The sequence below is a fragment of the Microcebus murinus genome, chromosome 18 (genome assembly GCF_040939455.1).
Source record: "Microcebus murinus isolate Inina chromosome 18, M.murinus_Inina_mat1.0, whole genome shotgun sequence".
Classification (NCBI taxonomy): domain Eukaryota; kingdom Metazoa; phylum Chordata; class Mammalia; order Primates; family Cheirogaleidae; genus Microcebus; species Microcebus murinus.
In genome coordinates, this window is record NC_134121.1 from 53,338,392 (window position 1) to 53,482,570 (window position 144,179).

The window sequence follows — 144,179 nt, forward strand, 5'->3', positions numbered from 1 at the left end:
TACCATTGTGTAGGTCAGAAGTCTGAACTGGGTTTCACTGGGTTAGAATCAAGGTGTTGGCAGGGTGCATTCTTTTCTGGAGGCTCTAGGAATAATCTGTCTTCTTGCTTTTTTGGTTTCTAGAGGCCCTTTCAAGTTGGCTCATGGCTCTTTTCCATATTCAAAGCTAGCAAGGGCCAATCAAGTCTTTCTCACATTAAATCACTCTGGTACCGGCTTGTCTGCCTTCCTCCTCCACATTTAAGAACACTGTGATTACAGTGAGCACACCTGGATCACACAGGCTAATCAACTGATTAGCAACCTTAATTTCATCTGCTTTGACACATCATGTAACATGTTCACTAATTCTGGGAATTAGGACATGGGCATTATTGTGAGTACAATATTCTGCCTATCACAGGGGTAATACCCACTTCATTAAGAATTGTTACTTCCTGCAGTATCTCAATCCTAACTAGAGATAAATTTGGAAATAATGTCTAAATGTTGACTGGCTTAATGAGGGTCTCTTGTTTTATTTTACACTGTATGGAATATCATAAGACACTTTCCATGTAGGTCACTCTTCAAAAGAGAAAACAAATCAATGGACAAAGGAATACAGACAGCCTAATGTTTGCTATCTATTCCTTCATTCTTCCCAGGTGAGAACTCACCACCAAAATGAGATCATTAGCATCCTGCTCCATTTTATCCTCATTCGATGCCATGTTTGGTGGTCTGCTCATTTCTGGGAACAAATCCCAATTTTTTTGTGTGTTGACACTGATAAATAGGTCTTTCTAACACTGCTCCTGCAAGAATTTTATGAAGCTTCAAGGTTGAGATGAAACAAACCTTTCGTTTTGCTGGGTTTATGTGTTTCATACTTCAATGGGATTTCCTGGTTTGAGGAAAATTTTCTTTTTTACCTCCATTTTTCCAAATAGTGATTTTTAAACAACATAAATAAGAACCATGAGCATCTCACTATTTTGTGTTGCTGTAAGGAATTTTTTAAAAAGATGAAAGTTTTAAAATAAAATCTAAATTATTTAAGTTTAGTGTAGATTTCTTAGCCAATTACCAGTTTCTCTCATCCTAAGGGAGGCCACTTGAAAGCTTTAAGACTATGTTGGATTCTTTTAATTTTGTGACTTAAAAAAAATAAAAACAACTTAGCAAAGAGTGATTTACTACTTTAAAGAGGATGAAAAGTGGTTGTGAAATTATAATAACTCAAGATTTTTTAGACATCAATCAGTTTGGGTTTTACTCATCTCTGACCCATAAATATTTTCGTGTGCTAAGTATACGAGGATCTGAAATGTACAGATTAAAATAAATATTCACTATTAAATAAAAAAGGAAAGGGTTTGGCAAAATGTGATGACTTTGAATAGACAAGACTGGGCAGGACCACCAGCTTTGAAGCATTTGTTTTGAAGTCTGACAGATACATGTTTGAATTCTAACTTCACCAGGGCAGATATTATAATTTATCTATCAAAAATCTGGGCTTTTTCCTTCTTTTGTAGAAATAAATCACCCAAGTTTTAGCTAGGTTCATGAATGTCTGGAATAAAGACAACTTTTCCAAGATTTCCCTGAAGTTAGTGTGTGCCAACAACGAAGTTCTAACCAGTGGTGTACAAGTGAAAGTAGTGGTGTAACTTCCTGGAAGGAGGAGCCATATTCTTTTCCCTTAATTTTCTCCTTCCATTGGGAGCTGGAGCAATCATCTTGGACCAAGGTGTAGTGAATGATAGTATAGCAAGATTGGAGGATTTTAAGTCCATGATGATTGTTTAGGCCACTGTTCTATTTTCTATCACTCATGGTCAAACCTAATCTAACTAATTCAGTTAACTACTCTGAAACTAACGATATCTTAAAAGGTTGCTGTGAGGATTAAATGATATCATATATGCAAGTCATCTATCTTCCTGGTTTGTCAGGAAGAAGGTAAGTAGAAGTAGAAGGTAAAACAAATGATCATTTCCTTCTCTTTTCCATGATAACTGAAGTTCTGAAGATCTTCACCCATAAAAATATCACAATGAGTTTGATCTTTAAAGTTAATAGCAAAGACACATTTTGACTCTGAGGTAGCGATGTCTCTATAAGGACAATAAAAGAACTTTCATCTGTTTCTTAACTTATCCTTTTATATCAATTTATTAAACATATTTTTAGGACTGATTACACCTCAGGCATTGTTCTAGGGATTATAATTTTAAGTAAAATTTAGGTTTTGCTTGTGGTAAGCTCAAATTCCTTCTGAAAAGAGAGGAAGAGAAGCAGCAATAAAGATGGAGTGTAACAAGTACTTTACCGTTAGAAATAGTCACCAAAAATACTATGGACTAGAGAAGAAGGTGGCTTAGTCTGTTTAAGGAAGCAAATAAGATTTCATGAAGGAGAAATTTGAATTGGTATTTGGTAGGTGGGTAGTAAGGGAAGAAAAGGGTTTTTAAGTAGAAAGAACAGCATGTTGGAGCATGAAACACATATTTAGTAGATGATAGTGTAGTTTTGCAAGGCTGGAGTGATAAGCATGAAGTGAGAAGTGTTCTAAGATAGGGCTAAACAGTAGGTTGGCATCAGATTGGGACAAAAGATAGATCTAGTGGCATTGTAGAGGATGTATTAATGTTATCACGTCATATCCATGAGTGACATGGCCTTAATAGACTATTTAGGGTACATTTTAAGGTATTATTTTCACAGAAATGTGGGAGGTGAAAATATCCAATAAAACCTCAGAGATAAAATCAGCATTATTTGATGACTCTTTGGATGTTGTGATAAAGGAGAAAAGTAAGACTAGAGATCTCTTGGGCTTCTAGAGTAATTCTAAAGTAGTTAAGTAATACAGTGCCAAAACACAGACTAGAAAAGAAGCAGGCACGAAGGAAGATAGTTTTTAGCTCATCTAGGATAAGGTGAATCTCATTTGTCTATGGGAAATTGGGGTGAAGAGATTCAACTGGCAGCTGGCAAAAGTGAATCTGGAGTTCAGGGCTCATAAATTCTGAGTTGTGTGGGAGAGTAGTCACCAAATGGGAAGAGAGACTAGAAAAGAACTATGATCTTCCAGGAAAAGCACTTTCTAAACAAGACAAAAAAGCTGAAGCCTTAGGAATATATTGTTCAAGAGAGAAATCAGCAAGGCACACCAAAAATTGGTTCAGAAATTAAAGAAGATAAGAAATGTGTGTACATTTAATTATGCAATAAATGCTTCAGTATTCAGAATAGTATAGAAAAGCATAACATATACCTCTGCCCTTGCCACTGAACTTTAACAACTGTTCTAAAAATTTTACAGTTATGATTCTGAACATTTAGATCTATTATCTATGTTGAGTTGGTTTTGCAGATGATGTGAAGGGAAGGCTTTTTTTAATGGATAATTAGTTGTTCCAGCACACTTTATGGGGAAGGCCATCTTTTCCTCCAATGAATTACCCGACTCCTTTGAGAAAATCAATTGACTGTATAATATAGACATATATTAATATTTTGGACTCTTCTATTTTGTTGATCTATTTATCTGTCCTTATGCCAGATAATACACTATCTGAATTATTGTGGCTTTATAGTTAACACTTGAAGTTATATAATTTAAATCTTTAAACTTCTTTTTAAAGATATTTTATGGGGGTCTACTTCAGGTTCTTCTGATGACCATATTGGAATTTAGACTGGGATGGCATTGAAATCTATGAATCAATTGGGTGAAAAATTTACATTTTGCCAATATTGAATCTTTCTGTACATGACATGGAGTAACTATCTATTCAGAATTGACAAGTAAAGCCACCTGAGCCTGGAGATTCTTTATGGGGGTATTTTTAGTTAGGAAATAAATTTTTTAATAGCTATATGTTAGTTAGAGATTTATTACATTTTTCAAAGAGTGAACTTTTGGCTCTGTCAATTTTCTCCTTTTTTATTTTATATTTCATTGAATTCTATTCTTATATTTATTATTTTCTTTCTTCTACTCATCTGTGTTTTGCTTGCTCATGTTTTTCTAGCTCCTTAAATTAGAAACTAGGTTAATTATTAACAAAAAACAGTTTAAATGGTTAGACATTGATTTTAAGTATTAAATGCTTAAACATTGATTTTAAGCATTTAAAAACATGCATTTCCCAGTAAGCACTGCTTTAGCTTCATCTCTCAACTTTTGATATATTATACTTTCTTTACTATTTGGTTGAAGATATTTTCGAATTAATTTTACCATTTTTTAAATTTGATCCAAGGGTTATTTAGAAGGGTGTCGATTAAATATCAAATATTTTAACTTTTCTAGATATTTAGATATTTCATTTTTATTGCTATTGCTTTTCAATTCTAATTTCACTGCTGTTACAGAACATGCAATATATGATTCCAAACCTTTAAAAGTTATTAAAACCTGTTTCGTGATCTTGCATATGGTAGATTTATATGCATTTGGTCCATATGGCCTAGTATGTAGTTTATCATGGTAAATATTCCATGTGCCCTTGAAAAGACTATATTTTGCAGTTGTTGTACACAAAGAGAAAACATAGAAGACAGTAATGGTATATTATGAACAGCTTTATTCCAACTAATTTGACGACTTAGATGAAATAGATTCCTTGAAAGACATATACCACCGAATTAGAAAAGCCTGTATAGCTATAAACAGTTCTTTATATATTCTGGACATGGTGCTCTTTTCAAATAAATAAATTATTAATGTTTTTTCCTGGGCTATGGCTTGCCTTTTCATTTTTCTTGCTGGTGCCATTTGAAAAGAAGATGTTTTAATTTTGATTAAGTCTAATTTATCAATTATTTTTTCTTTCATAGTGTTTTATGTCCTGTCTTGTCTACCTTAAGGCAGGGCAGGTATTCTTCTATGTCTTCTAAAGTCGTTTAAGATTTTGCTATGTCTATATGTCCTCTTGAATTAAGTTTTGCATTCAGTGTCATGAGTCCTAGCCTCCTTGTAACCTCATATAATAGAGAAAGCCCTCCGGGGAAGGTGCTGTGTAAATAAATGGTAGTCTCACCCAGTGTGGTTTCCTTCTCTCAAAGATCCAACTTTCTGCTCTTTTTATCACTTTGCAATATCTTCAAAGTTGTTTTCGTATTTCGTTCAGCTTATAAATGTTATTGACAGGAATATTAGTCCATTTCCACCACTGGGCTTAGAACTCCCTGAGTCTCTTTTTAAAACCACATGTCAGACTGTATTTAAAATAGGAGAATTAATCTCTTTCGGCAATTCTGGAAATTTTTCTGCTACTCTCTCTTTAAATATTTCTTTTATTCTCTATTCTCTCTAATTTCTCCTTTTATAATTCCTATTAGGCATTTTTTGTACTTCCTTATTCTATCCTTATCTCTTATATTTCTTGATGTTTTATATTCTAAATCTCCTTTTGTCTTTATGCTGCATTCTGGATAATTTCCTCAGATCTAGATCTTCCTAATTACTACTTCTCATGTCAATGGCAGTTTAACTTGTCCAATGTTTTTTTTTTATTATTTCTTTGATTACATACTTTAATTCAGGGTTGCCCCTTCCCTCCCCAAATCTATTATTTTTCCTTATGTTTTTATTCTTTATTTTATTTTCTTTTTTTATTTTTTCTTTTTTTTTTTTTAATGCCTAGTAAGATTGGCATATTCTTTATTTTATATCCTTAATTATTCGACAGATATCTGTGTTCATATCTTTTTACATTATTCTGATATTTCAAATCTTGTATACTAATCCTCCTGTTTGTTAACTGTACCTCATGGAGTAGTTTCTTTGGGCAGTTTACCGGTTTTGATGCTGAAGAGATCTTCAGCAGAGATTGTTTTTTTTTCTTCTCTCAATGAGACTTGCATTTACTCTGCAATTTGTTTCTAGACTTTAAGGGCTTATGACCCGTTTTTACATTGATTTCTCATGATGGGGGTACGAGCACCAGGTGAGTAATATAAACTTGGCTCCATATCAACCTGAGGTGCTGGCCTGAGATGTTTGATTTCTAATAAGAGACTTAATTGTTTCCTCCTATTAAGAGAAGCACAGGCAGAGATGTGCATTCTCAATGCCATATTCATACACCATGGAATGGGCTTTATCTAGCATACCCTTTATAGAGGGTTAAAGCTAGACCAATCCCAGCTGATGTAGGGTCTCAGTTCTCTCATTCTCATGCTAGCTCCATGCAACCTCTCTTGTCCCTATGTATGAATTAAAATACCAGTCCTTGGTCTCTATGTTCTAGCTCTGGTCTTAGTTCTTGAGGTTCGTAGGGCATCCATTTATAAGCTTATCTTTCTGGCTTGAGTTGCTTCTGGATATTTTGCTCTTTCTTCATTTGAGTTTAGCTATATGATTAATCTAATATTCCTGTTGTAGTAAAAAGGCAGTCCCTAATTCCCATTTAAACTTAGAGTTCGAATTAGATTTTAGATTGTATTAGATTTTTTTCCTTGAAGGCATGTAGAGGTGTGTTTTATTTATGTATTTTACCTTGTGTTGCACTTAGCACAGTACTATAAAACTCCATTAGTGTTTAATAAAAATAGGCAGAATGAATTTAAAAAATGAATAAAAGGAGGCAGCTTTAAATGGTAAAAGTTAAGAGAGAAAAGACATTAGAATTTTAAATAGATGAGTTCTCTCTCCCCACCTCAAGTGGCGATAAGTTAGGTGAGGGGCAGGACATGGTGGAAGATATTATCTTCTTTGCTCATGTATAAATGGTTGCAATGTACGGCTTCATTTCAAAAAGAAAAAGTACCATGCTGGTTGCTGTCCTCCGAAATTCTGCCAGCATCCTGGTGGTTGCTGGTTTGTAATTTTATGGGTTTCCAGAGAATCAAACACTGTATTATTATGTTTGGCTCCTAACTCGGGTCAGCAGTTCAAAAGGAGAGAGACGGGGATTGAAATGGGTAGGAGGGGAAAGAGAGAGCACGCATGACCTGGTGTATTTAAAACAATAGATTTGACTTACTGAGTGTGGAACGGGCTTTACTGAATCTCAATGTTGTTTTTAACAACAATAGACAATTAGTCTATGTTCCAACTTGTGTTTTGTATGAATTAAAGATATGGCCATTTTGTGTCACTTTTCATTTAGACAGAATATAGTAATAAGTTGTTTGCTCCATAGATACCTTTTAAATCTTTTACAAAGATTTTGACATGGAAGATTTTTGTATCAATGACGGCAAAAACAAACAGGTCTTTGAACCTGTCCCTCATCCTGAATCCCTCTCTTTCCACAATATGCTTATTTACTTAAATATAATTTATAGGAATAGTGATATAAAATACTACAAGTATAATTACTGGCATTTAAAATAAGTCAGTAATTACAGAGTGTTCAAAATCTATAAACTATTTTAAGATCTTAAATGATGAGTATATTTTCCCAGAAAATTAACTTCACATTATTAGTATAAGAAGCACTGTACCTTGCCCATGTCATTACTGAAATCTACATCCCTGACATTTTCTTTAGTCTTAGAACAGAATGAGTATACATGTAACTCTTATAACAAGTGTAACATGAGCAATCTTCTTACAAGATCAAGAAGAAATCACATTTGATATCTTTGTCATACTTTCTTTGCCTTGTATACAGAAAAGAGCTAGGAGGAAGATGGTAAAATAGTGGGATTACCATTATATTTAACATAATACAAATGAATTAATCCTGCATCTACTGCCTCTTTTTTCTGCTCCATTTTTATAATAATTTTTTATTGGTATTCACTTGCTAGTTAGATGGCTACCTATTAGGCCCCCCCAAAAATAAAAAGGGATTGGGCAGTGACATTAGGAAAATATCAAACATAATACAACTGTTTATTACTATTATTTAAGGTAAAAGTGTATACAAATAATATATTTCATTTATTGATCAATTTAATATATTAATATTCTATTATTATTTAATCAAACAAGTATTCATGGAACACTAATTTTATGTTATAGGCACTAGGAATGCAACAATGAAGAAGAGAAACAAGATCTTTACTTCCAAAGAGCATATATTCTAGCACAGAGGTATAATAAGCAAGGAAACAAATAATATAAGCTCTATGATAAAATGGAGAAAAGAAACAGAGTGGTTAGCTTGTATCGCAAGTGCTACTTAAGACAGATTGATCAGAGGCAGACTTTCTCAGAAGACAGTATTTATGCAGACACCTGAATGGCAAAAAGAAACCTCTTGTTTGAAGATTGAGAAAAGGAATTAATGTTAAGTAAATATTAATAGGACCTGCCACCCCCTCAAAAATTTTTTTTGGTTCCAAGACAACAGTATAAATGGTGGCCTGTATACACCTATCTAAATATTTAAAAGTTATAAATCAAGATAAGAAAATCATTAATATAATATTTTTTATCTTCCCACCTTGACAAATAAACCTTCATAACAGCCTAGAAGGCCTTCTTTGAATTTAGAAATCTTGGACTCCTTGAAATTCTTTGTTGGCACATGGTGGCATGGGGAGAGCCAGCCCCATTTTTAGGCCTGTTTCTCACTCTCTTCCCATCCCTGGGTACGTCCCACAATATGAGGAGCTCCCTATCCTCATGTGGACACCCCAGTCCACACATTTAAGCTGTGTCTACATCCCACTCTCAGCCACCCCTTGGTTCCCTCTTGGGCCCAGAGGGTACCTGTGGTGTGATCCCCAAACATCTGGAGAATAGACTTGGGGAGAGGCCTGTACTGGCCCTGGAAGCTGGCTCAGGAACATTTGAGAAGAGAATCCCAGGGCACTGGGTCCAGGTAGTGTGGTCTCTTGGGGAGGGGCGTGGACACCAGGAGCACATGACTCTGTGACCGTAAGGCCTCCTAATCCTATGGAGTGGAGTTAAGCTGAAGAAAAGGACAGAATGAGACTTTGTACATTGTTAGGTTCAGGGAAGAAGTCTCTCTTGCCTGGGTCTAACATGGTAGTGAATTAAAGAGTTATTGGAGGGGGTAATACTTTGTACAACTTACCTGGGCTTGGCCATCTGAAGGGCCACCAGATCAAAGTCCGTGTCCATATTTTCAACCAGACTGACCTTCATGAAAGTCGTCCCTCTCTCCTTCTTTTTTTGGTGGGGGAGAAGGAGAGAGGATCCAACGGCTGTTAATGTAAAGCTCTAGAGCTATGACCAAGGTTGGAATATTTCAGAGAACTCAAAAAAGGCCAGTATGCCTGGAAGGAGAAAACCAGGACATGACATAGAAAGAAAAGCAGGAGGTGAAACACACAGGGACTTTTAGGTCATCTTGAAGAGTTAATTTTTCCCAAGTGTAATGGAAGGTTATTAATTTGAGCATAATCTGCTATTCTTCATATATATATATATCTCATATAGGCATTTTTGTCTGTTAAAAATGATGTTAAATGCCTGAGGTGATGGATACCCCAATTACTGATTTGGTTAATTCACTCTGTATGCCTGTATCAAAATATCACATGTACCCTACAAAGATATACCACTATCATGGACCTACAATAATTAGAAATAAAAATTACAAAAAAATGATATTTCAAAATGCCAGTCTGGGTTGTGGATTCCAAGGAATAGTTTCCAGTCAAGTTCCTGGTGGCATTTCTTTATATCTCCACTTCCATAACACTAATATCCCCTACTATAGGAATACCTGCATGGGGAAAGTATCACCAGATCCATTTTATGGGTTAGAAAACAGAGGCTCAGGGGGCTCTACAAGGTTGCAGAATAGAAAATGGTTAGGAGCATGGAGACACCTGATTGGGGTCTTGAGTATCCCATATGTTGGCCACCTCACTTTGGATGAATTGACTTCTCCACCCTTAGTTAATAAATCATCTAGTAAATGGTGATAATAATAGTGTTGACCACCTAGGGTTGTTGGGGCCATTTAAATGGGATAATGCAAATAGTGCATTTAGCAGAATGACTGGCATGTAAAATATGGTCAATAAACATCTGTTTATTGAGATTACTGCTATTACTATTACTACTACTACAACTAACTCCACTATTACTATTACTATTATCCAGGGATACCTTAAGACATTGAGAAAACTTAAACTTAGGTTTTCTGACTCAAAGACTAGTGCTCTGGCAGCCTTACACTATGATTATGAAAAACAAGTCAACCACCATCATTATTTGTGGACAATGACCATCATAACATGACAGGAGGTAAAGTCAGGGCATTGGCGTCTCACAATTTTGTAAAGGCAATGCCGTTTCCCTTTCTGTACAGTCTCACTCATGGTGAAGCTGGCTTGGAATCAGCAGCTGGAGGAAGCTCTTGAGTGTTCACACAAATGAAGTGTGACAGTTTTGAAAATATAAAGCAATGAGCTACAAAAACTAATTACAATTTGGCTTTTGGCTTCAGGGCTTGAGGTTCGACCCTCTCTTTCTCCGTTTCTGTCTCTTTTACACACGCGTGTACACACACACAGAAGACATACATGCACAGTTTTCCCCACATTGGCCCCTTCTTTCTTAGACCCATTTTAATGTCCTATAATTACTGTAGATAATCCATGTATAATCAACATTTAACTATCTGTAGATGTGCCACATTTCAAATTCCAACATGATGGTAAATATCTTATTGCATTAGACTTGGTATTATATTTATGAAAAGTTCAGTGGGTTAGGATATGGTAATAAGGCTGTTTTTCAGAATAAAATATTGTGTTCTCAGACATTCTACCCAGATGTTGTACTGCTTCTGGGAAAACTTCTAGCCATTGTACGTGGGAAGCATTTTGAGCTCAGGCAGACTGGGACCAAATCCTGGCTCTCTAGGGCAAGTTTTGACCTTTCTGAACCTCAGTTTTCTTTTCTGTAAGGAGGACTACCACAAATCACTACTTTTGCTACTGTTAATGTGTATTATTTTTATTATTACTTGAAACTAGAGTGGGAAGAGTTTGAGAAACTTGTAATAGTCCAAAGCTACTGCTTAGGGGGCAAATCTTTGATGAATATTAAAGAGAAGCTTCTCAGCCTGAGTTTATCAGAAATAAAAGGCTGAGGCAAGGGCTGTGTGTGGGTAGTTTGTTTTTAGAAGTCACCTCACATATGAGGAGTGGAGGACCAGGGAAAATGAATCAAGGATGATAGAAAAAACAATTCATGGGAACATTGTTAAGACGATCTCTGCTGGGCTCTATAACTCCATTGCCTATCGTCACAGTGTTTCTCTGAGAAACCGGGTGCAATGCAGCGTACAACTGAACATCTGAAAGTAGGAAGAGGAGGACACTAATTTGCTAGTTTCCATCCCAGTGTACAGGTGTTGAACTACCCCTGGGGTAGTAACTCCTTAGAGCTCCCAGGATGCACAGGTATGAGTGCCAGAAGGTTCCTGTGATCATCCCACTGTGTGGCTGTGAGAGGCTTTGGTGTAGAAAGTGGAAGGTCCTCAATGCAGCCCAGGTAAAGGGCTGTCAGGTCACACTGCTGTTCTCTGGCTGCTCACGGTCATAGCAAAAGATGGGTCAAGAGGATGAGAGACCCAGCCAAAGATGAATCTTCTATACAAGCATTTTACCTAACGGTAGGTTAATAGTAACAGTGGATGAACAGCCACCCAATTCCAAAGAATATAAATGGCTTATAAATTTGAATAACCGTTAGTTTCCTTGGGGGATAGAAAATGCAGGCAAACCCATTATTTTCCCTCTTCTGTTCGATGCAGGGTTTTTCAACTTTGATAGTACTTAACATATTGGGCCTGATAGAAAGTTTTTGTTTGGGGGGGTGGGCTGCCTTGTGCACTGCAAGGTGTTTAGCAGTATCTCTGGCCTCTGTCTACTAGATGCCAATAGCAATTTCCCCTCCCCCAGCCCCCAAGTTGTGACAACTGAAAGTGTCCCCAGACATTGCCAAGTGTTTCCTGGGGACAGGCAGCTGTCTCTGATAGAATTGAGATGTCTCTCCTGCCTTTCCTTTCTCTCTACTCCTCAGCCCACAACCACTCACCCTTGTGGCTGTTCTACTGGCCCAGGCACATGAGTGGCTCATAGCTATGACTTATGTCTCCATCCTAGTGACCTGTACCAACTGAGATTTTTCTCTGCAGTTCTGTTGACCAGAAGGGCTATTAAAAGCAACTTGATAGGGGCCAACACAACTGGATATAATTAAGAGCAGTTAAATAAAAGAATCTCCTGAAGAAAAAAAAAAAAAAGGATAAAGGGAGTACTCAAATAGTTTGCTACAATGAGTTATGTTTAAAAATATTTTTTATGTGTTTGTCTCCACTTTAAAATGCCCCTCATTTAAAAGGGAACAGTTTAAATAGTACTTCAGAATGTTTCCTTTGGTAAGCATACGTCAGACCAGAAAAGTAAGAAAGATAATATAAATCTGCCCAGGAACAATTTTTTCCCTTTCAAATGTTACATCGTTTTATAAAATTAATATTTTATTCTAGAACAATCTCAGATTTACAGAAAAATTATAAAGGTAGTACAAAGGCTTCGCATATACCATGCACTCAATTATTCCTATTATTAACATCTTACATTAGTATGGTGGCTTTGCCACAATTAATGAACCAATATTAACAGTTTAATGTTAACTGAAGTCTATGATTTTTTCAGATGTCATTGGTTTTTCCCTAATGTCCTTTTTATGTCAGATCCCATCTAGGACTCCACATTACATTTAGTCATTGTGTCTCCTCAGGCAGCTCTCGACTGTGCCAGTTTGTAGCATTGTTTTAAACTCTGGGCTCCTCAATCAACAGGGACTGGGAAAACCTGAAGGTATCCGAGGTCAGGGCAGTAATGAATATGGGATGAGGAAGCAACAGTCAAGGCTTTGCTATCTGTGTGGACGTAAGGGGACTGCTACATAACTGGAATTTGATTAGAAATCTCTAATGTTGAAACAACAAAGAATATAATTTCATAACTATGCAAAAGATTCCTAGACACACAAAGACTTTCTGTGGTTTTGGGTTCTGGTCCCAGGATCCTTTTCTAGCCTTATTTCTTTCTGTCCTTCTTACGTCCTGGAATCCAGGTGACCATATTAATTCTGTCTCAGTGCTGGACACGTGTTGTTAAATCGGTTTGGAATGCTTTTCCCCTATAATGACATCGTAACCATCACTCAAGGTCACCTCTTCTGATAAGCTTACCGAACTATCAGACAACTTCTCCATCTACTCTGCTCCACAGCCTTAGCTTGTACCTTGTCCAGTTACTTCTGCATTCTAGATGTGGTGCAAATAATAACAGCAACAACCATTCATGATATTTTTACCATGCGCCCTGTGCGAGTGTTTTTCATGCACTGCCTTATTTAAATTAATCTCCATGTCAGCCTCAGAGGGTAGGTAGCAGTTACCCCACTTTACTGAAAGAGATTTTGTGGCACAACGCATTTAAGCAACTTGTTCATTCTCCCGCAGCGGGTAAGTGGGCTATAGGCAACACCTTGAACCTAAATCTGTCTGATTCTTGACAAGTGAAGAATCTTTCACTTGTCAAGAGTCAGAGCCAATCCTTTTTATTTCCGAGTCCCACATATCCCTGCCACCACCTTCCTTGATGAAGCCCACCACTCTTCATTCTAAAATGGGCTGCAAGCTACTTAGAAAGAGGGGTTCCATTTTGTTCACGCCCACATCCACAAACTGCTTAGTTCAATGCTGTATGCATCAAACGCATTTGATAGAGGATTCACGAAATGATTTTCTTAGATTAAAAAATAATAATAATAACCAAAGTTATTCTGGCCCATAAGCTTGAACCTGGCAGCTCTGAAAGTGAGCTGGAAGAATGCTCATGGGAGGAGAAGAGCTAAAAATATCTTCTCATTAAAGTAATGAACAGAAATACCAGCGGACTTTGCGAATAGAAACGCTTCAGGTTCTCCAGCTATACACGGCCCTGGGGCCGAGATCTAATTGTAGGAAACAGTGCCCTGTCCAGGACGCTTCCCTTGCCCACACTGGAAAATGACAAGGTGTGGTGGAATGCGCTCTGCTCTGGGATTCAGGCATCCAGCTTGCAGTCTGCCAGGCACTAACGCTACGACCTCCAGAAAGTTCCTTAATCATTCTGGGCTCCAGGTTCCTCACCTGTAAAATGCCGGTGAAGGATCTTGGGCAAACTCTAAAGATCCCGCCAGCTCTAACATTCTGTGATTTTAGGTGCAATTATGTGAGCCCTGGAAGCAATGCTCATCCACGCAGACTTTCTGGAAGAAAAGGGAAGGAAAAAGGAAAAGAAAAACACTTCCATAAAAGTATTTATAGTACAGCCAGTGACTATGAATCATGGCATAATTAATTCTCCTTTATAAAGTTGCCTTGTTTCCTAGCAGTGCAGTAATTCCCAAGCCCTTCTCGACAGCAGCCCCATTGACAGATATGGCATTCTCCTTGTCTCTTTGCACTGAATAAGTTCAAACCACCCAGACTAATCTCTGAGTCTCTGCCAGCTCTAAAGTCTGTAGCTGCATGATTCTAATCATCTGTGACTGACTGACAGACTTGGTTAATAAAGGACGTAAGATATATGTGATCTATCTTGACTTTAACAAAGCTCTGGATTAATTTCCTCACATTAGTTTTGTCCATCGAGTTTTAATATTAAATGCTTCATAATTTAATTAGGATTTGCCTAGAAAATCATAGCCATAGGCTGGTTTGAAATCTCTGTGTGCTGGCCCTATAGTTATGGTAGATAAAAATCCTCTTTGGCCAATCCATTTGAAACTCTTGTTTCTTAAATCTGATTCTTTTTGGGTGCAGATTCTTACAATTTATCATTTTGATAACACTTCCCAGGAGAATATTTTCTCATAAAGCTTTCTCTAATCTCAGAACTCATTCTAGGGTTCTTAAAATGGCATTTAAGGAGCTACCTGCAAGTTTTTGTGCCAGAGAGCTTGATGTCATCTTGATTATATTTTGTAAGTTTTCTTTTTATTTATGACATGTCTACTTCTAAAATGGAATTGAGGAACCACACATTTTCAGTTCCTTCCTCCTGAATTAGGGAACCAGAGAAGTAGAATGAAGCTAACAGTAGCTGATTTTGTTTTGAGATTCTACAGAATGGCCAGAGTGAGAAAAATGGTGTGCTTGTGAAACACAAGTGCATGAGTTTTCACTCTTCCCGTGTATTCCCAGCTCATGTCACATTTGAATTTTGGTAGAAACAATGTGGACAAAGAATAATGCAATCACAGTTTAGATTTACTCTTTGACTTTAAGCAAGGTGGTTTAACTATCTGATATTGGGGGCTTTTTTTGACATGTAAAATAAAGAACTTGGGCTAGATAACGTCTGAGGCTTTTTAAAAAAATAGTGTCTAAAGTAAATCTGCATCAATTTATTTTATAACTATCTAAGCTGGTTCATGTCCTAAAATAATAGCTATTTAGGGATCATTTTAAAGTTACTTTGAAGCAATCTTTACTTTGAACAATATGCCTTTGTTGTATCCTTTCGGGTAATACTATATAAAGTGGTGAATTTATCCAATAGAAACCTCATCATCCTTTTATCACCTGAGATAGTGATAGAACTCTGCAAGATGTAATAAAAGCCTAAACATTTCAGAGTCACTCGGAAAATAATCAGCCTGCCATAATTGTCCCTTAGAAGGAGAGCAATGAGCCAGACTAGAAGTGTAATTCTTGGCAGAAATAACCAGTTTTCTGAAAGCAGGCTCCTTAGCATCCACTTGACCCCAAATTGAGCAGATTTCCAGGTTGGTCTTCCTGATTCATTGCCTTCAACAGATAGTAGTTAGTCCTTAAGATGCCCTTCTTAAAATTGTGTCTTTCAATTGGATTTCCAATTTATAAGCAGAAAACATTGTGTTACAGTTACAGAAAACAATAGAGACATTTTTTTCTTGTTTTAATGATATTTTGTGTGAGAAAGAATTATCTGTTTTACTTCATATCTTATAAAGTACATCATATGATAAATTTATACACAAACTTTGAGACTCCATGTAAGATTGTTTAAAACTTGGACTCTCTCAAGTTATCTGCAACATTAATTATTTTGCACCGTCTGGAGGGTATATCCTCATCTGTGGCCAATCTGATTTTATCATCGAGCTCAGAGTAATCTGTATATGCCATTTGAGAACATTGGAGAAAGGGGTGAGGAGTGCACAAATGCTGCACGAAGATTATAAAGGCAATGTTGTATGTTTAAACAGCTCTTTTATTCCATGCAACAGCACAGTCCTGTACCCTCTGCAGTGATGTGTGATGGAAGAAGACTGGTGGGTCTTAGTAGAGACCAGGCAACTTCATTTTCTGAGTTAAGTATATGATTCTTTCCCAGGTGGCTGGGCATCAGTGAATAGTCATACTGATTCCTCACAATGCAACTTCTCTCTCAGAATTTCCTTAGCCCAGTGAGACAAATCTTCCAAGGAAAAGCTATGTGTTCAACGTGGCAATTTTTTATTTCTCTTACTACAACAAACAGTTGCTTGTAAAGCTTACTGAATGTTCCCAGCTCCTACATTTGAAAGAGAGCAAATATGGTAATATACCCAGTGAAGAGTGGCATATTTAAATAAGGCAACCATCCTTCAGAATTCTATAGGTTTCTGTCTTTAGGGATGATACCTATTGGTCTGGAAGATTTACTAGAATGGTACTTAAGATACACATAGGTAACAATCTACTGTTTCTTGTGGAGAGAAACAACTGGATTTGATTAAACTAGGATCTGAGTTCTTTGAAGACTTGACCTTGTTCAAGGGTATAGTGAAGGTCTGCTAGTTGGGTAGGGCTCTCTATGGGAAATTTACTTGAGAAACAGAGAGATATCCTGGAAACAAAAGGATGAGGACTTAACTCCTCTCTGAAATTCACCAATTCCCAGTTAGTGAAACTAGCCAGGTTGGGTCAACATGGATGGCCTTGATTGATGTGCAATGTTAATGAAAGGCGAAGGGGCTCTCAGCTCAAAATCTTTAATAAAAGCAGAAGATAGAAGTGTAGGAGTTAGTCCTTAAACCAAGAACTAGGTGTTGAAGGTGGACTTGGGGCATTGGAGCTGGCTCATATTGGCTCAAAGGGGCTATGGTGCACATCTCTTTCCATCTTCACATTTGATGACTATATGTGGGTAGTTTGGAAATGGCCATGGTGGGAGAATTTACACCACAGAAATTGGCAAATGTTACAGACTCATTTTTCTCCCCAGAGGGGCAGTTAAACATTTATCAAGGTATCACCAACTTTGGGTCCAAACACTGGATATGGCCTCAAATCAGCCTACCTGGTGATAGGTTTTTGCCTGAGGAAATGGTGGGGTAGATAAAAAAAAAAAAATTGGAAGGGCTGTTTCACTAGCCAGAGGGCATTCATGACTTAGTATTTCTTTAGTGTTGACCAACTGAAGAATTCTGATTCTTGGTCTAAGAGAGCCAGACTTTCTGAATTCTGTATAAACTATGTAAAATCCCATCCCTCATTTTCCCAAACCAATTCTCTCTTACTACAACAAATGATTACTTTTAAAGCTTACTGAATGTTCCCAGCTCCTACCATTTGCAATCAGACTCTAGCTTGTTTGGAGTGGTATGAGAGGTTTCTTAAATCTGGTGTGGGAAATGGAAAGCATTCAATTCTTGGTGGTCAAAAAAACTGGGAAACGATTCTTTTCATATCACTGAGGAAAACATTGGCCTTGTTCTTTGGCCTTTCATTTCATAAATAAGCTTGTTAAGGATCAAAACAGCATCAGAGCCATAGTTTCCCTTAACATCATGATTTATTTTTTTCTTACTGTTTTAAAATTGAAAGAGTTGGTTCTTCAAGGGAAGTTTCCTCAGATAGAAATGTCCTTTTCTCTCTTACTGAACTTCACCCTCTAGTCCTGTTTAGAAGATATCATTTTATTGGTTTTAGCTTTTCACATATTTCTCAACCAGAAATATCCCACCAGATAGAAGTCTACCATTACCTCTTCACTGTTGAGCTCCTTTTCTCAAGCCTACTGATATCTGGTAACCTCTTGGCCTTTATTTCTTTTGAATTCTATTCTACAGTACATTGTGTATGTTACAACCAGGTAAAGAAGATGTTTTGGTATGATAAGAGATGAAAGCTTCATATTGTGCATGGTCATGGTCTTCAATTTGCTGTGTATTGTCCATATCTGTGCATAGCACTTTATACTGCTGAATGCACTTTCATCTGCAATATCTGATTTGGCTTGTATGCAATCTTATAAAGTTAGCGGCATTACGTGCTCTTGTTATAGATTCATCATTCATCCCACAAATATAAGTGTGAGATGCTGTGCTAGGTATTGATGGTACCACATTGAAGAAGGCACATTCTCTGACTTCAGGGAGATTTATAGGCCAGTGAGGGATAAAGGAAGCAAATAGGAAATGATATTATAAGGGAATATCTGCTATGACAGGGCTCCATGGGAATGCATAAGAGAGACAATTAATAATGTTTTGGGGCTGTAAGTGGATATAAACCTTGGCCTTTACCATATCAGTACATGGTAGCCTATCTTCCAACTCCTAACACCTGCAAGTCTTTACTTAAGGGGGCATTCTCTGGTCACCCAAGCTAATCATCCCTTGTCCAATGACTAATAGGTATTAGTGTATGATTATCCCAGCTTCCTTGATCCTTAGATGAGATAACTCTAGATGCATGCTTCATATTGTTTTCTTTACTTTTCCAATTAGATCAAGCTCTAATTACTTGCAGTGATAACTGTCTTAATAACATTTTATTAGCTTCTTTGCCCCATCTCACTTCCATACTCCCTGTATTTTCTGGGATAACATTCCTGATAAATTGCTCGAACACAAATTCCTATTTCAGAATCAACTGCTGGAAGAACCCAAACCAGATAAAATTACTGATACAATATTATTTAAATATAAAGAAATATATATCCATTTAGAACATACTTCTTTATTCTTTAGTCTATTAATTAATTTAATAAGATTTGAGTGACTCTTATATACTAGATGAAATTTACTAAATATCTGGGATGAAGAAAATAGATATAATTTCTGACCTCATGAAGGTCATAGTCTAGTGGCAATATGGAAATAAAAATGAGCATATGAGAAGAATCTTTTATATCTTCCATAAGGTAAACACAGGAAAGCCTGTGTTAGGAGAAGTTATTTTGGAAAAAAAAAAAAAATCTCTCATTTTATAAATGTGGACACTAAGGCTGAGAGAAAGGAGGAGGGTTGCCCAAGGCCCCACGGCTACTATGGGGCCTAGCAAGACAGGAGTACAGATTTCTATTTTCTAATCAAGTATTCTTCCCACCATACCACCTTGCCTCTTACTCATTGGAGCAACAAGAATAAGGTGAGCTATTTAAAATTTTTGATTATGTTGAGAAATGTATGTGATAAGGTAATAACCACTGACTTTTTGTTTCAAGTGGAGTTTAAGTTAATTAGAGGAATAAATGGGTAAGGAAATAATGTTTTCCACTTCTTAACCCACCCTCATTGACCAATCAAATTCTGCACTCTTAACATCAGTCTCTTAAAAAAAAGTTCTGTTTATGTAGCATCAGTGGATTGGGAAGGAACAACTGGTACCAAATGCTCATTTATCCTAGTTTCCCACTGTTGGTCCCACAGCAATATTGTCATATAGTTCAGGCCTTTCCCCTTGAGCTGTACATGATATGTGATGGAAAGAATGCTCAGTAATTAACCTTGAATCATGGCTTGGCAGCTGCTGGGTCTCCCATGGTTAGTAGCCATTCACAGGAGAGTGAATTGGGTCCCAAGTTATCATCTGAATAGGCAGAATGCTTGCTAAGGTGGTTCAAATCCAAGTCCAGGACTCTGTAGTGCTATTCCCTTTCTCTTCTCCTTAATAAAAAGGCCACACATACTGCTCAAGCTTCCCTTGTTCTTTTTGCAGCAGTTTCAGATTATTCCCAATAATTCATTGACTGATAAAACAAATTAATAGAACTAAGTTGTGATTCTTATTAGTTCGCTTGACACCTTCTGGCAATTGTCCTCTGGTATAAAATTGTGGCTTTTTCTTTATCGTTATGCTACCTGCAATTCATAACAGGGGCCACGTGCTCTCATTTTGTTTCCTCCCAAATTAGAAAACTTTAATAAGTGTTTGATACATCTCCATCCCAACAAATATTTATCTTCCTTGACTTTCTAGCATCCTTTACATTTATCTTCTTCCCTAGGTCCCTAGCAATTATGAAATCCATTAACTGTAATTACAAAGCTCCATTACAAGTTGATATGTGCAGTAATTAATATTCACCATCTATAACCTTCCAAATGAGTATTTGTTGATTTCAATACTTCAGCTGCTACATCTAAAAATGAAGGTAAATAATTTGACAAGGGCCTCAAAACCCTTGAATATTTTCTTTCAACTGAGCAATGTGTGACTTCTTAAAACATCTCAGGCTTTTCTTTCATAGAACTTAGATGCATGCCCATATTGATTTTTGTGTGTGCGTTAGACTAGAAAGGGAAAATATTCCGGTTATAAAATTCTTCGCTACTTTTTAGAAAAGTATTTACAAATAAAAAAATGTCATTGATATATTTTTTAAAAAAAAATGTTATTATATTGCCAGGGCAATCCCCAGTTAAAAAGTGAGGCACTCAAGTTAAAATGGTCAAGAGAAAATCATCGTCTTCATCACCATCTAAGGAATCTAATATTCTACTAGTTCTATTCAGAGTTCTTGGTTGGAATAGAAGCCAACAAACCTGCTTTGGTTAATGCAAGCAGAAAGGTGACATAGCTCATCGGATCTATAATAGCTTTCAGATTCAAGCTGGAGAATCAGGCTCAAATAGAAATCAAGGGAAAGAAAGGTACAGCCAAGTGGTCCCTGATGGACTTCAGGGTATCACTGTTCACTAACTGACCTTTGTTATTGCGGTCACTGATGCCTTCACCCCTGGACACCGGCTGCTGCTCTGCCGGTATCCCCTGCCCCTGAACATTCACTACTATGCCACTGGAATCTCCATATTGTAGTGAAATATTTCTAAATCTATACCTGCACTTCCTTTTGTTCCCCCTTAAGGGTCAAACTCAGGCCACAGCAACTGACTGGCTGAGCTAGTTAATATGCCCACAGTCTAGATTCCAACAGGAAATGGCAGGATATTTTTGATGCTTCTTTTGCTATACAGCAAATGTAGAACTCCACCTCTGCCCATGATTTGAATGACCATAGGTCCTGGTTTGATAGAATAGCCAGGATTTTAGCCTATTTTTTCAGATGTTCTAATTAGTGCTCCCTTTATTCTAAAATGCATCCGGGTTTGGCTGATAAATGGTATGCTTGTCATGTTTATCATAGGATTTTTTCCCCCATATTAAAAGAGTGTTTAGACGCTGAAAATTCAGACTTTATACTCTTTGTTTCTCACCAAGAAACAAGTGTGACTGATGCTCCTCTACCTTTTTTCTCCCAAAGAAATGGGGATGAAAACCTGCTTTTGCAAATTACTGCCATTTGAGGTTCTTTTAAGTTTAATCACTTTGATCAGAGCAAAAAGTCAATGCTAACTAAGCACAAAGATTGATTCTCTTCAGAGTCCAGCAATGCATCCTATTTATAGACACTTTCCTTATTGAGGGACCACGAAGGTAGAGAACAAGTAAGTCTTCCCATACAAAACCTTATAAAACGAATGCATCACAGGTGTCTGCTGCTAAATAGCATCCTTTGTGTGCCCAAAGCAAGATGTGGTCAGATGAGAAAGCTTTCTAGAGATAGTAGCTAAGACAGTTTATGGTTTATGTTAGCCAAGTGGGATCAAAGAGTAAAAAGAATGTCTTCCTCAACCCATAATCGGGATGGTGACCAAAATCAACCACTAACCCACCACAGCCTCAAAGTGACATCTTCTCTTCTCCCTATTTTTCTAGCCCGTTTTGTCTGGGACATTAATTTACTTTTATCACCCACTTCCTGGTAGTATTACTATGTTTTCTCCCCATCTAAATGATACGTATTATGATAGCCCATGTCACTTATGTTGGGTACCCTTTGAAATAAGAAACCATACCTTGGTCATCTTTGTATCTACATTTGTACCTGATACAGTGACTTGTATGCAGAGGTTCTCAAAACATTTCATAATAACACTGTAATTAAAATTTAATAACACACAGCATAATGTACATAATAAAAGTTCAAAATATGTGTTAAATGATGGAATTCTGAGTATAAAAGAACATTTGGAAATTACATAAGTTTTTGTAGATACTGGGTGAAGAGTGCTCAGGATTTTATGAGTTCCACAAAGAAATAGAGTAGGAATCTTGGGAAGTTTTTATTTTTTCATGTACTGTCAATATAACACAATAAAGGAGGAGCAGTCTTCTTCCAAAAGAAAGTTACTATCCCCCTGGAAGTTACTGTTCTGAGTTTATTTTAATGAAATTATACCTTATGAATTTTGATTGGCAAGGACTAAAAATTGTGGTCATTGTGACTTATCTTGGTATTTTAGTTCCCTGAGATGAGTTTGTTCTTCATCATGGAGAAGTAATAAACTGAAAATAGATGCTTCCACAGAGATTATAATAGATGAACTCTTTCAAAAGGGAAATTGCTTTTGCTCAAAGAAATGTTCTCACCATTTTACTTTTTTTATTGTTCTTTCGCACCTTATTTCACATAGGAAGACATTTGATTTAATTACCGTAATCAAATGTGCAGCTCATGGGAAGTGACTCAAAGGAAAAAGGTGTAGACTTCTATGAACTGATAACATAGAAGCTGGTGACCACACAGGAAGGCCTTCAACATAGAAACACAATGTTAGTTTTGTGCCAGGATTCCTTGGCCAATTATAAGGCACTGCATTCCATTATACATATTTACCTTACTTCATGAAATTGCTTTCAAGTAAGATTTGCAATATACATTACATGTATGGAATTCACTTATATGTCATTACCATGTATGATTTAATCTTGTTGAAATGCACACCTTTCCTAGTTTTGAGTCTAAAATGAAGAAGTGAATATTGTTCATTCACTCAACAAATATTTATTGAGTGTCTACTATGTGCAAGGCATTGCTCTAGGATATGCAGATACAGAAATAAATAAGACAGTATTCTTTTTCAGTCCTGGCATATTAAGGTAATGGGAAGAGCATGGGGGTGGAGATAGATAATAAACAATGAACTAGTAAATGTATAATGTAAAAATATTATAATGTAAATATATAATATCAGGTTATTATATTAATACGTGCATTGGAAAACATGAAACAAAGAGAAGTGTAAGACATTGCCTGTAAAGGCAGGAATTACTATTTTAAATAAGTGGTCAAAGAAGTTGTTCTGAGGAGATGGTATATAATCTAAGGTCAGATGTAGATTTTGTAAGAGATAGGTCATGTGGATAAGTGATAGTAGAATTTTCCAGATAGTGAACTCTTTGGATTTGCTGTCCTAAGGAATATCTTCTTTCAAGGGAAGATAAGATGCTTACATAGGGAGGGTTAATGTTAGAAAATGAGGTAATAAAGCTAGCAGGGACCAGATCATGTGCTTGGCCTTGATAGGACCTCTGATTTTATGCCAAATGTTTATATTTTGTTCATGTATGTCATATATCTTTATGTGTTCTAAAGCACCACCTTCCATCTCATAGCACTACCTCTTCTATCTCCTTTCCTTTTGTCTTTTCTTGATCCCTTTCCACTATACCATACTTGAGGTTGTATTTCATACCTGGTTTTTATATAGAGAAGGAAAGGAGTCTGATTCTCAGCTCGACTATTGTTGGTGTATAGGAATGCTACTGATTTGTGTACATTGCGTAACCTGAGACTTTGCTGAATTGATTTATCAATTCCAGGAGTCTCCTGGAAGAATCTTTCGAGTTTTCTAGATATAAGATCATATCATCAGCAAAGGACAGTAATTTGACTTCTCCTTTTCCCATTTGGACACCCTTGATTTTCTTCTCTTGCCTGATTACTGTGGCTAGGACTTCCAGTACTATGTTGAACAGAAGTGGTGACAATGGGCAACCTTGTCAGGTTCCAGTTCTAAGCAGGAATGCTTTCAATTTTTCCCTGTTCAGTATGATGTTGGCTGTGGGTTTGTCCTATATGGCTTTTATAATATTGAGGTATGTTCCATCTATGCCTATTTTGTTAAGAGTTCTTACCATAAAAAGGTGCTGAATTTTGTCAAATGCTTTCTCTGTGTCTATTGAGAAGATCATATGGTGTTTGTTTTTGCTTCTATTTACCCACCTTTAATAATAATGTGACAGTCACTGCACAAAGAATATATTCCCACACAATCTTTACAACTGCCTTCTGCGGATAGGCTCAGGTTGAGTAACTAGTCACACAGTTAATGAGTGGACAAAGTGGGGTTCCAGGTTAAGGCTGCTCGAGCAGAAAGTCTGTGCTCATCGGCCTCTCCCACACTGCCAGCATCTTCATGGCTCAAGGGGTGAAGTGAATTCTTCATCATCTTACCTGAAACTGACTGGGTAGACTTCACCTTATGTCCCATCCTGTGTGAAAGGTTGATCTCAAGATTCATATCATAAAGCCAGCTGGACTGTTTTCAAGTTGTTTCCAGTCTTTGCCATGGGATCCTCACTTTCCTTGTTGGCTGTCAGGGGGAAAAAAAAATCTAAAGTAATTATCTGGAACTGGTCCCTCCAGGCTGTGGAGAAGATGACATCTGTCCAAGAAATTTAGCTTGTTTTATGGCCTCCCACTTCATGTGGTTCTTACTTACAGGTGAAAGTGGTGTGGCCAAGAAGGGAATTGAGAAATCTGCCTCTAATAAGACAAAAATAAATAAGCCAAACTGTGGAATTTCAAGGCCTTTATGCCATATCTGAGGTTCACAGTTAAGCTATTTATCCCTGTTTCCTATATGTCCATAGCCACTTTCCATTTCCATACTCCCAGAAGTAACTAATATACTGATATAAACAAAAGAATTGGAGTAAGGCATGTCGAGTCACGGAATATGGAAATATTATCTTACTCTGTCTTTCTCTCTTAGATTTTTGGTTTTAAAATATTCACAGGTATGAAATTTTAATGAAGATAAATATAAGTGAGAGATATTTCTCCATTTGTACCTCTTAGGTGTGTAATTATTTGTTTTATGTAAATGTAAATTATCAAAATGACTAATTGATACTGATTTATTATTCTAAAGCCTCTTCTTAAGAACTCTTCTAGCTGTGAACTGAAAGATACATCTCAAAAGTGTGTAGCATTTGAGATCAGATAAAGTGGGGTTTAAGCCTTGGCTTGCTCACTTACTTGTATTTCTTTAGCTAGTTAAGTTCTGTCTCAATTTTCTAATCTCTAAATGGGTATAATAACTCCCATAATTATATTGCAAGGTATATATTATTATGTGAGGTAATGTATATGAAAGTATTGTACATTGGAAAGCTCACAAAGGTAATGTATTATTAATAATAACCATCATTTAATGCTGTTCACACATGACTTGTATATAGAGTTACTCCACAAAGCCTGTGATTATCCAAATGGGTGATTAGAAGAGCAACTGAAGTTCTGCACAAAAACAACGCATGAACCCAAAGATGAAAAAAAAAAATTCCTTCCACCACAAAGAGAAAAGTTTCTCCCTATTCTATTTTGTGAAGAGGAAACAGGAATCTAAATAAATCTTAAGTACTTTTTTTTTCAAACTATGAATGTTAAATCAGAAAAGTAAACTAGAAACAAAGAAGAAAAGCTACAGTAATCAGCAACAAACACACTAAGAGTTTTTGGCTCAATTCAAACCAATAACCTATATTGTAGGTAATGATGGTGATTATTGCATATGTTCTCTTTTTATTAATAGAAGAAACAAAAAAAAGAGAGAGAGAGAAAATGGCCATCATCTGGCTTCGTTTTAATATTTGCAACCATACATAAAAAGAGAACTGGAAAAGAAAATAATTGCTTCTTGTTTGATTCATGTAAACAGTCATTTTTTTATTTTCATAAAGACAAAACAAGACAAAAAACATTCCCTTATAAAATTTTGCATTATTACTAAATTACATAGATAATCTCTTCTACTCTGTTTTACTGTTGGTGAATGTTTTACCTATTGTCTCCAATTATTTTGTATGGCCATGTGCCAAAGATAAATAAAAATAATATTTGGTTTATGTACACTTTTTATTAGCCATATTCTAAAAAGATATCTTTTTCCAAAACAAGTTGAGTAGTCATGCTTTCTATTTTTAATTTGTACTTAACACTCCATTTCAGTTCTCACCATTCATGTGCTCTGTGTTTACTTACCTCACTTCAGACAGGTCTGTTTTCCTTTCTCCTTTATGGAAACCTTCACCATCTGTTCCTAATGCCAAAATAGCCTACCATGGAGTTTAGGTTTACAGGGTTTGCGGGTAGGGGGTGGCAAGGAGAGTAAAGAAAAAGAAAAAAAAAAAAGAACTATGCCAATTGAAATTTGAGTAAATTAATGGAAAACTTTCAGGTTAGTACGACATTTTTTATTGCACAGTACAAAATGAAGCATGAATTTCCTAAAATTTATTTATTGTTATATCTACTATTAATATTATTCACTCCTTTTCTGTTTGCAGGGTGGTTGGTCTTTACAAGTTTTACATTGTCATCGCATGTATAAGCAAGATCAGTTTAGAATAAGAAACATTATGACCCTTTCGCATTAAAAACAAACTAATTCCATTGAAACTTTTCACCAATGATATAGGAACTGTCAGTAAGTATATGCTCAATATCATGAGTCATTAGGGAAATACAAGTTTAAACCACAGAGAGATGCCATCTTAGATCCACAACAATAATGATAACAACAACAACAAAAAAGACAATAATAATTTTTGAGAACGTAGAGAAATGGGAACTCTCATATATTGTATTGCTGGTGGAAAGGTAAAATGGTAAGCCATTTTGGAATACACTTTGGCAGTTTCTTAATAAGTTAACAAATGTACCTAGATATTCCATTTCTAGGTGTCTACCCAAGAGAAATGAAAATGTATATATCCACACAAAAACATGGACATGTATGTTCATAGCAGCATTATTTATAATAGCTGGAAACAGCTATTAAAAACCAGCTATTATAAAAGTGGAAACAGCTCAAATATTCATTAACTAGTGAAGGAATAAATAAAATGTGGTGTTTCCATACAATGAAATACTACTCAGCAATAATAAAATAAAGCTCTGATACGGGCTGCAACATGGGTGAACCTCGAATGCCTCATGCTAAGTGAAATAAACCAGGTACAAAAGATCATGTAATAGTAGGATTCCACTTTATATGACATGTCCTGAAAATTCAAAATCTATAGAGACATAAAATGTGTGAGAGCTTACCTGGTGTTGTGGTGGAAAGAGGGATTAATTGTAAAGGAGCATGAGGGGTCTCATTGCGGTGACTGAAATGTTGTAAATTTGGGTTATAGTGGCAGATGCATGACTAGGTACATTTACTAAAAATCAATGAATTGCACACTTAAAATGGCTTTGAGTACTGTAGTGGGTTTTCTGTGCAGGTGTTTTAAGATGGTTTCAGCATGGAAGGGGAGGCTCACTCTCTTCTAGGAAAGAGACTTGCTAAGGGTTAGTCGATTCTGTCTCTGTGCCACCTGCTCCCACTATGAAAGCTTTATGACCAATAAAAACAGGAAATATACCATTCCTGGAGCTCAGATTTTATATTTCCCTGCCCCAAAGGAAAACATGAAGTCCACGTTAACCTTCAATTTTATGCATTTCAGGTGTTCAAAACAGGGTACAGTGTAATGCTGGGAACTTGAAAAGCAGAACATTTGACCTCAGCATCCTGAAATCAGGTGTGGGAAGAAGGAAACAAGACACCTTGTAATTAACGCAAATCCAAGGCCAGATGAATAATAAATACAGCAGAGACACGTCGGAGAAGTGTCACCAGAGTGGCTGAACAGTGCATTTTAATATGTATCCTGTCATACTTAATGGAAACTGCATATGTTAAAATTCAAATAAAAGCCAAAAATTAAAATCATTCCTCCTTTTCACTCGGCATTTATTGCAGCAGCAACTTTAAAATCACTTTCTCCACGATAGCTCAGTATTATATCAGCATTTCTTTCATCACTACATATTAATTGACTGCAGACTCTATAGGACATTCTGCTAGATGTAGGAGTGCAAGATGGTATTAATATCCTTGCTCACTTTGCCAATTTGCAGGATAGTGGAAGATATAAGACAAACCTATACATGGATAAATAACTGCAATAAAAATGGAAGAATACATGCTAACAGCACGTAGTGAGTGGTAGTTTTTAAATGTGTATCAATTAACCGTCCCTAGGCAGGTTGCATGAAAATTGTTTGGAAAATAAACAACAATACATCTTCCCTTGTCCTATGTCATCCCTTGTACCCAGTGTGGTCTCAGACCCAGCAGCACTGGCATTTCCTGGAAACTTGTGAGAAGTGTAAGATCACTACCCCCTCCTGGACCTATTGAGTCACAATCTGCATATTTAGTGATTTTCCTGAGTGATTCATAAGCACATTAAAATTGAGGAAACAGTAGTCAGGGCTATAGAATTAGATGCTTCAGGCATGAGATTCTAGGACTGTGTACTTTTTTAAAATGTATGGTTAATAGGTTAGAGTTTATTTTATTTTTAAAGATGTTTGTTTGCTTTATTTATTTTAGTTGAAAATTAAAAATTGTATCTATTTCTTGTGAACAGGTATTTTTTCAAAGATGTATGCATTGTGGAATGGCCAAATGGAGCTAATTAACATAGGCATTCCTTCACGTATTTATCATTTCATGGGGGGGGGGTGAGAATACTTAAAATCTACTCTTTTAGCAATTTTCTAGAATAGGATGCATTGCTATTAATTATAGTCACCATGTTGTATTATATAATACAGTTCTTGCAGTTATTTCTCCTAAGTGGAATTTTGTATATTTTGGTCAACATCTCCCCACACCTCCCAGGTAATTCCCATTTGGAAATGTGTGCTATTAAAAAGGGCTCCAGAGGGTTCTGTTCTTGAATTGTCCAGAGTAGGCAGTGATCACAGAAGACAAGTGACATAATAACAGCAGAGACCCCCAGAATGGGTGGTTTCTCCCTGGGTCTGGAGGCTCAGTGGAGAGTGGGAGGGGAGAGAAATTCAGCAAAAGCAGAGGTGTTGAAGCAGCACTGTGTGTGGCCTGTATGAGGAATAACAAGTAGAGTTGCTTAGTTGGCACCAAAAGTTTACAAAAAAAAAAAAAAAAGAGCCTTAGAGATTAGAGACAGGAGCCAGTGAATCACCCACATCCTGAATACAGACTATGGAGTTCGACTGATAGGGACAGGCAGCAGGAAATTGTTGAAAGTTTGGGGAAAGAATGGTGTAAATTATAAGTGATATAAATATAAATACAAAGTGATGCTTCAGAAGAATTAATTTCTCAACAGGGCTTGCCATGGAAGAGAGAAAAGCAAAGACTGGTCTTGAATTTGAACCTGGTTTTCTGGGTTTCTTTGCACCCATTCGATCTTTAAGGCACTGCTTGTTCATCAAGATCACTTATACTGGTGAAAGGCACTGCAGTATCTGCCTGCAGTTGTTTTTCCTGGATAAATAATGTAAGATGCCAGATATAAATATTCCTTTTGACTATAGAGCTATTTTCTGGAATGGCTCCAAGACAAAGGAGAGAGAAATACAAAAGCTAAGGAATGAGATAGCTCTTAGATTTTGTTGTGCTCTCTGAAAAGATAAAGCTGAAACCCCCCCCCCATCAGAAAGGCAGGATTACTGAGAGATTATGATATGTGCAAATTACAATAGGCTGCAGGAAAGCGTGGTGGAAGACTTGCATCTACTGCAGAGGAAGACATTGCTCTTTCTGATTAGGAAGGTCATAACCTGAACTGGAGTTTTTTCCTTTTGATGCTTAAAGAAATGCTAAGAATAAGCCAATATATTGCAATAACTATTTTATGGATTATTCTAAGGTCCAAAATTCCTAGAAAGGATGATTGTTTTCTTTGAAAAGCCAGAATTTGATTTTGTGCTTCCAGAGGAGAAGATCATTTAAAAGAAAGAGCAGGTTATTTATTGGTCATTTCCATGATTCTAAAGAGAGGTGACCTCAGTGATTGAATTAGGAGACATAAATATTTTTGAGCTGTCTCTTGGTTTTCATCCTGCAAAGGCTTCGCATATATTATTTGGCTATTACTGAATTTAAGAAGCATCATGATAAACTCAAAGTTTGCCCCTCCATTCACTTGGATATCTCTGCTCTGAAAATTTGGAGCCTGGATCAATCTCTGCTCCTCTACCCAGGTTGGTGAGCACAGCCAGAGAAAATTTTGCAAAATGTGTGGCTTGGTGCCTTCATTGACCCGATGCCAACTGGTCATTCACCATCATAGGGCAATGCTTTTGTTTTTTCTTGTTATCAGTTAGGTCTTCTATTCTCATAGCAGCTATGGCAAACCATTTGTCTCAAGCTCTCTGTAGAGAGAGACCAACTCTCATCCACAGAAAGATGAGCTCTCACATGGCCTCCTCACACTCTCCTATAAATGGTTAGATATACAAGTCCACCTTTTTTTTTTTTTTTTTTTGAGACATGGTCTCACTCTGTTGCCTGGGATAGAGTACAGTGGTGTGATCATAGCTCACAGTATCCTCACACTCCTGGGCTCAAGTGATCCTCCTGCTTCAGCTTCCCAAGTAGCCGGGACTACAGGAATGCACCAACGAGCCTGGATAATTTTTTCTATTTTTAGTAGAGATAGGGTTTCACTCTTTCTTAAGCTGGTCTTGAACTCAAGCAGTCCTCCTGCCTCGGCCTTCCAGAGTGCTAGAAATATAGGTGTGAGCCACCGCACCCAGCCCAAATACATCTTCTTATTCTTAAGAAATGTATTTCTTTTCTGGATCACGGCGATCTTCCAATTATACCCGTGATCCCAGTTTTCATTCCTTCTGCTTTCCTCTAAGACCTTGCCCCAACACTGACCCCCTTCTCTCCGTATCTTCAGCCTTTCCTTCTCTGCTGGCTCCTTCCTTTCAGTTATAAACATGAACAATTTTCTGCCATTCCAAACAAACCCTCCTTTGACCCTGTGTCTCCTTCCAGCTATTAACTATCCCTCTTCTGCCCTCCACAGCTTTGGGGAAAAAAAATAAATAAATAAAACTAAGGATGTTTTGATTGCAAAAGAAATACATGCTCATTACATAAAATTAGGAAATGAAATAGTCATAGATGAGAGATACAGGAAGAGAAGAAAAGAGGAGGCACAACCATAATATTAATAACTAGAGATGACAGTTGTTATCAACTTTTATATATGTCTAGCATATTCATATTTATAAAGATACTTTAGAGACATAAAAATGGATCTATACTGTTCTCACTGTTTTATAACATGAATGTTTTACATTTTTAATGTTGTATGTCGTGAAGATAGTTCAACTGCAATGCATTTCAAACTACAATGCCACTGTTAGTGGCTAAATAGTGTAGCTAGATAATATTTTGAAGTATTAACTAATATATTTCTCCCCTACACGCCTTTCCTGACAGCCCTGCATGTGCTTGTCACAGCCTTTCTCTCCCAGTCACTCTAACAATAGGATTCTATACTTACTAGGCTTAATAGTCTTAACCTGGGCTTCTTACTGCAGAAATGTAGACAGAATTGTAAAACCAGATTTTCAAAACTCAAAATAGGGGGAGTAAAGATAAAAGGCATTTTGAGTTTAGCAGTCTTTCAGGAGTCTGGTTTTGAAGAGTTTATGCCATAACTGTGAGCTGTGTCCATGGCCATCATTGCCAGGATTCTCACAGGCAAAAGGTTGAGAGTCAGGAATGATCGGGCTTGTGTTATGCATTTTTTTCAATGAAACCTAGGGGTGGGAGAGATAGAGAATCCCTAAACTGTATGATTTGAGAAGAGAGAAGAATTGGGCTTGGCATCTCCAAACTCTCTCAGCATCACCACGCTAAGTAAGAGTTGAGCAGAAATAGAAGTTTGGACATCTCAGTAAGTTGAGGGGCAGCCATAGCCAAGAGTAAGGCTAAATGATGAACGTATGGATTGTGGTACTGATGAATGCTAATCGATGATCAGTTACCTTACCCTTTAGCCCTCCCCTCCTCTCCTCCCTCCCTTCATTTTACTAAAGAATTCTGTATCTTAGAAATGGCTGCAGAATGAGGGAGGAGAATTTCCTGAATGGATTACTTTCTTCTTCAAAAAAGTTGAGTTGAGAAGATAAAGTGACTTCTTCCTATTTTTGAGTAGTAATGTCCAGAATTATGCCTGCTTTCTTAATAAGGGTGTACCTTAATTTATCTGACCAATCTCTTACTTTTGAAATTGTTTTGCTTCCAATTGGTCATTATCACAAGCCATGCATAGCCAAGCATCTTTATTCATACTCCCAATTGCGGCCTTTAGTTATTAATAATTCTTTAACCTGGTGCAACCTGTTTTTTCTTCTTTCAATCCCAGCAAAACAACTCTTAGGAAGGTAACTGATGAACTCTGTCTTGCCAAGCCCAGTGTACTCACCATCATCTCTATATTGGTGACATCAGTTCTTTGTTTGCCGCTGAGGCAGATTTCCTTCTTCTGAAATTCTCACCTCTCTTAAGTTTCTCAATATAATTTTTTCCTGTATTTCCTCTACCTCTCTGACTTTTCTTTCTTAGTTTGCTTCTCCATTTTCCAATTCTTTCCAAAACCTGCTTGGGTTATCATTCACATTGGTACCTTTTTCTTCTCCGTATCTGCACTTTTTATGTGGATTCTCAATCAACATCACATGTTTAACTATCTCCTAAATATGGTCACTGCTAAATCTTTAGTTCCTGTCTGAAGTTTTCACCAGATTGCTTCATTAATAGCGTCTTCTGGATATTAATTCATCCATCCATCCATTTATTTATTGAATATTTATTCAGTGCCAACAGAATGCTTGCCACTATTCTAGGCCCTTGTGATACAGCAGTCGCAAACAAAAATATCTGTATTTAGAGACTTTATACTCTATTCTGACACAATAGGCAATAAACAAGCAGTAGGAGAAAAGAGTATTTTTCAGTCAACAACCCTAAAACCAGCTTACTAACTTCCTCTCTATACCTGTAATTTCTCCTTTAACTACAATAGCCATGAATGATATGATTATCCATCAATCAGCTTTTTTTATGCTAGAATGATCACAATCAACTTCAATTCCTCTTCCACTTTGACACGCATTCAAAAGCAGAGTTAATTTCCTAGTGGTTAAGAGTCTGGGCTATACTATCCCATAGACCTCAGTTAGAATTTGGTCACTACTAGCTATGTGACTTCGGTCAAGATAGTCGAACTGGGCTGGCCTGGTGGCTCACGCCTGTAATCCTAGCACTTTGGGAGGCCGAGGCGGGCGGATTGCTCAAGGTCAGGAGTAAACCAGCCTGAGCGAGACCCCGTCTCTACCAAAAATAGAAATAAATTAATTGACCAACTAAAAATATATATACAAAAAATTAGCTGGGCATGGTGGCACATGCCTGTAGTCCCAGCTACTCGGGAGGCTGAGGCAGTAGGATCGCTGAGCCCGGGAAATTGAGGTTGCTGTGAGCCAGGCTGATGCCATGGCACTCACTCTAGTCTGGGCAACAGAGTGAGACTCTGTCTCAAAAAAAAAAAAAGATAGTCGAACTGTCTAAGCCTGTTACGGTGTCCAAAAACATCCTACCTCACAGGATTGTGTGAGTGTAAATGAGATAATATGTGGTTATTATCCCTGCCTCGCCTTTAGTGCTCAATAAATGGTAGCTACTGTTCTTTTATTATGATGATGATCTAATTAACCAGTCTTGCGGATTCTGTTTTCCAAATCTGCACCGTCCAAAATGGCAGCCACTAACACACGGGGCGACCGAGCATTTGACATGTGGAAAGCCAAAATTGAGATGTGCTGTAAGTTTAGAATATACACTGAGTTTTGAAAACTGAGTACCCAAAAAGAATGTAAACTGTCTCATTAATAATTTTTATATCAATTACATGTTAAAATGATATTGTAATATTTTTGACATACTGGATTAAATAAAATATATTATTAAGATTAATTTTCCATGTTTTGTTTTACTTTTTTAAGGTGGCTACCAGGAAATTTAAACTTACCTATGTGGCTGTCATGATAATTCTACAGGACAGTGCTGATCTAAATATTTCTCATAATCGTTCTTCTGCTTAACACATGGATAGAGTTTATCATCTCTCCTCTCTATTGTGGCTGTGGTATCCTCCCAGCCTCTGCCCTTGATTCTCCTCTGAACTTTCAATCCACCCTCTACACTGTTGCCTGATTGATACTTCTAAAACTTTAGCAAAAAACTTTAATTTCGTTCTCCACTACCTGGAGGATAAATCCTGTCTCCTTATCTTGGCTCATAGCTCTCTTGGCAATCATACATTTCATACATCTCTAGGCTTTCTTTGAACCTTCTTCCTCACAGTTCTTACAGAATCTGGCTACACAGAGATAGCTCATGCTTCTACGCTTTTCCCCACAGTTTCTCTGTACCCAAAATGACCTCTCTTACCCTGACTACCCAAAGAATTCCTCCTCCTTTGTCCTCAGGAATTGCCTTCAGTTACCTGTGTGACGTTTATCGCTACCTCTCCTTTTAGCTTTTAGTTATACTGCCAAGCTCTCACCCACTGTTCTCATCCTTCTGCTCTGGTATTTGTTCTTTCTCTCTGGAGTTTGAATTTCCTAACAAATGTGGTTGTAATTCATTACCTCTTTATTTGCTATACACATCAAAGTATTTGTAACATATTAAGTATACATACACACCAAAAAAAAAAAAAACAAAAAAAAAACCACACTTAAAGGAAGGATAGATTGGAGGCTTACTTTTAAAAGATAAACAAGTAAATAAACCATAATAACAATAGCATCATGTAAACATTCAGTATTGTGCATACTGTATTTGAAAAAGGAACCATGTCAGAGACAAACCAATTGCCTAAATGAATATAATGTAACACCTATTCCCAGATTTGATGGCAGCTGCATTTTGTACCACAAGTAGTATTTGAATTCACGGCCAATTTAGATTTTCCATTTCCTAGTTCAGTTATTAGGGAGAGATTATAAATAATATGCAATATACACACCCCTTAAAACAGGCAATTCTTTAATAGAAATTCTAGAACTTGAGCACTTTACTCTTTGGTATGATTCTGTCTTCTCTAAATTAAAAAAAAAAGTAATTAATTATTCTTATTGGAAGTTCTGTTATTACATGATTTCTACTATGAAAACTACATTAGCTATTCTGTTAAGGTACTGGGGTACACACTGAAAATTTGCAACCCTTTTTGTCTCCAAAGAATTATCTCCACAGATTGTCTCCTATTTGACAGAAACCTGGCCTAGAAATTACCCTTTCCCCATGGGTGAGCACTGAAACCACTATCAGGTGCTAATGATTTCTGAACCAGACAAAAACAACTGAGAGAAGTGAACACAGATCCCCTGTCCTGTCATCTCCTTCCTGGTGATTTATTAAATGGAAGGCACTGTTTGTTTTCAAAGGCAGAGCAGCTAGGGACATCTACACTTATCTTTGTAATTTCTTAAGATCCTAAAAACAGACATCGTAGTACAGTGACCTAATTTTCCAGGCAATGGTTACCCAATAGGTCACTCAGCTCATTTCAGATTTGGGTGCACTATGAAAAAGGATGGCCATTGGATCAGAAAGTCAGCTGGGTGAAAAAGCTGCCCTTTAATAGGATAAATGACATCATCATTGGCATAGCCTTGCTGGCCTTTGGATAGTTAAGTTTCATAAATGATCACAGATGAATGTTTGTTCAGCACCGTTATGCAGAAGCAAAAAGATATGATGCACATTGTAGGAATGCCTAGTACTAGGAAAGAATTTACCAAAAAGAAAAAAAATAACATATTTCAGCTTAAATGAGTCTCAAATGATAATGTAGACCCACTCCATTTTAAAACTATGGTGAAATACCATGTATTCTTTTTGTACCATATCTTTATTACTATTGGCATAGTTATTAGTAATTATTGTGTTAATGGATCAGAGTAAATATGTTTATTTTTAAGATTATAAGTTTCATATTTCACCCTGCCATTAAACATTATTTTGTTTAATTAACACAACTTAATTGACTGGATACAACAGGGATCAGAAAAGATCTGCTGCAGAGGTCTAGATAGTAAAATATTTAATCTTCTCAAGCCATGCAACCTCTGCAGCAACAATGGGCCATAAGCAAATGAAAGAAGGGGGCTGTGTTTCAATAAAACTTTATTCACAAAAGCAGGAAAAAATAAATAAACATTCAGTGGGGTGGACTTTGGCCAATAAGCCATAATTTGCTGAGCCCTGGGCTATAGTATAATACAATTTACTCTCTTACAGGTATATCTTAATTTACTCAACCATTTTCTAATTTCTGGGCATTTAGATTATTCTAAAAATATTCCAGTTCTAATATAAAATGTCAACAAAGATCTCCATGATTAAAACTTAGTCTGCATTTAAAAATTGCCCTTAGAATAGATTCCTAGAAGTGGAATTTCTAGGTCAAAAGCTATAAATATTTTTAAGACTTCTTATTCTTTTGCCATTTGAGAATGTAAATTGGTGTGTCATTTCTGGAGAGCAGTTTGGCAATACCTAAGTGATCCCTCCCCAAGACCTTACTAATTCTAAGTACCATTATTTGTAAAAGAAAACAAACAAAAATGCTGTATGTTTTTTATGTTTTTTTAAAAATATGTCCCAGTGTATTAGGTTTGTGTGTTTGTGACTGATTACAAAAGTTCTACATTTTTTCACATTTATTATCTTGTTTCTATTTCAAAGTTTTTATTTATATCTTGGCCCATTCGTTGGTTTGTTTTTTCCTTATCATTTTCTCTTTTCCTCTCTAATTTTATTTCTATTATTTATATTTTATTTTATTTTTATTTTTAAGACAGAATCTCACTCTGTCACCCTAGCAAGCGTGCAGTGGCATCATCATAGCTCATTGCAACCTCAAACTCCTGTGCTCAAGTGATCCTCCTGCCTCAGCCTCCCAAGTAGGTGGTACTATAGGAGCAAGCCACCATGCCCACCCGGCTAATTTTTTCCATTTTTAGTAGAGACAGGGTCTCGCTCTTCCTCAGGCTGGTCTCGAACTCCTGACCTCAAGTGATCCTCCCACCTCGGCCTCCCAGAGTGCTAGGATTAGAGGGATGAGCCACTGTGCCCAGCCATTATGTATAGTTGAGATGTTAAAAGAGCTCAGGTTCTAGAATCAGACTGTCCAGCTTCATATTGTAATTCTGCCAGTTTTTAGCTATACGACCTTTAGCAAGTTACTAAAACTCCCTATGCCTCAATTTCCACATTTCTAGAATAGAATCAATAAGAATATCTATATCATATTGTTGCTTTGAGAAAGCAATGAGAAAAGCATGCAAAACATTTTACAAATTACCTAACACATAACAAATGTTCAGTAAGTATTACCTATGACAATAATAATGAAGGTACAATTCCTTAATTACTTAAATGGTGTAAAGCAGTGTGATCGTTATCAATCAAATAATACGTTATTCAGAACAGTTACAAACATCATCCACTTCAAAATAATTCTCCCATAGAATTTCTTGACAGCTTTCTATTGCTATACTAATGTCGGTATCAGGCAAGGAAAAAAATTTCTGATTTGAGATTAGATCTTCACAAAATGAAGATCTACAAAACCAAAGAAGCCATTAGAACACATAGTTTTCCAAAATCCAAAATAATATGTTGCCTCTATGGTCTTGGCGCAAGATTTATGTTTCTAGTCATGTGTGCAGCTCTTTAGCTAAAGAGTGAAGCAGAATGTGTTATACTCGGGAGCTAAAATGAGAAAAACAAGCTATGGGCAAATCTGATAAATTATCTTTCTTAGACTCCTGGAAATTTATGTGAGATTGCTTCGTTAATTATTAATGCACCAGACAAATGGTAGTTGCTATTTGTTATTGTTGTTGCTTCTGCTGTTCTCATTTTTCTTCTTCTTCTTCTTCTCAGCATTATTATTTTGGTTATAATTGCTATTATTTTTGGTGCAGTCCACCTGACTACTCTATTTAAAGTGGCTGCCTTGCCTTCCACATTTAACACTTTCCCTCCCTTCTTCTTTCATAGGATATCTTACCTACTACTGTACTCTATTTTCCTTGTGCTGCTTTTCTGTCCTCTGAAAAATGTGATCCCCCACAGAGCAAGTTATTTTATCTGTTTCTTGAATGAATCTCCAGAGCCTAAAAGAGCTTGTAACGCATAGAGGTACTCAATAAATAAACGTTGGATGAATAATAGAGCATTGCTGGGGAGTTCAGGGAAAATTACCTCTTTGCCTTTGAAGGTTTTTCTAATTGGAGGGAACTGTTACTTAATTAACATTTTAATGCATTTAATAACTCTGAAAATATTTTATCTGGACCTCCTATGTGCCAGACACTCTATTAAGTTCTATGGGGGGATTTAGAGAAAGTCTAAACCACAGATCTTGTCACTGAGGTTCTTCCAGTCTATGAGGAGAGACAGACCTATAAAAATGTAATTACATTACAATATGGCAGTTTTTAAAATAAAACTACCATGAGAACAAATAGTTGGCATATGATTAACAGCTACGATATGCAGGAAAGCCTTCCAGATGGGTTGATGATGAAACCTGTGTGAAGCACAGAAAGATGAAGAAGAGTGTTTTAGGATTGTAAAATGGCAATGAGCATCATGAGATTTGAATATAAGGGGTATGGAGGTGTGAAAGGACAGTCTGTGATTCTCCATGAATCACAAACTCTGCAAAGTCCATACACATCAATTTGTCAATCTTAGGCTCACCTGGGTTGGCAAAAGGGATGTGATCTCCAGAGGAAGACAGTGATGAAGGGATGGGATGCTTTAAGGCTTTTTTCTTGAATGTCTCCATCTCATGTGTGTTTCTCCTCAAATAATTGCCGATCATGTGGTTTGGCCGAAGGAAAGAAAGTTTGTTGAACAGTATGTGAGCATGATAATGGCTTCAGAATTTCACAGAGAGCTGGTTGTCCCAGGAGACAGACCGGACGGGACACGGGGCAGAGATTCTGATGGAGATAACAGATTAGCCAGATTGGTTGTAACTCTCTAAGTAAATTCCAGTTGAATTTCTTACATGATGGTTTTAATATAAAATAAGCATTAATGTCCTCGTGTCTCTTGAGTGGCAAACAAAAGAGTAATTTTTCCTCCAAAACCAGTGACTGCTTCTTCCCCTGCTCTAGATCATCAATCAAAGAGTGATAACATCTATTTAAGCCTACAATACAGAAGAGAGTAAGAGTAAGATGACAGCATGTACGTGAGAAAGATAAGTGGGGGAGGGAGAGAGAGAGACAGAGAGAGAGAGGAAAGAAGGGTGGTGGAGGAGGAAAGGAGGGAAGGGAGAGAGAGAGAGAGAGAGGGAGGAAGTCATTGGTGGAAGTCAGGGAGGTTTGTTTGTGGGGGAGTTGCATTATCTAAAGTTAGAACAGGAATGAGGTAAAAGGCACAGAGGAAAACTCCATTTCACAGTGAGGATATATGTGTGTGCGTGTGTGTGTGTGCGTGTGTGTGTGTGTGTGTGTGTGTGTTTGGTAGTTGATTATTTCCTTCTTATACCTGATCTTGCGAAAAACACTGTGCTTAGCAGAAAAGACTGTGACATTTGAAAGTCTCTCTAATGATCTATGTGATTAACCACTACTTAACGCTGACTTTTTACACTTTATTTTTTTCTTTTGAGTAGAAAATGATGAGCCATTAGTTTTGTCTTTCTTTTTTTAAAATAAATGGTCTTTATTTTTTAGATCAGCTTTAAAAACTGATCAGTTATTTCTTAAGCCTCAAATGTGTGAAGGCAATTTCACTTTTGGGCTTTATTCCACTTTTTCAGCTGACTCTCTAGAAGCCTGTGTCTTCCCTAGAGGCAGGTTTGTTACCGCTGGATATCACATTTGTGAGAGGGAACTTTGGAACTGGAGTCGTGGACTTTTTCCTCTGACCGCGAGCCATCCAACTTTTGCAGCATTTTTTTCTCCCTTGGCATTCTTGCAACAACAGGAGTGCTTGACTTTGAAAATTCAGACTATCCAATTTATTCATTTTAATCCTACCACAAATCATGGCTGCAATATCAGCCTGGATTCTAGAGAAAAACTATTCTTCATTTAAATAAAAACAAATCTCAGAAGATATCTGATGACTGCAAACAACTGTTGATTTCAACGTCATTTCATTTTTCTGCCTAAGTCTCAAAATAAACTTAAATATGTTAATTTTGAATAGCATCAGTAAAGAATAACTGTCAGTTTTAGCAGGCTGGAAAATTTAGCTATTCTCTTGTAGCAATGCAACCAGGCCTAAGCACAAAGCTGTGTCTCTGTGGGAGTCATTGAGGAATTGAGGGAAGGCTATAAGATGTGGTCAAAGGCAAGCAAGTTTGCCTACAGCAACTGGGGACACTGTAGCATCTCCCTCATAGTATAGTAGAAAGATTAAATAGAATCAGACTGAGGAAGTAACTCCTATCTCATGTTGCCTACCTCGTTTCTGATAAAGAATACAGTCATCTCTCAGAGTTTGTGGAGGATGGGTTCCAGGGCTCCTGCTGACTCCATAATTTGAGGATGCTCAATTCCCTCCTATAAAATGGCATATTATTTGCATATAACCTATATATATCCTCCCATCTGCTTTAAATCATTTCTGGATTACTTATAATATCTAATACAATGGAGATTCTATGTAAACAGTTGTTAGGCTACACTGTTTTTTAAATTTGTATTATTATTTATTATTGTATTGTTACCCTAATTTTTTTCTTTGAATATTTTTGATCTGAGGTTGGGTGAATCTGTGGATGCAGGATCCATGCATATAGAGAGAGGGCAGACTGAAGTCGCAAAACAATACATGCCATATTTTTCCTTAACATTAATTAAAATTAATTAATTTAGTTTTTAAATTAATTTGAAAATTAATTTTTCCTTAACAATTAATGAACAAGGCATTAATTCAAGGTTCTTCCTTCATTCCCTTTGATATTTATTTTAAAAGCACATATGGAATACCTGTTTTCTCTCAGTTACTAGGAAAGGTTAGAGAGACTAAGAAGGGCTGGTGATGGATACCAAGACGATGGAGACAGGGCCTTAAGAAGTTCACAGTGTGATAGGGGAAGAGAGATGTGCAAATAAATAATCAGAATTTATAGTTACAAATGAGATAACAGAGCATTGGACAATGTGCTATGGAAATACGTATTTTGCCTGGGAAGAAGAAGTGCATCTTAATAAAGATGCATGGCCCCTGAGTAAGCCACTGGTACAATATATTTAGCTATTCCAGGCTTTATACTTTCTCAATTAAACAAACTAACTAACCCACATGTAAGAGACACACAATACCTCCTCCAATTTTTGTCCAAATATTTTTATACTACAGATATATTCTAACCCCTATGAATAACCCTTTATTTTAATTGAGACCCTAACAGGGTACAGCAGCTGAGCCTTAGAAATGTAAAACCAGGGAACAGTGGGTGGTGTGGGACTCCAGACCTCTAGTCTTGAAGGGCCTCCTGGCGTCTCAGGTGGACTAAATTAATTGGTAGTGTAAGGGAAGTAAGAAGAACGAAACCCTGCTCTCTGGAAATGGCTCCAACTCACAGTTTAACAAAGAGTCTTTTCATTTGCATCCATAACTTTCTGTTCTTGTTTTAAATGTTTCTTGTGAGGTTTGAGGTGTGGATATTCTCACCCAACTGGCTGCTGTTGTGTGTGTGTATTTTGCAATTCTACTAGACCTCAGCCAGGAGTCTGGGAATTTTAGAAAGGCTCATCAGGCAGGGAGAAGAGAAAGACAAGAAAGAAAGGGAGAAAGAGGACTGTTTTTCTAGCATAAAACAGATTCTGTTCTCTTGGTCCTCCAGGCTCTTTCTCCCTTCCCAGTTTTTTATTTCTCCTGATGGTTTATGGAACCCATCTTCTTGGAATGCCATTGGCCAAAGTGTTGCAAGAGCATAGAAGACAAAATGGAAAAGCATTTGGAGTGAAACCAGATTACACTGGATTGCACCTGTGAGATCGTAGCTGGGACAAAATTCTACCTTTGACTTTCTGATATGTTACACAGATGATCCTGAATAATTAATTGAATAGGCAGAATTTGCAAAGAAATGAATTTCAAAGTGGCTTTTATGGGTGTTAATGGGTTAATATATGAGAAATCTTTGTATTTTTAGAACAAATTTTCATGAATTTCAAAATGTTATAACTAATGGCTAATGATAAATATATTATCACATCTTCCTGAACTCAAATAATTACTTTGACTTGGAATGTAAATGATAAATGTATAATGTGTTCCTTACTTTCAAGGTGATAATAAGTTACTTTGTTTCCCTGTCTTTTGTTTCTCTCTTTCTCTCTTTTTGTTTACTTAGTTTTTAGTGGTAGGATATTGAGGTTGCTAAGCCTTTATGATTTTTAAGACTGTGACTATTATTTTTGTTTCATGCTTAGGAACGATGCCCCATTACTATGAATCCAGGTTTGCTGTGGCAGTTTGCCTACATGCTCTCTCCTATTCATTTTGATAAAAGCAATTCATTTAAAGGATAGTTAGATTTGATTGATTTGGAAATAAACTCATAAATCAGAAACATATTCTTCTGGACCATATATCCTCATCCCCGCCCACATAAAAAACCTGATCATTTTACATGTGAGTACAATAACCTAAAGTAGTAAGGCTTGGAAGATTGAATGCTAACGCAAACATTCTAGTGAAATTTAAAATTCAGAATTGATTGAGTGGAAATAAGCCTCTCAGGCAGTCACTATAAAGGATTTGTCAAACATTAAAATATAGTTAAGGAATGAAGAAAACTGGGCAGCTCCTTCTGCAGATTTTGAAGTGAGGATGATCATACCCTCTTCTAGTTTTATCATTCTTTCTCTTTACTGAGATCTTCTCAAGTTCTTGAATTTCAACTTGCTGGTAATAGCGTCAAATGAAAGTCCCATCAGGGTAATCCCGCAGAACCAGTTCATGACTTTCTCTTTCCACAGTTGTACTGTGGTTTGGGTGTTTAGAGCATCCAGGAACTTCCAGATCAGTATCAGTTTCATGGGCCCAGAGTAACCCCAGGAAATGAATGAAGTGCCCCATCTGACCTTCAGTATGTGCCTGTTTCAAGAGTGCTTGGTATTTTCTCATGACAGTATTGCAAATTACTTCTGTGACAATGTAAGTCCTATTTCAAGAGACGATGAGAAAGAGTTTTAATGAAATGGTGAGAATTCAAGAAAGAAAAGAGACTAACACAACATACTGGCCCACTCATGGTGAAGGTGAGAATTAAAAGAAATTGGGCTTATGCTGATTCCCTTATACTTTCACAATAATTGCAACATCTGAGGCAATTAACATTCAATCAATAGTTGGGCTCTGCCAGTGTGCATTGTCCTCCCTGGTAGAACACCTAGAAGAAATCAGTTTTAATTCCAGGGGAAATTTCTCGCTTAGAGAGACTGACAAGGTCATTTCTAGTCTGCCACCTGTACTTTATGCAAAAGGATGTGAGGGAGGAAGGGCATAGATGAAGAAAGCCTGGGACCTTGACAAACTCTGTGACCTTGAGATTAACGTCTTCAGGCTCATATTTTTATTTGTAAAATGGGAGTGTAATTTTATATTGACTCACAAGGTTATGAGGATTAAACCAGATAACACACTGAAAGCATTTAGCATACTGCCTGACCCTTAGCAAATGCTACGTAGAAGATAGCTGCTATTAATAGTTCAGGATGGTTGTTTCCTTGTGGATTTTTCCTCCCACTGACTCTCTTTTAACTAAATGGCAATAATGTGTTTGCATCTATTTGGGGAGAAAATAAGGATCTATAAAACAAACCTAGATATTATTTCTATTTCATGAGATAAGGTTTTCCTTAAAAAATACTCAGGACAAACAAAAAAAAAGAAAACCCAAATATATTATGAAAGTTCACTATTTAAGAATGGTCATCTAACTAAAGAAAAGACCAAAAGAACCATGGCAGAATATGTTATTTTATTTTATTTTTTGGTTTACTAGGATTAATGGTGATTTCTCATTGCCAGAATTTGTATCATTAGCATAGAACTGTTAGAATATATATATATATATATATATATCTCATTACATATGATATATATAAATGACATAAATATGATGTGATTTGCCATTATTATGTATATCATTGTCTTCCATCCATATATATGTATATATTTAAACCCTCATATCACATGCATGTAGTTTGGGGGGTTCCTTCTGTTTTTGGCACTGTTACCTTGGTGTATGTGGCACTTGTTCAAGCAATTCTCAGGTTTCACTGAGCTTATAATTTGCCATCTTGTTATTTGGAACAACTTTGCCTTGTCCACTGATCAACCCAACAAATAGGAAAGGGTCATGAACAAAAATTACCAATATCCAGGTGCCAGGATAGATGTGTTTCTATGACCGGTTCCTGCTTCATTTTTTATAAGGGCACACATCTTTTCACAGCTCAGAGTACCACCATTATTATTCAGTTCCACCTTGGGAATAAATAAGAGAGCAGGCTCCATATATTGATTATATACTCTACTTAAAACTGCTCGTACTCAAACCCAAAACATTTTTAACTCGCTCCAACAATAGACCATTTTATTTGTTGGAGAGAAAAATTCTATGCCTGAACAAGGTACAGATTTATAGCTCCATTTTCAGAGAGAGGACTGATGAGCATATCACAGGCCAGCAATATTACTGAACATCAGAACTGAATTTTACACAGTCACCTTTAAGGTGAAGTAATTTGGCTTATTTCATATAAATGCAGTACATTAGAAATCTAGAGCTAGAGCTTGCAGGTTAGAGATATCCATAGTGAGGGATAATGCGTGGGAAAGTTAGCAATTGGCCACAATATACACGTCTAATTAAATAAACAAGAAATAAAGTGTTAAGGTAGAAATCATGGGAACTGAAAACAAGTACCTTTTATAGGCCTATGCTATTTTTTCCCCTCCCCCTGCTTTTCACTCAAATAACTTGTCCTTATCTTTAGGAGTTTCAAATGGCTTTCCCACCACTGGGCTCTGCTCATTTCTTGCCCTTTCTGCCCCAAGGATGTATACAGCAGGTCACCTGTCACAAGCTTAGAACTGATCAGACATGAGTAGTTTCAGCTGATCACACTGCTCCCTGCTCTACTCCAATTACCGATACCTGAGCTGGGTCAAATGAGTGCACTTGAGACCATGCTGCCAAATCGAATACACTGCACAATTCAAATTTGTGGCCTCTGGAATCCCTATAGTTAAGTAATCTGTAGCTCTCTCTTAAAAAAAAAAAAGTCACCTTAGGCAATGTTACAGGCCGGCCATGATGCAGAACTCTAATGGCTTGGTTATGTTGGTAATTACAACCATATGGGAAAAGTCTCTCCTGTAGCATATGACAACAGTAACCCAATAAGGGCAGGGCACTGGTAATTTGAGTTCCCATTTTTAAAAGAATCTGATTTTTTAAAACATATTTTCTTTCTTAAATTTTTGCTTGCTTAAAATTGCTTAAAATTTTAGAAAGCTAATGAGCAATGTTGAGAGAGTTGAGGCAGTTACATAACAAGCAAGCGTCAGGCTTTGATAATCTCTAATCTCCAAGAATAAAAAAAGAGAAGTGATTCACTGGCCATCTATGGTTTGTTAAAATGAACTGTGTTACTCTGAAAAAGCAGAATACATTGGTTTCATCAAAGAATGGAAATGTATTTCTTCCAAGAAATATAGGTAAGATCATTTAATGCCGTCAATGAAATGTTTCTTGTTATGAAGCATATACTGATTTCCTTTTAATTCTAGACAGCAAATACTGCTTTTACATAGTGTACTCACTTGGTGGGACAAGCCCTGGAAGGGCTTGAGATTGGTTGACTAACAGATAGTTACTTATTTATATTCAAGAAAAACTTTAAAAATTATTTTTCTAAGTATTGTGAAGAAGTTAAAAAGTTCTTTAAGTGTTTTTATTTTTATTTTTTTAAATGGCAAAAAAATCCTGTTTGGCAAGTTTATTAGTATTGAAAATCTGTTTCTTCTGTTTCATTTGGGTTTTTTTGGTTTCTTCTTTCTTTCTTTTTCTTTTTCTTTCTTTTTTTTTTTTTCTTTTTGTGATTCTAGTGCTGGCTCTTTCCCCTGTTCTGCATCGATCATCCTGTCCAGATCAATCCACAGCCTCTGTCCCTGGATGGCACAGCTTCCTGTTGCTTTCTGTCTGTAGGCTTTGGGATAAAATATCAAGAGACTGAGTCTTTTAGTGGGTCTTTTTAACACTCCACTTTCTTTTATTCTAGACAGGTGCATTCATTTGATTCTAGAGAGGTGGTGGAATCTTCCCTTTGTTTTAATCTTGGCTGTTTCTGGTTTGACATGAAAGAGGTATTCTTAAGTGGCTATAAAACTAATGCATATTAGTAACACAAAACATTTTCAGAGGCACAGGAAGTTTTGAAAATGACCTCTGGTACTGGTCATCTTAGTCAATTCCTCAGGAATCAATTTAATCACAGAAGGGATGTTTACATGAAGATCTGCAATGAATATACACGTGTGTGCAATATTTTATGGGTTGTTTTCTTGGGTAAGCATTAAAAACATGTTGAAAAAGAGGCTAAACACAGCGTGGGTGTTACTGATGTCTCACATATACACTGGATCCTTGTAAAACCTTTTACAAAGAGTAAGATTCCTAGATAGAGAAGATTCTGAACTCTGCATGTTGTTGAAAAACCAGTGGAGATATATGGAAAAGCATTTACTTTGAGTGTTTTATGTAAGTGGACTAGTGCCACAGAATTGGGGAAAAATCCCAGGAAACAAGAACCTCACCACCACCACGACAACAAAATTCAACTTTAAATGAACAACAAGGAAAGAATGTTTCAAAGGTAAGTAATTATTAGATAAATTTACAGGATTCTAACAGAGATAAGTCGATATGCTATAGGGTACTGTGACTGAGATCTGGAACAAATGGTAGAATTAAAAATTGGACCCTGTGATAGAAGATGAAAGTTGAGTTGGAAGGATAACATAATATAATCAGGAAAGCACACTCCATTAGGTAAGATGAGAAGAATCTCTTGAACAACTTCTTTGACTGCCATATTTACAGTCCTCTACTTTGAGGAGATAAACGTTATTATCGGGGACAGGAGAAAAATAGAGAAGTGGAATTACTTTTATGTCTATATAACACCAAACAGGGAAATCTCCCCAAAGTTAAGTAAAAGTTCAATTCTTCATTTGACTGATTAAGTATTAGACATAACCTGAGAACATACGGTCAGTTCTGCTATAACACTTGTTTTGAAAGTGCAAATTAGTTCCAATGCACTTAACACACTAGGGAATAATCCGAACATGTGCCTGCTTGAGCATGGGCATAGCATGAAATTTGAGAAAACTGTGTTTGCTTCTGTGCAGTTCTGCCCACAAAAACCACTAGGCAAATGCAAAAAAAAAACTTCACCCAGCTTAACTGAGCTGTGTGAGAATACACAAAACACACATGCAGGGACCTCAGACATCTACTAGCAACCCAACCTGGTGTTACATCATTCTGTTAGATTTCAGACAACTTCACACTAACTTACAAGCTGAAAACCTTTCTTCCATCCTTTCTTCCAAACAATGCCTACTTCTAGAAGTAAACCTCAGTTTTTTTCAAGACAAAGCACCCTATATATCCATATTTGTTATATTATTAATACATTTCTTAACATTGACTGTGTGTGTAAAACCATGCTATTCTTTTCATTTGGTTCTTATCTTTTTTTTAAAAAAAAATGTATTAGCGATGATGTTTTTGAGGGTTTTTAAATTGTGGATCATGCATAGTATGGGGGTTTTTAGGAACACAAATGGCACGTTATAGTAGAACCGACAGTGTAACTCATAGTGATGAGTGCATGATACCACGAAAGAGAAGGCATGGGCGCTGAGCATGTGTGACACGAAGCACTCCAATGTGCCAGGATTCTGAGCAAGAAGCTCTAAACATGTTACTTTGTCTTCATTTTCGAATTTGTCCTCTGGTCATTTTATTCCTAATGCCCCCATGGCTTCGTTTACCTAGGATGAACCTAACCAGTTGGCAGTGCCTCGTACTCTGTGATGGGTTTTCCAAAGACCAAATGTACCATTTTCTTGCCTTTTCAAAGAGAGCCACACAGGAAGGAAAACAAGAAATTCGACTTTTAAGCTGGGCTATTCATGGCCTTTGCTAAATCCTGGCAGAATTTCACAGTTTTTCATTACGATTCGTCTCACTGATTTCCTAATGGAATGAACCGGCCTTTTCATCAAAGGAAACGAAGTTGGGATACCCAAGTCATTAAGTGTTGTTATCTGATGACTGAAAAATGGATGACTTTTCAATATGCATTTGGGAAGCCCTGTGTTTTCTCTCATTGGGTTCCACTTTGTGAAAACTGGTTGAAGGGGAAGGAGCAGGTTAATCTTGCCTATTCTGTTCTGCTAGAACAATGTACGTCTTTCTGCTCTTCGGGAAGGCGAAGAAAAATGGATGGGCTCAGGAATCCAAAATGCAGTGCTCACTGTCCTATTTTCCACTTTCAAGAAAGCCTAATCATTTTACCTGCTCAAGAACATTCTGTCCCTTTAAACAACAGGAGTGTCATTTCATTACTTTCTTAGCTGTTCATTTAAAGCAGACATAGACACACACAGCACAGACATGCATACACTGTGGCATTTCTTTCTTCTACCAACTCCTACTCCCTAGAGGTATCAATTTGCATAAGAGGAGAACATGAATTCATTTAAACCCCATTCTGAATTCACTATTATGAATGTAACGATCTCTAATGCTACCGAACTTTTAAAAATACTTTGTGGATAATATAATTACATATTTGCTCTAATTTGATCTAAAAGACTCATAAATTATTAAAATACAAACACCATATGTATTTATTTGGGATAATTTTAAACATGCTCTTTGACGGTACCATTTTATCTATTACGGTTTTAGTCTTTAACATAAATCAAACTTTTTCTCTATCCAATTCATTTTTTATTAATATTTAAAGAAGAGGGAAAAGTGGTAGTGGGTTGGATTGGGATAAGATAGTATATATCTTACTTGATATATACTATTTGCTTTGATTTATATGTAAGACATCTTTGATATAATATTCAAGCATCTTTGTTATTAACTGAAGTAGATAATCTATCATTCAGATACTTGGTTTAAAGAGTACTATTCAGATATTTAGTAGCATGTAAATTAAATACTATATAAAAATATTTTAATTAACTTGCCATCCTGATATTTTAGCATTATATTAACACCACATCTGGAAAGGTTTTAATGTTTTAATGTGAATTAAAGATATATGCACCTGATCTCATATTATTCCACTAATCTGTAATATACATAAATTTGAAACAATAGTGTGGTGTGTGTGCCTGTGGGGTGTGTGTGTATGTGTGTGTGTGTAAGGCAGAGAGAGAGAGAGAGAGAATGTATTATGTCTTTTGAACTATAGATCAGGATAAAAGAAATCATGAATTCAAAACAAACTTCCTAAAATAATTGCATGGAGTGGTTTGTCTACACAGTTATGTTGAATTTTGAGTCATTCATTTTTTTCATGCTATGTATAAATCAGAGGAAATAACTGAAATGTGAAATATGTTCCTTCTTAAGCTGGATCATGCTTTATAAGATATTAAAACAACTGGGCATTATAAATATAGTCAACTTGTTGGGGGCTACAAAAATTGAAGATGTATTAGTATTTTATTACCAAACAGCACTATACAAATCTATGGCTAAACGCAAGATTTCAGAGCTTGTGAAATCTCATAGTAACTTCTTTCATTTCACCCTAACTAGATCTGTATTTTATTCAATGCAGTATTAGAAACCTGTAAGGCCATTCGTATAAGGCACCGAAGGAAAAGGAAAGGAAAGGAAAAGAAAAGAAAAGGAAAAGAGAAGAAAAGAGAACAGAAGAGAAGAAAAAACAAAAGAAAGAAAAGAAAAGAAAAGAAAAGAAAAGAAAAGAAAAGAAAAGAAAAGAAAAGACGAAACCTTTAAGGATGTTAATGGGAATAAAAGATATACAAAAATATATCTAAGTCTTCCATTTTGAAGACTGAATTGATGAAAACATGTACATTTGACTAATAGCAAATTACTTTTACGGTTATAAGACTCTATAAGGGTGTGAACTATAATTTTTTGTGTGTCACATAGACTGTGTTTATGTAAATCTAACTCAACCACCTGTGCTAAGTATTCAAATTGCTAGATTGATTTTAAAAAAACTGAATTGATCCATTCTTTTGCCTTTGCATGAATATATAATATTCTGTAGATTTATTCATTAAACACATATTACTGAGCACATATTATGGGCTACACACTGTGCTAAACATTGAGTATCCACTGTAGAAGATAAAAAGATATAATCATTGCCTTTATTTACCTAGTTTTATTTCATTATAATATGGACAAAAGAAATAATTAAATTGTTCATTTAGAAGAGATAATAGTGGGCATCCAACTGTCCAACTCTTTTATTTTGCACACTGGAAAACAAAGACCCCCTCCCCCCAATAAAATGTCTTGACAAGGGCCACGCCTCTGGTTAGTTGTCAGTTCAGAAACAGGATACAATTTCCTAATGTTTTCTCTAGTGATATTGCCCCTATACTTGGCTATTTCTACTTAATCAATGCCAATCAAGAATGTTCTCATTAAGAATCTTCAGAATAATTCTGACAATGAAAACTCAGAACTCTCTTTGTTTCCTTATTTCTCTCATATTGTTTAGCTTTATCACCTGCTAAATACTATAAGAACATTTTGTTCCATTTTCTTCTCCCCAGTTCTGCTTCTACCCACGGACTTCAACACTCATTGTTAATTTATTCCTTCTAACTCAGTCCTCACTTTTTACCCCTCCTACTTAAACTTACTGCCTTTCAATCCAATTTTCCCGCTTATGGGTAAGACTGACCTTTAGGAAAAAGTCTACTTCATTTAGTTACTTATGTGGAATTTAACACATTATAGTAGACATCCTCTGAGATAAATTGTTTCATTTGAAATGCCATCAACTTATATAAATACCTTTCAGGTATCTTTTGTACAAGCCACTAACTTTAAGAAACTATAATATCACCTTTTAAAATCGTTTATTAAAATATTGACTAAATGTACTCATTTTTTCATTTCATAAGACAATAATCTTACGAAAATACTCAACTGGATTGCTCCTTTGAAAAAACAAATTCAAGTTGATGCTTTTTTTTTTCTTTTATCTTCTGCATCTTATCATCTAGATTTTGGAGGGCTTAGAGAGCATAGTCAAATACAAAGAGCTCTCAGTAATTAAACAGGAGGGAAAAAAACCGAAGGAATAAAGGAAGGGTGGGAGGGAGAGAAGGAGTTGAGGAAGGCAGGCAGGCAGGCCAGAAGAGACTTATTGTAGGAATCAAAGTTGTGGCTCTTGTTACCATAAGAGACGTTTTGATTTGTGGTTTGATGGACTCGCTGGCTGTGTGAACTTTATCTTTACAAAAGGAAAAAGCCAGTTCTCATAAGCAAAGGCATCACATTTCAATTATAGTCCCTTTGGAGATTCAAAAGTTCTCAAGTTCCCCTCCTCCAAATACAAACATAGGCTCAGTCAGGTTTCTCCCGTAGCACGGGAGAAGTTAAAGAACACGTGACTCTGGTAGACAAAACAAGAAGATATACAGACTCACGGGAAATGTCTAGATTTTGAAAAGTACCTGATGTGGGGAAAAATTAAAAGAGACAGGAATGGAAAATTCCTTTGCTGGCTTCCTGTTCTCCTTCCTGCTAAGGTGGGATTAGTTACCAGCTGTCAAAAGAAATATCACTTTTAATTCTTATTTTTGGGGGAAGGAAAGCATTAGAAAAATATCTTGGAAGGGAAGGAGGCAACAAGGACCTTCAGTTCTACAATTCATTCCTGAGGTCTGAATGAGTGCAAGAGGATCATAAATTGGGGAGGCAGGGGTTATGCTGTGTATGAGAAGTGAAAAAGAATTGAGAAAGTGATGCAGGTAGATAATTCCCCTTGTTATTTCCCAATGAAATAATCAATGTGATAATGAAGTCACTTAGAGGCTTGAAGTAGTTACCTGACATCCCTTGAATAGGTAAAAGCAGAGTTAAGCAAAACAAAATAGTTTTTAAAATGAGAGCACCTTTTGAAATTATATCAGCCACATTTGATACAATTCCCATTCCCATGGAGAGCGTGCTTCCTTGGGGAGTGTGACAACTTTTCAACTTATACACACTTCTTGCAGAGGAATGGGATTTACCTAACGTTTGGGGATGCCTTTCAAATGTTGGGTCACATCTGGTGCATGCATGATAGTTCAAACAGGTGTCTGAAGGCATGGTTTCAGTTAATCCCAGCACTGTGCAAACTGTATCAGTAAATGCAGGGAAGACTGGAGAGCACTAAGAAGGCAATACACATGCTCCAAAGATCTGCTTGGCTCCCATCTCCTGGATGTTGGAAATTCCGTGGTTAGAAATGCATTCTTTTGTATGAAGGCAAGAGCTCCTTGACAAAGCTTAAAAAGCAAGATTCAAAATTGTAAATAATCGACTCTCAATTTTATCTTAAAGCAATAGGGGAAAAGGCTAAAAATAATTTTTCCAGAGGAAAGTGAGGCTTGTCATTAATTTTTATTGCTGTATCTGTACTCTTATTCATGCTATCTACAATAAATGTATAACTTTAACATCCAAGAGAGGTTTTCAATGGTATTTTTTCCCATTTTTCCCCTATGAAAGATACTTCAATTTTTAACCTATTAGCGTGATTTAATATAATGCTCTTTCACATGAAACAGCCAATTTCATCAATTTTATTTAAATAATTCTTAAAATATTGTGCATCACCTTATGACAATGCTGACCTGGATTCCTCCTCAAGGAAGAAAATTCAAGTTGGCTCTTTTTATTTTATTTTATTTTTCTCTCTGCCTCTTATCCTATGTATTCTAGAAGTCTTGGAACCCAGTCAGACACACAGAGCTCTTCAAGTGGAAAAGAGAGCCTCTGAAGGAAAATTCTGAGAACTGGGATCATGAAGAGAGAGGACAACCTAGGTACAACCTAGTAATTACGATGTTGGGTGGGGTATCTGGGCAGCAAAAGCACCTTGGGCTTCAGGAAAGATGGGAGATGAACAAGGATAGGTGCATTCATTAAGACAGTGAACTTCAGAAAAGAGTCAGAAAACTAATTTTTAAAGTTTTATTCCCAAAAGATGGTATCCTTGCTTAATTAAGAAAAAGCATTCATTCTTCAGTATCTGCTGTGTTCTAACTTTCTTCCGGACACTTTGTTGGACCCACAGATGAGTTAGATCTTTGAGTCAGTCAGTCAGTTCCTAGCTACTAGTATTTAAATTTTGGCAAAGGAAATACAATGTGCAAACAAAAAGTTAAATATATAGATTGAATGAATAGTGCCTTTAAAAATTTTGTTCTTTTTTAAATATTGTTTTAAAATAGAACTATGAATTGTTGCTTCTAGTAGGCAAGAGAGTAAAAGAATCTTGAAGGAAAGATAGGATTTTAAGTTATAGAAATGCATTTGACTTGAACTTAACCTGGAGAGGAAAATCATTGATCAGAAAAGAGGAACATTGCTTTTGGAGAACAGAGACTTACAGGGTTTAGCTAGATTGGGAGTTGACAAACGTTTTTCTGTAAAGAGCCAGATACTAACTATTTTAGGCCTTGAGGCCACAGTCTCTGTCAAGGCCTTGAAGGCCACTGAACTTTGCTACTGTGGCATGAAAACAGTCACTGACAACATGTAAATGAAGTGTGGCTGTGTCCCAACAGACTTTATTTATGGACATGGAAATTTGAATTTCATATAATTTTCACATCAGAAAATATTACTCTTCTTTAGCTTTTACCTGCGCTATTTAAAAATATAAAAATTATCTTTAGTTTGCAGTCCTTACAAAAACTGGAAGCAGGCCACCACCTGCTAGTGCCAAAGCTAGAGTAGTAATACTTCAATTCCATACAATACGCAGCCCCTTTGTACAATATAAACTCCTCTTAGGCCATAACTAAAATCATGGAACAGCCATAAAGTACAGATTATTGAAAAGGATAATTATTTATCACTTAAAGTTTTTACATTCAAGCAGTGAATTCTTTCATCATCTCATAGGTTGACAAATCTTAAAGCAAATATGCCCCTTCAATTTGCCTCGGTTTCTCTCCGAGTTTCAGGGAGGATCAGAGTTCACAAGAGCTGAACTGCAGCAAGTTAATTTTCAGCTAAGGTAGATTGATGAGGCAAAGACATGCAACAGAAAAGCCAATCCAGATATCGTTTCTATTTGGCTTTAGAAAGTGTTTTTCTACTTAGATGTGAGTATGGGTGTGTCTGATGTTCTGGGAATTTACTTCAAACAAAGGAATGAAGCCACGCTGTGATGATCTGACTCAGTTGGAGTTGGGAAGCCATCCAATTTCCCCATCTTGCCTCCTGTCTTGCTCTTCCCCAGGGTCTTTTTTTACACCATGTTTAGATGCCTCATCTTCCCAGACCAATCCACTCACTCACCCAAACAAAACTACCTTTCCTGAAATTGTCCTTGCAGAACAGAGGGAGTCCTGTGGATCCTCATGCTCTTTAAAGTCCTCTGAAAGGGAGCACTAACAAAGGGAGCTCTGCTTTCAAGCCAGATGGTAATTAGGCAGTGTAAGTGATAACTCTCAGTAAACAACCAAGCCAAAAACCACAGTGAATGTTGCTGCCATTGGTATGGAAATGTAGGCATTCACCTAGTCTTCAAATTTCTTTACAGAAAAGGCAAACTGTGTACCCACTGCTTCCCTGACAATTTATGGGTGAATAAAAAGATATATCCCTTGGAGGGTTCAGACTTTTCCACAGGTATCCTCCTGTAGCAGGTTGCAAAACAGGTGCTCCCATTGGAATGTCAAAACCTTAAAGATGGTTAACAGTTTAGAACCCCTACTTCTCTATCTGTGGTAGGTGTCATCACCGTTGTTGTTTTTATTGTTCTTATTTTACAACGAAGAAACTGGGATGCAGAAAGGTTAAGCAGCTTCCCATGTCATGCAGCAACTAGTAAGCAACAGTGTCAACATTGAAATCCAATCTAACTTCCCTCAATTATCCATGCTTTCAAAAATGGAAACAAAAACCAAACAACCCCAAACAACCATCATCAGAACCTAGGAAAGGCCCCTTAAATTTGGAGGGTTAACCAAGCCTGATGTGGAATTCTAGCCCCCCTGGCTACCAGTGCTTGTGGAGCAAAGGAAAATACTAATAGCTTGGCCCCATAATAGCTCCTATTGAGCTCTCCTGGATACAATTCCTCCAGGTTCCGAAGAGCTTACAGTTTTTATTTCTTTAGTTCCTCATGGCTGCCTTTCACATTTTCTGGACCTTTCACTTGACTGTAGCATTTTTAAATTTTCCTCTTCCCTTATCACTCAATTTCCTGCCTTCCAGTGAGCCAGCTTGACCCCATGACCACCTGAACATTTTATTTAACCCACTATGACCTATTGCTGGGCAAAGAAAATACCAGACTGTACATTTGAGACCTGGAACACAGCCTGCATTTTATTTACCTTCTCAGTTTCCAACTCTGATTCCTGGGGCTAGGGAAGGAGGACTCTCCTAGTGGCAATCTCTGTCTTCCACTTTATGAGGGCTCATCAGCTGTGCATGGGCTTTTTGGAACTCTGTGCACAAGATAAATGGGGCCACGTTGAATAAAGAAAGGAATGGATGCTCAGCCATTGCTGGTTGTCCTTCAGTTTTCATTGGCACGCAATCCCAACCCTCACCTGCTAAGACGTAGACAAAGAGTTCTGGTGAAAAGTTCAGGCAAAGTCTGAACACTGGCATGAGAATTTTCATAGGTTTAGCTCGCGACAACCCTGTTTGTAAATATTTGATCCACTTACTGGCATTGTTGAACATATTTCCGGCCCAGGAAATCTTCTACCTTTGTGTCCCTGACCAAGTGAAAACTTAGTCAGGTTATACTTGAATGACCTTCACCCTGTACCTCCTCCACAGCTACAGAAGTGGTAAAGTAATCACTGTCTCAGCTGACTGGCCATGGCTGGGTTTGTAAGATGTCAAGGGCTACCTATGTAGATTCCCAGGGTGGAACTGTAGGAATAAACCAACGTCAATGGTTAACTCAGGTTCTTGGTATCTGAACCTGTTCTTTCCTTTATTATTAACTAAAGAACCATTCTTACCATTGCCCAGCTGAGAGCACCCAGCTCATAGATTCTCTATGGAGAGAGTGAATAAAGGTAAGCATTGCTCTATTTTCCCAATTATACAAAGTCTTTCAGCCTGTGTTTTGCTTCTTACTGGTCTCTTTGTTTGCAGAGCAGCAATGCTCCATGTCCAGCAATTTAAATATCAATGTTGAATTAAATGCAATTAAGATAACTTCATTTCCTATCCAAGTACTTTAAGTAGGAGTCAAACTGTGTCATATTCCTTCATTTCTTTTGAAGCTTTAGTCAAAAGTGGTCTCACATTGGTGTTTACAGAGTCTACTAAACAGTCCTTATCCACTATCATGTATGTAACTATCTAAAAGTGACTTCATCATATTCGTACCATATGGAGTTTTATGCTGTTTTCTTCAAAGCCAGATTATTACATTCTGTATCCATTTGTGAATGTGTAACGGCAAGCTTTGAAAAATATATATTTTATACCCCACCCCCCAAAAAAACTTGAAGAAAGATAGATTAACTTTGTCTTTGAGTTGAATGTAATGATATGAGAGGAAATAAAACATCCATTTTTCTAAACTTATTTTAACATGAATTGGAAGTAAAGCATTTTCTCTTGTTGTGTTCAGCTTAATCCCTCTAAATCCCTTTTTTTCTTGCCTATTAAAATCTTAAAACTTTTGTTCTTGAGTATTTATTCAGACAAGTGTAGACTTGTAAGATTTTGCTCTCTGGATGTTATGAATTCTCTAACATAGAAAACTGAATTGTTTTCCTTGTTGGTAGATTTAGGTGGTAAACATGAACATTTTCATAAACTGGATGAATTTGGATCATGTTCATTACACTCTTAAGCAGTTGTATGGGCTGAAAAGATTTTTAGAAAAATAGGACTGAAGTTTTTCTGAGGAATAGTGCCCTTATAGCTAGGCAAGAGCCGGAACCTTAAGAAGAAAAGAATATATTGACTTTATCTTTGTCCCTTTATTATGGGAAATATAGATCATCTACTCTCTGTGTCAGACTTTAACCAATAAAGTAACATGAAGTACCTAAACCACAGCTATTTTGTAGAACACGTTTAAGGAATTCCTGAATTTAAGCCAAAAAGAAGTTTAAAAGTGAACAGGGTCCAGAGTTCAATACAAATCAGGAGAGAGCGAGGCAGAGAGGACTTGGGTGACTGATAGATGTAATCCTGCTTAAGTTTATTTTTAGAACATGAGAATTGTGATCAATCCAAGACATTAGTCTCATACAAAACAAAGCATGACATTTGAAACTGGAAGAAAAGACTGGCAAAGGAAGGGCACTCAATATGCTATGTTAAGGTGTTTTTCTAAATAAGAATTTTGACTTCAGAGAGAACAAGAGTTTTCAAGGGGATTGAAAAACTCATGTTTCTGCCATTATGTAGGTTAGTGGTGAGTACAAGTTAAGATGTAGTTATAAATTAGTTGAAAATTAGGAATGGCAAAAGTATTATTTGGGACAAAATGATAGATATATAAAGGGTATTAAAAGCAAATATTTGGCACCAAAAAAGTCCATGTGTTTTCTTTGTTAAATTTGTAAAACCCGCCACTTGAACAAACTGTTCTGCTTTTGTCCCATATGAAATTTATACTTATGTATTTTATGTTACTTTCTAGTTCTAGGAAAAATGACCTCAAATCTAACTTTAGAAATAGTGAGTGGAAATTTTCATTATTTCAGGCATCACATGGACTATACCTATTTCTAGGTGGAGAGAGAAAATAAGTAGTTAAGCGCTTACTGTGTTCTGGATGCTTAAATATTATATTCATTGGATCTTCACCTCAACCATGGTAAAGGAGCTATTATATTCATTTTAAAGATGAAGCTTAGATGTTCCACTTTCTGTCTGGGGAATCCTGGAAAAGTTACATAACTTCTCTGAGTCTAAGATTCAAAGTCAGGCTTGTCTGAACTCCATTCACTTCCCACTACAACACAATGCCCTGCGTTTTCTAATACACGGATGCTGAGAGGTGTTAGGCTTGGGACAAAGGACAAAGAAGAGCTCCACAAAGATCTTCCATGTGATCTTTGTGTGTGGGCGTGGCTGAGAATACAGGTGGGCCACCAATATCCTCTCCCTATGAACCGGTCAGTGACTTTTTCTCCACAGACATTGGTTTTAATAAACTGATTGGGGTGCCAGCAACTTAGGCTCAAGAATCCACTCTGATTTATTTTATTATGCTAAGGTCATTACTGGCACTGCTATTTTCTGAGCATATACAATTGTGTCATTGATACATGACAGTCATTGATAAAACCATTTCTTCCAGAATGGAGGAAATGTTACTTGTTTTTCCCACTATTACCATTTGTTTGAATAATGGGGAAAAAACACTTGTTTTTCCCACTATTACCATTTTTTTGAATAATGGGAAAGAAATAAGAAATAATGGGAAAGAAAGAAATAAGTTTGATGTAGGAGGACAATATCTATGTTTTGTTTGTGAAAAAAAAACTCTAGAATTCTGATTTTTTCTTTTTTTTACCACCATCGTTTCAAGTCTTTAACCACTGTAAGACATTGAAATTGAGAGAATGAGTTATCTGCTTACTTCCCTGATTTTGCTGGTACTGTACTTAGCAAGAGATATTTTTCACTATTTATGGATTGATCCTCTCAGCAAATATTTATTAAATGACCAAAATATTTCTACAGTCTGAGGATTGGATGGGAGATTGTTCATTTATGATGAAACCACTTTCTTGAGGAACTTAAGACTAGTAGGGGAGGAAAAACAGATTGTCAACCAGTAATTTAATTTTTCGTGTATTCAACAAATATTTGTTGATTACTTATTCTGTGCCAGGCATTGATTAGATGTTAAGGATATATCAACAAAATGAAAAAGACAAAAGAAATCCTGCCTTCAGGAATCTTATATGTTGGCAGAAGTTGAGAGAGGCTGTGTCAATAAGTAAAATAAACAGCATGTCACACAGTGATAAGTAAAGTGGAGGAAAACAAAATCAGATAGGGAACTGTGGGGTGACAGAGAGTGAAGGTATCATATTAGTTACTTATTGCCATGTAACAAATTACCCCAAATTAGTGGCTTAGCACAATAACAATTTGCTATATTGCAGTTGACAGGGGACAGAAATCCAGGCTTACTTGGGTGCTCTGGTTCAGGGTCTCTTACATGCCTGCAGCTAAAGTGTCCATGGGGACTATGAGTCTCTTCAGCCTCACCTGGGGAAGGGTCCTCACAACACCTGGGTTTGGGCAGGATTTGGTTCCTTCATGGACAGTGGGATGGGAGGCCTCAGTTCCCCACTAGGTGTTGGCTAGAGACCTCCCTCAGGTCCTTGCCACTTGGGCCCCTCCATAGCTGGTTTCATGACAGCAAGCAAGCAAGTAAGCACAGGAGGGGCAGAGTCTTTTTCTAACCTAGTCTTGAAAGTGCTCTCTGCTCACTGGCCATATTCTGTTAATTAGAAGTGAGTCACTTGGTCCAGTTCCTACTCAAGGGGAGGAGATTAAGAACATGAGTACCAGGAGATGGGGATCATTAGGAACCATCTTCAAAGCTGCCTTCCAGAGGTTTACATTTATAAATAGGATTGTCAAAGAAGGCTTCACTAAGGGGGCGATATGTGATCAATGACCTGGAGGTGGTAAGGGAGTGAGCGATGTGGATGCCTTGGAGAAGAGCAGTAGGGTAGACGGGACAGCCCTGAGGCAGAGTGTACCTGACATGTTCAAGAAATAGCAAGGAAGCCAGTAGGGCTGAAGCAAAGTTTTAAGAGTGAGAAAGTGATGGTATCTGAGGTCACCTGGATGTGCCATCATATTTTTTTCCAAGACGGAGAGAATTCTGCAAGCTACACATGTCAGAGAAGGTTTGGGGGACGTTAGGAAAGATCAGGAGAGGTATGGATTTAAATAGATAGAGAGACAGTGAGGAAGAGTATCGTGGATGACAGGCAGGGGATATGCCGGTGAATGAAATACAGATGTGAGAATAAGAAGTAACATAAGCATGAGAGTAAGTGAAGGCAGGGCTCCTCTAGCTTGCCTAGTGGAGTGAGTGACAAGGTGTCTGAATGCCAAGATGGTGCTGAGGCTATTGGTATGTTTGTCATCATGAGACTTGTAAGGAACACACAAATCTCATCAACACCAAGACCAATACCTCTCTGGCTTATCCTAGATGTTGCCAACAGACCAGCAACTACGAAGTAAAAGTAGATTTCTTGGGCAATAAACAGAATTAGAAATCTTTCTCCACATGCTTCTCTCCTGATTAGAATGTGCTATTTTCTCATATTTTAGTGAGTCCATCCTTTAGCTGCGACATCTCCAAATGGTCCCTTTGTTGGAGACCATGGTAATAAGGGCTCATCTCCGTATGAGATATCTACTGAAGTTAAAATAAACTCAAATAGGTGATTTTTGGTTCAAGTGTCTAGGCCCAAGAGCCTGACTTCTGGAGAAAAAAAATGGCTTGTCTACACTCTGAAATGTATTGCATGAAGGATTCCTATGCAAGAACAGTTCCATCTTGCATTCTTACCTGGTCAGCCTCTGCAGATTTGGAAGACAATTCTTTTTATCATCATTCTTTAGGTCATATGTACCCTGGGCTTTGTAGGTATTTCACTCTGCTAAACATAAGGGGTGGATGATTTTATTTTTCATATAGCTTCTTTTAAATGAAAAGATGAGATCTGATTTTTCCTTCATTTTGTTCCAGGGTTTTTCACTCTAAAATCAAGGATTCGGATGTGAAGCATACATGTAATTTTAATAGAGGCTTTTCACTATTAAATGCAACTTTTTCAGTTACTTTGGCTCCACATTTACCTCTTCCTAAAACTAGATCTGAAACTGTCCACAGGTATAAAGGAAAATTAAGAAAAGTCAATGATCTAGGTAAAAACAAAAAAATCCCCAAATTAGATTTAACCAATAATTTCATATAAAGAAGGTGATTTTTAATTTAACATATCCCTGAAATATCACCTCAAGTCCTAATTTTATTTTACTTATATGAGTATGGTTTTAAAGGCTTCAAATGGTTACATGGCTTTAGATTATATTTCATACGATGTGTTCTTTCAACTGAAAAAAATATTCAGTTATCTTTCTTTTTTAAAAGAAAAAAGTATGGGTTAGCAAATATGACAAAAATATACTTCATTTTGGCAAACTTTAATTTTTCATTATATCCTATTTTAAAGCAGAACAATGTGTTCATGCAGTCAATAATCATCTGTTGAGTACCATTGTACTTAGAAGGTCCGAGGGCAAAGATAGCAAAGACCTGGTCCCTGCCTCCAGTCTGGCAGAAAAAGGCAGGTCTGTAAATAATTAAGAGCAATGCAACGATCTAGTATCATGATAGCATAAAATATGATTAGCATACCAACCAAGTGGACTTTTTTCCAGGAAGGGAATGAAGGCCAAGTTTGTGGCATGTTGGTGTTGTTCTGGGTGTGTTTGTGGAAGTAACAACTTCTAGACACTAAAATATTGGTTTTACTATTACCTCTATCACAAGATTTTCTGCTGCCGGAAGCTAACTCTGACAGTTCTCTTATGATTGTATTTTTCCCCCCTACAGTTTGATTATTATTCAGGGATCTCTAGAGAAACACAAGAAATAGGATATAGAAGGAGACAGAGGGTGGGGGTGGGGAGAGAGGGAAAGAGAGAGAAAGACAGGGAGGGAGGGAGAGATTTTAAGGAACTGGTTCAAATGATTATGGGGGCTGACTGAAATCTGTAAGGAAGGCTGAAAATTCTAGTAAGAATTGATGTTGCAGTATTCTGTTCAAATCTGCAGAGTAGACCAGCAGACAGGAAACTCAGGTAGAATTTCTATGTCACAGCCCTGAAGCACAACTCCATACCCTGGAAACTTTGGGGTTTGCTCTTAAGACCTTCAACTGATTGGAGGAGGTTCCTCCACATTATGGTGGATAATCTGCTTTACTCAAAGTCTACAGAATGTAAATGTTCATCACACCCAACATATATCTTCATGGCAATATCCAGACTGCTGTTTGATCAAACAATGGGGCACATAGCTCAGGTGCTGCATAAAATTAACCATCATAGAAACATAGGTCATTTTCACCCCGCTTATATTTCTCCATCCAGTCATTAGACACTAAGTTTCAAGCTTCCATTTCTGTAAAAGAAATTAGGAACCATATTTTAGTAATCACATAAGTTTGAAGTTCCATGAGATGGATCTGCCTAAAAATACCGTCATTCGAATCTGGAGTCATCCACTTGTTTAACATGGCATTATCAGTGTTACAGCTTTTTAATAATGCTACTTGTGCAAAGAGAAAATTATTTTTTTAATTAAAGAACGAGTTATTTTAAAGATACCCACAGTTAAGCCTTCTAGTGGCACTGTCTCCTCATTCATGAAACTCACTATATACATCATATATTTTGGCTATCATATACTTTCTCCTATATGTTCATGTAGTTCATTTGTCACATGTGTAAGTACTACCTTTGACAAGAGAAGGCACAGGATCAACATGGTGTACATTTTAGATGCATTAATTTACTGCAATTTGGATGGGAAATAAAAAAATTAAGTAATGTAACTGATAAACAGTTTAAATAATTATTTTTGTAATGCATGTATGAATCTATGCATAGAAGAATTTAAGACTAAAATTCATTTTAAAGAGAAAATCATAAGGCTGTGGAATATTTTAAACTTGGGCACAACCCTTTGTGTTACATCCTTAGATCCCTAGGATTTGGGGTATGGATGAGGGTAATGTACTCATTTCTCTCCTGCCTCATGAGGTTCTTTTTAATGGAAAATTTTGAGAAGCACTAGTGAAAGGAATTTTGGAGGCAAAATTCGTTGGTTTGGTTACTACTTGATTAGTTAGTTGGCTCTGCCCCAGAAACATATCTACTCACCCACAAACTTGGCCAGTCTTTTCACAACTATGTGCTCTTCTCATCTCGTGTGAAACTGATCCAAACAATGGGTAATTCAGGACATTCTGTCTCTACTTTGGGAAAATAATCCAAAGCAAACTCACAAAACAAGGCACCTGGCTTAACGGCTGGACCACAGAAATTGTTCAGTAGATCTCTGACTGAAGGATCTCTTGTATGCAAAAGAACATCTTGGGGACAGTGGAAAGCTGAACAAGAGCTTAACAGCTCTCACCAATTAGCACCCTTTGTCCTTTTAGTGCTCTTGGCCTTTTTTTTTTTTTTTTTTTTTTTTTTTTTTTTTGAGAAAGAGTCTTGCTCTGTTGCTCAGGCTAGAGTGCCATGGCATCATAATTGCTCACAGCAACCTCAAACTTCTGGGCTCAAGCAATCCTCCTGCTTCAGGCTCCTGAGTGGCTGGGACTGTAGGCATGTGCCTTTTTCTATTTTTAGTTTCCCAGCTAATTTCTTTCTATTTTTAGTAGAGATGGGGTCTTGCTCTTCCTGAGGCTGGTCTGGAACTCCTCACCTCAAGGGATCCTCCCGCCTTGGCATCCAGAGTGCTAGGATTACAGGAATGAGCCATAGTGATCGTCCAGTGCCCTTGTAATATATTATTGAGTTTACTGAGAAGGTAAAATCCCCTTAGGAGTTGCAACTAAAATTTTGGAAGGTGCCTGGATATTAGAGACTACGCGCTGTACACCAGGATTATTACCTCAAGAAGTCTGCTTCTTTTGTAACTTGCCTTTTCTTGAGGCCAGAATTGAGCCAACGTGTAGGTGGTTAGATCTCACACCCAAGGTGAAAGTGGTGTGGCCAATTTGAACAAATTATCTAAGACTTATGAGCTACACATATTCATATTTAGCCTTTATGGGAATAGGAGGCAGTTTCATTTCCTCATGACTAAAATTTTATTTAACCATGTTAGATAACAATATCGAGCTAAAGATAAGATTATTTGCATTTGCACTTGGAATTTAAAAGCTAAAAAACATTCCTTTCTGTCTGAAGCCATGCTGGCATCTTTTGTTTTTTGACTTTTTAATAATGGCCATTCTGATAGGAGTAAGGGAATATCTCATTGTGGTTTTAATTTGCATTTCCTTGATGATTAGTGATGTTGAATATTTCTTCACATGCTTGTTGGCCATTTGTATGTCTTCTTTTGAAAAACTTAGTTTATGCTTTTTGCCCACCGTTCAATAGGGCTATTTGGGGTTTTTTCCTGCTGATTTGAGTTCTTTGTAGATCTGGATATTAGCCTTTTATTGGATGTATAGCTTGCAAATATTTTCTCCCGTTCTGTAGGTTGCCTATTTACTTTTGATTATTTCCTTTGCTGTGCAGAAGCTTTTTAATGCAATCAAGTTTATTTATTCATTCTTCTTATTGCTGAATTTGCCTTTGGGGTCTTAGTCATAAATTCTTTGCCTAGGCCAATGTCTAGGAGAGTGCACTGTTTTGTGGGACTGTAAATTAGTACAACCTCTAGGAAAACAATGTGGAGATGCTTCAAAGAAATAAAAGTAGGCTTGCCATTTGACCCAGCAACCCCACTGCTGTATCTACCCAAAGGAAAAGAAATCATTTTGTCAAAAACACACCTGCACTTGAATGTGGCACAATTCGCAAATTGCAAAGGTGTGGAATCAACCTCAGTACCCATCAATTCATGGGTGGATTAAGAAAATCTGCTGTGTATATACACACAGACTCACATATGCATACCATGGAGTACTATTTAGACATAAAAAAGAATGAAATAATGTCTTTTGCAGCAACTTAGGTAGCACTGGAGACCATTATCCTAAGTGAAGTATCTCAGGAATGGAAAAACAAACACCACATGCACTCCTTAATAATTGGGAGATTATCAATGGGCACAAAGAGATGTAAAGGTCATCAGAAATCAAGAAGGGAGAAGGGGAGTGGGATAAAAACCTACCTATCAGGTACAATGAACACTATTGAGGTGATGAGCCACTAAAAGCCCCAACTTAAGCATTATAAAAGGTAGACATGTAACAAAAACATTTGCACCTCCTTAATATTTCGAAATTAGAAAAAAAAAAGCTATAGAAACAAAACTGAACAAAGCAAATCACAAACAAGCAGACCTAAACAAAACCAAACAAAGCAAAATATACTGTGATTTACACTCACAAGAATCAACTACTATAGAAATCAGAACAACATTTTCATGCATTATATTGCTGTAGGCAGAATATTTTTCATGTGCTTCTGCACAATTGTGTTAGCTCATCCCTGTTTTTGCTGGTGTAAACAGGGGGTACCATTTTTCCACTTGTGCATGGAATTTGCTTTTGATGTGTGGGAGCAGCTTGTGCAATAGAAGCAGAGGGATATGGTGTTAGTTGAACTAGAAGGTGAGAAGAGAAGTCCAAAACTGTGTCCCTGAGACATTAATTGTGCAGAGTTACCATGCCTTGTGTGTGTATGTGAATAAGTGCTTGTATTAATCATGCACAAAGTAATACCATAATAATTGCTATACCATTAGTACCATATTATGAACCTGGCTATTTTAAACATCAAAATAATAGCGTTCAATAGCCATGTTGCCATTCAGTAGACAGAATGTTGTTTCCTTTCACATTTTGGTTGCATGAATCGAACAAATGGCATCTCCTTTCTTCTAAGTAGATGCACTGTGACACATCCTATTGGAGACCAGGCCTATAAAGATTAATCCACCAGTTCCTTGCTATGGGAAAGTCAAAGCCTAGCAAAGGAGGAAACAGAAGAAAAATTGACTGTGCCTGAGAAATCCAGGGACACTTTACCATGGAAGTAATACAGTACTTGTGTTTTAGCTTCAAGGAAGAAGAGTTGTCTGCCTGATTATAAAGAACTTAACAGGTTTGGAAAAATATGAGAAGTTCAGTATTCAGAATGTAGGGTTCTTGGTGTGAGGATAAAAGCAGAGTGGGAAAAAATATAATACAGAAGTGGGTATGACTGAAGTAGTATCTTACATGGGAGGATTATCTTTTAGTATTCACTCCTCTGGCCCCATATCACTTGAGACTGCAGTTCTAAGACAGAACTACTTCTCTTCACTTAGGATTGATGCTGGGAAAGGAGGAGAATTTAATAGGAAATGAGAACAGAGAAGAGATAGACACTAATTAGTGACGTTTCCCTATTTATAGAAGACTCTTTGGTTCAGATGCAGGATGGGTTTTTTTCCCCAAGAAATAGAACCATCTTTAACACAAAGAACATGATAATTGATTATTAGGGCTCTTTTTCTTCTGAAATTGCCAATTCCCTGTGATATATTATCCTAAACTACATTTACAGTAACCTGGTGCCACTCTGTTTATGGAACAGAACATAAACATATGTTCTGTGGTCAGAACATATTTTCACACGTGGATGGTGTGCTTAAGGTAGTATTAGGAACTTATCTACAAAGACTCAGTCCCCTTGGATACTGGGAGATGAGTAAGATAGACTAACACAGGCATTGTGGATCAGTTCAAAGAACTCCAGGCTCACAGTCAGAAAACTTCAGTCTTTTATCAGTGTACATCCATTATTATTTGACAGTAAGTAATGCTCCCTCACCAGTTTCCTCATCTATAAAATGAAGATATTTCCCTTGTTCATTTATAAATTTCCTCAACACATAGTTAATAGGCTTGACTAGTCAGGGTTTGATTAAAGAAGGACAACTAATAGGAGAATACACACATGCAAGCACACACACACACACAGTCATGCACCACATAATCGGATTTCAGTCAACAATGGATTGCACATATGAGAGTGGTCCCATAAGATTAGAATACCATATTTTTACTATACCTTTCTATGTTTAGATATACAAATATTAATCATTGTGTTACAGTTGTTTGCATTATTCAGTATATTAATGGTAACATGCTGTACAAATTTGTAGCCTAGGTATATAGTAAGCCTTACCACATAGGTTTGTGTAAGTGCACTCTATGCTATGTACTTACGAATCATACAGTGTACTTCAGAACAAAAACAAATGATTGCAACATAGTCCCTGCCATCAAACAGCTCACAGAACGGTAGGAGAAAGTCTTAATTTGCCTGGATGTGTACTATAATACAACTGCTTTGCCTCTTTTACCAACATAAAGTGAGATTATTGCATACAAACAAGCTTTGGAAGTGTAAATATTTTAATGTTGTTTTAGAGTCTCATTTTGGCTATCTTATGTTAGATTACCTCTATTTTTAAAAGCAAAACACTGGGAAATCAATTCATTCTACATATTTTGATAGATTTGTCTTATTCATTTGGTATAGTGGTGGTGCTGAATGGATAGCAACCAAGTCCCTACACTAACCCAGATTCTTCTGTTCATGTAATTATGCCTACTTTTCTAATCCACCAACCACTTTTCCGTAGACAATGTTTGTCCAGATTTCATATATCTTATCCTTCTCTTAAGCTGAAAAAAATAACAGACATACATTAAGAAACAGTAGCAAAATTTCTTGATCATTAATAATAATGATAAACAAGAAGACAGGAAATAGACCCTCAAAATGTTATGCTGTTATGCCAAACCTATATTGTGAAAACTACTTTCTTATCAGCACCATCTATAGATTTGTTTTCTATTTCCTTATTAGACTATGTTTGATCCACTTTTTAACTTTAATCTTCTGCCTCAGTTTCTCTTCCCACAGTACTATCTAGTTGCATAGATGTTGTGTATTTCAAAGACTCGATATTTTCTTGGTGTCATGAAGGTAGTGTCATAATGACAGATGATTTCACTGAAGGGTTTGTTTCCACATCCTAAGTGTTCTGTCACCAATGTCAAGAAAAGAAGATACTTCTGAATCTTTCATGAACGCTTTCATGAGACTACATGGAGAAACTTAGGAAACATTCAACTACCAATAACAAAGGAATATATGCTATTTCACAGCAGAAATTATATTTTCAATTTATTTTTATTTTAATTTCACGAACACGGGGTGCTAAACACATGCTATGTACCATTCTAAGTGCTTTAAAAATATGAATCCTTCAATCCTCATGACAAACTTCATTTTTATAGAGAAGGAAACAGGGGCACAGAGAGGTGGTGTTCCAAAGGTCACACTGCTAATAAGTAATTTAGCTGGGTTTGAACCAGGCAGTCTTACTCTATAGTGCAGGCATGTGTTTTTAACCACTAGTGTATGCCCTCTAAAGAACCTCTATTCCCCATAAATTTATATCTGTGTGATTATTAGGGATAATCAATTTCATTAACACATAATTTGGATTATATCCTCACCCGTCAAGAAGCCTCTGTGCATAACTCAAAGTGAAATCCTGAGAGATGTTCAAGTAGTGAGATGACAAAAGAGAATCAAATCCTACCATCACAACCCTGCTCTGTGCTTCTGATTATTGATGTTACTGAAGTTTTCTGTTTTGCACACAAACCACTAATTGTTCTTTCTCTATCAAGGTATTTACAGAATAAAAACAAGCAAATCAGAAAGAGAGAAGAGTATATATTGGGCAGAACCCTAGATATTCCAGCACAGGAGTTTGTCATTTTCATCAAAAGTGATAAACACAAACAACTTTAACAACACGAGTCAATAAGATGTCACTTCACTGAGCAAGTATAATATCAAATCTAAGGAGACAAATGCTTCACAGAAGGGAGAAAATGCAATCATTCTTTATAGTCCTAATGACATGTGGAAGTTTGTTGGATTTAATACCAAATACTATACCGTGACATCATTTATTTGAAGGGGGAAATGTAGATGAAAGTAGAACCCAACAGTGCTTGAGATGTTTCTTATTTTTCAATAAAAAGTCACTTCTTAATTAATCCAAGATAATATGAATTTTATATGAATATTGATTTGTTAGTTAAAAATGCTGCTTTTGATATAAAAATATTTAAAATGAGAATTTTCATGAGAAAATAAAAGCCATCTTAATGTTTACTTTTGTATCATAATAGTTAATGAAGACTAACAGTGATATGAAGTCACCTGCTAAATTATTGTTCATGATGTCTTGCATAGCAAATTCTGTATTTTAGTGGTTCAGAACATATATTACCAATGAAATTAAATTTATGTTTTCAGAGATAGCAACAGACAGAAGCCAGTAATCAGCATAAGAAAATTATCATTTTAGAAGTAAAATATTTTCAGAGTTCTATGAATAATACTATATTGCCTAAGGAAAAAAGCTGTTAACATTAATTTTTTACTGTTCAAGAAACAACTACATGAAAATGATTTTTTTGGGGCCGGGCGCTGTGGCTCACGCCTATAATCCTAGCTCTTGGGAGGCCGAGGCGGGCGGATTGCTCAAGGTCAGGAGTTCAAAACCAGCCTGAGCAAGAGCGAGACCCCGTCTCTACTATAAATAGAAAGAAATTAATTGGCCAACTGATATATATATAAAAAATTAGCCAGGCATGGTGGCGCATGCCTGTAGTCCCAGCTACTCGGGAGGCTGAGGCAGAAGGATCACTCAAGTCCAGGAGTTTGAGGTTGCTGTGAGCTAGGCTGACGCCACAGCACTCACTCTAGCCTGGACAACAAAGCGAGACTCTGTCTCAAAAAAAAAAAAAAAAAAAAAAAGAAAATGATTTTTTTTAGTAATTGGTTTTCAACATTCATCAAAAGAATGCCTCTTGAAGAAAGAAATAGGATGTTTACTTTTTAAGTTAAAAAATACTATTGGAAAAATTTGGCAGTTTTCCTACCCTAAAAACTATTAGTACATTCATCTTAAAGATGAGTAAGCTTCTGAAGAGCCTAATAAACTTCTTTGTTGTGTTTGACATTTCCTTTTACGTAGTCTCAGCTAAAGATCAGATCATCCCCTAGCACATTTTGTTTTTTCTTGTTTTGTTCATCTTTACCCCTTTTCTGATTCGATTCCTAATAAGAATAACAAATACCATTGTGGTAGTACTTTGGAGTTAAACAATTCTTTTAAGTCAATTGCCACTTTTTTTTTTTTTTTTTTTGAGACAGAGTCTCACTTTGTTGCCCAGGCTAGAGTGAGTGCCATGACGTCAGCCTAGCTCACAGCAACCTCAAACTCCTGGGCTCAAGCAATCCTTCTGCCTCAGCCTCCCAAGTAGCTGGGACTACAGGCATGCGCCACCATGCCCGGCTAATTTTTTGTATATATATTTTTAGTTGGCCAACTAATTTCTTTCTATTTATAGTAGAGACGGGTTCTCACTCTTGCTCAGGCTGGTTTTGAACTCCTGACCTCGAGCAATCCGCCCGCTTCGGCCTCCCAGAGTGCTAGGATTATAGGCGTGAGCCACCGCAATTGCCACATTTTATCTTCAAAACAACTCTGTGTGAGTAATGAAAGGAAGTGGTAGTAAAATTCTTATTCTAGTGATGGAAATATTAAAGACCAGGTAAATTAAGTGGATATGCTAGTATATGACACATAGGGAAAACTCAAACTCCAAGGTTTCAGCTCTAGTTCCTCTTTCATTTGCATCCAGCTACTACAGTGATTTCTTCTCCCTCTGCAGCAGAGAAATCTTAAGGGTTAACAGATGCCTTATCAATGTGACAAAAGCATGCATTTTAGAATCAGATAGACCTTGTTTTTAATCTTACCTCTGCCAGTTATGACCTATAGGGTTTAAGCTAGTGGTTCTCAAAGTGGTCCATGGCTAACAGCATCAGCACCACCCAGGAACTTGTAAGAAATGCAAATTCTCAGGCTTCGCCTCTGGATGGGTAAATCAGCAACTCTGGGGATGGTGTCCAGCACATCTGTTTCTGACAAACCCTCCAGGTGATGGTGATGCACATGAAAGTTCGGGAAGCAGTGGTCTAGGCCAAGTCCCTTTGCCACTGTAGAACTTACAGTTGCTCTCTAAGGTGGTGAATGACAGCTGTGATACTGAACTCTTGGAGGACTGGGACAGTGAATGTGAAGCAGCTGGCACACAGCATGCACTTTAGAAGTGGCAACATTCCCAGTGGATTGGAGCTTATTATAAAATTAATTCCAAATCACTCATTAAATTTTGTCTTCTGTGGAAAAGAAGTGAGGTGCTCAACTTTCTTAGACTCAGCGCTATTTCTAAGCCTGAAAGAGACAGCTAATTCTAACTTACAGGTAACTTACGGATACACTTTGGCTATATTCAAACGGGTCAGTGGCTGCCATTGAAAAGAATTCAAATGCAGCCAAGTGACTCTTTTTCTACCTAGGAACTCTAGAAAAAAATATCAGGGAGGGAACCTGACTTATTTCTTTGCCTCCATCATTTTATTTGCTGTTTATTTATGTGATTCTGGTTGTTGTATCACAACAGCTTTGCCCAATGGCCAAGTTTAGTCTTACAGCTTGAATGACGTAAATTTTTATATGAAATATGGCTCAGTAATTTACAAGTCCTTAGTTTAAAAAGTCTATAAATTCAATTTAAAAACTCAATGAAAAAAAATGTTTTCAGTTTTGTTTACACTAAAACACATGGAAATTTTCTGTCTCTTTTTTTTTCTCATTTTGTCAGCAGCTGCTTTGGTTTCATGTTGCTCTATGGAGTATAGCTGTATAAACATGCAAATCAAGCCAATTTCCCCTTCTGATTGCCTTTTCTGTCCTCTTCCTGAGCCTGCAAAAGGCTTCAGTTCAGTCAGAGAAGAGCTGTTACGTACCTACTGTGTGCTGAGTATTGAGCAGCATGCGTAGCACCATTATATCCCCCTTGAGTTGGCTCTTTCGGGGGGAGGAGGACTGTTCTACAAACAGCCACATCAGTTGGCCACCCAAATTTTTGGTTTTAGATTGAATTAAGAGTATTGTATAATTTGCTCATGAGTTTCAATTACCAGGAAACAGAGAAAAGCAGTAAGCCTGCTTTCATATAACTCTCAGCATGCCCAGGTTCTTGAAGTTGGAAGAGAAACATCACCCAAAGGCTATTTTTGGTTGTTTGCTTATATTTTATTTTCAACAGTTCCTAAAAGTGGGGGATTTCTGACTTGGGGGAGATAGCGAGAAAGAACATAATACCTTGTTTTCAATAAAGTGTAAAACTACAGGGTTTCCATAGTGATGGTAGTCTATAACCCAAGGGCACACGAATAAATAAGGTTAACTGACTAGGAAGGAGGGAAAGTATTTAGCTATAAACTAGACTTACAAGTAAGTGTAACATTTTTTCAAAAGGTTACCACATCTCTGTTTATCCAATTCATACGTAGATTAAAAGATTAAAAGCTAGTTACTCCAGTATTTACAGAAAACACACAGCTCTGACTAACTCTGTTTAGAATCTCCACTTATATCACACTCAAGATAAAGGCGGAATGTGATCCTGCTAACACTTCATAGCCCTTTATAACAGTCACAGCCATAACTGCTTCCAGCAACCTGCATCTTCTAGCTCTAAGTTATGCACTGGTCCTTTAAATGAGGCGATCTTGACGGGAAAACCGATAGCATCCACTTCTGCCCAGCCTCAGCTGTCTCACTGCCCCTCAAGAACACTGTTAAATCATTTGCCCAAGCATTTATTTTTCTAGGCTCCACCTCGGATTTAATCACTTACTGATCTTCCTGCCAAAGTCTTTGTGCTGGTGGAACAGGGCAACTCGGGTCCAGGCAGAACCTGCTGTTTCTTGCTTCTGTCCAAAGGGTCAGTGATTTTATAATTGAATGGGGTAATTGTTCTGGGTTTTTTGTTTTTACCTTTAAAGAAAATTCTAAAGGCTTGAAAACTCTAAGATAAGGAGAAAAGTCGACCTAAAAACAATGCCATCTCACAAACCTTTAGCCAGTAGAAAACAGATCATCTTTGTTACGCTTTGGCTGGGTAACATTGCACACATTATTTGGGTAATCGAGGTCAGCGGAGACACTTGGACTTTATATTTTCCCAGGTACTTTTCTTTTCTAGCCTAAATGATGGACCTTAAGTCAGGCACATAGCCCTCCTTACAGAGTGAGTTGCTGATTCATTGGATGCATTTAGTATGTTCATATGATAGATATTTAAAAGTTCAAGGCTATCATTTTGAATTCTCAGGCTCTATAGTTCTCTTTAGTATTTTATGCTGTAGCTATCTGGGTGACCATGAATATATTGAAAACTGCATAATTTCGCTAAACCTGTTAGATCACCTGAAAAGTGAAAGTGTCATCCATTTTTTTTTTTTTTTAGCTCAATTGTCACAAATGTAACCAAAACATTGCTCAGAAATATTCTTCAGGAAATGCACGGCTATTAAAGATTCAAAATCCTTAGGCTGGCAGGTAAGAGCTTTGCCATTTGGGGCCCAACTTGATATTTTGGTCTTCTCTCCTTCTCTTCTTTTCCAGGACTCCAGCTCCCCTACTTTACAAAAATGCCTTTTTTTCTCCCATCTGGAGAATATAAGTCCTCTCCCACTTGACTCTGACCCATCTAAGCATGCCTTTCAAAGTGATAGCCACATTCACCTTTGACATGACACCCTGCCAGTGGAATTAAACTGACAAGGAGTATGTCCTTCTGGGAACTGATTCCTATGTTCCCTCCCTCTCCCCCTCGTGTAAGCATCACCTGTGATCATTTCCCACTCATTCGACTGTTAACTGAAATAAAACTGAAGTAAAAATGCAATTTAAGTGATAAGATAATTTCTTCTCTGTTATATCTTGTCTTCTAAGTAGCTTGCTAACTTCCTGTGCACTAGGATCATGTCTTACAAATGTGCTAACAACTTATTACCCTCCTTGAATATAGCAGGCAGAGTAATAGCATTCATTTTGGGGGTGGCAAAGAATAAAAAAATTAGGCTTAGGAATGCTGTATAATAATATTTTCTTCTTGATAGGATTTGCTGCAAAAAAATTGAAAACAAGCAGTCTTTAATTTAGATCCTCCTTTTCAACACCATACCCTGTTCCCACTACACACATACACATATATACACACACACATACAAACACACACCTCTGTCTGATGCATCTATTTCATCTGTTTTACTGGTTGCAAGATGTGGTTCTCTGCTTTTGCCCCAGGTAAACCTTCAGTTTTCTGCTATTACCCAGGCAGGGCTTTATTAGAGGAGCTGCTTTGCCTGACTTCAGCCCATACCCTCCAATCATCCTGATATTCTAATCCATCGAGACTCACCTCTTGCTCACTGACCATCCCATTTCACATTTACATTTAATTTGAGCATTTAGGGTACATCAGTCTATACAATCAAATGTTAACATGTTGTGTGCTATGATGTCCTGGGTGAAAGTTGTAGTTTAGGATAGATGGGAGGGGTGGTGGTTACTTGCATCTTTTAAGCTGAGCTTCATTTATAGGCCAGGAAAATGAATATTACACAATACCAAAAAGTTTAAAATTTATTGTGCACTGTAAATAACAGAATCCTAAAGTACTATCTAAAAGCACACTGGGATGAACCATAGAAAGCTCGCTCTCTCTCTCTTTTTTTTTTATTTTGTTTTTCTTATTTTATGAGTCTTTGTTCCCATACAGGATTGAAATAACTTGGAGAATATATTTCAAATGTTTGCTTGCTACTTTTGGCCTGTATATCTAGACTTATGAAATAAACCACATAGGAAGATTTATACCCCCCTCCTCCAGAAATATACATCCAGTGACCTGCAGATATAATGTACAGTTAAAGAGCAACATTTTAGTATTTCTATTACCTCATGATAATGGGATATGTTGCAACCTAGGAGTAAGCTTAATATCTAAAATGGCATTTCTGGAAAACGAACACAGAGCATGAGTTATATAATCAGGCAGCTGGTTCTACAATTGGAAATAACTGAAATACTTACTAGACTATTGTGTCTGTGAAGATTCTCTAGAGAAACAGGACCAATAGGATAGATAAATAGATAGCTAGACAACTATGAATAAAACAAAAGGAGATTTATTATGGGAATTGGCTCGTGTGATTATGGAGGCTGATAAGTCCTACAATATGCTACCTTGTAGCTGGAGAACCAGGAAAGTTGGAGCTATAATTCAGTCTGATTCTAAACCCCTAAGAACCAGGAGAGCCAATAGTATAACTTAAGTGGAAAGGTTGGAGAACCTGGTGGAGAACCGGGACCTTTGATGTTTGAGCGCAAGAGTAGATGGATGTCCGTCCCATCTCCAGAACGAAAAGTGAGTTTGCCCTTTCTCCACCTTTCCCTCAGTGGATTGGATGATGCCCCAACACTGGTGAGGGCAATCTCTTTTACTCAGTCAACTAATCTAACTGCTATTCTTTTTCCAGAAACACCCTCACAGATGTACCCAGAAATAATGTGTTACTGCCTATCTGGGCAACTCTTAGCCCAGTAAAGCTGACACATAAAATTAACCATCATAGCCACCAATTTCCATGAGTTCAAAGTAAGTTAGGTAAAAGATTCCTCAGAGAGGAATAAACAGATAGAAGAAAACCTAAAAGATATAAAATAGCCTTTCAAATGTAAGTATGGATGCTATACCCTATTAGTTGACTAAGGCTGCTGTAACAAGGTACCACAAACTGGGTGGTTTAAAACAAAAGGAATTTATTCTCCTATAGTTCAAAAGGCTAGAAGTCTCTTCTCTAGGGGAGAATGTTCCCTTGCCACTTTTGGCTTCTGCTAGCCCCTGGCATTCCTTGGCTTGTGGCCTCATAACTCCAATCTCTGCCTCCATCTTGGTATGGACTTCATCTCTTTGTGTGTCTGTGTCTAGATTTCCTTTTCCCATAAGTACATCAGTCATATTGAATTGGGACCCACTCTCAATGACTTCTGCTTAACTCGGTCACATCCATAAAGACCTTTATACCAAATAGGGTCACAGACAGAGGTATGACAAATTAGGACTTCAGAAATTTTTTGGAGCAGACACAATCCAACCCATAATAGATGGTGATGCCAAAGAAATGAGAGACTCCTTGCTTTCCTTAGAGTAGAGAAACACAGTGAAATTAAGGATGACTTTGCTTTCATTTGCTCACTAATAATTCCATCTGTTATTGTGCTTTTAGTTTATGTTGGCCATTATGGGATGGTAAGATAATACTGTATGGAAGCACTTATTTTTCTACTTATTATTTGAATCTTTCATCCTTTTGAAGAGGCATGGCTGACTATCCTTCTGTAATTTGCCATAACAATTTTAATTTGATTATATTGATAAGCAGGTGATCTTAGCACTGATAGCAAACAAAATGGAAAAACATGTTTTATAAACAGGAAGGAAAAATTTTTAAAAAATAGGCAAATAAAGGGCAAAAAATTTTACCATATATGGGGGAAACGTGAAATATAGGAAACACTCTCATGAATAGTTATTCTATAAACATGGGATTTGAGTATTGACGCAGCAGCTCATGACTCAGATTTTCTTCCATAACTTCTCTTGAGCCCCAGACAGCCCTGTGTTCTGAACCTTCCTCTATATTTTCCAGACTTCCTAGCCTAAAGAGAAATAACAATACTAACATTTGTATTTACTTAAGGCTTTGGAAAAAGTCAAAGTGAAAATAAAAGTAACCTTCAAGAAGTGTCTGCATGGAATAACTGACTCAAACTATTTTGGCCAAGAGTATCTTTTGGTCCTTATTTTCATGGCAGCAAGAGCAATATTTTCAAGCAGTAGAGGGTGGGGCGGGTTGGAAAGGCGGGAATCTCAATTGAATCATTCTATGAGGGAAAACATCTACATGCTGAAAAGAAATTGATAGTCAGTGTTAGAATTGAAAATTTGAGAAGTGATGAAACTTGAACTGCTAACAGTTAGCAAAATTATATATTGTATATACAGATACCATCCAGATTTAAAGGATGAGCTTACCAAATATCTCAATTATCATCTGTCCATTATACTTATTTATTAGTTAATGTGGTGAAAGGTGGGGAAAATGGTAAAATGCACTTATTTGATTTTTTGTGATTAATGCAAATTTGAAGAGGTAGATTTGACAAGGCTGAAATGTATTATACCACAGTCCCCCATTGTTTTAAAACAATTTTGGACTGTTACATAGAGTCACACTTGAAAGTGAATGCAAAGTAGCCAAGCCATGGTTCCAACAACGTGATGCATCTTACTTGCCTGTAGTTAACCAGTCCTGAGAAATGGCAGGAATTGTCTTTCTCCAGATCCTATATTGCAAGGCCATAAAATTTGTCCACAGAAAACCTTCATCACTGAGCATTTATTGCAATAGTTTTCATTAAGATTAGAAAGATTGAATTACAATTAAATCAATCAAGCTTTAATATATTGGCTAATAGATAATTAGATTTCTATGAGAGGGCAGCTGCCCTGGGTGGGGAGTAGGGGGGTGAAGAAAAGATTAGATGTATTTTTTGACTCATCTTATTATGGAAGTTTCTGAATAATTTTTTTTTTAATTTTATTCACAAATAACTCATTAATAAGTATTGGTGTGGAGGCTATCGGTTCAAGAAGCATATTTGTATAAATTTCTTGGCGCACATTTCATTTACCACCATGGTGTGTTATTTATCTTGAGAGGCTGAATATACAAGTGAATAATGGCCAAGCCATATATGACAAAACAACTGTGACCATGATCTCTGCAGCAACCATGACTTTTGTAGCAATTGGCCCCAAATAGTCAGAACTTGGTCGATAACTGCCAGCTTCCCTAATGTTTGCGCTCACTTCCAGCTCAGAACCAACCAGACAAAGAAAATATCCTTCCTCAACTGATCACATAGGATGCCCTGCTTCTACTTAGCCTGCCCCAGTTTCCTTAGGCCAACAGCTTTTGATCAGGGCACACCTAACCCCGACTTTCTGTTCCACTGTAAAGATTTCCCACTGACTGCCTTTGAGCCTCTGCCAAACAAAAGTAGTGGTACCTGACTCCTTGCTGTAGCAAGCTCTGAATAAATAGCCTCTGCTTGTTCTGTTTTGGGTGGTTTTTGTTTATTTCCACAGTTTTTACTATGATCTCTATACAGAATCCTTTAAATAGCAAAATTATCCATGCCCCAAAATCAGTTAGGGCCCCTGGATATCAAATGTGGAGCCACTGATTTTGAAAGCCAGAAAAATTGTTGAGACTGGTTCAAATCTGGGTCAAGATTTCTTTGATCTAACTCAGTTCTGTGATAATTTGGCATTTATATTACACAGCCCTTTTTCCAGTTCATCTCAGCAAAAGTCTCACTGCTTGTGCATGTCTTGTTTGAGTAGTTGCTTCTTTGTAAAACTACTCAGAGGTAATATGACAATTACCTGTGGATAGTTCAAATTGGCTCTATGTCTTTGAAAAGGTCTATGTTGCTTTCATTGACTGAGAAGTGTGTGATATCTGATATTACATAGTTTCAGTTTAAATTCTGCCAATAACTTTTATTCATTGGATGAGTTTAGTAGAGTATATTAGCATATTTAAATCTCAATTTTTTAATTTAAAAATTGCTATAGTGACATGAGCTCCTATCTTATAGGGTTGCTTAAGAATTAAAAGAGATAAATCCTGTAAAATAGTTATCAAAGTCCTAATATGTAATACTCATTCAATAATAAGTAATAGCTATTATTATTATTACATCAAAAGATGTGCTTATATTTCCAAATTAACAATCTTTTGTACCTTTGATATGACAGCATAGCACTCAGAGCCGAGATTTGGAAATTGCTGGTAACTTGATATTTTTTTCAGATGTTATTAGGCACTGGATAAGCAATGCTGAAAGAAAATAGATGCATTGAGTGACACAGAGAATTAAGGAACTGTCTTCATAATTCAGGTGATAGCAACCTTCTACTGTACTAAAAATCAAGCCTCTCAGAACTAACATGATTTAGTATTAGGTAATTTCACCTCAGCATTCTCAATGGCGTCTCCTTATAGAGAAGCTTACAGCTAGTAACTTGGTCAGGGTTTTCAGATACAAATTGTATTTTTTAAGATTATAAACAAATATGCATTGAAAATACGATGTGCCAGAGGCACAGAAAGATACATGAAGTAGCCAACCAAAAGGTAACATGCCCTAACACAGTATATGTTCTCTATTCTCTTTTAAACCCTATTACAATCAAAGAAACCTCTGACATGGTGAAACGCTCATTTTGCAGACATGACGTGGGCAAGTTTGATTTCTGAATAAAACAAAGGAAAAAATTCCTGGACATTTTATGTGCATTTTTGTTAACGCAATCACAGATACAAAGTTAGCCATCCAATCCCAAATGAGACATGACCTCACTGGAGCAGGGTGGGTGTTTCTTGACTGAATTACGGAGTTCCACATAAAGAACACGTCGATTACACTGCCTGTGGGCTCTCATCTCCTCGCCGATGTCAGGGATTTATTCTGGGAAGTCTTTAGTAAATATTTTTGGAACAGATATTTTGTGGGAATTTCACTGTTTTTGTCACAAAGGTTATTTAGTGGTCTAACTGGAAACCAAGAATGGAATGAGTTACCTTATTAAAATTCTTAAATCAAGAAGTGTTTGTTTTATTGGGTGAGTTTCACTAGAAATTAGAGGAGCAGGTCATGATGGGAAGTTGAGGGGGATCTCTCGGGAGCGCCAAGAACACTTTTTCAAATTATGCATATTCTAATAGATTCTGGAGGAAATGTTACTAAGAACAAGCCTTCAATGTAGCCCCATATAGCATATTTTCAACTTTCCTACGGAGACAATTTCAAATATTTTCCATTTCTCTTTAAATCCCTATTTCTATCTCCTTTACCCTAACCCTCTCTATTTAACAGGAAAATAATATCACAAACTTCTTGCCTACCAACCTGTAGACTCAATTGCACCTGTGCCTGTTCATTCCTTGGAATCACCCCTGACTCTTTCCCAGCCCTCTACTCTGCCATTTCATCTCCTTTCACTTCTCCCTTTGCTCCCTAATAGACTTCTAATTTTTGTGGATCCTGACTTCCACGTATCTCTTGGATCCATTCCCTTTGCTTTGCTCCCCTGGATGATACAATATCCTCCTTCCTGACTTCCCTATCTCTTGTCTGGCCAATCTATTCTCACCACCAGAGCCATAATCTTAAATATGAATCTTACACACTTTATTTTTATGCTAATCAAATTGTGTTAGTTTCCTGATCTCTTTAATGCTCCCCTAGAATTATCCAAATTCTTTAATGTTATCTTCCAGATGCTGCTCACCACTCCAGCTCTATCTCCTATTTCCTCACATCTTAGATCCCATGATGAAGCATTTTCATTTTTCCTGCTAGCTCCTATTCAGTGCTAACACAGTTTGTCTCAATCAGTTTCATTCAGCATGAATAGAGTCAGGGTGTAAATTGCACCCTTGGGGAAATGTGACTCAACAAGTAACTACTGTAGAATAGATTCACCGCAGAACAAAAACAAATATATTCATGGCTTTTCAGAAATTAGGAGCCAACCAAGAGTGGAAAATGCTAAAACATAAAAATAAGTTTATTCATTAGTAGAGTTTTAAGTTGAGAATTTATAGAGTTTCCTTAATTCATAATAAGGACTTAAATGCTTACTGAATTATATGAAAATATTCTTAAACTTTAAGACAGATCACTTTTGCACTATCACTTTGAACAAGACAGCAGTTTAAATTCACTTTCTTTTTCCTCCCATTAAACAAAAACTTTAATTATGGCTCAGTGGTTTATAATAACTGCTTAGGGTGTATATAATATAATGAGAATGTACACTGACATATGGACTTTGCCCAATTTTATTTCCAGCACTGACATCAAAGACCATTTTTTTTCTGACCCAAATATTAGAAGCTATAGGCTTTATATGTGACTTTGTATACTTTATATGTGACGTTGTATATTTTACCCACTCATAGTAGCTTTGAAGTTAAATTTTGAGTGTAATCGAACCTTTGAAGTGGAATTTTGAGTGGACTCTGGACTGATTCATGGCTGGTCAAACAACACCTCGATAATTATGAATTAAAAGGCATTACATTTTAAAAGGGACATTCAGAGAACAACTAGGACATTGAGCAAATTCTAAGATGTGACTTGTAATTCAGTGTAGTGCTAAAGTCAGCTCCTACCAGCTCACAAGAGCTGATTGTGCACACCTCTTACCAATTCCATGTTAAGAGACCTCATATCAGTAACTCGAAATCATCCATGATTAGAGTATTTACACCACAGAAATTGGAAGCTGTAGAAGTCAGTCTTTTTGTTTCCTCCAGAAAGGTAGTTGTTAAGATTTTCCAGCACGCCACTGCTAATAAACAAGTTGGCCATATGTCCCAGCAGTCTTGGTTGTCCTGGTAACCCATGACTCAGCATTTCTACCCACAGTTTTCACTATCAAAACTAACAGATGCAATAATCACTATGGATATCGGAACTCATAGGAGGCTTTAGAAATTTTTCACTGGAAGAAGTGAAGACTGAGTTGGGAGGTAAGATGCAACTACAAGTTTCTTATCTTTATTTATCTGAAGAGCTGGCTGCAGGAAATAGTACAAGACTTGTTTTGCAGAGCTTCAGAGGACAGCATGAGGACAGGAAAGTCTTGTAAAACACACAGGGAGACACATTTTTATCTGAGTTTAAGGAAGGCCTCCCTCTTTGGTAATTTTGAGTCATCATAAATAAGAAGAGAGACGTGGAGGGTTGAGTGTGGTTCCGGTGACTGAAACTGCTTGGGAAGAGCGTGAGAACCCCTTTGAGTGGGTTCACAGCCATTCTTGCTGTGTTCTTCCATTCCTGCTGTGATCTTCTGATGGCTCCCATTATAAGCTGAACATTTTCATGACATTACCTGACTCATTCATTTTGGCAGTCCATCTCAGAGGATCTTTGCCTGACGATGTGTGTGTTTGGGAGAAGGTGCAACAAACCAACAGGAAAAATAATTCATTCAAATTCAGAAAGAAGTGACCCAAACAGAAACTTGTATTAAGCCTCACTGTTCTGCTTTAAAATTAAATAAGTATCATTAATTTGAGAGAAACAACATGCTAACCAAGTCGCTACTGATTTATTTACAATTTCAGATTTTGAACTCTATTAATATAGTCTACTTCATATCAGCACAGTTTGGGCAAAGAAAGGAAAATACGTCAGAGAGGTTCAAATAACTTTAGAATCATGAGTAGCAGGGGAGACCTTGGGAAGGAAAGTCTGTTTAGTAGTGAGAACTTCAGACACTTCCTCTGTATCCTACAGTAGCCAGGCAGTTAGAATAACAGGAAGCCTTCAGGTCCGCAAAAATGGCACCTGTGAAGTTTGTTTGGGTCTGTCTGAAGGCATGGTTTCAGCAGGGGCTGAGCCTGTAGCTGTATGGAACAACTTAAAACTTTTTATTGGGCATGCAAAATCAGGTTAAAATGAAAATTTTTCTCCATTATCTAGTGTCTATGTGGTATCATATATAAAAGTCAGATTTTTTTCCTCTATTTCAAATTACTTTACTGAATCAGACAGTTTGATTATCATATGGATTATCAGAATAGTTCATACAGTATTTCTCTAAGATCAATGCCTTTCATTTGCACACCTTTAATCTTACCTAACACTTCTCTGCCCATTCCTATGGCCATGTAAGGTCGTTTAGTACTTTTCATTTTCTGTCTCTTCACCACTAGACAACTTTACTCTTGTCCACCATCCTACAAGCATCTCTCTTTATATTCTCCCAGTCGGATTTCTTTAACACTTAGATGGCATTCACTTTTGCCTACTGCTGTTTTAAGTATTTTATAAATATTAATTCATTTACTTCTGCTGAGAGCTATATGCAATTGATAATTTTATTATCTGTCTTTTGCAGATTAGGGGATTGAGGCATAGGGTGGTTAAATAAAGTAGCTGGAATTAGGATTCTAACTGACAGAGTGGTTCTCTGTATCAACTCTTAACCACTAGGTTGCCACTCACTTTAAACAGAAAAAAATTAAACTAATCTTAACATGATACTCTGAAAAGCCAGTGTTTGCACTCCACTTACATGAAAATGTATTTTTTCTCTACCCATTTTTCCTGAAGTCCAGCTTTCTACTTTTCTTATTTACTTATTTACTTTTTATTTCTACTTATGAATATATATTTTCATACGTCTTGCCACAGAGTTATATGAAATTCAATGTTACAAGCATTGCTTCCTTTTTTACACATTTTACACATGTACCCTCTCCTTAAAGAATCCACCTTTATTGTAGTTTATGAAAAAAACCCCAACATTTATATATTTCTCGAGTCCATATTCTATTATACATTGCACTAACCAAGAGTAAAACTCATCTACTTGGTTCTTTGAGTCTAGGACAGTGATTCTCAACCTGGGGTCATTGTGCTCACCAAGGGATATTTGGCACATTTTTGGATGTCATGGTGGGGTTTGGGGTCCTACTGGCATCTAGTGGGAAGAGTTTAGGGACACTGCTAACATCCTATAAGTCATAGGACATCTTCCTGCAACAGAGAATTATCTGTCGTAAAATATCAAGGTTGAGAAACCAAAGTCTAGGATATTCTGTGCATGTTAAATTATCCTTCTGAATACAATTTAGGTCCCTTCTCAATAGCACTACAAACACTATATAAAAACTATATATATATATATATATATACTATATCCATCATTAATATATCAACCCGTTAGATTAAGTAGACCCCATTGTTCTTATGTTTCATTTTCTCTTTTGGTTTATAAAGGTATAAAGGACTCAGACCTATAACCTAGTCTTAATACTAACATCACTGTTAAAGTAATAAATGGTTATAATTGTAGATCTCTTTAGTGTTATGTTATTCACAAACTCATTCATATTTTGAAGAAATAAATATTAAGCATTAACTGTACACCAACCAATATTCTAGGTGAACAAGTACTTTAGAATTAGGTTATGACTAATTTGTGGATGGTTAGGATTATTTTAGTTAATGTTTACTGAAAAGTTATTATTATTAAATTTATATTTTGTATAGTTTACATTGTTTTACACAATTATGGAAACAACCAATGTTTTATTTAAGAAGAAAGTATGCAAAGTATTTTATATAATGTAGGAAAAATAAGATAGAAAATGATTGCATTATTCATTTTTTACTCAATTAGTTGAAACTGGTGGTTAGCAACATCAGATGTGCAAAGAGGACCCAGTGGTTGATCCAATAACAGTATTCCATTCTCTCCCCATGATTTTGCAATGAAACCATAAAACCAAACAGGATACTTTCTTCATGTTGACCAAAACTATTTATTTTTGATAGAAATGACACACAAGACTAATTGCAAGACATTTGCTTAATTGAAACAGGAGTCGGTTGGGAACATCTTATGTGATATATTGTAACATCTCTCACATTAAAACAAAACACAACCCTTTCCCTGAAAAATAAACCTCTTGATGCCCACATCTCTTCCCATTCATCACCACATTTCCCTACTCCATTTCATAGCAGACACTCCCTGTAGGTTTGATGCATGCCTTCTCAACTTCCTTTCACACTGTTCTCACTTGTTCTTAGTCTAGTCAGGCATTTGTCTCCAAAACCTCTATTGTGACATTTTTATCAAGGCTGCAAGTGGCATTACATTGCCGCATCCAGGGCTAATTCTTAGTCCTCTTCTTAACGTATCATTAGTATCTGACACTGTTGATCACCGCCTTCTTCTGGTAACACTTTCTTCTCTTCATACCACATTTCACAATTTTCCTTCTACTTCAAGCCACTCACCTTTTCAACTGCCTTTGTTGGATCCTCCCCTTCTTTCCAACATCAAACTGGGTTTTCCTAGGTCTTAGTTATTGGAACCCTTCTCTTTTCTAACTACTCTGACTCTTGTGTGGTTTCATCCATGTTCATGGTTTTAAATACCCTATATATGCATGGACAACTTCCAATCTTATACCTTAACTCTGGTGCTCAACCCTGACCTCCAGACTAATATATTATCTACTTGACATTTTTGACTGTCAGAGAGCATGTCATATTTTACCACAATAAAAACATCGATTCCCCCACTTCAAATCTCCTTCTCTCCCAGTTCCATCATCCCCAGTAAATAGCACCAGCATTTACACAGTTTCTCACAAATGTCAGTGTTTCCATGTCTAGCCCATTCCAAATTATAAGACTCACTGATAGATGAAAAATGCACATTAACAAGAAAATCACTCCCTCTCCTATCTCAGACTTAGAGGAAGCAAACAAGCAAGCTGCAAAACGAAACCAAAGCTTCTTGGGAGAACATCTAAACTTTATCCCTGGAATCAAGACTGACATGGCCAATAGTCTTTCTGGGGTCACATGCTTCCTTGGAGCTCATATGAAATGATGTTGGGCAAGATGCTGTTTGCCTTAGGTGTAGGATTACATGGTCAGACAGGGTGTGTGTTTGCGTAGAAACAGCTTTACTGTGACAGTAACAGAGCACCTGCACCTAGAAGAACACACTTGGAAGAAGTTGTACAAATCCTAAAAATGACAGTAAGAGAAAACTGAGCCTTCTTGGACGGTAAGAAGTTCAGAGGCAATGTGTGGCCACTTTGTGATTTGAGGAGATTGTTATTATTCAATAAGCTCACCAAAGTTTGATCCAAAGACAAAGATATAAATGGGAATGCAGGAAGGATCTCTCTCTTGATTCTTGCTTTCTGTCTGCCACCGGTGGCAAGACCATCTACTATGGGTAGGCATGGGAACCAGTTAAAGAAAGTGTCGATTCACTAGAGTGAAGCTGAGAACTCAGTGGCCTTTGTCTGTGGTGAATGTGTCCGGAAAGGCAAAGAAGAGCGAGATTCTCCGGTGGGGTTTCTCATCTCCATGGCGGTAGGTGCTGACAGCATCAGAGACAGCACTAAGTAACAGGGCAACAAGAAAGGAGCCTTGAGATGCGTAGCTGCAGTGCTCTTGCAGGATGAAAAGGACATGGGGTTTGCATCTGAACTTCATTATCTGCAACTAAGGTAAGACCATGCAGTAGTGGATTACAGAGTGATCCAAGCCTGGGCTAATTGCCTGCCTGCTATCTTAAGCTCCTTCTTTTTGTGTGTATCCCTGTTAATAGGCACCTTTATGCTGCTTTCTTTGGCTCAGTAGTCTTGCTTGATTGATGCGTGGTCTATGGCTGGGAATAATTTTTCTTTCTGTTATATAATCCCTGGGGAATGCTGAACCAAACAGATTAAAAATGCCAGTGCCATTTACAGATCCGTTAAGGGAAGTAACATTCAGAGACGCGGAGAGACTAAAAGGATGATGACTTAGCCAGCTGACTTTACTTATTGACGTGGGACAATGTGGAAGAGGTGAATCTTTAATTTCCTGTGGAAATAGTCATTCATAAACCGCCTTTTTGTATGCCTCTGTCACTCTTCCACTGTTGCAAAGTGACAACAAACTGGCATCAAGAATTTGAAACGGTGAGAAAATAGGCTGTCATCTTATTTCAAATTAATTACATCTTCACAACTAAAAGTACAGCCAGAAATGCCGTAAAACCCTAGAAAAACAACTGCTAAGAAGTACTTCAAAAAATAATGAGATCTTCAAGCACTGAAATCTGATTAGTTATAAAAGCACTGGGCTTTCTGTCTTTTAATGTTTTTCATCTACTCATTGTTTTCTTTCAATTTGTAATCCGGACCGTTGCTATGTAATAAGTAACACTTACTATATTCCACGCCTTCTGCTTTCCATTTTACTAGTAGAAGTGACACGGATTGAAAGAATGAAGTTCGTCTACATGAAAATTCTAAGACAGTATAGATGCATGGCCATGTGTTTAGCCATAAATGTCTTATAAAACACTGTAAGCCTCTCTTTTTAAACCCCCCCCTCCCACCCCCTCCTCCCTGCTTTTATTTCCTATGAGTCTTGAAATAATACTGAGAATTCAGAGGGAGCAAAAGGCAATATCCCCAGAAGTTATGAAAGCTCATAGTCTGGAAGGTAGAGACCAAATTAGCTACTCATTAGTGATGTGACCTCCCCCAAATTACTCAGCTTCTCTCTGCCTCCTTTCCAAAATCTTTAATAGTATCCATAACTTAGATGTTATTTAATTTCATTTGATATGCTATCTGGCACATACAGAGCACAAACTAAATGGAGACCATTATTATTAGCTCTATTTTAGGGAGGAGGCAGACTCTGGTATACAGGGTGATAGTGGGTTAATAGCTAAGGGCAGAGCAATATCCCAAATGGCTCGACTCCAAGGAATACATGTTTTGTTCTTAGGTTTGAGAAGATCCGAGCCAATTGCACTTTTGTAATGAGAAAGGTAGAATACAGTTGAAATGTCAAAAGTGGTTCTGGCAATTTATACCAGCCCTGATCTGCTCCTGCCATTGTTTTCTGACCAGCCATATTCAGCTTTCAGCGTCCAGACTCCCACATTCCAGCCCTGGGCCTTGCCCCTCTGAGGAGCTTGATCTCTGCAGGCCAGTGATGCCGCTGAGGTCAGGGAAGGTGTCTTGGGCTGGGCTGGAATGAGAGGTGATGAGGGTCAAGAAGAGAGTTAGGGCCAGGAACATTCTTTTGTGTACACATAGTTTAATAAAGACAAATCGATCATTTCACAGGTTGATCTTTATATATGGCCACATCAAGATATCTGCTTTGAAGTTGCTATGTCCCAGTGGCTTCTTGTCTTGGTGTCACAGTGGCTGCTTCGAATAAGCCAAGGTTCCTGTTTTCTCTGAGTGCCTAAGCTTCGGGTGAAAACTACTGACATTTATGGGACACCTGCGCTTTTACAATAGCTATCTAATGTATAGCTATCTAATGTATAATATCTAATGAGAACATAATTGTCCTTGTTAAAGGGATGGGGATCACGGAAGTAAAATAGCTGGTCTGAGTTCACACAGGTAAATTGTGGAGATGAGATGCAAACAGAAATCGGTCTAACTCCCAAAAAATCAAATCTGAGTAATGGAGGTAAAGGCACTATTTTGTTTCTGTTATATAAATCTGCGATCCCCAATCTCCAGGCCATGGACTGGGTCTGTGGCCTGTTAGGAACTGGGGTGCAGAGCAGGAAGTGAGCATCAGGCCAGCGAGTATTTACAGCTGCTCCCCATCACTCATAGCACCTCATAAGCTCCACTTTCTGTCAGATCAGATTCTCACAGGAGCACGGACCCTACTGTAAACTGCACATGCACGGGATCTAGGTTGTACGCTCCTTATGAGAATCTAATGCCTGATGATCTGAGGTGGAGCTGAGGTGGTGATGCTAGCGCTGGGGAGCGGCTGCAAATACAGATTATCAGAGAGGTTAGATATCAGGAGAGAGGTTTGACTGCACAATAAATGCAATGTGCTTGAATCATCCCCAAATCATCTCCTCGCTGCCTCCAGTCCGTGGAAAAATTATTTTCCAAAAAACTGGTCCCTGGTGCCAAAAAAGGTTGGGGACTGCTGATATAAATAATAGATCTGGAATCACAAGTTGTGATGGAATCCAGACCATCAAAACCTGAATTTGTTTCACATGAAGAGGCAGCACATCTAACATTACGGAGGACTCAGGGGCACCCTGTAGCACCATAGTAACTGATTCAGAAATAGCTCCTGTCCTTGGAAATTTCCTTTGTAGCCATTGTGCTGGGTTTTCCTTAATTGTTACTCAGAAAGTTCTTGATGCAGTCTGCAGTCTGGGTATTTTTTTGTTTTTTAAGTTTGAGCCATATGTAGAATTACAAAACAAAAATGAAAACATGTCAGCTAAATTTATACAAAAAGTCAAGGCAATGAGCCAAGGCACAGATAGTACCAAAATGGGTCGAGATGGTCTTTCCTGTTGGCATGACAAATATGGCTCATAATTATTTTTAAAAATTAGAAGATTCCCTTCTTTTGCTTTTATTGAGAAGGTGAAGTCTGACATTGTTTATTTTTAATCCTGTTGGGCAGACTTTCACCACTGTTCATCTCATAAAATTGGAGTGAGTGTTATTTACTAGTTAATAAAAAATAGAATAACATAAAACTTTAAAATACAAGTGTCAAAAGAGAACTTCAGAGTTATCTAGTTCAACTTCATAACAAATTCAGGAAACTCTTCTGTAAATTCTTCAAGCAATCTCATTGTTAGAGATACTGATAACAAACACATTCTTCTTGATTCAAATATTAAATATTAAATCTACATCCCTATAAATCCCCTAAGCAGATCCGAGTCCCACCCTCTGTACCATCGTAGAGAAGTGTCCCTCTTTCTGCTGCACATGAGTCCAGGCTGCTTTGCATTGAAGGGTGTGAGCAACTTGGAGTACAGCTATGCTTTAATTATTCAACACAGCTAGATCACAGTACAGGGAGCACAGTTGGTGTTCAATAAAGGCTTTGAGTATGTGAGTATATATCTTTTTTAAGAGTTTCTTGCTTTTATTACTTTCACTGGGAATTCTGTGTGGAATGAAAAACTATTTTTGTTGACTCTTTGCCTTGATTTTTCTGGGAAAGATGTATTTTTAAGCCCATCCGCCACTCCTCTCTCCCTGCTCATTGTTGCTAGCCTTCTGGGCTGGACACTGATCGTGCTTTTTTTTTGGAGACAGAGTCTCACTCTGTTGCCCAGGCTAGAGTGCTGTGGCATCAACCTAGCTTACAGCAACCTCAAACTCCTGGGCTCAAGCGATCCTCCTGCCTCAGCCTCCCGAGTAGCTGGGACTACAGGCACGCACCACCATGCCTGGCTAATTTTCTATATATTTTTAGTTGGCCAACTAATTTCTTTCTATGTTTAGTAGAGACGAGGTCTTGCTCTTGCTTAGGCTGGTTATGAACTCCTGACCTTGAGCGATTCACCCACCTCGGCCTCCCGGAGTGCTAGGATTACAGGTGTGAGCCACTGTGCCCGGCTGCTGCCTGCTGATCAGTGTTTAGTGTAATTCGTTGCCTAAATTTCCTTGCCTGGGAATTTCTCCAATCCCTTGAGCTGAGAGCATTTGATTCCATTTGGCCCCTCTGGTCCAGGTTCTGGACCTGGTTCTGGTCCTTAGAACACCTAAGTGAGCAGCTGTAAAACCCATCTCAGAGGACTCAGCCAGCACTTTTTTGCAGTCAGTTGTGCTCTGAACTTGCACTCCAGTCCTGGTGATGGGACTTTCTCCTTTTTCCCAATTTCAGGTCCATAGACCCACCTTCACCCTGATTTTGTTTCCAACAGCTCCTTTACTCATTAAGGCTCAAAACTTCAGTGCTAGAATGAGATAAATTTCTCGTAGTCCTTTTCCCCACAAAATTTATTACCTTGTGACCCTGGATAAGTATACCAAACTAGGTAAGTTTCAATTTTTTATCCTTAAAATAGGAATAATATCAATTCCTGGTCCTCAGGGTTTGGGGGACGATTAAACAGATTCATGAATATAAATTCATGCCTGGCACTTAAGCAGTGTTTTTCTCTGGCTGAGAATTGTTATCTCCCCCTTATCCTCTCTCAGTCTTTAGATACTAAACCCCAGCTTTATACCTAGGAACCAATCAATTTTTTTTGCCATAACTCTTTGCTACGGAATGTGCGCCAACTCAAATATCTACACACCGCCTATTCCCACTTGTCCTAACCTCCCTAACACTGTGTTTGTTTTCCCTTCTTTCTCTCCCCTTGTTCTCTCCCTGGGTGTCTGTTAAGCTGATTATTTATAGTCCTGCCACCCTTTTCTCCCTGTACTGCCCTTGCACCGTCATAGCTGGGCTTGCCCAAGCACAGCCAGTGCCCCACTCTAGCAGGCAATTCTAAATTCTTGGCTTTAGGCCGGGCATGGTGGCTCACGCCTGTAATCCTAGCAATCTGGGAGGCCGAGGCGGTGGATTGTTCAAGGTCAGGAGTTCGTAACCAGCCTGAGCAAGAGTGGGACCCCATCTCTACTATAAATAAAAAGAAATTAATTGGCCAACTAATATATAGAGAAAAAATTAGCCGGGCATGGTGGCACATGGCTGTAGTCCCAGCTACTCGGGAGGCTGAGGTAGGAGGATCGCTTGAGCCCAGGAGTTTGAGGTTGTTGTGAGCCAGGCTGACGCCATGGCACTCACTCTAGCCTGGGCAACGAAGGGAGACTTTGCCTCAAATAAATAAATAGATAGATAAATTCTTGGCTTTAGACTTTCCTTAGAAGCCTGGCCATTAAATTGCCTATAATCATCATATCATATTTGATACTTAGAAGGTCATTACTACCTTCTCCCTGAATAAGTCCTCTCAGACCCAGGGAGGATGCTTGCTCCTCCCCAGGCCCTCATGCAGCTAAGCGAGGAGCTCTGAGAGCTGCAGGCCATTAGCAATGGTCTCCCCAGGACTGAAAGACTCAGAATCCTCGCTGTCCTCGTCCTACAAGGTTAGGAGATACAGCTCTCCAAAGTGGAAGGTACTACCTTCACCTACAAAAGTCTGGACTACAATAATATATGCTTTACTCTTAGAGTTTCTTTGCAAATAAAGACAGAAAGGGGCTTTTTTCCCTTTTACCCTTCCCAGCTTCAGGTGTTCTTTTATCTCTGATTTGTCCTGACAAACAGACTCTCTCTAATCACCTGTTATAGACGGTGTGAATTTCTCTTTATTGTAGTAAAGCTGGACTGCAGCCACTCACTTAAGGTCTTTTCTGTGTGTCGCTCTTCTCCATCCCCATCTTTCCCATGTCTAATAATCACTATTGTTACCTTGGAAAGCAAATTTCTGATCACAGTTTGAGAGCATCCTCGAGGAAAACAAGACGATTTTCTGTCCACTTCAGTGAAAATGGCTTTTGGCTATTCACGATGACTGCACAACCTAGAGCCAGCATGGAGGGGAGATTGGAATACTGATCCTCTAACTCGCAGGTCAGGAGCCAGACCTACACACCAACACACTACGCCTATACACACGCACACACACATGCACACGTCCTTTTCCAGCTTTGAGTCTTAATATTAGGGCTAAATCTTCCCTACAAGTCAAGCTTCTGGATGCAGAAGGCAGCACTGCCAAGATAACTCTGTGTACTTTGGATCCATCCAGTAGGAAGCTTTATCCTTGCTGCTTTCCTCAGGATGCTCTGTGACATCACCCGTCCTGGATAGTTCTTCCTTTTGTGTTAAAACACTCTGGCTTAATTCCAAAGAGTGCCCAAAGACAACAAAGCTTCCCTCCAGTCTACTTGTGCTGGCTGCGTAATCTCAGTATCAGAAACATTCTTGTCCATGAAAAGGCATTGCCCAGTTAGCCCTCATTGACAGCATCCCTCCCAGGTCTGGACTTCCTTTGGCCTCTGTCCTTGCTGATACTTCAGATTCTTAATGGTTTGACCTGGTAGGGGTTTGTTACAGTGATGTGTTCCTTGTGTACACTGGTGTGTACATCAAGGGGTGGTATTATAAGTAGAGTGAGTAGATGCATCTAAGGAAAACTTGCAAATCCCCTCAGATGCTGTGATATCTCCGTACAACTTTGGTGTCTGGAGTTACAGGAATAACACATGATTTCCATAATTCTGGAATACCTGGTTCAAGCCTTATAAACAACACACACACACACACACACACACACACACACACACACACACACAAACATCCAAGGGCATGGCATTAGCCTCTATGCACCATCTACAATTTAGTTATAAGGACCTGGGTTGTGGGTTGCAATTCTTTGTTTGCTTTCCAAATCTATGGCATATAATAAACTATGTTATTTCTCAAAGACTTAGCTTGTTAATCTTCAAAACATAAAAAGATATAATAAAACTTGCCTTTCAGGAATGCTGTTAGGATTAGGGGAGAGTGACAGACATAGCACTAAGCTCCTTAAAGAAGAGACTGAGCTAGGCTGAGGGGAAGATGTCATTCAAAGCAGAAGATGGAAGTACACAGAGAAACCTTGATTAGCATCACAAATTACCTGAGGGCTGGACCTTCGAGGTTGTACCCCACTGAATACCTGGTTGTACTTTTCAACTTCCTTGACATTACTGTTTAATTGGTTGAAGTTTTGATTAGTGCTGTTCTATTGAACTAATTGGCAAAATCTGATTGGCCAAAAGGACCGAGGAAATACGCCCTTTTATAGGCACAGTCACCAATCCCCATGTGTGGCTTCCACGCGAGGAACATTCTTTGATTCACATGAGAAGAATAGAGGTCAGAATGTGGTGGAGATTTATTTTGCTGGATGGCACAGGATAGACAGTGTGCCGCCATGCCCAGGTGACCCCACGCCCAGGTGACCCTATAAGAACCAAGTGGGAGCCCCGGAAAGCTGGGGGATGATAGGCAGGGCCTTTGGTTTTCACAAGACTTTAGTGACATTTAGCCAAATATGAATAAATTAACAAGACAAATATTCACTCAGCCTATTATGTCTTCTCTCTTAAATGTTTGTGGATATGGGAGCTGGCATGCATATATTCACAAATTGTTCAAATTCAGTCTTTGAGGATTGGTTTCTATTGTTTTGTTTTGTTTTGTTTTGTTTTTTATTGAGGACACCCAGTCTATCTTTCTGTGGGAAAAGTTACATGAGATTTGGGAGTTCAAATGCCAATGATGTTTGTACTTCCCCGCTAAAGAGCCAATATTTCTTCCTCTGGTCCTAAACTCTGTGAATGGATAAAAAATAATTTTAGCTTATAGTATAATATTTCCATTTGTATTTTAGACTTCTGCAGTACTCCTGAGGCACATCAATTGAATTGATTTTTCATAAATATTATCTACCACACATGGGTGCATAATGGCATATTGATTAAGTTGAAGCAAAAAACAATTTTATTACTGGAGAAAACTTTTGTCCATGTCTCCAATAAACCTAAAATAAAGGGATACCATGTGATCTACAGTTGAAATTTTATGAATAATCTTTAATATAATCAGTAGCTAAAAATTATTGAATTTTCAAAATATATTGGAAATCTTTCCCCATATAGCTCCACTGTGTACATTATTGGCTAAAAAGAATTTTGAGTTGGATGTGGGAAATAATCTGTTTGTTCAAGCCAGGCCTCATTCAAATTTCTACAGGCACATTATCTGCTGGATGAATTACCCCAAGGAATTAAAATTAAAATTCCTAACCTGCCTTTTGCTCAACTACCCAGAATGTTCCCCTCGATTACATCTTTCTTATCTGATAGCTCGATTTCAAGGAAGCAGAAAATCATTTGTAATGTGGCATTCTTTTCAAAGCATATGATTTATTCCAATTCAAATGCAAATTGATTTCTCACTACTTTCCTTTTATGGGTTATCAATGATACTTTCTTGCTTCAGTAGCCTAGAAAATCAAGAATTAGCCACAAAAGCAGAATCGTGAAGAAGCAGCTTTGTTTCCTAAATGCTGGGGAAGTTCTCAAACCTGGCCACCTTTATTTTAGATCTAACAGCATCATGCTCACTTTGATATAATTCTACCATAGACATCTCCATTCTCAGAAGGCTGTCCTGATGGAATGTCTGTGGTTTACTTGGACAAAAGGAGCTTCCTAAGGCCAGTAATGCTCTTCATCATTCTTAACCATAGTCTTCATGATAACTCAGGTATAGTTAAATGTTGATTGAATTAAAGAATACACAAAAGCTGTTTCCATGATCTTTCCCAGACCATTACAGGCATTGGCTAAAGGATATAAATATTCTTCCAGCTAAGGTTTAAACCTCTTATCATCAAGATTTGAAGGAAAAGTGCCCCCACTTCCCCAAAGTCAATTCTTCATTGCCCATTAAAATGAATTTGCCAGCCTGGGAAATGCTGAGAATTACGACTTCTCTTTTTAAGGAAACTATTACTAACTTGGGTTGCCACTGTTTGCATAGGCATTCATAGATAATGAAACCCCAAACCTTCCAAATCAGGACAGGATCATTAATTCTTCTTCTATAACATTATAGTAGAAACAAAAGTGTAACTGTAGAGAAAGTATAAAATATTAGATATGTGGAAATTCAAGAGTCTATTAAATACACTAATTCCTGGCAGCTACCTAAATTTTCTATTGTCTACAGTAAGTGGCAATTCTGCCTTGCCAAGGGCCTTAAGAAGGCATGCACTAATAGAAAGCTAATCTCATGTGCCAGACAACATATAGCTTAACATATTGTCTCGAGAGGCTATTTATCTGGATCTTCCTGGAAAGATCTTTTGTCTTGTATTTTAAGGCCTTCTTGATTTATCTGTATCCGCCGGGAAAATGGGAATTGAACCATCAGCCAATAACACTTGCTTTATTTTCCTCCCCTATAAAGATGTCCTGAGTTTTCATTCTGACAGCTTAAAACAGAAACTCAATCATTTAAAGGTCAAAGAAGTTGTAGACACTATCCAGGGAGTTCCTGGTCTACGAGCAAATGACATCTGTGAGTTTAAAGATTCCCAGCAGCTTGAGTAGACTAATAAATAGACTCTCTGTAAATTGCCAAAGAGGACAATTTGCAAGCAGTTCTCACAAGTTGGGAAAAAAGCAGCAGAGAGATAGGACGTGGATTTCTGTTGGAATACCATAAATCCCAAACTTTGAGAAGGTCAAAAGTCATGACACATATGCTTTCCATAAATTACATTTGTTTTGAAATGAACAGTTAGGTTCAACCAAAGCAGCTTCCCCCAAAATTATATGGGAGCTATTAAAGGTCAGTCATAGGTAACCTGGCATTTAGAACCACAATGAAGAATGTTGTCACTCTGTTGTAAAAAGCAAAGTCGGTGACTAGTACAACATGACTTCTATTCTTAGTGATATTTGTAGTTGTTCTGGACGGCTCTGTCATGTCCTCCTCAGGGTAATGAAGGTCAAGGCAATTAGATGCTAAAAGGGACTTCTTAAACAAGTCTGAGAAATTCCCAATCTTATAATTCACGGTGGAAGAAAAAAGGCAGTTAACTCTCTTCCTTTTTCTCTCTTCTTATTTGGATCTGCACTTGAATGATGACATTGATCTGCATAAGATGATTCAACTTTCCATTAGTTCTTTGATTCAGTTCAGATTACAGTTATGACTAGGAAGCACTGTGATTAAAAGCTATCATGTACTGTGAAAGGTTTGAGAGCACAGCTTTATTTTATCCTCATAACAATCCATTGCTCTGCATTTTCAGATGAGCAGAGTTTCAAAGAGGTTGATTAACTTGTGCAAAAGTGCACAGTTGGTCTCACTTAGTGATCAAGCAGGCATTTGAACTCAAACTCATGTCTACCAGGACCGAGAAACTTTAAGGTAATAGATCTTCATCTCCAGGAACTGGGGACCACTTGAATCAGAATGATTGGGGTGGAACCCAGGATCTGCAAGGGTAACATGCTCCCCTAGAATTTTGGAAACAAATTATTAGTAGACTTTAAAAAACACCACTTTCCTGTACTGCTTGTAGGGGTACCTACACGTGGTAGTGGAGTTCATGAATATGTATTAAGAACCAAATAGCTAGGGCTAGTTATTAAGGCAAATCTGCATCAGAAATACATAATTGCTCTCCTCAGGGTTCATCCGTTTAAAGGACCATTTCTTTGGGTTTTAAAAGTCTATCAACACAGACCTTAGTCAAGTTGCAAAATAGCAAAATTTTGAACATTTTCTTTCCAAAGTTATTGAAAATATTAAGATAAAAGATTCCTAAAACAGACTTTGCTATACCAAGACAAGAAATGAAGGTAATAGCAGTATAATATGGTCTGGAAGAGGGAAGGGGCAAAAGAGGGCACTGGAAAGTGGACCTGCATTTTGATGCCTGTTTAGTTCTAATCCTGCTTTAAAGACCCCTGATTTGTTACTGACTGCTTTCTTGATTTCTCTAATCGGTCTCCAGTGGCCAAATTTGACCCGATTCCTTCTTCCTCCCACCTCCTTGTTTTAAATGAGATCTGGTTTTACTTAGATGAATTAAATGTCACTATATTTGTTTCTGCGAATTGTTCCAGCAAAAATTACAGCATCAATGTCTGACTTTAAATGTCTGTAAGACTGTCTGCCTCTCTAGACTATTTATAGCTGTCTTTTTAAAAGGTCTAATAAATGCTTTTAGATTGCTATTGGTTTGTTTTCCCTTTACGAAACCTCAGAGTTGGTATGCTTCAAAGTATCAACTGAAAATACCTGTTTTTATTTCTGCAAAAGTTGTGCCTATTAATTGTAAAATTTTATAAAATATAAATGCGAGAGTAGAAGAAAAAAGGAGGAGAAAAATAATGGAACCAAACAGAGAGGGCCACAATTCACATTTTGTTGTACAGCATTCTGTCATTTCTCCCTATTTAAATATATTTAAACTTAAAAATAGGTTGTTTTATAGTCCTGTTTTTATTTTCATTAAACAATATGTTAAAATATATTTTTCTTGTTATTCTTCTATTCCATCACTTTTAGTGGCTACAGAGTAATTATATGATTGTACCTGTGCCTATGAAACCAATTCCACATTTATAACATGCCTCAGTCACAGCTGAATTTTATCACTATAAATATTCCTCCAAAGTAGTCATCTTTGTGGTCATCCATGATATAATTTCCTTAGAATACATTTTTACAAATGGAATTACTGGATTTGAGGGTGAACCAAATTTATAGGCTCAATTGTTACATATAGCTTACCTCCAGAAATACTTCAAATTCAATATATGTATTTGAATATATCTTTAAAATGAAAATATAATAACTTGCATTAATATTGGAGGAGTCACAGTTCTAGTGATTCAATTAGAGATTTAACAAATTTAATTAAACACTCCTTAATGCAAGGCAGAATTTTTTTAAAAATCTACAATTCCAGAGAGTTCTGTAGCATAGTCACATGCAATTGCCATGTTGACATCTATAGGCAGTTCTAAGGAAGCAGCTAAGCAAACACAAATAGTATGACTTTTTTGTTTTTTAACTGTCTATAAACTGGGAGCTGTGAGAGAGGAGAGGTAAGATAAATGGAAGGAACTGAGAACCAGTGTTCGGAGAACTGTCAGCACTGATGTTTTTACAGTTCTAGGAATGTGATTCTCTTATAGGACTGAAATTTTCTTGATGATAAATGCCATCTTTGTATTGTTCAATTATTTATTCTTTCTTTCAAAGTATAATTAGCAAATGCCTATGTGCCACGTATTGCTCTAACTGCTGGGGATATAGAAGTGAATAAGAAAAGTTTGACCCTTTTTGCAGGGAGCTTATAATCTATTCCATGAGTAATCCAGTCAGCCAAAAAAAAAAAAAAACCACAAAAAACAAAAAACAAAAACAAAAACACAAAAGAAATCAGTGGTAGGAACATCCTTGGGTGTAGAGCAGGAATTTGGCAAACTTTTCTGTAAACAGCCAAAGAATATAATATTCAGGATCATAAATATTTTAGATTGTGTGGCTCACATGATCTCTGTTGCAACTACTCAACTCTGCTAGGTTGCATGATATAGAGAAGACTTTCCCTCTACCCTCTGAGGGTTCGATAATTGAGTCTATGAAATGAGCTGACAACAGGCAGGCAGGTTAAGAGGAGAAGAGGTATATATATATATACATTATGTGCATGAGGGCATCACAGGAAAGAAAGTGAATATTCAAGAAACCAATGAGATTTAAAAGCTTATTATACCTTCCTCATAACAAAGAAAGGAGGGGGAATGCAGGCAATTGAGGGGGTATACATGATTTGGGGAAAAGATGAATGGACCCTGAGAAGAATAGGTGACAGTCTGTGACAAAGTGTGTCTGCATATGGCTTGGACTTCCAGCCATCTCTCTTGTGATACCAGTTAACCTTCCCCAGTCGATGAAACTTCTGGGGAGAGGATCAATGACAACTGAGTTCTCTTCAGAGGAGCTGTCCCTAGGCTGGCAAGAGGAGCCCAGAGAAAGCCTCTGCCTATATCCACTGTCCCCAATGTGCCTTCAGTTAAAAGGAATCAGCATATTTGGGAGTAGCATTTCCTGAATTCCTTCATTGACAGTAAACAATGGTCTGGCTGAGTTTCAATAAAACTTTATTTACAGAAACAACCAGTTGGATTTGGCCCTCAGGCTGTATTTTTCTGACCCTTGTGTTAGTAGAAAGTGAAGCTCCCTACCTACCACGGAACAGTGAGAAACAGAGTAGCAGAAGACACTTTAGAGAGATGGACAGAGGTCAGATGTATACAATCTGTATACATCATAGATTATATAAATTACTTTAATTGCAACGGGAAGACACTGGAGAGTTTAACACAATGAGTGACATGTTTTGATTTTGTTTTTAAAGGAGAACAGATTGAAGTACAGCAAGGGCAAGATAGGAGACCTCTTAGGAAGCTGTTGCTTTGGTTCACTGAAGAAGACATGGCCCACTGAAGACATGGTGGTTTAGACAACAGTGAGAAGTGATTAGATTTAAGATCTATTTTAATACAAACTAAAGGACTTGCATGATGGGAGTAATGGAGAGTAATTATACACTATTCTTATATATAGGAGATATTTTAAAAATGTACAGTAAACTGAATTTTTTGTTGTTGTTCAAGCAACAAAAATTGTCCCTGGTTAACACAAGCAGAAGAAAATATTATTGAAAAGCTATCAGGTAGTTTATAGTATCAAATATGGGGAGAGAGAACCTGATTTGAACAGATGCAAGAGGCAAGGCAAAATGAAAATTTTGTTTCACAGACTGCCTTCTAAGGAGCTATGACTTGTGTCTTTCTCCTTGGACAATTAGATACACCCCACCTCCTCACCACTGGCCTCTTAACTCCTGGTCGTTGCATTAAATAATAGGATTCAGCACCTTTGTGTCATTTCCTCAAGATTCAGTCCTGTTTGTGAAATTCTGACCGGCCACTCCTACACCGTGCGACCCTCCTCCAGCTTCAAGGTAAAAAAACACTATAGTCACAGGTGGTTTTTGCCATCTCCACTGACATCATCCTAATCCTAGCCATGATCATCTCATCCTGGGTGCTGAAATAGCTTCCTGGTTAACCTCCCCCGCCCCCATCTGCTCTTAAATTTCTCCAACCAATTTTCCCTTGGACAGCAGTGTGATCTTTTAAAAATGAAAAACATTATGTAATGCCCTTAGTTAAGATACTTCAATAGCTTTTACTGTTCTTGGGAGAAAGACTCAAATCTTTAATTCTATCTATGAGATACTTTATACTGTGGCTTGCTCTCTCTTTCTAGCCTCAGCTCTCCCTAGTTCTGACCCTTGCCCCCTTTCAGGTCTTTGGAAAGAATGTCCTTTGCAAATATTGTCTCCTCTGCCTGGACAACAGCTTCTTGCTCTCCTTATTTCGTTAACTCCTGTTTATCTTTCAGCTTATAGCTTGGACATCATCTCTCCCAGCCTAGATAAGATCCAGCGTGATAAGCTATCTGAGGAGAGATATTTATTCAAGTCAAGGGTGAAAGAAGGACTATCAATAAAAAAGAGTTTCCTGGTGCTAGCTATTGTGCCCTTTTCTATCATGCCATTTATTCTCCACAAAAACATCTTGAGATAAATCAACTATTGTCTCCATGTTTGAAATACACACAGTGAAGTTGAAAGATGCTGATCTCGTGTAGCTAAGATGTGGTAGAACCATAACTAGAATCCAAGCCTTTGATCTCCATATCCCTACCCTTTCCCCATTTTGCTGTAAGACCACATTGTGGAGCTTGGACTGTGTACTCCCGGAAGCAGGAGGAGCGATACTTACAGTTCAGGTTTAGAATGTTCATTCTGGATGAAAGAGGCAAGAGATGAGTTCAAAGACTGTTATGTAAACCAGGTGAGAGAGATGAGGAAAGTGTGAATTCAATGATAAAATGCAGATGAGTTCCTGTAATTATTACTTCTTAGGAGCCTTAGGTCTTAAAATTAGCTTAGAGCTGGGGCGCAGCAGCTAAACTACACCTATAAATAATGAGAGCATTAACAACCAGATAGTGACTGTGCCTCAAACAAAATAGACAGCAAGGTCTGAGTTGAGAGAGTTTTTACCTAAGGCTAGGAGAGAAGAGAATGCTTTCAATGTAAATGTCAGGTTCTTGGTCAAACTTTCTCTGCTGTCCTTTGTTAAACAGCAACCTCCCTCCTTGCCCCAGGTCCTTCTCCATACTAGCACTTTATCTTGCTTCCTTCATGGTAGTTATTACTGTTACAGATTGTCTATTTTTATTGTTTTCATATTTATCCCTAAAAGTATGTGAGTCTAGTGCATAGTAGGAACTCAGTTTACAAAAATGAATTAAAAAAACAAAAATGAAAATAATCAGTAACAAATTCTCCAATGGAGAATTTAGAGACCATTGGGGTAGTGCTTTCTTTATACAACAAGGAGAAATTGAACTGTGGACACCAGATTTTAAAGGAATTTTAGATCTCATGATATCTAACTTCCGCACCAACCCAGATCTAGCTCAAGGTAAAAATCTAAGCAACTTGGGCTAGCATCTAACCAAGACAGGGATAGGCAGGCTGATTTTCAAGAGCTAGAGAAAGCGTCAGAACCATCTTAGTAAAACAGTTACACACAATTTAAGACAAAACATAAGCATGATAATCACCTCATGAATTTCTTTAACCTCTTAACTTTGCCAACATTGTCAGTCTTGTTTCCCTTAGGCTGGTTCTTCAGGGTAAATAGTAGTAAAAATTTTAAACATAGTTGGATGTATGAGTATGTGTGTATATGAGTGTGTGTGTGTGTGTGTGTGTGTTGAGAGCAAGAAACAGGTGATTTCCCATGTCGTGACAGTTGTGAATAAGAAAGAAATGTTACTTGGTCTTTAGGGCTTTGAAAACTAGTGGAAGGAGAGAGAGAGACGGTCCTGATATCTTAGTGGTAGGAAACAGTGAGTTCTTGTGGCATTCAAGAAACAGAATTCTCAGTGCTTTCAGATTTAAGCAATAATTACTGAGAATAACTACTATGTGCCTAGTACAATAAAAGGTGGCTTCCCATTCATCATCTCATCCAAACCTCACAGTAACTTGGTGACACAGGGTTCATAGCACCATTTCAAGAATGAATACACTGAAATTCAGAGAACAGTTATTTACACAAGAGGCTCAAGAAGTTGACAGACCTGGAACTGGAGTCTACCTCCTATTACAATTCGGGTTTCTCTATGACACCAAAAAAGCCCCTTTATTTTAGACTGTTTCTTATTAAGATAATTTGACTTTTAAGCCAGATAACCTGGAATTATAATTTATATTATTTTGGTACAATCTTGACACCCCAAAACATGAACAAACATAATCACAATCTCCACATTTCTTCTGCTTTATAAAATGCAGCCACATTTTGGGTGAGGTAGGATTTATAATTAGAGTGTAGTTATTACTTAAGGAGAAACTGGGCTAGAAACCAGATCTTTAGACCATGTTACTAGCAAGGCTGTAACTGGATTTCTTCCCGGCTTTAGTTGTTTGCTCATAACATATTACAACCCATTTTCTACAATACATTGGTGCAAAACTTTCTTACATTTATTCAGGAGGAGTAATTGAAAAGTTATCTCAGGAAAGGGGTAAAATCCTCGGTCACCAAGACATTGGGTTGGGGTGGGAGGGAGAAGAGAACAGAAAGAGGAGGAGAGATGTAGGTCAACCAGAGGCCTACTCTAGGGATGAGAAGAAAATGTGAGAATGCCATTGACTTGTCAGCAAAGGAGAAACTGTGTGAAGTTGGGGAGTCAGGGAGTGTTCAGAGAAGTACTGGCAGTTATCTGAAAGGTTTTGGGTGAATGAAGAGCTCCACTTACATGGGTATAAATGTCTTAAGAGGATTCCAGGCTAGATAAGGTTCCTGCATAATTTCAAGGCAAGAAGTTGTGGAACAGGTTTTGTGCAAGATAGCAAGCCAGCCTAATTTTTGGTGGGGCGAGGGGAGGTCCTGACTCATTTATAGCCCTTTCTCTCTCTCTCCTCCTTAGCACCCAAAGCCCACCCACATGTGCCATCTGATTGCACATTCATCTACTGAGCTAGTCCTCACCTACCATGCTGCCTGTACCTCCCTCTTCCCCTGAGAACTCCACCCCAGCATGTCTTCAAGGGCACTGACCTGTCTGAGAAATTAGGACATCTTTTCTACTCCCTACCCCACCAGTTCTCACGTTTCCACAAAAACTTATCTCATCTAATAGTTGCCAAGAAAGTAACTTGATAACTGATGACTTCATGGATTAAGTACCTCAGGTCCTTTACGGTTTATGTGATTAAAAAATAAAAGGTACTTGTTAACCTCAAAGGCTACAGACATTAATGACTGGATTTTACCATAAAAATTTTAGATCATTTTTTTTTGTGGTGCATATCAACGTATACAAGGAAGACAATTCATATTACTATATTATGCTATAGACAAGATCAGATTGTATCGTGAAAGTGACACAGGATGGTAACCATTGTGCTGTCCCCTCAACATGCAATGAAGAGCCTACCTTTGAAGAATTATCTACGAGAGTAGTTTACCTGGTAAATAGCTAAATTTGAGGGGACATGGCAATGTGGCAAAGGAATTGCTTCAAAATTTATGAGTCTGATGAGGCACAGGAAGAAACAGGGACAAATATGTAGGATGCTCAGTTGCTTTGTTGCAAATGTCCCCTGCTGTGTTTATGGCCCATTTGATATGTGCTAAATTAGCACAGGTTTCTCCTTGAATCCATACAGAGACCTAGAAAGCTGAGGCCTAAAAGCAGATCCTACTAGTCAAAGTAGATTCATAATTTTTTTAAAATGTCTTTACTTAATACAATGAGCAAGATATAAGAAAAGTGACAATCAGGATTGGGTTTAATGACTCCTCTAACTTCCTCTCTCTCAGCTCTTTCCATGGGATGAAGTAAATCAAGGAATTTCTCAGTGCTTTCCTTAGAGTCTTTGGATTTTCCATTGAACTTTGATGGCATCCTGAGGAAATGCCACCAACTCATCTGTGTATTGCCTCTTACTCTAGCCTCTTCTATAAAAGAATTATGTCATGGCAACACAATCCCTATGCTTTCCCTACCTTTGTTATTCATTACCTGGCAAAACAGACCTTACCTGATTCAGCATTTACCTTTGAACTTTATATTTCACAATTTTGTAATTATAGTTGATCTAATTTTCATACTCAATTTTTAAGAAAGGGAATTTTGAGACCAATGAAATAGCCACTAGCAGTTTATAGACTGAAACATACAAAAAGAAATACAGAAGTAAGAACATTGCAAATGCTTTCTCATCATGGACTCCTTGGTGACAAGATGATTATAAAAGCATTAAGATACTTTTAAGGCCAAATTTCAATACTAAGAAGTACAAATGATAAATATCAACAAGTGCTATCCTCTATTATTTAATGCCAAAGAATTGGAAAAGCACTCAAATTAACACAGTATACTAAGCAAGAAAGTAATACATATTTATTTTGGCAAAAGGACCTGCCTCTGTAAAGTTCTTTGCTCATCTAATGTAGATTGAGAAATGAATCAGACCGAATATGATTCATTGGATTAGAATGTTTCATTTAGCTTAAAGACAATTGTCTTTTTAAAAGTTTATGTGGTTGGAGTTTCAAAAAATTGTGAATAAAGTATGTAAACTTAAGATCTGAATGCTCGTCTCTGGACAAGTTGAAATTAGTATTCACAATAGCAAACCACATCAGAGGACATGGTGAGTTCAGGGCAGAATCCTCACAGTTGTAACTTGTACCTCTGAAATGGTTACATTATTCAGCAACAAATTTTCCACATATTCAAATTTGCTCACTTGTAACTTGTGTTAACTAAAAATTCATTCCCTAATTAGCACATTTTGGAAGGTGTTTTAAAAGCGGCTTGTTTATAACAGTTGCTGGTATCACTGGAATTCAAAGTGATGCCAACTGAATGCCACTTCAAATAAAAACTTCTTTTATTCTGGCAGCAGAAAAGAGCAGAGGCACACAGTAGCTCTTGATTTACGAACTGTGTTTTCTAACTCTCAGACTCCCCCAATGTGTGTAGTTCCCTTGAAGGAAGTGAATGTAGAGCATTTAACAAGAAAATGATTCTATCTCCAAATCTGATTTTTAATTTGAAATCATATGGGCCTTTAATCATCACTGGTCCCATTCTCATGCCCCATAGGATCAGGTGGGAGAGTAGAGACTGAGACGTATTGTTCAATGACGAATTGGACAGGGACCTCCAATGGATGGTGCATGTTATGGACAAAATTTGTGGCAATATTTCATGGTCGACATTCCAGTAAGCAATTTGGCAGCCCAGAGTCACATCCTAAAATTGTACTATTGCGTCCCACAAAACACAGTTTTGTGCTCATGAAGGAAAGGATGTTAACGACTCAAAACAGATCTGGAGAATGAGTGGATAAAGCGACCGACAGGCAGGAGAGGGGCAGAGAGGAATCGATACATGCCTTGCAAGATTTTTCAGCAGCAAGCAGAGTCCATCCTCGTAAGTGGTCCACTAAACAAAGAGTTTATTGTAAAGTGGGCCCCAATCCCTGGAGGAAAAGAAAAATGATTCTCTTTCACTGCAGGGAAGTTAACCCTTTCTGCCTTTTTGCAGCAGGGAAGATGCTAAGTATGTACTTAGTGATTAATTTCCCTGGTTGGCTCCAATGGGTCTCAACGTTGGAATAGCACTTACTCATACTGTATTTTCTGTGCAGTGGACTGGCAGATCCTCTAAAGTTTCCCTGTTATACTCCCTTTATCCCATCTCGCAGAGCCCGACTGTGTAGAACACATATTCTAATAATTACTAAACCATTAAAATTAGGCTGCAGTTACTTCTTTCTTCTTTGGCACAGAAGTAACTAAGGACAATTTTGACATTGCATTTTTTAACTTTACTTTCAGATTTGAGCTGGGAAATCCATTGGCCCGTATCATGGATGCTTAACATGATAAGAACTAAGAACTGTACATTCTGTCTTGATCTTTTCAAGACTAAATTTGAAGGGAGAAAAATTATTTCGCTTAGGATAGCTGTGAAAGCATCAGAAAAACACTGAAGAGCTGGACAGAAGGGTCCAATTGTAGCATGCTCCCTTTAAGAGGGAAACAAGATTAGCAACTTTGGCAAATTTTCGGCTTCTAGTCAGAGGGGAAGAGAAGAGCTGCCAGTGTCCCAAAAAAAAAAAAGAAAGAGAAAGAAAAAAAAAGATGGATGTTATGAGACAAAGGTAGAAGCAATTTTACACCTTGCTGAGAGCTTGCCTGGGAGTGGTTTTAACTCTTCTGGGATAAAGAAACATTTTTTTTCTTTCAAGACTAAAGGTGGAGCTAGGGGAAAAGGAGTTTAACGTGAAGTAGGTGCCTCTGTAGTTCTGTTCTGTCCTGGGAAGTACACAAGGAAGAAAGGCGTCCGTGGAAAAAAGAGAAAGTAGAGCAAGAGGCCCTGAAGGTGAGGGATTGCCCATTATAGCAAGCAGTATGTAAGTAGCATTATCATATGAAAGTAGAAACTCCTTCTTGCATCCTTGTTTTAAGGAAAACCATTTGACTTAGAAAGCTTATACGACTGCTGGACACATATTTGAATTATAGTTTGTCTTTTTATATTATAGAATATGTTGTTTTCTAAATGCCATCATGCAATAGGAGTCTATACAAATAAAGCAATTTCTTTTTTAATGTCAGGTCAGAAAAGGTAGGGAGGCATCATCTGGTATAATCACAGTGTTTATTCAAGCCTTATGCATACATAAAAATGTTATTTTCTCTAATTGCATATTTTATTCCTATAATGACTGAGTTTGGATTCTAAACTGAAATGAGTAATCAATATTGAGTGCCTCTAATGTTCAAATGCAGTCTTAGCTATTTTAGGTGGCATAGCACTGCTCCAAATTTGGCGAATTGCTGTAAAGATGTAAAGATGGAAATGGAAAGCTAAAGCTAAAGTTTGTTTAATTTTTTTTTTTTTTTTTTTTTAGATTTTAACTGAAAACTCAAACCAAAACAATAGCAACGCACCTAGAATTATTACTACTACAAAACACACCTGGATGCTCTAAGGACACAGGAAAGAATGAGCTATTACAGCAGCAGCTACAGGATTGTCAACGTGGACTCCAAATACCCCGGCTACCCCCCAGAGCACGTTATAGCTGAGAAGAGAAGAGCAAGAAGACGTCTGCTCCACAAAGACGGCAGCTGTAATGTGTACTTCAAGCACATTTTCGGGGAATGGGGGAGCTATGTGGTCGACATCTTCACCACTCTTGTGGACACCAAGTGGCGCCATATGTTTGTGATATTTTCTTTATCTTACATTCTCTCATGGTTGATCTTTGGCTCCATCTTTTGGCTCATAGCGTTTCATCACGGAGATCTGTTAAATGACCCGGACATCACGCCTTGTGTCGACAATGTCCATTCTTTTACAGCGGCGTTTTTATTCTCCCTCGAGACCCAAACCACCATAGGGTACGGCTACCGTTGTGTCACCGAAGAATGCTCTGTGGCAGTGCTCATGGTGATCCTTCAGTCCATCTTAAGCTGCATCATAAATACCTTCATCATCGGGGCCGCCTTGGCCAAAATGGCAACTGCTCGGAAGAGAGCCCAAACCATACGTTTTAGCTATTTTGCACTCATAGGCATGAGAGACGGGAAGCTTTGCCTCATGTGGCGCATTGGTGACTTCCGACCAAACCACGTGGTAGAAGGAACAGTTAGAGCCCAGCTTCTCCGCTACACAGAAGACAGTGAAGGGAGGATGACGATGGCATTTAAAGACCTCAAGTTAGTCAATGACCAGATCATCCTGGTCACACCAGTAACTATTGTTCACGAAATTGACCACGAGAGCCCTCTGTATGCCCTTGACCGCAAAGCGGTAGCCAAAGATAACTTTGAGATTTTGGTGACGTTTATCTACACTGGTGATTCTACTGGGACATCCCACCAATCTAGGAGCTCCTACGTTCCCCGAGAAATCCTCTGGGGCCACAGGTTTCACGATGTCTTGGAAGTGAAGAGAAAGTATTACAAAGTGAACTGCCTGCAGTTCGAGGGAAGTGTGGAGGTATATGCCCCCTTTTGCAGTGCCAAACAGTTGGACTGGAAAGACCAGCAGCTGCACAACATGGAAAAACCACCGCCAGTTCGAGAATCCTGCACATCAGACACCAAAGTCCGACGAAGATCATTTAGTGCAGTTGCCATTGTCAGTAGCTGTGAAAACCCCGAGGAGAACACCACTTCTGCCCCGGATGAGTGTAAGGAAGCACCTTATCAGAAAGCTTTTCTGACTTTAAATAGAATCTCTGTTGAATCCCAAATGTAGTCCTAAGTTGTAATTACGAGGGGTACCCCTCGATCATTTTACTCTCCAGCCAATCACCTTAAGGCAAGTAGTTGTAAACATGGCTTGTGAACAATGTCATAGCTATGTTTTATGGTGACGGTGAGTAAGTTGAGTAGGTTAAACTTGGTAAAAGATAACTTAAAAAATGCTGTAGTTCTGAAATATTAAAAGTTTTCTTGCTAGCCTATCTTGAATTAAGAACGCTATTAATTGATTAGAATTCATTTCCTTTTATTATCTCATATATTTATGTCTTCGATTGGAGGCACACAGTATTTAGTAATGGGGAACAAGGGCAGGAATGAATGCTGGAATAAATAAATAAAAAAAAAACAGGAAGACAAATACCCAGCATGAATAATACATTTTTAAGTATATAAAAAATGATAACATAATGTGTGATTTCCTACCAAAAAAATCATATCATCTAACCAAGATATATACAATATGAATTCAAAAAACTGTAATGTTGAGCTATGTGACTGTGAGATCCATTCACCAGTTTGAGTCACTTTGTTTGCCTGTCGTAGTGTCTTAGTGTCAGCAAGCAGAGGTAATTATATATAATGGCTGCAAGAAACTGATAATGCCACCAATTCCACTGCCACTTACCCAGGTAGTGATCAATGAGTGCCAGAAGCTATTTTTTTCTCTAACTGGTGAGGTAGAAGAAAAATCAACATCATGATTCAGAGCAGCATCTCTCTTAAATGCCCTGGTTGATGCCAACACATCAAGAGCAAAAGTAAGGCAATCATGACTTTTCTGGGTTCTCTGACAAAGGGGACTTCCTAGGGCCACCTCCCTCCTTCCCCAGTGACATGATGAAGGGACAGGATCATGCCCATAGAGGTGAAGGGATGGTTAGTGGGCAGCTATAAACATTCTCAGACTCTTTGAGAGAAAATGTTGCTTGCCTGTGTCTGGAAAGACTGCAGCTTTGGCTGCTACATAAGAGAGAGAATCTTTTGTGGGGAGGGAGGCATTTTTTTTGTGCCCAGCAGTAGTAATGTATGCGTCCTTCTCTTGGTCGCTTTACAAGGCATAAATGACTTCAGTCGTGGAGTTTAAGAAACTCTTTCACTGAACTTGGAACAATCATTTAAATGAACGCTTTTGTGAAATAGAATACAATCAAGATGATTCTAATGCACATCGAGTCGGTAATCTGAGTTGTATGAAGTTGCTTAAATTTTAGGACATGAGATAAATGTGTATCCTCTATTTCCACGTTAAAAGATGTTAATCATGATTACATTAAGCATATATCCAATTACCTAAGAGCAAAGAGTCACTTTAAGCTTTATAAATTGAAGCGTTATTAGCTACATTCAGAATTATTTGTGTTTTGTTTTTGTTTTTACTTTGTTGATGAGCTGGCGGTATTGTGCCACAGTTTTTACTTGTTTATGAGCTGGCGGTATTGTGCCATAGTTTTTACTTGTTTATGAGCTGGCGGTATGTGCCACAGTTTTTACTTGTTTATTTTATTTAAATATACATACATCATTTTTGTTTTTTCTGGAAAATCCCTTTCTCTCATTTAAATTAAACCACATGAGTAAATAAAAATAAATCACATGGTCCAAGATTATCAACAAAGGTAAAATAAACAGGTATGTAAAGTGTTCTTTTGCCTTCTTTCTTTCTTTCCATTTTCCTCATTTTTCTCCTTTCTTCCCTCCCTCCCTCCTCCTCCTCTTCCTCCTCCGCCTTCTTCTTCTTCTTCTTTTCTCTCTCTCTTTTCTTTTCTTTTTTTTTGCCAAGGAACAATAAGGTTACTTTTTAAATGCACATGTGCAAATCTTTAATTCGTATTGGTTTATGGATGAGAAATTTGTTCAGGTCACAAGTCACAATTCCTTCCCTGCTTCAGGGATGCAACCCCGTTTTAAAAATTATATTCGCACTGTAGTTATAGATTTCATAGCAGCAGTTCCTTGGCTAAATTAGAGTTCTACTAAGTAGAAGAAAACCACCACCACAACAAATACAATGATTAAAAAAATTTTTTAGCTTGTTTCACCCACGTCTAGTTTCATTTCTCTTCGCTTTGCTTTCAGGACTATGCCTGTCCCTGAGGCTTGCCTTGTCAATACCAGGATAAGGGCATCAGTGTCCAATTAAACACATGTATGTGCTATGTGCCTCTGCCATCAAACCCTCTTACCCAAAATAGAATGTAAAATCAGAATTTCAGTGTAATAATTATATTTAATTTCTGCGTAGATTTATATAACATACTTTGACACCCCCAATGAGTTACTTAATAATAAAGATCTTAAAATGATGCAAAAAGCGTGTGCATATACCTCTATTCCCAGTGGTGTAAACTCTGTTTGCTGATGTAGTCAGCATGGGGTACAGTGTATCACAAAACGAGAATGCTCCTCATATAATTAGAACACAAGCAGCATTGTGTGAAATTATTGAATGAAGTTAATTAGATGGAAAACAAATTGTGGCATCAAGGTATTGCTCCACCATCTGTGAACAAGGCCCTTGAGGAATGAATAATCCCAGGAAGAGAGAAGAAAATATTATTTTCACGTGCCACCAGTTTATCAAGCAGCTGCAGTATTTGACGCAGATATATTGAATCCTCACAACAAAACAGTAAGGTGCATATTTTAAATTTCCATTTCGTCAACCAATTCTCTGCTTTCTCCTAAAAAGAAATTCCTAACTGGGACAACAAACGTGCTCAGGTTTAAAAGAAATTGCAAATAGACTGCCCAGTCTCCCACACAGCTGGAGGTGGGGTGGGAGGGGTCTTTAATCACAGTGTTAAAGTTTCTGGCGCAGGAGATGTCAACAGGAATCTCTGGGTGTGGCCTTCATGAAAGCTCTTTTATAGGGGCTGACTTAGCTGGCACATGCCCTGTCACTCTCCCTGCTCACCCTCTCCCCGTCTGGCCAGTCTTGATAGCTGAAGTTCTTGCAGCCACCTTGTGAAAGTGCAAATCAAACACAACCCCTGCAAGGGAAAATAGAAAGGAAAGAGGGCAGCCCAAGATTGCATATCTCCAGATTTCTTTTTCATGAGTAAAAGTAAGTATGATTTTCTGACACAGCGAGCAATATATCTAAGGGAATTATCTAGGAAACAAGGCTGGTAAGAAAAAAAAAATGATGTACAATTTAGGTCCAACTTGTACTTGTCCATGACATTTGTCGTTGCTGTGGAAACGACACATTTTCTGGGGAGTTGAGGAAATGCCACTATTATTGTAAAACAAACACAAAAGAATTGCTTTTGGCCTGGAAATCCCTCTGAGACACTGGTGGCTGAGTGGCCTTGATAAAAGGATTGACCAGGCCTGCTCTCTGCTGCCCTTTTCCTTCTTACTTCCCCACAACAGAATATGTTCTGTGCTTTATTGGAACTTTCACTAGGACAAATGGTTTAAAATCCACAGAGATTTGGGTAAAGCCAGCACGGTATGACTCAGGCAAAAAAGAAAACTCTGCTAATATTGTCTCAGGACAACCCCCCCCCCCCCAAACCAACCTACATCAGATATTCAGAACATTTGAGGGGACTTTAAACACACACCAAGTAACCTGGTCCTTACTTTAAATATTTGTATTTCATTATATCTGAATTGGCCAGGACATATGCAAAGGAGATTCTCTGGTCCACTCCTATTTAAGTGATTAGGCACCAGATTCGACTCAGTCAAAAATATTCTTCTAGTCCCAGCCATGACAAGCCTTGATTTCTCTGTCCTGAAAGTTCTACAAGGTGTGCACAAAATCCTGGGATTTTTAAGGTAAGTTTGCCTGTGAATTTCTAGAAACCACGCCTATGCCTATAAGGCCTGTGGTGCTCTATAAATCACAAAGCCCTGCCTCAATTCCAAAATTAGTCTGGCTTCTCTCTCTCTCTCTCTCTCTCTCTCTCTCACTCTCTCTCTCTCTCTCTCTCTTTCATTTTTAAAGGAGCAGTATGACCTACACTTTAGAGAAAAAAGATTTTAGCACCGTAAGCAAAATGCAAAGGGGCAAGTAACAGAACACACAGGTTAAGCAGCAGGGAAGCACTAGGTAAATTCTCTGCAGAGGTTCTCCTGGATATGAGGTCTTTGAAAATAAAACCTAGTGAAATGGGACTGAGTTCAGATAACTCTGTAGGGAGTGAGCAAGCAAGGTTCCCTACAAGGGGCATTTTCCTAAAGAGACATGGTCATGGTGTCACCTAGAAACCATCAATGGTCTGTATTGCTTTGGAGCTTTGCTCCAGTAAGGAAAATCTTATCTCTGGGTCAATTCCCAAGGGTTTCTCTAACTGCTCTTAGTTTACTAAAGCAACTGAACACACTCCTCTTATGACTGTGTGGTTGGATCATGAGATTTGGCTGGGGGCAAGCAGCCTCTTGCCTCATCCTGCCACCCTGCTCTCCTTTCCTTGGAAAGGTCTGTGGCTGTGGTTTGGGATCCTTTGTGCAGAGTTTAGAGACTGAGATCGACATCCCTAAATGTTTCAAAGTGCTATAGACTCAGTTGCTAGCAGGGAAAATAAAATAAATAAAATAAACTATTGCCATTTGCTGTTTGGTCTCATTAATTTATTCTATTTTATAAATACTGTAAAGTAAAAGGATACTGTGGCTAGGATCTGTCTCCTGTTCCCCCCCCCCTAAAAAAAAGCAGCTGGACAGAGATTGAGAGTCTTGCAAATAAATAAAGCAATCCATGCTGGGTAATCACTCATGTCGGGCCCTGGATGGAAACTTTAGAGACTCCTCAGGCTGCAGTGAAACAGGTTAATTATTTAAAGCATTTCAGCAAGCCTGATGGATGAAAACCCAAACAAATAGATTAAGTCTTGCTAAATTACATAGCCAAAGAGTGCTTTTTTCTCTACGCTATCATTTACCACAGGGGCCTATAAAATGACCTTAATCGCTATCTAAGCAACTTGAACTTGAGATACAAAGAGCCCCGAGAGGTTTACTCACTGTGAAAAACTTCTTTACAGAAAGTTATCAGAAACCTTCCAATTTCCACATAACATACTTCGGTCACATGCAATACTCACTGTGGTTAAATGCCCTTTATTAGAATTAGAAGCACATGTTGGAGATCAATTATTTATTGTGCTGCTGGTTGATTCTTTGTGACACTAGTTTGCCCGAGGAAGGCAGGCCAGCCACAGGGGCCGGGTTAAGGACATAGCGAGCCGCTGCCAGCCACCAATTCCAGAACCAAAGATTTTTAGGACATCAGAGGACATAAAACTCATTTAATCAGATCCCAATTTACATGGAAGGAAACCTCCGACACAGAGAAGTTATCTGCCCAAAGAGACACAGATGTGAAGGGAGGGACAGAAGAGGAAGAAAACACAGTGACCAATGACCAACCCAGGGCGAAAAGCAGTCTTGACATAGCCCAAGGGTGAGATATTGTCATTTTGTAACCATCGAATGGCAGAAAGTGGTCATTTCAACACGCCCTTTGTTGAATAGAAAGAAGCCCAACATGTTCTAGAAGTTCTACTGAGCTGTTAATTGGCCATTATTTATTTGGAGAGGCTGGAGGCCGGGTAAGGAAAGAAAAAAATGTGAAAGGCAGCTGGTAAAAGCCATGATGAATGAGGATAATCTTCTCCAAAATGTAGACAAATAAAAATGATTGAATTAAAAATTAAAATAGAGACACCTCACACCTTTTCAGAGAAATGCTAATGCTCAGGGAGGCACACCCATGTACATTGATCTATTGCCAACGAGAGTCTCTCACCTTGGAAGCAGGAACATTTAGTCCTCTGGCAGGGCAAGCCTTAAAGAACAAGGAAACAAAATGGGCAGCAGGGTTTTCCTTTCATTTAAACAGCCCTGGTCCCTTCCTGAGGCAGGGGCTGTAAAGAAAGGAGCCCCACTGGAGAGAATCATCACACAGACCTGGGCTGGCACCTGCTGTTAGTCTTATCAATTGCTGTGCAACATGGAGCAACGAACCTGGTGTCTCTGATTCTTAGTCACCTTATCTACAGTTTTCCTTGCTCTGTTAAATTACGATTAAAAGTACAAGCTTAAGAACTAACTGCCTAGGTTTGAATTCTATTCCTACTATTGTCTTACTGTGTGACCTTGGGCAATTTACTTCACCTCTCTGTGTCCAAGTTTCCCCAACCAGGAAAGAAAGAAAATAATAGTGCCCACCTTTTAATTGTTGTAAGAGTTAAGTGAGAAAATATTTGTAAAGTGCCTAGAACAAAGCCTGACACACGAGTGCTAATAAAGTGCAAGCTATTCCTATTATTGCCAGCAGCAAACGTTTCATCCCTTTTAGTGTTTTGTCAATTTACGTTCCTTAAATTTCAACATTGACCTAATCTAAGAAAACAAGCAAAATAATTGAAAAGGAGAAATCATGCCACCATTTGTTAGAAGAAAAATAAATTATTTCCAATCCAAGTGTAAATGATTTCTGTGCTATCTCACCAGAACCACTTTGGGTTCCCTAAATCAGACATCCTCACCGTTGTGTGAAGCATCAGCATCCAGTAAAATCCTCCTTTAGGAGTAAAAATACTACTCCACACAGATATATATATACCTATGAGGCTTAATGAGTAAGACCAAACCAAGGAAAAATAAAACTGCATTTAATACAGGATAATCTTCCTGCATTATCTACCTACTGGCTATTAAATCAAAGCCACTTCCAAAAGGACTTAACAGCGGCAGATCATAATAAAGTGTTATTTTCAAACGGCTCAACATGTTCCAGTAAATTGGAAGGGTCCTGGGGGAAGCAGACTCACCATCCAAAAATGACCTGTCGCAACCCAGGTAAGCCGCTGCTAATTGAACCTGGACAACCTCGCTGGCCTGAGATGGGACGGAGGCCCCCCTGAAACTGCAAACCACCAGGAAGACTCAGAGACACACTTCATGTGCTGGAAAGCAAGAAGTGTGTTGAGCTCATTTGGGATCAGGGAAGAAAAATTCCTCTTCTCTCATGTCTGACATACTTTAGTAGGAGGACCATGGCTAAATCCAACAGGAGTGGACTCAGATGCCAGGTGTGTCCCTTGCCTGCTGTGGGAATGCAGGCGGTTTTGTAATTGTCACCGAGACTCGGTTTCTTCCTGAGTGTAAAGGGAATGACTCATATGTACCTTGTGGGCCATCTTCATCCTCTTTGTGCTGCTATCACAGAATGCCACACACTGATTAATTTACAATGCACAGAAATGCGTTGACTCACAGCTCTGGTGCCTGGGATGTCCAAAATTGAGGGGCCTGTAGCTGGTGAGGGCCTTCTTGCTGCATCATCCAATAGCAGAGGGCAGAAGGGCAAGAAAGAGAGGAAGGGGGGCAAAGTCTCTGTTTTATACAACCCACCCCCACAATAATGGCCACAGTAATGGCAGAGCCCTCATGGCCGAGTCAGCGCTTAAAGATCCCACCTATTTATACTGTTACATGACAATTAAATTTCAATATGACTTTTGAAGAAGACAAACGTTCGAACCATAGCATGGGCTAATTATGAGGGGAACATGAGGATATCCTTACATACATACACACACGTATGTATGTGTATGTACAAATATACATAGATATACGTATATACATATATATGTGTTTGTATACACACACATATAACTAGGACTTGCTCAATAAATGAATATTCCCTGTTTTCTTTCTTATACATCAGTAATAGTGGGATGTTTCAAAGGAATTTGAAAGCAAAAGCATTATTAGCTGTAGGATAGTAATACTCTACAAATGAGCATATATTTTTTTTAATACCCATGCTTCCATCTTGATGTGGTTGTTGATGTTTGAGGTCATGTTTCTAAATGTGTTCTCTTCCTGCTCCCAGGAGAAATCGAATTTTGTCTCAGCACTGCCAGTAATGAGCTGTGAGTTTGGGGGGAATTAACCTCTCTGGTCCACTGTTTCTGAACATTTATGTCATGAACGTGCTTTAAATTACTTTCATGGTTCCTTGCGGCCACAAAATGTGATGATTTATTCTCACTCTACTTCTTGCTTTGATTTTCTTTTCTTGTTAGTTTTTTATACTTTTTTTCATTAGCATATTGCTAGGGTCTAAATGTTGGTGACCCCCCCCCAAAAAAAATTACTACATTGGAATCTTAACTACTCAAGGTGATGGTATTAAATGAGGGGGCCTTTGGAAGGTGATGAGGTCATGAAGGAAGATCTGTCATGAGTGGAATTAATATCTTATAGAAGAGGACTGAGATGACCCTTCATTCTTCCTGCCATATGGGGACACAGTGAGAAGGTGCCTTCTATGAACCAGAAAGTGGCCCTTACCAGACACTTAGTCTGCCTTGAGCTTGGACTTTCAAGCCTACAGAGCTGTAAGAAATAAATTTCTGTTGCTGATAAGCCGCTCAGATTATGACTTTTTAAAATAGCAGTTTAAACAGAAAGGCATATCTGTAATTTAGTACAGCCTTTTCTACTCTCATGATTACTGTACTATCTGAATTTAGCTGGAAAGTTCCAATTTCCTGATATTTTCTGCTTCTTTTTAGATCTGTGTTTAAGGTATAACTACCTGTGATGTACATTTTATACTTCCTGTGATAATAAATTGATAATTCAGTTAAATTAATATTTGTTGAATTCAGTTTTCACGTCTAATACTACTGCCCTTTTCTAAAATCAGACCTATTTAAAACAGCAAAAAATTACAATATTAAAAAATGACACCAAATGTGGTTTTTAATAATATGAAATAACATTCAATAACATGAAATGTCACTTTCACAATTGCAATGGCGAGAAGCAAGTAGCAGTATGAAAAGTGTAGTAACTACGGTAAGACATTAAAATTCTGGTAAGGGCAACTTACATTTATGACATAAACTAATAAAGAGCTTCAAGCATGCTATTAAGTTTTATAAAATGCCAGAACTCTTTTTTTTTTTTGAGACAGAGTCTCACTCTGTTGCCCGGGCTAGAGTGCCATGGCATCAGCCTAGCTCACAGCAACCTCAAATTCCTGGGCTCAAGTGATCCTCCTGTCTCAGCCTCCTAAGTAGCTGGGACTACAGGCATGCGCCACCATGCATGGCTAATTTTTTCTATATATTTTTAGTTGTCCAATTAATTTCTTTCTGCTTTTAGTAGAGATGGGGTCTCGCTCTTGCTCAGGCTGGTTTCAAACTCCTGACCTTGAGTGATCCTCCCACCTCGGCCTCCCAGAGTGCTAGGATTACAGGCGTGAGCCATCACACCCGGCCCAGAACTCTTAATCTATGGAAGTTGGGGGGAAAATGTTCATTCAAGGATGCTACTAACCCTTTGCGTTATTATTAAGAAATGCATCTTCAGATGAGTGATTTGTTTAGTGAATGACAAACAACTGCACCTGGCCAGCCTGCATTTCATTTTCGTTTGAGAAACAGTGGTCGTTCTTTTATACCTTCCCAATAAGTGTAAATCACTATCATTGCAATACCTAGATTTCCCGGTTCAGGAGTCTCGTAGACTCCTGAATATGAGGGGAGATGGTCAATTCTCAATACAAATAATCATAAAATAAACAGAGAACACATTGGTATATTCTGGGTGCTTTTGTCAATGTGGTGTCTGGCATGGAACCTAGAGAAATAGCAATTTACAAATAACAAATGTGAAGCTTTATTGTAAGCCAAAGTTTCCAGAATGTCATTTTATTCTTATTTTATGAATAAATGTTAGACTAGTCAAGACCAAAATGGAATGGATAGCAACATTAGATCCATTAAACAATATAAAGTTTTATTTATCCTTCTCCAGAAATGTCACTTATTATCTAAATTATTACTTTTTGCTTTAAACCTTTGGACAATAAATAAAATGATGGATCTGAAGACCTACTTGTTCTTTCGGGGGCTGGGGATTAGAAGAAAGGGAAATATTAATGATTTCGCAGGCAGAAGGAAGAAGTAAAAAAGAAAATAAATAAAAGCACTTTATCTTTTTTCCAAAGGCTGGGGTTATATTTAATTATGAATTTGCCATAATGATAACAACAGTATTAATAATGACAATTATAGAAATGCTTCTGGTAATTGCAACTGTTAGGAGGTTGAATATTCTTGGTCACTATTGTGCCACCTTGTGGTCACAAGAGAACACATGTTTTTCCATGAAGTAAATCCAACACGCTTTTATTTTTTCCCTCACTGCTATGGGATGCTATTTGGAAGAATAACTTGGAAAGCATGTTGCCAATAATACATATAAACAAAATATAACGGGCACCACTCAAGCCAGAAAATAGCACACGCTGAAAAGCAACAAATAGCATTGGTCTAAGTATAGATTCCATGTACTAGATTTTCCCCCTGCTACTTCAAAATGGATTATATATTGAGAGGATGAAATTGTAGTTCATTTAGGCTGCCATTCTCGATCTACAAATATAGACATGGAAGTTTGGATGATGTCCAGTTAGTATCTAATAAATACTTCAGCAATTTATTGTGAGAGAAAGTAGCCAGAATTTAGTATCAATTATCAATATTGTATTAGAATAATCATGCTAATGCGTATATATAGACATAGCTTATAAAGCATGATTTTAATAACATGAGTAAAGATTTGCTTAGTAAATATGTGAATCATGGTTTCATAATTTTTATGCATTTCAAAGAGTTGTGATATTTATTTGAAGTATTTTTCTGTTTTCTAAATTCCACTTATGTCAGTATTCAGATGTGAAGAACAGAGAAATATAGGATTGGCCACCTTCCCTTAGAGTGCTATCTGCTAGGAACTGAATAATATATTTTGTAACAAAATTGGAAATGTATTGGCCACTGTCTTATACCACCATCAGTGCTTGTTTGATTAAGTCTATTTTTTTTAAATTCAAGATGAAACTGTTAGAAAAAATGAAATTCTAATAATTCTATCTTTGCAAGTAGTGTCTCCATATGTATATTGCTGTGTGTGTGTGTGTATGTGTGTGTGTGTATGTGAGTAGAGAACAGAAGGAAACAGAGAAAGACAATATATGAGAGTTTAACATACATTCCCAGATGTCCTGCCATGCTACTCCTAATTTTGTCTGTTTCTTTGTTTCTTGACTTCATATCAATTTCTCTACCTCTTTTCTTTAGTTATCTTTTATATTCTCACTTTCTACATCTTGATTTCTCTCTCTCTTCCTGTCTGTCTGTCTGTCTAAATCTCGGTCTCTCTGTCTGTTTCTCTGTATCATTTTCTCATTTAATTTAGATTGAAATCTGGGACGTCAGCTGATCTCGATTTGAATCCCAGCTCTGTGGATTACTAATGGTGCGGCCTTAGGAAAACTACCAAAATGCCAATGCCTCAGTTTCCTTCCTTTAAATAGGAGTTAAAGTATTTGCCTCATAAAATTGTTAAGACAATTAAATGACACATTGCGTGTAAAAGCCCTGAAGACAATAGCACAGAATAAATGGCCAATGTATGGTATCTATTTTCATTTTTACTGTCTGAGAAAAATATTCAGTTTTAATATTACAATCTTCAGCATCAGAAGACGTTCTAACACTGCAGTGTTTATAGGTATACTGTTATCATAGATTAGAGATATTATCTCATAGAATGTTAAAACAGAATGAATCTCCCATGTAACTCATCTAACCACTTTATCAGTTAGGCACACAGAATAAGAAAGTGTCTTGCCTACAATCACATAATTATTAAGTAGAGTAACAGATACAGGAATCCATATCTGCTACTTCTACATCCTTACCAACAGTTCATTGCAATGAACAATAATTCCCATTCTAAATTGTAGCTTTATTTTTTGACTAGTCTGTCTGTTTTTCTCTCTCTAAGACTAGAATTAATGCAGCCAGTGAGATAACAGTTTTCAGTGACCAGTCCTCAATTTTTCTAAAATTCATTTTTCATGCATTTATATATTGAGCATATACCATGTGTCAGGTCATTCATAGACATTTTCAAGGCAATAATGAACTAAATAGAAAAGGGTGTTGCCCTCATGAAACTTAAAGTATAGAGAGACAGAAAGTAAAGAAACAATATATGCAGTCATGATCAGCCTAATGATTTTTCAGTCAATGATGGCTCACATATACAACAGTGGTCCCATAAGATTATAATACCATATTTTTAACATACTTTTTCTATGTTTAGACACATAAATACTTAGCATTATGTTACAATTGCCTACAGCATTCAGCACTGTAACATGCTGTAGAGGTTTGAAGCCTGGAGCAATAGGCTATACCATAGAGCGAAGGTGTGTAGTAGGCTATATCATTTAGGTCTGTGTAAATACACTCTATGATGTTTACACAATGATGAAATCACCTAACGATGTATTTCTCAGAACACATCCCTATTATTAAGCAATGCATAACTATAATTTAATGTCAGATACTATTAAGGGTTATGAAAAAAATATATATAAAGGAACTTACCCGTGCAAAGATAGAGTGCCATTTTTGGTAGGGTGGCCAGTGGAGGCCTCTGAGTTAAGGTACTATTTGCTGATCCCTAGAATAGAGAAAGCAAGCCCCGTGGATATCTGCATATATAGGGTTCCTAACCAGTGCAAAGGCTCTGAAGCAGAACCTGGGGGAGCAGCAAAAACTAATAATTTGGTTTTGGAAAGCGTATGTTTCAGATAGCTATTTGATATCCAAATGGAGACAAAGAGTAGAAAGTTGTATATGTGAACTTGGAGTTGTGTGACAAGGTCGTACCCAAAGAGGAAATTTGGAAGCCATCTGCACATATATGGATTTAATGATCTAGGCCTGCATGAGATCACCGAGGGACTGAATGGAGTTAGGGAATCATGGTACAACACAGAGCCAGAGGCACTGCGATGCTGTGAGGCTGAGACATGCCTTAGTCCACTTAGTGTTGCTATAGGAATATCTAAGGCTGGGTAATTTATAAAGAAAAGAGGTCTATTTAGTTCATGGTTCTGCAGGCTGTTACAAGAAGCACGATGCCAGCATCTGCTTCTGGTGAGGGCCTTACTTAGGCTGCTTCCACTCATGGTGGAGGGTGAAGCAGAAGTAGCATGTGCAGAGATCACATGGTGAGAGTAGAAGCAAGAGAGAGAGTGTGCCAGGCTCTATTTAGCAAGCGGCTGTCATGGGAATTAATAGAGTTAGAACTCACTCACTTCCAGCCAGAGAGGGCATTAGTCTATTCATGAGGGATCTGCCCCCATGACCCAAAAACCTCCCAAAAGGCCCCAACATGGAGGAATCAAATTTCAACATAGGATTTGGAAGAGACAAATATCCAGCCTATAGCAAGACATAGGAAACTTATTAGAGGAGAATGGGAAGGAGCAGTCTATGAGGTATGAGAAAAGACACAGAAGGAGATGGTTACTTAAAAGCCAAATGAAGAATGTGATTCGAGGCAGAAAGACTGATAAATTACTGGTGATGGAGCTAAGCATCAAAGAGTTTATAGAAAGAGTGTCTGGTGTAAATGCCTGACTTAGGGAGGTTCAATAGAGAGCGAGAGGTGAGAAAGTGGAGAGAAATTTCGAAAAGTTTTGATGTAATGGGGAGAAGACAAATGAAGTAATAGTGGAGGGAGGTACCGGGTCAAGGGAAGCTTTCCTTTCTGTGTGTGTGTATTTTGCTTTCTTTTGTTAGCGGGAGGTAGTGCAGTATGTTTGTGAACAGATGGGAATGATCCCTCTCTAAGGAAAAAATAGATAATGTAGGAGAGACAGGATAATTAAAGAAGTAGAGCCCTTGAATACATGAGAAGGGATAGCATCTAGTCTGCAAGTAGAGGCAGCAGGGACGTCTCAGCTGCAGACACAGAAGGGAAAACAGCATGTATAGGTGGAGATGTAGAGACGGATTTCACTCTGGGGTAGGGAGGATTGAAGGTTGAAGTTGCTTTCTGCAATTCCCTTTTCTCAGTATAATGAGAAGCAGAGGAGAGCGAAGGGTATTATTAGAGATTTGAGTAGGGGCAAAAAAAAGGTTCAAATACTCGTCTCGGAGACGTGAAGACTAAATGAGTTAGGGAAATAGAATAGGATTGTCAGGCAGTCCCAAAGTCCCCTTTGAGGGTCTGGGATCATACTTTTAAAGTAACACCAGCCAATGTGGCTGTGTGTTTTCCTTTATCTATAGCATTTGCTATAGCTTTGTTTCCAAGAACTGATCAGCTGAAAAAAAAAAAAATTCAGCTTTTCAAAACAACATGTTTGATTTTTGTGAATGACACACGCACTCACAGTTCAGTAAAGGAGACAACTCATTTCATGTGCCATTGAAACGTTGATAGTTATGAGGATCTAGAAATAAATGACTGGATCATCATTTTGGCTCACGGAGAACATCTTACTATTTACACACAACAAAGAGCAAGAGACTCGGACTCTTTGCGACATGACAGCGCTTCGTCTTTTATCCTATTTGGTCATCGATCACAGTCAACTGTTGAAGGGAAATGCGTAAAATGTGTTGGGACTCTACCAACACGCTAGGTCTATCTTAGCTCATGGGTCTGCACACTATTTCACAAGCTTTTTAGTAGATCATATTAAAGCATAATAAAAGGGGCTGAGCAATAACTATATGAGCCAGGGAACTACAAGTTGTTTAAATTGAAATTGTCTTAGAACATCAGCCACATGGCTACCGTGGGTTGATACTGGAGGGAAATAGCAATCAGCTGGGAAATGAAGATTTCAATCAAATATCTGCTTGTTTTCAAGATAATTTAACTTATTTTTTCCATCCATGGATTTGACTTTTTTCTTACACATTTGTGCGTAAAATGTCAAAACTAGTTTTTGTCCAGTTGAAGCCAGCCACATCCCCATCTGTGTGTCCTCTATTGCCATCATCTCCCTGCCAATGGACCCTTTCTCATAAACCCTCTCGAGGCATGGCAATGAGGAGACGACCTTAATGAATTTGGTACTTCCTTGGTTTGGGAAATATTCTGCGATGTCCCTTTAGAACAAAGCCTTTTTTAAAATTTGCTTTTTAAATGTACTTTTCATGCTTTCAAAACATTCACTATTATAGGGCATATGGTTATATAATGCTAAAATCTAATAGGGCCATTTGCAATCAATCTACCAAAATACAAATATTTAAAAGGGTCACTTTTCACTGAAAGTGTTATAAAGAGAGAAAGTGATGGATTCCAGTCTCATAGTGGGCTTTTGGGTGAATAAGTGAAGCATTTGTAAGAGGTATGTGGGTGTATATTAGGGCATGCATTGCAGCTACTGTCCTGATAATGAATAATGTTCAATGTATATTTTTAAAAGTATTGAAAATAGGCATTTAAAATGTAAAGAGAAGTCTAATTTATTGTAATTTTTGTGGTTGTTTTAAATTCAATTGCAACATGTGAATAAAGGATGTGTTTATATTTAGTTTATAGTAAAATTGCTGTTTATCAGGTAGCTATAGTAAACCACTGATTTTTGTTGACTATCATGACATATAATAAGACAAAACGACACAAAAACTTGTTGGTATGCTTATTTGTAAATATTTGCAAAGGAAACACTCTTAAAATTATCGAATTCACTATCTTTGTATTTCCTGATTATTTGCAATAATAGCTACCAGTCCACTAAGTTTTTTTCCGGGAACCTGTATGAAGGAAATGCATATCTCTGTTAAGAACATTGTATCAGAAAGATAGAAAACAACATTGCTTTTAAATTCATATGCAATTATTGGCCATGAAGAAAGTAAGTAGTGGTATTTAGCAATAATAATGATGATAATAAGAGTAAAGATAGTAATAGCATCTTTAGATCAGCTTCCAAAGATCATCAGATTAAAGTAACTATGCAAAAACAAACGAACAGAAGAAATAATATGGTGATATTATGTTGAATGTCAAAGGATTAAAAACACCCAGGTCATGGAGAACTAAGGTAATAACTCATATTTAGCTGTGTTAATATCATAATCACTTAAATTACATGATTCCCAGAGGACTTACATTCATGTAGAAGTATTTAAAATTGATTCAAACAATTATATTTCTGGTAGATCAAATTGTTAAGAAGACCAAATCACATAAGGTAAAATTTCTACCATTTAGTTGTACCAAGAAGATCACAGGAAAAAAAATAATTCTGGAGGGAACCTTTAGAGGGAATCCCAAATTGTTTGAGGTAATTAGCATCACTGTTTCCATTTCACTGGAGTAGATTCTGAAACTTAAGATTCCACCAAAATTAATGTTTGTTTATTTATTTATTTTTTGTCTTATGATTTCATTTTTTCCACCTGGGATTTCTAATAATAGTTTATTTCTTTTTAATGTTTGATAATTTTTCTTCCTAGAATTTCTCATGAAATGCAATCATTTATTATCTTTTAAATCCCATCCATCATATTTGATTTTTTTTCTCTCTGTTGTGTTTCTCTTTGATTCCTAGAAGCAGTTCTGAAAGTTTTACTCACATATGCTACATGATTTGAATGACTGTACTCCAGGGAAGCACACTGTACAACTAAGTGTTATGGAAAATTTAAAAAAAAATCAATGTCAGGAAACAAACCCATCAGAAACAATATCATTGAAAATCATTATTTTCAGGAAGATTTTCACTTGTTTTCAGGGTCTGTCTATGGGTTTTGCATTTCATATTATTAATAATGCAATGAAAAATCTAGGGCAGGAGAATTAATGAAAGAACGCTCTCTAATTTTTCTTCTTTTAAAGAAAGTATTCAAATGAGCATAAGTCTGAAAGACCTGTTTAATACTGAGCTTTTGATATTAAAATAAATTGACAATTCTACTCTTAGGAATTAGAATTCAATTAGGTTTAAAGGTAGATCTAATGGGGTTCAGGGAGAAATGACCAAAGTTATATTAATTTTTAGAAATTTCTAGTACGAATAAGTCTTCGGTGACTTTGTATTTAGGTTTCTAGAGGAAGTTTACCAAGATTTGCTTTCTATAAGGCATGGATGGTACAAGCTCTACAATGAATTATGGTGGAAATTTGCTTTCTACTTTTTCTTTTTCCTTATTAAATCTAGTAAGGAAATTCCCCAAGCCTCTCCCACTAGTGAATTTATATTGGTTTAGAACTATTTTTGCTTTCACTCATTTAATAGATAAAGAACAAAATATTATATACATGATTTAGTTGTGTTTCTAGACAGATAAAAGATTTTATTTCTCTCCATGAGTAGAGAAATATGACTGCAAGTTCTGCTTGCACTATCAATAAATGAAAGATCAAAATTCCATCATGGCCTTATTAAAGAAGACACACTTTAGAGATAATAAAAAAAGAATGATATCTCTTTTGTACTCTTAATATAGTGTGTTAGGTTTTGTTCTTTATTTGAAGTAATAAATACTTAGAGAAAATAAGAAAATGTCAATAAACAAACATAAGAATATAAAAATAAATGTAATAATATCAACCAGGTCATTCTTGTTAATTGTGTATGCATGCGTGTATGTGTATGTGCATGTGTATGTATATGATGTTAGAACACAGATATGGGAAACTGACCCACCAAAAACACCATAGGGCCATCATCAGGCTATGGAATGCCTACCTCCAAATGTTTTTACATGAGAGAGAAGTATGTCTATATTGGTTAATATATAGTTATTTTGAATTTTTCTATTGTAGGCAACTCCAACAAATCCAACATATATATGTGTATATATATGTATATGTATGAGAGAAAGAGAAAGACAGAGAGAGAGGGAGAGAGAGAAATATCTATCTCTATATATCTCAACCTATTTTGCTTATCATGGATTATTTTGCAGTACTTTTTATTTAAAAATAATACTGCATTAAACCATGACTTATCTTCATTACTAAAGTTTTCATTTTTGGTGCCTCTTAAATTTTACACCTGAGGTGAGTAGTGCCTTGTCTCATCCTAAATTCTGTCCCTGAAGTCAAATATAGGAAGAGATGGAGATGTAAACATTGATATAAACAAATATAGATTTTTTCAAAGAAATGAAATTTTACAGTCGTATAATCTACATTCAAAATTATGTGAAATGCTTAGACATTTTTCAGAACATAATTTTTTTGTTTCAAAATAATTCAATTTATTCAATTATTAGTTGTTTTTCATGTTGTTTTTCAAACACTAAGCACTCTCAAGTGCAACATTTAATGATCACTAAGAAGATCAAATTCGACATGTGTGGAGTTGAAGCAACCCCAAAGCTAAATTTTTGCCTGAAAATTTCACACTCTCAGACCCTTCTGTGGAACGAACAGCAGGCTTAAAACAGTTTACCTATAGATTTGTGAAAATCAAGAAAATATACAGGATTTAAAAATAGGTCGAAACTTAATCCCACGGAATAGGTTTTCACATTCATTGATTTTTAATCACTAATATTAATAACCTTAATTTTATTTTATGAACCTATGGGGAAGCCACTTAATTTTAACACGTGAGGGAATTTGATCAAAATGTGTCAACTATAATTAGTGTGAACAGAAAACATTTGTTGTTTGAATACATATTTAAAATCATTGTACATCAACAGTTTATCCTAAAAAAAAAATCTGTAACCATTTTATCCCCATTTTAATAAGGAGGCACCAAAAGAGTGAAATAAATCGTTCAACCAAACATACTCAGCCTCTGAGAATCACAGATGATGGTTACCATTCATGCCCTTTCACTCAATTCAGCCTCAGGCTTTCTAGCATCATCCTAGGCCAGCAGTCAGCAAACTTTTTCTACAAATGATCATCAGACAGTCAATATTTTAGATTGTGTGAGCCCCACATGGTCTCTGTCTCATCCACTCAACTCTGCTGTTGTAGCCAGAAAGCAGTCAGAGAGAATCTGTGTATGAGTGTAGTTGTGTTCCAATAAAACTTTCTTTCTTTTTTTTTTTTTTTTTGAGACAGAGTCTCGCTTTCTTGCCTAGGCTAGAGTGAGTGCCGTGGCGTCAGCCTAGCTCACAGCAACCTCAATCTCCTGGGCTCAAGCAATCCTGCTGTCTCAGCCTCCCGAGTTGCTGGGACTACAGGCACGAGCCACCATGCCCGGCTAATTTTTTATATATATATATATTAGTTGGCCAATTAATTTCTTTCTATTTTTATAGTAGAGACGGGGTCTCGCTCAGGCTGGTTTTGAACTCCTGACCTTGAGCAATCCGCCCGCCTCGGCCTCCCAGAGTGCTAGGATTACAAGCGTGAGCCACAGCGCCCGGCCAAAACTTTCTTTATGGATACAGAAACTTGAATTTCAAAAAATTTTCAAATGTCACAAAATAGTACTCTTCTTTTGATTTTTTGCCACCTTTAAAATGCAAAAACATTCTTAATTCACAGGCTGTACAGGTTGTGAGCCCAATTTTGCCTGTGGGCATAGCTGTCAGATGCTTATTCTAGGACCATGGGAGGTATTGGACCTTTGATTTAAAATTTCAGAAAGGCCCAGAGTTTTGTTTCCTACAGGTCCAGTAATATTAAGGATTGCCTATTATAAAGCATATATCTCTGTTCTGGGCCATTTTACAGACCCAAGTACTTTTCCATCAATAATGCTCACTCCTATGTTGTTTTTTTCACGAACAAAAGAAAAAAGGAATATGTTTCAGAGTTGGACAGATCTGGTGCCAGGGAAGTCACTCCACACAAAGAATTGAGATTTTTTGAAGAATGGATGTTTTTTTTTTTTATTTCGGCATATTATGGGGGTACAGATTTCAAGCTTTCAATAAATGTCCATTCCCCCCCCACAAGTCTGAGTCTCCAGCATGACCATCCCCCAGATGGTGCACATCTCACTCATTATATATGCATATACCCGCCCCCCTCCCATCTGCCCAATACCCTATTACTATAGTACCTATGTGTCCACTTAGGTGCTGCTCAGTTAATACCAATTTGCTGGTGAGTATATGTGGTGCTTGCTTTTCCATTCTCGGGAAACTTCACTTAATAGTATGGGTTCCAGCTCTAACCAAGAAAAATGACCTGATGATGCTATCTCTAAATGTTTCTTTACTTTTTTCCTGGACTGCTGCCTTTTCCATTTTAATTGAGTTCTTCATCAGCACTTCTAACACAATCAGTTGTATTCAGAAGTCCTAAAGACAACCCTTATAGATGTCTGCTTTTTCAGATATTTGGGCCTCCTTGTCAGGAAGTGTTGTAGAGGTTTTCCTTGGAGGAGTTTTATGTGTGGACAGCAGGAAAGAGGAGGAGAGTCCACAAAGGGAACAGAGAACCACTGGTGGGCTATTGTCAGAGCAAATGCTGGGCTCTATAGGACCCCCAGATGCATCTGTGGCTGGAGGCAAAAGTGTAAATTCTCCTCTCTGTGGCAACTGATGGCTCCATTCTTCAGCCCAAGAAAAATTCCTAGAGAAGAAAGGGGAAACAAAAAAGGAGAAAGAGAAAAGGGAAAAGGGATTGTTGGGTGATTAAGCAGGTGATCTGAGCAGGGGAGAGGTAGAAGCTGCAGCCCACCTCTGCCCACTTTCTTCTGGCACCAAAAAACACATTACTCGGGGCTCAGTTTGCAACTAGCTTGTTCACCTAGGACACCCCCACTGCAGGTTAGCACATAGAGGACCAAAGCCTCTACTTGCTTTACTCTTTGGTGCATTTGATCTCACCTGTAAAAGGATGCTTAACAAATGCATGTCCTCTATTTGTTTCCAACTACTTTTTACTTGCTTAGACACTCCTCTTCTGGTATTTCGAAGATAAAAGGCAGAGCACCCTGCTTCATGAAAGGCAATGGTATCAAGGCCAGCTTTTTCTTCTTCTTCTTCTTTTTTTTTTTTTGTAGGGCTTTTTTTTTTTTTTTTTTTTTGGTGGTGGTTGTTTCTTTAACTGAAGCCACTGCAGTGGTTTTTACCTGCTCATAATTCTTTCTGGAGTTGAGGCCTCTGGCTATTGAAGCCATCTCCCTTCCTAGTAAGTTAACTTTGGGACCAAACAATTATAATTCTAGAATCTGTCTGCAAGAATTAAACCATCACAAACCCATCGCACTCAGCCCAAGAGTTGAGATTATTTTTCCATGATGTCACGGACCTTTTACATCCTTTTGAAAGAAAACTCACCAGCAAATGCATCTCTCTGTCTACAGATCCTGCCTAACGAGAAGATTGTTGAGATCATCTGCAGTGGGTGACAATGTGTCCTGTAGAGAGAAGGTTTTTTAGACCAGAAGTATTAGTTATGGAGGTTGTCATTGTTGTTGTTCCTTGCAAGGAAGAGAATAAAAGTGTAATCGCACTAGGTCATGTGTAAATTTATGCTGTTTTTACTGGCTCTTAACCCTTTTCCTTCCAGGAATTGTTGAGTTCCTTTGCAGTCATATATCAGCCCTTGGGTACGTTCTCACCAAGGGTGACTGTTTGACGGTAAGGCCCTTTAGTAGACCAACAGAATAGAAGTCAGGCCATGCAACTTATTGCCTGGAAATTACGTAAGAGAAATAAATACCCTGGTATTTGCACAGGGAGGAAATTATGAAACTCTCATGGAGCATGAACTCATAGACTCCTGTGAGAAAAACTGTTCTTGGTCTGAGGGGGTCTTCAGTAGAGTTAAGGGTAAAACCTTCTGTAGGAGAGATCTCCAGTTCCTATGTCGCTTGAAATGGACTGCAGGTCAGGCTGTCTTCTGATGGAGACTCGGAGGGGGTCGGGAGATGGGAGGGAGCACAGAACATCTGTCAGCGCTTAGAGTTTTCTTTTCTTCTCTTCTCTTTTCTTTCCTTCCTTCTTTTTTTTTATTTGGTTTTACGTCATGGTCTATAAGTCAATTTACATAAAATTGCTTTCCATTATGGAGATATAATTCCAAAAATGTTTTTTTTTGTTTTATTTTGTTTTTATATATTTTGTTTGGTTTTGGTTTTTTTGCTGACTGGACTGTCTCACCGTGTGGGCTATGACTTAGTTTTATATTATCAAGCATACTTGGTACTTTTCTGGTGGGTGTGACACTTTTATAGGTGATGCTTTTCCACGGAGCCCATGGAGCTGGAATCATGCAGGTCTTAAGCTGCATTTCCGGTGATTAATCAAATGCTAAATTATGGTCATAATGTAATTCAGAGCACTCTGCCTGGATCACTTGCTATGTTTGGGTCCCAATCCCCTTTTGTAGGACTTGTAATAATGTATGGATGATGGAGAGGAAAAACGAACAAAGGCAAACAATGCATGAGGAAAGAAGATAGAACATAGAGAGGAGTAAACTAATTTCTGTGCTTAATCCACTTAGAGAAGAGCACTGATTTATTTTAAGCCCAGGAGTAAGGACACTTGCATAAATTTCCATTATACTGCCTGGATTTTGAAACTATGGATACAGCATCGGTGACTAAGCTTGTTGTGCTAAAAAATGCTTTGACCAGGTAGATGTTCAGATTACTTCTGCAGGGAAATGCAAATAATGTTTTCATTGTCTTCTACACCAACCGAACTGTTTAAGTTATGTGTATATAACTTGTGTTTTACTGCAATGTTGAAGCTGTTTAGCCTCAGAGCTTTATAGATTATTCTGCTTTTCAAAAATACTGAGGGAGTTGCCAGGATCTCTTTGGAATTTTTCATATTTTTAATGCATAAGAAATGTGTGTGCAATGAGCAAATAGATGACTTTTGAAATAGCAAATTGTAAAGTGTAACCGGACTCTAAACACCATAAAATCAGAATCACGAAAGCAAGTTACTGACAGAATCTTAGAGCTGACCACAACTCTTTTGTCAGAACTAAGTAACTGCAAATCAAAACTTAGCCCTCTTCATCTTCTCATGAGGTTTTTGGATGTGTCATCACTGGGTCAGCAGATAAAGCTGTGTGTGCATATGTGTCTGCATATTTATATATTTTGAATTTGCATTCTGCCAACTAACCTATTAACTATATACCTTCCTTTACTTAATCTGTACTAAAAAGGCACTATATTTTTATATAAAAATAATATACAGTAAGAGCAATAGCTTTGGGGCTTGATCTTTGCCCAAGCAGGAACTATATCACTATTTTTCAAGGATTTTTTTAACGCACTATTGCATGTGTTAACACATAAAAAAGATTTCATCTCAGTAAATGAGAAAGCTAGCTCTCCTAATTGATTTTCCCCCGTACGTTGACTTAACAGGTACAACATAAATCTTCACATATTTCAGTTTACATGCAGGAAAATGGCAATCAGATTGCCAAAAAGCATTATTTATAATGTGAGTTCCTGCTTTGCTAAAACGTGGTGACTCAGTTATGCAAACCATACAAAAGAATAGACTTTGTTATAAACACAAGTTTTGAAATGAGATGTTTGCTGATAAAAAGATCAGAAGTTGAAATACTGGGGACAGAATTTAAGTCTGTTTTATAAATTCAGAGTTTCTCTGTTGCTAAGCCTAGCAATAACCCTAGAGGCAATCTCTAAAACACTTGCTTATAATGATAATTCATTTGAATTTCTTTAACATTTAAAATAATCTGGATGTAGCTCAAATTCAAATGCAGTAGAAGAAATATCTGGATTTCATCCTAATAAGTGCATTAAAATATCTGACTAAGCACCTCTAAAATGAGTAGTGTAATAATTTGTATTTTCTTTTAATAATCATATGATGCTATTAATGTTATATTATCATCAATCATTAATGTCATTGATGGTAGTCAGATACAGCATTTTATTTTTGCATAGTTGTAACACAAGTTTTATTTATTTGTAACCTAGACACTAGGGCTTTGAATATTAAAACATAAACTTATCAAAAGACTGGAGTTAAATATCAATTGAGGATATCTGCCTACAGAATGGAAACTGGTCAATGACAGAGGAAAAATTCAATCAAACCCGCAGAGACTGACCAAATTTATGTTTTAAATGGAAGAAACTCTCCCACAAGAAAGCATGAAAATTGAGCTAAATATTTGGAATTGGGCACTGTATAAGGAGCAAAAAGTCAAACTTCATATATTTTAGAGTCAGGGAAGAAATAATTTTGGAGAAATTAGTTCAGTGGCTTTGAAAAATAGAGATCCTATTCTGGGTTTCTAGATGTGTCCAAAGATGCTATGAAAAGTTATACTCTGCAGAAAGCAGAGGAAGAAACACTGCATTTGGGATTAGTAGGCTTAGAATCCACATCCACAGCTTCCATTCACAGTAAGAGATTTCTGGGAACATAATTTCTATATCTCTATTTCTTTTTAAATTAAAATTGGGATTTGGGAAATCATATTAAAAAAAGAAGAAGCAGTAGAAAAGATAACATGGTAGGGCTGCAGCCAGAGGCAAGGGACAAAGAAGTGACAGATTAATGCTCCAACAGCCCTGTTTTTATTTATTACATTGTTTTTATTCATTTGTAGATCCCACCCTGTGTAAAGAGTAGAGCGTCAACTCATCCTTATCTGAAGAGTCCAAAATCTGGCCCGCGTTGAGTGTTCAGTCTTAATATCTCTTTAAACCAATTCATGAATTTTTGGAAATTCTGACCATCTACTGTAAAATCCATTTTATTTTCCGCCCTTTGTCTAATATGCCAACCTGTACTTTCAGATATAGGTACATCATGTCCCTAAACTCCTCAGATACTTCTTCATTTATGATTTTAGCACTTAATCAGGCACTACAATAAATATCTGTTGTGTAAAGGCTTATTGTATGGAAGCTTTATTCTCCCAATTAAGTTGTTTTATATTTTTTTTGACCTTATCATTTTTATCATCATTAGTAGCAGTAGCAATACTGAGACTATAAATAGTGATTAAGTGATTACTCTTTGTCAGGCGTTTTACATATATTATCTCTAATCCCTATAACGATCTTTTATAGCTAGTAAGTGGCAGAGCAAGGTTGCAAACTCATGTCAGGTTGACCCAAAGCTCACCCTCTCCCCACTGGGCAATGCTGCTGCCATCATCAAAGGCACACAATTTAGAACATCCTTGAAATTCAATGCATTGGGATTTGATTCAGAAGAATTGCATTTAAAAACCCTTTTAAGACTTCATACCCTTTGACCTAGTAATGCCACATCTAGAAATCTATTCTAAGAAAATAGTATGATATGAAGATAAACAATCTCCAAGAACAGTTAATGCATACCTATAAATGTAAAAAATGAAAGTGAATATAAAGGCTTAAGGATAGGTGATGATTAATTATAGTTCATACACATTATGACATAAAATATGTGATCATTAGAATATATGCTTTCAGATGATTTTTAATTACATAACAGATGCTTAGATAATATAAAAAGCATAATATTCATGTATCAAAAATTATGACGCAATTGATCGTAAAAGTGTGAAACATAAATGGCTTTAAAATAGAAATAAAAATATGGGGAAAAGGAGAAGAGATACATCAAAGTAATTATTTATAATGGTCATCCCCCAATGATGGGAATATGAATTATTTTATTTTTTACATTTTTCTGTATTCTTCTACATTTCAAAATGCTTATCTTTTATATTTTCCACAATGAGTATGCATTGCTTTGACAATGATAATAGTAATTAAAAAAAGACATAAAATACACTTAAAAAAAAGCTGCAAACTCTGAAAGTCCACATCCCACAACCTATACATTCAGGTATAGACTCCTTCACTCAAGAATATCATTGCCAGTGTTCTTGACATTATTCAAAAGGTGTTTTTTGCATTTTCTTTGTAGCTTGTGGCATATCCCTTAAATATCTACAGTAGTGACTAGGCTTGGCTGTCTGAAGTTTTTGTTCATTTGTTTTATTTATTAATTTTTTTTTTGCTTTGTTTTTGTTAGTTCTGGAAAAAGCCAAGTTGCATGAGTCTTATGATCCACCAAAGATCCTCTTTGCTAGTCCTAAAGCAAAGAGGCATTCTTGCCTCAACATTTTAGACGTTGGATTCAGTTTGCTGATTGTGGTACCTCTTACTGGAAAGTACTAATATATCTAGCTGAGCTGTGAGGGGATTATGGATGCTGATGGCAGCCTCACCTTCCCTAGTGGCTACTGACAGTGTTTTGTGTCTCCTTTAGAACCAACCATTTCCAAAGAATGTTTGCTTGTCTCCTCTCCGTACTCCTTCCTTCCTGCCCTCCCTCTCTTTCATTATTTTCATGTACAAATGCACATGCAAAACAGAAAGGTGAAGCACATCCTGTAAAGCACAGGAGCAGTGCTTGTTTCCTAGAAAGCCCTCGATACTTGCCAGTTTCTTATTAGTCTTACTGCCATTTCAAAACCACTCTTAAGTGAAGGTACCACGGAGCCTCAGTAACACGGCTTGCCCATTCCCTGTGGCAGTGATGAGTCTGTGAGTTACTGCTGGTATTTTCTCAGCTGGCAGCTCCACTAACCAATGGCCTGTTCTTACAGCAAGGCTGCCTAGCCTAAGAAGTTGTCATCCATGGTTACAGAGCAACAGTCCCCAACCTTCTGGGCACCAGGAAGACAATTTTTCCATGGATTGGGGAGGTGGTGGATGGTTTTGAGATGATGGAAGTGCATTACATTTATTGTGCAGTTTACTTCCATTATTATTGCATTGTAATAGATAGTGAAATAATTATACAACCCACCACAGGCTGGGAACCCCTGTTACAGGGGAGGCACCGAGGCTAGGCTCGTTACCTTTGAGAGATGAAACACAGATGAAATGATCGTTGTAATCACTGTGTTAAGAAACACAGTAATGTAGGGTCCAGCCCTAAAGCGAATGTGGTATTTTCAGACTGTAATTGTCTCACACACGTGAGATAAATGAAATTTCCAGAGCATGACAGGAGAGGTAATTTACTAAATAATAACCTGGCTGCTCTGGAAGCATGAGCTTCTTAAAGAACAGTGCCACTTATTGTTGTTGGTTTTAATGTAGTTGATGAAAAATAAAGGTCATAGTAATGTATGGATACAGTAAGCCATCAAATATTTTCTCAGTGAGTTTATGATTTTGTTGTACTTATAAACATATAGACAGTTGAAAACACACAGGTATATTACTTATCCAGAAGTCTTCTCCAACTATTCATAACATAGCAAATAGGAGGAATAAGGCTTTTAAATGCCCTGAGAAGCTAAAATAGATGCCATAAATCCATATCCTGAAGCTTTTTTTTTTTTTAACCCAAAAAGGAAATTGACCAAGAGAAGGTAACTACAAATTCAGCATCTGCTCATACCATTTCAAAATACATCTTTAGATGTGCTAGATCTTATTTGCTTTTACTTTAACAACCTTGGTTACATAATTTCTCAGCCCAGTGCAGGTTAGAATCAACAAATTAGACAGAGCATGGTGACAGCCTGACAGATTCATGGCATATTTTCAGAAGCAAAAAATGACAAATGAAAGCGCACATTGATGGTAAAGTAGGAAAAACAAGCAGAAGGGCTTAAATAAGCTTAGTCTAGGGTCATTTAATGTGAAGGAAATGGTTCTACAGGGCCCACTGTTCTGCAGGTAAAAATGAAATAGTTTATTATAATCATATTGAATCCTTATTCAAAAGTCATATAATGCTTACAAATACTTTTCCTTTCATTCATTTCTTCATTCAACTGACATTCTTAGAAGCAACTTATAACTTATACACTTGATTACATGCAAATAGAAAGGTCTGGGAGCATGGTGGGTATTTAGGAAATCAAATGAGGAGCCAGTTCTATCTTTTGGTATGTCCGCTGCATCCTTAATACCACTACAAATGGTCATATGTCACACACATTAAATCTTCCATCCTAAAGACATCCCCATAAATCTTACCCCATCCCTGTCCTCAGAAACTCTCTACAATTATTTTTTGTTTTTGTTTTTGTTGCCTGACCTATTTGGGCACTTAATCATAGGCAGCATTCTACTGTCATTTGGTCACTTAGATGTTTCACTTTTGCACTGTCTTCTCAATTAGAAATTTTGAACTAAGGATTGGAACTGTTCCTCCTAAAACTGACCCTTCTATCTTTCATATCGATTAGCATGTAGCTAAAGTACAAAGCAGTGATTCAACAAATATGTTCATTGAATTTAATATGAAGATTAACTATTACCAATGTAGTAAGTGAAACTGCATAATTTTTCAAGGCAAAACTGTTTTCCAATAGATAAGATTATGCTCAGTGCTTTAAAATAACACAGTAGGAGGCTTGTCTTCATAGCAGCAGATTGCAAACTCATCCTGTTTACATTTTAAGCCAATCTGATGATGATTTATTTATCATTTATTGCTACTGATTATGACTTAGAAGATTAGGGAGTGGTTTTTAAAGCCCAGCAGAAGCAAATGCCAGGAGCTTTTTGTCTCCTATCTTTGTGAAATTGAACTGTATGTATATGGTTAATGGAGGTCTGATAATAAGTCTAATTGTTGGAGATCTTTATATAAGTGCAAAGGAAAGATTTGTGCTCCTAGTTAAACAATCATCCTCTGCGTCACACAACTATTCACAAACTGACTGCAGATTTAGATTGTGACTAATATTTGGCTCTGATATTATAGGTGGTTACCGTGGAGAGAATCAGTAAGAGCATAATTCATTTCCTTGGAAAAATTTAATCCACAGATGGATCCCAACACTGAACTGAATTGGTGTCCAAAACTAATGGGGATTTTTGCTAAATAAGGCCTGACTCAGCCAAAAAAGATAGACTCTGAATAGAGAAATCTGTATCATGCGTAGCTCCAAAAAGTATATTTACCCAAGCACTGAAAGCACTGGCACACTAGAATTTTCCTAATAGGGACACGGTGAAAAGACATTTATTAATTAAAATGCACATTGATATTTTCTCTTTTTAAAATGAAGCAACGGAATTATTCAACGCTACCATGCATTTACAAAGTTTCAGTTACAAAATTTAATCTTTCATATTTCCTTATTAGGCTAAAATAATTAAGGTAGAGATTCTATTCAGATTGAGAAGCTGCTTATTAAAATCACTAACTTTTCTCAAACTGTCTCCTTCAAGAAATAAGCCTTGGCACACATCTTTCAGTCCCTGGGAGGAGGGGTGGTGGTGAAAGTGATGTTGATAGTTGATGAGAGATACTGGGATACATTTATGATGTACCCCCTATCCCTGTAGCTAAGTTTATACAGCTAACCATAATGTTATCACTTTGCATTCGTTTCTTTAAAGATCTTCCTATCGTATGAAACTATCTTGGCCTGTAGTGTATTCATTTTATTTAGAGTAGAATATTAAAGCAAAACAATTGTCATCCAAGTTCCAGAAAAAATAGCATCCCTTTCTGGATTACTGAATTTCAAATAGAGCTCATTTCCTGGGGGTAAAAAATGTGTTGCCTCTCCGAATTCACATGATTTGGAAAATTGTTAGCCATCTACAGATGTACCAATTGAATCATAATAAAGAAGAGAAACTATATAAGTGATTAATTTCCTTTTTCCATTTAGGCTTAGTATGTTTTAAGGGATTAATTAGATCTGTGACTTGTTTCTTTGGATACATACAGGAGGAAGCACATTTCAGAAGAAGCTTATTGAAGTGGAGTGAGCTGTTAACTCATTCTCTATCCTTTGGCTAACATACAGTTAATTTGTCTATCTCCAGCTTCTTTTAGCTCTGGCCTACAGCCTGAGTTCTTACACATACATCCATTTTACAGAGTTAATTCAAGCTGTTTATAAGTAATGCATGACTTAATAAATGTTCAAGTAGACCTCCCCTTGAGTGAGGCATTATTCCCACATAAATGACAACAGAGTCGGTAACAAGGCTTGGTGTACTGTATAATCTCAGCAAATGAAACGGAACAGCAACACCATTTGGCTAGCAGAACAGTCGCACCGCGTGCACGACCTATTCCACACCCTTTTAATTTAAATGTCTCTCGCTCAGTGCTAAGAAAAGAGGCACACTGGGTAACTCAGGATTAAGTACATATCTGCAAAATCTAAGCAAGCATATTTCACCAGCACCTCCTAGGGGCCACGTGAGGATATGAAGACAGGAGGTGGGTACCCGCGCAGAACCTTTGCTTGAATTGTCAGTTTCACGTCTCCTACACATAAAAATCCACCCCGGCAGTGCCGTTCAGAATATTATCTAGTTTGTTGAAGTAGTTTGGCGACTCAGGGAGGCCTTTAGAGGTTTAAACAAACTGCACGAAAGACGCATTTGATCGCTTAAGGAAATAAACATTAAATAAATTTTTAAAAAGTGGAAGGAAAACACTCCTAAATATATTGTGTCCTTTAGGAGCAAACCCTCGTTATGACACCAAAGTACTCAGAGATAATATGCAATCACTCTTAGATTTACACACACACACACACACACACACACACACACACACACACACACAGAGATTAATTTATGAAGTTCCAGGATCCGGACCCGGTTAACACTGAGGCTGATTGTTAAGGGTCTACATGCTCTTGCCTGGTTGTTGGAAAGAAGGGCTGGGAGGCGCTGAAGCGAGGGCAGATCTGAGTGACTGTAGGAGTTGCTGTTCCAGAAAATTCATTACTCTCTAATTGTTCTGATTTTAGATCAGCAGAGCGTGCCAAGCGGTGGTGGAGAAAGAGATTGAGGGCGGACAAGGCGAGAGGGAACGAGTCGTTCACCCTTCAGAGAAGTCTAGGCGCTTCGTAAGTAATTCGCGACCAGCCGGGAGAAGGAACAGCCAGGCGGTCATGCAGTGGTCACACTCGTGCGCGCCCGAATCCCGGGGGTTTGTGCGCGCCCGTCCGGGTCCCTCTCCCCATTTCGTTCGCGGCTCCTCCGCGCTCAGCAGGTTCCCCGGGGGTTTGGGTAGGGGGTTCGAGGGGCTGGGGGCCTGGGAGGGAGGGAGCCGGGGCACAGGGCGACGGGCCCGGGCTGCCGTGCGGTCCTCCTGGCGGCCAACGCCGCGCCCCGCCACTGGCACGCCGCGCCCCGCCACTGGCACGTCGCAGGCCCTTCGAGGAGCACGCACAGCACAGCCGCCACCGCGGAGAGGAACCGGGAAGTGTGGGGCTTGGAGAGGGGTAGGAAGCTTTGCCCAAGGCCAAGCTGCAATTAAGCTGCCGCAAGAGCCCGGCCGCGGAGCTTCCCACCTGCTGCTGTCCCAGCTGGGCCGCCACTTGCTCCTCCCCAGCCCGGGCCCGACTCCCGGAGCAGGCTCGCAGGGCGGAGGGGGAGGAAGCGGCGGCAGGTTCCCCGCGCTGGCGACGCGGCGGGCGGCGGGTGCAGCATCCTCCCCTCCCCGCCCGGGCTCCCGGGGCCGGCCGCGCGCCCAGGCGCGCTGCGATTGGCCGGCGGCGGCCGGGGGCGGGGCCAGGAAGGCCGGTATCGCATGTGGACCGCCTCAAAAGAGCCCAGGATATTGCAGAGCGCACTGGAACCCTGGCCAGCGCGCAGCCTTCCCGGCGCCGGCAAGCTGGGTCTTGGGAATTCTGGCTTGCTTTGGCTCACTCGCTTTTACAAACTACTGGATCTTACATGCCTCTGTAACCCCCACTTCCACTCCATGTCCCCATGCTCCTGCGCCAGCAACAGGTAAGGGCTGCTATGTTTTCTTCCCTTCCTCTCTCTTCGCTGCCTGTGTGTCCTGGGGAGTGGACTGGGGCCGCCGTCCCCTACCCTACCCTGTCCCGCTGCTCCAGAGGTGCCCAGCTGTCACAGTGCTCACCCACGCCCCGGAGTCCCAGATCATGCCTATATAGTTTGTGTGCGCACCAGAACATCCCCAGAGCTAAAAATACTGAGACATGCTTGGAACAGTTGAGCAATAGAAACAGATTTCTCTGCAGCATCTGTTTGTGCTCATAACTTCCAGTGCACCAGCTGTAGCGAGATACTGGGTTTGGAGGCAAGGGCAAGAAAGTCTGTGTTCGATTCTCACTCTAAGGGGAAAAAAGGGTGGTTGGACGTGGGAGAGCGCCTTGAGCCCTGTTCTTAAGCCTTGGCAAACCCTGGGACTTGGGGACTCAGCACTATTCTTGATCCTTGGCGTCCTTGGTTTTTTTTTTTTTTTTTTTTTTTGGTCATAGCTTCGAGCTCCAAACAGAGTGAGAGCTCCTCAAAGTTGCTTTCCTGGGGGAAGAGAGTGGGAGCCCCCGAGTGGGATTAGAGCCTGAAGACTGCAAAACTTTCACATCACTCTCCCTTAAGTAATTTGATATGCTTAGTAATAATGGCATTGACACCTAGCTTGAAAACAGTGTGGTTTGGGGGAAGCAAAATGATCAAAACGACTTGATTCTGCAAAACGATTGCATCATAACGTGGATTCATCATGACAGTTGAAAAAAAATAGAGATAGGAAATGGGCAGTTTAATGTCTGTGTCTAAGGAAGGATATTAGTAGGATGGTAACCAGGATAAAGCTGTGAATTCCGGGGATTTTCATGAACTCAGAATTTACCTGTTAGGAAATAAGGTGTTATTTGAAAACCTGTTCTGGGTATGCAAAGAATACATATTGCTTTTTACAATTTGTTTTCCTTTTGCATTAATAATAGTCACTTATTTCCTCTCACTAGCCACTGTTGTATGTCTGCTGTACGTTACCTTTACACTTGTTAGGGGTTTCCTGCTCACTTCCAAGTGTTTTCTTTATATTTGCCGTTATCTGGAAAAAACCGTGGTGCTCAGAAGGAGTAAGAGGTGTTACTTAAGGGTAGTGGAAGGGGTAAGAGCTGGGGCCAAGGTCATTTTACTTTGCTTTCTGCCCTTCCCCCTCATATTTTGGTGGTACTTTTTTTGTTTAATGTTATTGGTATCCATAAGGAATATTTGTTCTAAATGCTTGTGAATTTGGCTTTTCTTTCTTTTTTAAAGAACTTAGTCTTTCTACATTCTTTAGATTCTCCAGTTACAGAATCTCTGGTTTGCTATAGAGTCCTTGTATGACTCTTGAGTAGACCGAAAGGTTGACGACTACTTTACCTGAGGAGCTTTTGACTGTTTTAAGTTGTTTTTTAAGTGAAGATTTTGTTTGCCAAACGTGTATACTTTTCAGCATATACAAATGCTGAGCAATGCTACATGCATTGTTGAGTATAAATTATGTTAAAGATAGTGCTCACATAGATAAATGGGTACTTCCTCTCCCCTCCCCAGTTTCCCCTCCCCCTCCCCTCTGTTTACTGAGCTTCTAAGAGGTTGCTTTGCTAGCAGTTGTGCTCACATAGCAACATGTGCCCAGAGCACACTCAGGCTGGTCTATATGGCGTCAGCTGGGGAATAGCTACTCTAAACCCTCATTAGCAGACCTCTCAGCCCAGTACGTCTTCTTTTGCTATCTTTATTTCCTACCCTTAGAAACTTTCATATTCACTGCATACCATGACCAAATTGTGGGGCACATTTGTTCTCATGTATTCTTCATGGTTATATTTTTTTAGTTATTTATAAACCATATTGGAAATATTTCCCATATAGTGAGAGCAAATTAGATCCCCTATTTGTATCACGTGATCTCCTTGACCTTGAATTGATCCATAGCTCGCTCTCCTTTAACATCTACCTAAGATTGAAATGCTGAACTATTTTTTTCCATTGCTTATGCTTAATTTTGGCTCAGCCTATAAATAGTCTTAACATGAACAGCACCACATGTAGCCTCTCAATTTCCCAGAAATGCTTTCTACATCATTGGTTATGGTCTGGGTAAAATGATTATTTGTGTCCATTAAATTTATATCCAGGATCCTAAATATTTTGGTTGAAAGGGGAATTTATACATTATCCATCAAATCAAATATCAATTCTCCAGAGCTCTATCCATCATGAAGTCAAATCACTTAGTGTTCTCATTTATTCTGAATGGATTGTTTCTCAAAACATTTTTTTGAGTATATGCTTGAAATAAAGTCCCATGAAAGTTCTTTTTTTTTAATGAAAGCTTTCCCCAGGTGCTCACGAGTTGATTTCTAGTGAAAGAGGAGCATGCAAGGAAGTTTACTGCTTGGTTAAAGTCACTCCGGCATGTGGGCAGGTTAACAGTCAAGGTAGTCTTTACAGTGAGATATTAAAAGACAGTTACCCCATTAGACTTTGACAGGTTCTAGACTTTTTCCATGTAATCAGCTCCACAAAAGTCTGAATATACACAATGTGTGTGCACACATACACACATATAAATCTGTTTTGGGGCATATCTATTTGAAGTGACAAAAGTTTCCATTTTGCCAAAAAAAAATTCTTCTTTTTCTCTTTCCAGGAAGAAATGGTAAAATTTCTAAATGATGCTCCACATGTGGAACAAATTCTGTCATTAGCAATGGAAATAAGACAATAATAGTCACTCAATACAGGCTGTTTTCAAGGTTCTAAATGCGGAAAGCTATTCATAAGAAGCTAGTATTGTGTGATTTGTGGAATTCAAACAAATGTCCTGGGGTCAAGATTTTTGGAAAGTCATAATTCAGTCTTTAGACTTCATATGGTTGTTGTGTTTTAATTTGGAAAGAGTGCAGAAAGAAGTCAGAAGAAATTCGAGACTGTCTATTCATGGCCCCTAATGGTAACTCAGATGGAAGGGTTGTTTTGAATCATGAAAAGGGAATTTCTTGGTGTCAGCTTAAAATATAAGATTCTGAAGTCAGAGCTCAAGGATACAAAGCACTCTTCAAATGGAACTCTTCCTCCTACTCCCCCCTTTCTTTTAAAAGTATAGCTGTATTTAATGTTGTTGCTTTCTCTGTCTGTATAGAAATGATTGTCAATTTCATGTGAGCTAACTAAGCTGAAATAATTGTTTGAAAAAAATGTTTTCCATGTCCAGGCTCTAGAACCCTGAGGAATAGGATTCTTGTTTCTTTTGTCCAAGTGCAAACTTCATAGGGAAGCAGACAAAACATTGAAGCAGGCAGAAGGTTAGGAAGGCACAGTAACTTCTTTTTATAAAGTAATTCAAAGGCACTTTCGAATCGGGCATCATTTAGGTGTCAAAAGCTGCCAAAATGTAACACACATTGCAATTTTCATAGATGACTAATCTCAGGAAAAATGTGTTGGGGCACATTCTTGCATAATAACTTGGATAAAGAGGAAGAAGTCAAAAGACTGTAACAAGGCATTTTCAAAGACAATGCACCTTGCCTCTTTTTAAGGAGGTGCACAAACACAAGATAAAAGGTTTGCTGTATTTGTTTGCAGCCGGCTTGCCTGAAATTGGTTCTGTTAACTGCTTAATCTTAATGGCTTTAGCCGGGAAAGAAAAAGTGGAGTCTTCACTATAAAGGCTTCAAAAAATTTCTGATCCTTTCCATGTGTTGGTCATTCCTCCCTTAAATACAGGAGATGCATTTGTTTGTTTGAAAAGTTGAGAATCATTTTTATCTTTTAGATCTAGGCTATATTAGTTTTGTTAATATGCATTTGGTAAAGAAAACACCTTAGAGTTTGTCTTAGGCTTTTGTTAGTTAAGGGAAAAAATGCTTTCTTTGGAGGGAAGATGGAAAGTTAAAGTGAATAGATAGTTTTTACCTAAGGGAGAATGAGCCAATAGGAGAAAACTGAAAACTACTATTTGTTTATATTAGGTAAAGGTGAGTGCCTTCTTCATAGGAACCTATAGCAAACAGCAGCATTCAAAGTGAAAGTGAGTGGGTTGGCGTTTATGATCTGCCCTTACAAAGTTG

General features: G+C 37.6%; 2 protein-coding genes across 6 annotated transcripts in view; both read left to right on the top strand.

The window, feature by feature from the left end:
• Positions 1 to 56,461: 56,461 nt before the first annotated feature.
• On the top strand, positions 56,462 to 110,967 carry KCNJ16 (potassium inwardly rectifying channel subfamily J member 16). Of its 5 annotated transcripts, none has more exons than XM_012747451.2 (3): positions 56,503 to 56,560; positions 73,640 to 73,731; positions 107,270 to 110,967. In XM_012747451.2, the coding sequence occupies exon 3, from the start codon at positions 107,365 to 107,367 to the stop codon at positions 108,622 to 108,624; it is 1,260 nt and encodes a 419-aa protein (XP_012602905.2). In that variant the 5' UTR covers positions 56,503 to 56,560; positions 73,640 to 73,731; positions 107,270 to 107,364; the 3' UTR covers positions 108,625 to 110,967. The 5 variants fall into 5 exon arrangements, with proteins under 5 accessions (XP_012602904.2, XP_012602905.2, XP_075850819.1 ...); XM_075994704.1 differs by lacking the exons at positions 56,503 to 56,560; positions 73,640 to 73,731 and adding exons at positions 85,321 to 86,363; positions 105,454 to 105,783; XM_012747450.2 differs by lacking the exon at positions 73,640 to 73,731 and having other exon boundaries at positions 56,462 to 56,560.
• A 28,935-nt stretch (positions 110,968 to 139,902) lies between these two features.
• Positions 139,903 to 144,179, top strand: part of KCNJ2 (potassium inwardly rectifying channel subfamily J member 2) — a 10,384-nt gene continuing 6,107 nt past the window's right edge. The window contains exon 1 of the mRNA XM_012747447.3: positions 139,903 to 140,088. The gene's annotated coding sequence lies outside the window, so the exon portion shown is untranslated. The remainder of the gene's footprint in view (positions 140,089 to 144,179) is intronic.

Bases quoted from the DNA above. Each gene is read 5' to 3' on its own strand.
- KCNJ16 (XM_012747450.2), top strand. From the start codon at position 107,365: ATGAGCTATTACAGCAGCAGCTACAGGATTGTCAACGTGGACTCCAAA.